The 114,501-nt window shown below is 38.3% G+C and overlaps 1 protein-coding gene across 4 annotated transcripts; it reads left to right on the plus strand.

Annotated features, from left to right (window-relative positions):
* Positions 1 to 8,152: 8,152 nt before the first annotated feature.
* On the plus strand, positions 8,153 to 113,559 carry R3HCC1L (R3H domain and coiled-coil containing 1 like). Of its 4 annotated transcripts, none has more exons than XM_025397955.1 (9): positions 8,153 to 8,235; positions 28,684 to 28,745; positions 36,222 to 36,330; positions 82,123 to 83,921; positions 99,755 to 99,930; positions 103,092 to 103,162; positions 104,066 to 104,161; positions 104,664 to 104,804; positions 112,754 to 113,559. In XM_025397955.1, exons 4-9 carry the CDS (start codon positions 82,137 to 82,139, stop codon positions 112,819 to 112,821), a joined length of 2,337 nt encoding a protein of 778 aa, XP_025253740.1. In that variant the 5' UTR covers positions 8,153 to 8,235; positions 28,684 to 28,745; positions 36,222 to 36,330; positions 82,123 to 82,136; the 3' UTR covers positions 112,822 to 113,559. The 4 variants fall into 4 exon arrangements, with proteins under 4 accessions (XP_025253740.1, XP_025253738.1, XP_025253739.1 ...); XM_025397953.1 differs by lacking the exon at positions 28,684 to 28,745 and adding an exon at positions 59,619 to 59,715; XM_025397954.1 differs by lacking the exon at positions 28,684 to 28,745.
* Positions 113,560 to 114,501: the final 942 nt, after the last annotated feature.

Here is a 114,501-nt window from a genome sequence, read left to right on the forward strand (position 1 = left end):
AATTCAAGGTGAGATTTGGGTGGGGACACAGCCAAACTATATAAAACCAGGAGGTGGTGCTTTCAAGAGTGCATCAGCTGCAGTCCTATAAGGAGGATGCAGACTTGTCCTAGGTAAATATTGCCCTGGTTAAATATTCATGTTTCTCAGGCAGTGGGTAAGGCCATAGAGCTCCCAAGAGATTATGACCTTTGTCTTTGGCTACCAGGGCGGGTAGAGAAAGACCACCAGATAGGGGCAGGGATAGGTGTGTCTGAGCTCTTCTCTCCTTGGGCAGGGCTTGCTGTGGCTGCTGTGGGGGAGGGGGTTGTGGTTCCCAGTCCAATGGAGTTTTATTCCCAGGGGGATTATGGCTGCCTCTGCTGAGTCATACAGTCTGCCAGGGAAGTGAGGGAAATCTGGCCATCATAGGCCTCACCGCACTCCCATGCAGCCCACAGTTTTAAAGGCTGGTCTCACTCCTACTGTGCCCACCCCGTCCCCAAACAGCACCGAGTATGTTTCCAGGCAGCCGGTGATTAGGGTTGAGAACTTGCCCCAAACCACAAGCCTCCCCATTGAGAAAGTAAGCAGACTCACAGTTTTTCCATGTCTCAGAGAGCCTGCAGCAGTGATCCAGTTCCTTTAAAGGGTCTATGGATTATCTTGGCTTTCCTGGTACGTTCCTGTGGTAGTTATTGGAGCAAAAGTTTATGATATGAGTCTCCATATGCCGATCTGTTCCTCTAAACAGGGACTACAAGCTAATCCTGCCTCCTATCTGCCATCTTAATCCCTTTCTGTATACTTTAAATCATCTCTAGGTTACTTACAATACCTAATACAATGTAAATGCCATGTAAACAATTGTTATACTGATTGTTTAGGGAATAATGACAAGAAAAAAAGTCCGTACAGGCTCAGTACAGATGCAACCATCTTAAATCTAACCACATCTTCTATCTACCGTTGGTTGAATCTGTAGGTGCAGAGCTCATAGACATGGAGAGTCAACTGTATATGTAAGGCACTAGGTGGCAGTTGATTGGGGACCATGCCTTTTTGAGTGGTATGGGGCCAAGGGAGAGGGTCTGGAACCAAGAATTTGTGTCCTGGGAAGGAAACCTTGAAGAAGAGTCACTTAGCCTCTACCAATCTCCTGAATGAAAAAAGAATCAGCATCGCAATTTGAAAAATCTAATTGTTCCCTACCCTGATCTGTCCCTTAGGAGCAAAACTTTATGTAATATACGTTTACCTTTTTCCTTGTTAGCTAGTTTATGAAACCATTTCCTATCCATTATATGACTAAATATTCATGATTACCTGATGAGACAGGTGGTCTGGTGGGTCTCCATTTTACAGATGAGGAAGCTGAGTTTTAGTGAATCATCTAAGGTTATATGCTTTATAGCAGTAGACATTTGCAGGGTCCTAGTCTCAAGTTTGTTTCTATATCCATTTGCATTGCCTTCTAGCTCCTTCTAGGTGCTTGGTGCAGCTTCTGATCAATGCCATGGGCCCCTGGCAGCACCTTGGGGTGAGAGATGTGGCTTGCTGCCCTTCCTGAGACAGGAGTTGAGATGTCAAAATCAGGGCATGTTAGAACCAAAGAGTCCAGCTCTAAATATCTGACTGGCTTGGTCAGAGCTCAGCTGTGAGGTTCTAAGTGGAAGAAATTACCAGAGTAGTTATCAATTATAGCTCTAAGAAGTCTTTGTTCTCAGATAATACAGTCAAGATGAATGTAAGCATAATATTGCCGAGACCTACCCCTGAAATGGGCATTGTGGCATCGGATAGTTTAGACATGCAAGCCTTGAGATCAGGAAGTGGATAGACCAGCCTTGGTGCAGGAAAGCTAATTGTGAGGGAGTGTATGGATATGGTGCGGGGTGGGGAGAAGTGCTGGTATAACTCACAATTGGATATTACCATCTGATGCTATGACGTCAAGCACAGAGATTCCACCCAAGCAGCAGTTGCTACCATGCCCTTCTTAAGGTGGCTTGAGTTAGAGCTAGAGCTCTCTGGGTTCCTAACTTAGACTTTGGGGTCTTTCAGAGTTCTCTATCCTGCTTTTCCTCAGGAGTTAAATGGAGGCTACATGTTGATACCCTGCCCTCCTATTGTCCCCCAGAATCATACCTTTACTCCAGTTGATGCCTGAGACCCCTGCAGTTCTAAATAGTAGCACTTACCCACACTAGCCGTGAGGGGAGAGTCCAGTACCTAAAAGCCCAGAAAAATGTGGATCCTCTGTGCTCATGAGCTGAAAGTAACAAAAAAAAAAGAATCCTCAAGTTAGGAGGGACCAATCACAGCCCACATTTCCAAGGAGAAGGCTTATTTAATCCTTCTCTCCAGATAACATTTTCTCCTCCATCTTCCATACCGTATGGGTAATTATGGTATTATATTGGGAGAATATTGAAACTCAGAGGAGATTGTAAAATGTCCCCCAGCAGGGTTTGGTCTTTTATATCACCTTACAAACACTTTTTTTGTCTTATATATCCCTTGTTCAAACTGTCCATTTTGAAGCTAGGCTGCAGATAACCCTGCCTTAATCACTGAGCAGACAGGCAACATACAATTCCTATGTGTCTGAGAACCAGATATCCTCTGTTAGCTATCGCAGGACTTGAAAGGGTCACACTGCTGAAACAGGGCACTTGGCACCAGGAACATCTGTATTAGAGGCAGCATACAGTAGTAGTTGACAGCTCAGACTCTGGAGCCACACTGTCTTGGTTCAAATCTCAGGTTTGTCACTTATTAGCTGCATAGCCTTGGGCATATTATGTAATCTCTCTCTGGCTCAGCTTCCTCCAATGTAAAATGATGGCATTTATAGATCCTACCTGGTAGGGCTGTGTGAGGATTGACTCCAATCAGGCATGTGAAGGGTTTAGCGCAGCTCCTGGCACACATTGAGCCCTTGTTAACTGTTAAATGCTATTCATTATGAAGGGACAGTGCATTTCCTCCTCCGGGGTGTTTCCTTCTCTTCCTTATGTCTTTGAGATTCACCCCCAACCTTCTCCCTACTTTACATTTCTGAAGCCAGCTGCTCCAATATTTCTTCCTTCTTGTCCAGGATGCAAAAGAAAAACAGCTCGCACATGAGCAATTTAAAAATATATATATTGCTTATAGCATCACTGTAAACCAATACACCACAGCTGATTTTATCCAAGAGCTAAGGGCCTTTTAAACCAGTCATTTCTTATTTATTCTGTTAAAGAAAAAAACAAAACACAAGGTCCTTTGGTTTCATGTTCCTTTATTGTATTTTGTAAGGCACTGAGCACATATTGGATACTATGTAAATGTGAATTACTCTAACAATAGTAACTGAGACAGATGAGAAACTCAAGGAAGTAAAGTCACCATTTTGAATTTAGTGTATTATTGATGGGCTGAGTGATTTGGGAGAGACAGTGTGGCTCCGAGGCTAAAGAGCCCACAGAGATTCAGGGGGCAGAGGTTTGAATCTCAGTCATAGCGGCAGCTCTGAGTAGCTCTGGTGACCCCAGGCAAGCAGCTTCCTTCCCCTGGACCTCAAATTCTCCTCATAAATACTGGGCTTAATGCCACAAAACCATCTCCCAGGGATGTTAAGCTGGGGCTGCTGAATGTGGTTGTGCAGACTGTGCACTGCACAAGGGCACCAGCCGAGGGGGTAAGTGGTAGCTGAAATCTAGTCCATATTCTGCACCCTGATGATGGGCCATGACCATCTGGAGGAAGGGCACACTTTTTCCTAATTTTCGTAACACTACTATATGGACTGGTAGAGGCCTTGTATTAAGGAATGTGACAGTGATGGGGCACAGAATTTAGCATGTAAAATGGATAAGTTTATTCAACACAGTTGTAGTATACCTACTATGTGCAAGGCCCAATTCTAGGGGCTGAAGATACAGAGATGGATATAACCTATCAGTGCCCTTGGGTCCTCTTTTTCTTTCACCAGTCCATCCTCCCCTATATTCAATCCATCAGCAAGTCCTGTTGACTCAAAAGATCAAATCCATCCACTTCTCTCCATCCCACTGCAAGCACTTTGTTTCATTATTTCTCACCTAGCCTACTGCAACAGATGGGCTCCAACTTCTATTCCAGTCTTCTAAACCAAAGCAAGAGCAATTGTATTAAAATGTGAATCAGATAACATCATCCCCTTTCTAAAACCCCCTTTTTTTGATGGCTATAATTTAATCCAGGATTCTTACCATGGCCTTGAGGCTGTGCATCCCTGGCTGTAATTACCACCTCAGGTCACCTAGACCACTCAACCCACACTCTCTCCACTCCAGGAAAATGGACCATTCTGTCTCTCAAGCAGCCTGGCTCTTTCTTTGTGCGGTCTGATCCCTTTGGCTGGAGCACACTGTCCCCGGTTCTCCATCTCTTTCTCATCCTTCCGTGCTCAGTGGAAAGGTTGTCTACCCAGAGAGGTCTCCTTAGACCATCTTGTTAAAGTAGTGTAGTATTTTATGTCCACCACCGTAGTCATTGGTTCTTGCATCCCTGTAAAGAACTACCTGAGACTGGGTAATTTATAAAGAAAAGAGGTTTAATTGTCTCATGGTTCTGCAGGCTCCACAGGAAGCATGGCCAAAGAGGCACCAGGAGAAACTTACAATGATGGCAGAAGGTGAAGGGAAAGCAGGTGCATCCTACATGGCTGGAGTAAGAGAAAGAAAGAGAGAGGGAGGTGCCACACACTTTTAAACCATCAGATCTCATGAGAACTCACTGTCACGAGAACAGCAAGGGAGAAATAATACACCCACATGATCCAATCACCAGGCCCCACATCCAACACTGGTGATTACAATTCGACATAAGATTTGGATTGGGACACAAATCCAAACCATATCAACTGTCATTCATGGCCAGGATGTTCTACTGCACAGCAGCCTTGCTCCATTTGAAAGTACAGAGTTCTTTGCTTATTTCTTGTCTTATCTGCTGGATTGTAAGCTCCATTACAGCAGGGACCATGCTTGTGTGTTCTCCACCGTGTGCCCTCTCATCACCTTGCTAAGTCTCTGGTGCATGGTAATAAAAATTAATACATATTTGCTAAATGAAGTTGACCCAAGGAATTCTTCTAATTGGGGAGTGGACATTACAATATAATGTAGATGTGTGATATGACAAAGGCACTGATATGCTAGTAAACTGTCTCTTCAACAGCAACAACAACAAAAAGAAGCCCTGATTTGTCATTTGCTGATTTCCATGGAGTATTCACACACACACACACACACACACACACTACAAATCATAGCAGATTTCAAACTACCAATGGCTTAAACCGGCTTGCAAAAATTCCTGAACATCTAACAGTTGTCTCTTTAAAGCTGGTATGAGGCTGGGGGTGGTGGCTCATGCCTGTAATCTCAGCACTTTGGGAGGCCAAGGTGCAAGAACTGCTTCAGCCCAGGAGTTCGAGACCAGCCTGGGCAACAGAGTGATAACTCATCTCTATTAAAAAATTAAATGAATAAATAATAAATAACAAAGTTGGTATGAGCTGGATCTAGCATATCACTGGAAGAGAGGCCAACATGGGTGGGATGAGTGTCTAGGAAAGGGGCACTAATTTGTCTTGGTGGGGGTGGGGGGCAAAGTTCAGCAAAGGCTTCTTGGAGGAGATGATACTTGATTTGTGTTTTGAAGGGTGGGTATGTTGGCTTTGGCCTGATACCTCTAAACTGGATAACACAGTCCAGGTCCCTGTAGGCCACATTTCACTGTTTCTGGGTCCCCTACTGAGCCCACTGCTTTAGTGCCTGAGGCTTATCATCTGACTCAGCACAATCCTCAGAAAATCCTTTCATGTGGCTGGTGTTCTACTGGGTTTTCTCTGAATCCCATAGAGGAGAATTAGACAGCAGTATAGGTTAGTCAAGGGAGAAGAGAGAGGGCTTTCCAAACAGAGGGACGGCTTATGCAAAGGTTAAAGAGCAAGTGCCACAGCAGTTTGGTAAACCTAAGGTGTCCATGGGAGGGGGTAGGAGGAGATTAGCTCCTGACAGGCTTTGTTTGACAGGGTAAGAAACATAAACTGATTCCCAATCTGGGCTGGGGCAGGTGGGAGAGCAGGGGAAAGGGACCAATTACAATACTTTTCCTCCATAATTCTTATTATAGCTGGCAACTGTGGATTTTTTGTTGGTTTTTATTTTTGGTATGGAATCATTTGATTAATATCTGTCTCTTCAAAGAGAATATAAACTCCACAAGGCCAGGTAATATTCTGTTCACTGTTGTTTTCTCAGTACCCAGCACTGGTACATAGTAAGCAACAAAACATATTTTGTTGAATAATTGAATAACCAGGGAACTTTATTTTATATTTAATTTTCTTTTTTTTGAGACAGGATTACTCAGGCTGGAGGGCAGTGGCACAATCATGGCCCATCATAACTTTGAATTCTTGGGTTCAAGCAATCTCCACACCTCAGCCTTCCAAGCCTTCCAGGCTTGTGCCACCATGCCTGGCTAATTAAAAAAAATTTTTTTGGTAGAGATGAGATCTCCTTATGTTGTCTAGGCTGGTCTTGACATCCTGGGTTCAAGAAATGCTCCCGCCTCAGTCTCCCAAATTGCTGGGATTACAGGCATGAGCCACCACAGTGGGCCTCCTCAGGAACTTTTAAAATAATGCCCATGTCCACCTACCCTACAATAAGATTTGCTATAAATCTTCCTTCACTGAACCTCCCAATCACAATACTGGATTCTGATTGCCTGGTGAGTTTTTCCTGCCCACTGCACAGACAAAACCAATTCACTGAGACCATGGCAGAGCAGTAAAGAATTTAACTGATGAAGAGTTATCACTTAAATCAATCTCCTTGAAGGTTCAGAGGTTAGGGTTTTTATGGACATTTTGGTGGGCAGGGGGCTAGAGAATGGGTGCTGCTGATGGGTTGGGGATGAAATCATAGGGGTGTGGAAAATAGTCCTCATGCTCTGAGTCCCCTCTGGGTGGGGCCGCAGGAGCAGCTGAGTCATGAGTTAAGAGTCCTGAAGAAGGAACAGATTCAAGGTGTACTTGGGAGATAGAATCTACAAGATTTGGTGACTATTTGAATATAGGAGGAAGAGGAAGTGAGAAAGGAGGAATCGGGTTAAAAAGTAGGGAGGAGGAGGAGTAGTTCACTTTTCTTTTCTTTTTCTTTTTTTTTTTTTTTTGGAGACAGAGTCTCCCTGTGTCACCCAGGCGGCTGGAGCACAGTGGCACAATCTTGGCTTACTGCAACCTCCACCTCCCAGATTCAAGTGATTCTCTTTCAAGCAATTCTCCTGCCTCAGCCTCCTGGGTAGCTGGGATTACAGGTGTCCACCACCACACACAGCTAATTTTTGTACTTTTAGTAGAGACATGTTGGTCAGGCTGGTCTCGAACTCCTGACTGCAGGTGATCCACCTGCCTCGGCCTCCCAAAGTGCTGGGATTACAGGCGGGAGTCACTGTTCCTGGCCCCAGTAGTTCACTTTTCAAAGACATTTGAGATACCTGTGGGCATGGATGAGGAAAGGTCTGTCTAGGAAGTTGAGAATACAAACAATAAGCTCAGGTGAGAAGGGGTGGAGTGTCCCTTCTCCCACCCCAATTTTAAGAACTCTGGAAAACACCAGTATTTTAGAGGTAAGTTATAACAACAATTCTTGAAGGAAACCGAGTAAAATGAATTGAGAGAAGGAAAACCTGGATAGTGTCATAGAAAATAAGCGATAATGCCCAATAGCGTCAAATGACTAAAGCTTGAGTTAGATGAGTCCGAAAATACCTCCAATCAGTTTGGCAACAAGGACACTTAGGACAACGAGACATTTTCAATGGGAGCGGAAGCTGCAGTGTGGAGTGAACAAGATGAGCAAGTAGAGACAGAGTGTAGATTATCTTTTTCAAGAAACTTGGCTGTGAACGGAATAAGTGAGATGGTATGACTGAGTGGGATGTGAGGAGATTTGAGCACGTATATAGCTGAGAGGAATGAGGGAGGGTTGAAGGGACAGGAGCTTACACGCCCTCCTGCACTCGCCATATTGCCAGCTTCTCCCCACGTGACCTGAACTCAGTGGGCGCAGCCGGGCCTCGCGGAAACTACAACCCCCAGAAGGCCCCGCGGCGTTGGGGGGCGGAGCCGAGGCCTGGCGCGCGCCCCAGCGGCGCGAGCGGAAGAGATAGAGCTTCGCGGAGACTGCGGAAGCGGAGAGCGACAGCGCGCGGGTAACAACCATCCCCAGATCCCCTCCCTGAGTACCCCAAGCTAGGACTTTTAATCTCCGCTTCTCCCTTCACAGCCCGGGACAAGACTTCCATTCTTTCGTTTGTTGCTGGTATTTTTTTCCCCCTTGTGACGCGAGGGGCCGCCCTCCGCCTGGGGCGGAGGTTACTGGGAAGCTCCCGCCTTCCGACCCCTGCGGGCCCGCTGTTGAGAGGCACCCTCTTGGGGCTCTTTTGCCTTCACCAGGGCTCGTGCTTGCTTTGGGCGCTCGCCCCAGATGCTCCTGGCGGAGAGGACGTGCTTTTTCTGGGTTTCAGCAGGCATTGAGCGGGGTCCCTGGCGACCCCCTCGGGGCGGCGGGGGCGTGGGCCGCCGAGGCTGCCCCCGAGACGACCCCAGGGGCTGCTGGCGGTTTCCAGGCTTCGCTTGGAGCCTCGCATTTGAGTCTTCTCCGCTGCCCGGGAGCCCCGGGCTACGGGCTGGGAGCGAGCAATCTATAAAGGAGCAGGTACTTCCTGCTTTTTCTTGGCAGGCCTTCGAAAAATCCCAAGTCCGGTCTTTAAAGTTTGTCCATGCAGCCGCCTCTCGGTTGTTTACGGGAAGGAACACAGGATTTGGAGTCTGATATCCTGGGAGAAGTCTCAGTCCGACCACTTGGCTGGACCTGTGATCTATTGTACAGCAGTCTGTTTACGCCAGCCTCAGTTTCCTTGTCTGAAAAATGGGGATAATGTTCTTTCCCCTGCTGCCTTCCAGGGTTGTGGGCTTCAGCAGAAGTGATATTCCTTCAAAAGCTTTGAACTCTAAAGCATGTTTCGGGTATAATCTTGCCATCCCCCTGTCTCCAGTCTAGGTCAGTTAATTTCTAAAACCAGTTTCATGTCTATACGAAGATCAAATTAGTTAAGAAATAGGGGGAAAGTGTCTTTGGAAACGAATCTGAACCATGCAAATGTTTTTATGCCAGGTTCCTCGGGAGGAGGTGACCTTAGGGCGTTACCACCTGTGGAGTCAATTTAAAACTTCATCTGGATTTTAAGGCCCACCAGAATTTAAACTCTTCCTCAGCACACACAACTGTCTGTCTCTTGCTGTTATAACCTCCCTTCAGTATCACACAGGTGGAAGCATAAAGCAGTAAACGTTCCTTAGATAGGGTGGTGCTACAACTAATACCTGTCCCCAGCAGGTCTTGTGTCTCGTGTCACAGTTGAAATTCAGAATATAAATAGACAAATATTCCATCTGTTTCATTTTTTTTTGACATTAAGCTTTGAGACTAAGCAAGTTGCTTATTGTCTTATTTTTTCCCCTTGTATAGAATGGTAATTCTGCAATCAATTTTTTTTTTTTGGTAGAATCAGGATTTCACTATGTTGTCCAGGCTAGTCTAATTCCTGGGCTCAAATGATCCTCCCACCTCGGCCTCCCAAAGTGTTGGTATTACAGGCGTTTGCCACTGTGCCCACTGTGCCCGACCTCTGCAATTAAGTTTTAAAGGGGTGTAAGAGTGTAGTTAGATACTTTTAGCCTGTGTTTATTCTGAATTTATTGATTGAAGAATACTTGAAAATGGTCCAAAAAACGAGAGGATGACAGTAAGTTGCATTAGCTTAGTGTACAAACTCGAGCAAATTTGAATTCAAATCCTAGTGCTGTGTCTTACTGCAGGTTGGAGTATCCTTATCTGAAACGCTTGGGAGCAGAGTGTTTCAAATTTCGGATTTTGGAATATTTGCATATACATAGATCTCTTTGGGATGGGACCCCAATCTAAACATGAAATTCATTTAGGTTTTATATATACCTTATATACGTAGCCTGAAGGTAATTTTATATAGTATTTTTAATAATTTAATAATTTGTGTCCAGACGCTGTGCCTCACGCCTGTAATCCTAGCACTTTGGGAGGCTGAGGCAGGCAGATTGCCTGAGCTCAGGAGTTCAAGACCAGCCTGGGCAACAAAGCGAAACCCCACCTCTATTAAAAATACAAAAAATTAACCAGGTGTAGTGGTGCACGCCTGTAGTCCCAGCTACTCTGGAGGCTGAGGCACGAGAATCGCTTGAGTCCTGGAGGTGGAGGTTGCAGTGAGCGGAGATTGCGCCTTTGCACTCCGGCCTGGCCCATAGAGTGAGACCCTGCTGGGCATGGCACTAAGTTTGGATTGCATTTTGACTAAGACCTGTCACATAAGGTCATGTGTGGAATTTTCCACTGGTGGTGTCAAAAAGTTCTTGGGGCTGAGCGCGGTGGCTCACGCCTGTAATCCTGGCACTTTGGGAGGCCGAGGCGGGCAGATCACGAGGTCAAAAGATGGAGACTATCCTGGCCAACATGATGAAACCCCTTCTCTACTAAACTACAAAAAGCTTAGCCGGGCGTGGTGGCGTGTGCCTGTAATCCCAGCTCCTCAGGAGGCTAAGGTATGGGAATGGCTTGAACCCGGGAGGCAGAGGTTGCAGTGAGCCGAGATCGCACCACTGCGCTCCAGCGTGGCGGCAGAGCAAGACTCCCGTCTCAAAAAAAAAAAAAAAAAAAAAAAAAAGTTTTTAAGCATTCTGGATTTCGGATTTTCGGATTAGGGATTCTCCACCTGTAGTTTTTGATTTTGGGCCAATTAGTTGACTTGTCTGAGCCTGTTTCCTAATCTCTAAAATGGAGGTAAATAACATTGTGTCACAAGGTGTCTACAAAGATGAAATGAGATGTGACCATAAATGGCTTAGTAGTGCTGGGTACAAATAAAGTTCTCATTATTTTGTTGCTATTGTTGATGATTATGATAATAGTGATGATAATTTTAGGTATTTTCCTGAAATTCCATTTATCTGTAAAATGAGGATAGTCATCCTTAATTCACAAACTTTACAAAATACTCTAAATAGAAGTTCTCAGATTGCAGTTTTTTAGCAATTGCATTTTATATAAAAATTATATTAGATTTTTTTCAATTTTAGAGGTTCGTAAAATGCTGTTGTGCAGGGTTATTGGGCTTTGCTGTGTTTCTGTTTTTCCAGAGATTCCAGATGTTGATTTGTACCTTGTTTGTTGAAATTGAACTGGTGCTTCATTTACAACCTGTGGTAAGAATGCACTTCTGTACATTGTAGCTTGTGGCAGAACAATTATCTATCTTTATGACTCAGATATTGACTACGATAGACGTTTATGGAACAGTTTTTTCTTCCTGCCTTATTTTTATTTTTTTTAAGCCAGACTATTTGACTTTAAAATTTAAGCCTGTTGGGTAGGGTTTGGGAGACTTGGTGACTTTCATTTTTTCAAGATGGCATTTCTTACTGACTGATGCTAATGATGGCATTGGTATGTGTGTATCTGCAGGGAGTGAGAGTTGAGAAAAACCAAGGAGGAAAGCCTTATAGAGAAAAATGGTTTGTTGGTCAAGGCGAAGTCTTGGAGTTTAGAATTGAAGTATGTATTTTTTACTTCCTTCAAGTGCCATATTGACTACCAGATATCTGCAGATTCAGATGCTTAGGAAATGTTTCCTTTACTCTCTTTTTTTGATGCGGTATGCCTGTGCTATGTTTTGCCAGCTTCTTTCTACCTTTAGTTACGAATCAGCAAGAAAACTATTTTTTCACACCAGACTTGTATACAAAGCTATGACAATAGAAAGTCACTTCCATTAAAATCTACTTTGTATGCTATGTGTTATTTTTTCCTTTATGTTTTAATCTTAAACACTTTTTGCTGGGGCATAATAGCTCATTCCTGTAATTCCAGTCCTTTGAGATCCTTTGAGGTAGGCTCATTTGAGGCCGGGAGTTCGAGACCAGCCTGGGCAACAAAGCGAGACTTCGTCTCTATAAAAAAATTAACAACAACAAAAAAAATCATTTCAACACTTTTGTTCCTTGACTGTTTTTTGCTTAAAAGGAATTTTTGGAAAGTATACTAATTCTCAGCTATAGTGTGTGAGTATGCATAGTGGATGCTCAGTAATGAGTGTGCTGACTAGTTCTGAATAGGAACATTTTGTTGATCGTCCTAGGTCACTGAGGTGCTCTGGAGAGGCCATGTAGCATTGTGACAGTAACCTATGCTTTGGAGTCAAGACAGACCAAGGTCTGAATCCAGGTTCACTAGATGTAACTTTGGTTCATATGATCATTCTGAATTGAGTTTCTCATCATCTGTAAGACAGATTAGACTAACCCTGCATGATTGAAAAGATTAAAGATTATTTGAATGAGGCACATATTAGTCAGGTTTAGTATAATATTAGAGATTGGAGTGGTGTTGTTATTACTGTTTTTAATTTGTATTATTTTTTCTGAAAGTATGGATTTTGTTGATACATCTATATTCATTCCCCTAATGCTTCAATGATCAGTATGTTTCTTAGCCAAGGTTAAGGTTGTTGACTGTGACCATGGAACCTAGAAACACACAGCAAAGCTAATTGGCCAGCATGGAGTTTGAGTCTGTGACCTTGTCCTCATTAGCTCCATAAGCTAACTATTCACAAATAATCTCACCAGAATGAAAGAAAAGGCTGGTATATTTTTTATTTGGCCCTCATGCAACTCATTAGACATCAGTAAATGAACTAGTGCCAGAAGCAAAAGTATAGATTTTTCATTAGCTTATGTAAATATATGATTAGTCCTCACACTGTGTATGAAACTTGTGACCTGTAGGATGATCTTTGACAACTCCACTAACCTAAGTTTATAATTTAGACATTTCTTTTAGTTGTTGAATTATATTTGTTGTAGACTTCTCACCTATAGGAGAAGTGAGAAGAAATGGAACTAGGCTATTCATGTCTTGAAAGAGTACCCTCCTTCTGTTGTGCTACCCACAAGAAAATGTGCTCTTAGCTAGTGCAGAAAACATTTAGAATTATCCGGTAATGAGCCCAGCAGGATGGATGAAGCTTGGGGAACTCCTAAGAGCTTATTGAATTACAGAGAAATTCCAGTTGTCAAAGCATTAGATAGAGGAAAAGTTATAGGGTGTTACTCAGCAGTAGTAAGCCTGCATTTGGAGAGAATTTTCTTTTCTCTTAATAAAACATGGACCAATTGCTTTGAGTTTTGGTGTCCATTTTTCACTGTCTCATGCTAGCCTTCTGTATAGTTTTTCGTTCTTCAAATTCACCCTCCAGTTTTATTAGTATTTGTTGTCCTTCTTGTTTTTTTTTTTTAAATGCCATATGTGGCTGGGTTGGGACTAGGGATAAAAACAGAAGAAGAGAAGCACTGTTGGAAAATAGATTCTAGTGTCTAGTATTGTGAGGTTTCCAAATAACATAGGTCAAACTGAACATGATGATATGGATTTCTGGGATAGGCAGATGGCTGACACTTCATGACCATTTAACCTGTGCAGAGTGAATAATGTGGGCAAAAGGTGTGTAGCACTCCTTAATATCATATTTGTCTCTTAGAAAAGAATCTGAATGTGTGTAGTGTTACTATTGGCTTGCAGTTGTGCTGTTTCAAGTTCTTTGCCATGGAATGCCAGAAGAATAGTAAAGAAAGAAGGGAAGCACTTGGATTTATATCCTGACTTCTCAAATTTTATGCCAGTAGTCCTGTTTCTGTTTTCTTATCTTTAAAATAGGGTTAATAAAACCAGCTCTGCTTGTTTATAAATATTAAAAGGAAAATTAAATGCAAGAATGTATTGAAAATGAGGTGGATAACGGGGAGAGACAGAAAGGCAGAATCCAAGAGAGGCGTTCAAAGACAGCTACACACATAGTCATAGAGACACATGCAATAGGCAGAGAGAGAGGAAGGTTAGTCAGAGACAGAGAAGTCAAAAACACTGAGCGGGACAGTCACCTAGGCAAAGTTAGAAAGCAGGGTAATCAGAGATGTAGAGAGAAGGGCAGAGTTAGAAATGAGGACAGACAGATACAGGGAGGGAGACAGAAAGAGTGAATGTCATGACCAAGATGGAGAGCTTTTTGAGTGTTTGTTATTTGAGAAGAACATGTAAATATAGTTGGCTAGGAAAGGGAAAATAAGCAGATATTAATAGTAAATCAAGTAACATACTTATGAAATTTTTATTACACTAGCATTTTTCCTTAAATACTAAATTTATTTTGCATATTCAGCATGCAAATATCAAGCCAATTTATGTATTACCTGTTAACTACTTAAATGACCTCTCAAGTGTAGTTTAAACACATTTTTAAAAAAATTAAGATTAATATTATTTTTTCCCTCAAAAAAATCTAATATATGACTTACTATAGAAAACAGCACATACGGTAAATTTAAAAGGACAACAGAAAACACTCATAATCTCACAATCTAAACATAACATATAACGAGGCCCACATTTTTCATTTTTTTTTCCAGTCTTCCTTTTCCTAGGCATTTACTAAAGCCCATCTACTTTCCTAAAGGACCCAAATGCTGTTTTTAAGTCCAAAATGATGCTATAACTATTTGTGGCAGAGTTAACACTTTATAATCCTATTTTGGCACTTAGATACTTTCATAAACTATTTGTGTACCCATTTTTTTCTCTCCCTAGATTGTAAACTTTTAACTACAGACTATATGTTATTCATCTTTGTGTCTTAGGAATCTAGCAAAGTATCTTACATATCATTGTTAAGCCTCCTAAGTAGAAACTGTCTTATTTAAACAGGTCTGCCAAATTGCACATTGGATTGGACCTTCCTTAAAGTTGAGAAAAACTTGATTTTAGGGGTGGTGTGTGTGTGTGTGGAATGTAAAGCCACCGAGCTGGGAAAGGGCACTTTTTTTCTCGTTACCTTTTGTTGTTTTTGTAACAAGCCATTCCAAAACATAATGGTGTAAAACAACCATTTTATTGTGCTATGGATCTGTTGGAATTCAGACAGGACAGTTTCTGCACAGATGGCTTGCTTAAGCCTTAGCTGGGAAGATTCAAAAGCTGGTGGTGACTTTATGGCTGGTACTTAGAACCTGGAGGCTTCTTCACTCACATGCCTGGTGATTGATGTTGGTTGTCCCTCAGAACACCTACCTACCCAGATAGGCTAATTTGAGCTTCTTTGCAGCATAGCGGCTGTTTTCTACGCGTGAGCATCTAGAGAGAACCAGGTGGAAACTGCATAACTTTTTGTGACCAAGCCGTAGAAGTTCTGTGGTATCACAAGCTTGCCAGATTCAAGGAGTGAGTGGCAGTTACATGGGATCCGCTTCTCACAGGAGTGTCAGAGTCATACTGTGAGAAAAACATTTTGGGGGGTGGGAGGTAGCAAGTAAAAAAATGAGTTAATAAAACATTATCACTTTTTAAATGTCAGTGAATAAATGTTCTATTGAAAGTAAGGGTTTTTCCCTACTGCTAATGGTGTTTAGTTAAAAAATTTGTACTAGTAAAAATTTCTAAACCTAAAACTATGTTAAATTATTTTCTTGGCTTTTAAGCTCTGAACAAGATCTTATTATTTCTTTTTAACTGAATTTGCAAGTTGGTCAGTTTTTATACTTGGGTCTTGCCTCACCCCCATTTAATAAAACAAGTCTTGTTTTGTAAATGATATACATGTTCACTGCAGACAATTTAGAAAATCAGGAAAGAGGCCGGGCGCGGTGGCTCAAGCCTGTAATCCCAGCACTTTGGGAGGCCGAGACGGGCGGATCACGAGGTCAGGAGATCGAGACCATCCTGGCTAACACAGTGAAACCCCGTCTCTACTAAAAAATACAAAAAAAACTTAGCCGGGCGAGGTGGCAGGCGCCTGTAGTCCCAGCTACTCGGGAGGCTGAGGCAGGAGAATGGCGTGAACCCGGGAGGCGGAGCTTGCAGTGAGCTGAGATCCGGCCACTGCACTCCAGCCTGGGTGACAGAGCAAGACTCCGTCTCAAAAAAAAAAAAAAAAAAAAAAAAAAGAAAATCAGGAAAGAAACCAAATCAACTCATGATCTCACCTGTGAGATGTAATCAGTTTCAGGTTCATAATTTCTTTCTTTTTTTTTTTTCTCTTTTTTCTTTTTTTATACCTGTAATCCCAGCACTTTGGGAGGCTGAGGTGAGCGGATCACTTTAGGCCAGGAGTTCGAGACCAGCCTGGCCAACATGGGGAAATCATCTCTCTACTAAAAATACAAAAATTAGCTGGGCATGGTGGTGTGTGCCTGTAGTCCCAGCTACTCGAGTGGCTGAGGCACGAGAATCATATGAACCCAGGAGGTGGAGGTTGCAGTGAGTGGAGATTGCGTCGCTGCCCTCCAGCCTGGGTGACAGAGTGAGACTCTGTCTCAAAAAAAAAAAAAAAAAAAAGGTAGACCGGGTGTGGTGGCTCACGCCTATAATCTCAACACTTTGGGAGGCTGAGGCCGGCAGATTACTTGAGGTCAGGAGTTCGAGACTAGCCTGGCCAACATGGCAAAACCCCGTCTCCACTAAAAATACAAAAATTAGCTGGGTGTGGCAACACGTGCCTGTAGTCCCAGCTGCTCAGGAGGCTGAGGCAGGAGAATCGTTTGAATCTGGGAGGCAGAGATTGTAGTGAGTTGAGGTTATGCCACTACACTCCGGCCTGGGCCACAGAGTAACACTCTGTCTCCAAAAAACAAACAAACAAAAACAGAAGAAAAAATACTAATGTGTTTAATTATGAAGTATTTTGCTTAGACCCTGGTTGGAATATTTTGTGACATATGGAACATTTACCATATTAACCTTTTCTAAATCTGAAAATTTCTGAATCTTGTCTGGTCCCACAAGTTTTGGATTAGGGATTTTGAACTGCAGTTAAAAACCTAGTGTTAGGAAAAGATGAGTTTATTAACTTGTTTTGGTAGTTCTGAACTTTTTTATCACATGAATCTTCCCAGAACTTTTGTGCTTTCATTTCACATTTTCATTTCAGGAGAAGATCCAGAAGGAAAATAAATAGTCTTGATTTGTTTATATGATCAGTAATTCTCTCTCACCATCCCACATAACTGTTTCAAACTTGTGACCATCTCTCAATACGTTTAGAATTTCTAGTGACTTTTGTGCCTCTTGATGCTTGTATGAGAAGCAGTGATTTAAATTAAGTACCGGAGTTGACAAGCCCCTGGAGCCATGTAGTTCTTTGTTTTTGCCTCTGGTATTGTCGCTGTGACATTGCTGTTCTTTCCCTTTTTGCCATAGTATTTCTTTTTTGTACTGTGTTTCTTGTTTGCTTCCTTGGGTATCCTGAAACTTTTCATTGCTTCTAACACTTTGGTGAGGGACAGTGCTTCAAAAACTAGGATAAGATCTTGACTGCCAGTTTATTAACTTGCAGTTTGCCCCCCTCAGTGGAGAGAAAACATTAAAATCAAGGTTGAGGAGTGTGTCTTTGACTTCATAATGTCATGTAGTTTTAACTTTTTGAGTTATTAGTACTGTCATAAATTCAGTATATGACCATATATTATAAAATATTCCAACCAGGGTCTAGGGCAGTACTTTGTAATTAAACACATTAATAGTTCACATGTATTCATTAAAGAGGATTTGGAAAATACAACCATATTTTCACCACCTGGAAGTAACTGTTACCATTGGGGTTTATTACCCCATTCTATTTTCTGTGTGTCTATTACCGTAGTACACACACATAGTTAAACTGGAATCTCTTGCTGTTATATATAAACTTTGTATCCTGCTTTAAAAAATATATAATGGGTTGGGACAGTGGCTCAGTAATCCCAGCATTTTGTGGGGGGGCCGAAACGAGAAGATTGCTTGAACTCAGGAGTTTGAGACCAGCCGGGGTGACATAGTGAGACCCATCTCTACAAAAACAAAAATGTGGAATGTAGCACGAATTATATTACTGGGCAGTATTATTTATTTATTTCCGAGATGGAGTCTTGCTCTGTCGCCCAGAGCTGGAGTGCAGTGGTGCGATCTCGGCTTACTGCAACCTCTACCTCCTGGGTTCGAGCAATTCTTCTGCCTCAGCCTCTTGAGTAGCTGGGATTACAGGGGCGCACCACCACGCCTGGCTAATTTTTGTATTTTTAGTAGAGGTGGGGTTTCACCATGTTGGCCAGGCTGGTCTCAAATTCCTGACCTTGTGATCTGCCTGCCTTGGCCTCCCAAAGTGCTGGGATTATGGGTGTGAGCCACCGTGCCCAGCCGGGGCAGTAATCTTTAGATTTGTCTTCGTTTTGGATGGGAACCTAGGAGACTGGGATTCAAATTCTGGCTTTGTCCTTGCCGAACTGAAAACTAGGGCAAGTTATAGGATACCTCTGTGCTTCCATGTGTCAGCTGTCAGATTTCCAAAGTATTTGACACCACAGTCTTATGAAAGTTAACCCTCTGCTTAGAACATTATTCATACACAAAATAAGTCCTAGTCTGGTCTATCTTTGAGATCCTTCCAGTTCTACTACTGAATGATCTCTAAGTTGAGGAGTGCAAAATACAGCAGTATTTATGTCAGGTTATTTAGGCCTAATGGAACAGAAGGATCTTGAAGGAAATAAAAGAGTAACAAATTGACTGGAGGGGACAGAAGAAAACTCTGGAGGGAATGATGTGAAGTTGGGAGCAAGAATGAGTACAGTATGTGAACTGAATGGGACGAACAAGCGATCTTAACAGTATTCCACAAATAGAATGATTTTTACTGATGAGTAGTGAGGAGATATGATTTGTTAAGTTTGTTTGTGTATGGGGTAATGAAGGAGAATTAAGGGACAATATTGAAGGCTAGGCTGAAAAACTTAAATTTGATCCAGTAGGTGGCAGGACTTCTGTTGAGAGTCATACAATGAAAACCGTTTGACTGAGGCTGCCTTGGCAACTTTGTATGTTTGATAAACTTAAGTAGAGGGAGTTACTGAAGAGTACAGTATTTCAATTGTACTGTGGAGTAATGTGGAAATAGAAATAATGTAAACATAGAAAACATGATACCTCTTGTTTGTAAGATATGGGGTTAGAACTGGGAGTCAGAATACCACAGAATTTGAGCCTGACATATCAAGCATACTGTGTCATTGATAGTGGCATTGGGAAAGGGTCTTGGATAGGTCTTGGAGAAAGATAACAAGTTCAATTTCTAATATATTCAGTTTTAGGCATTAGGTTATTTAAGTGGTAGTTTTAAAAGTCTGGTGCTTTAAAAATTTATTCACCTAGATGAATGCTGCCCCTTTTAAAGTAATGTTTTTGGGGACATGCATTTATTCTAGCAAATAAATGTTCTCTGGAATTTGTCTTTTGAAACTGCTTTTAGAACCTGTAGAGCCACATAAGAAAACCATTCTCGCTGGGCACAGTGGCTCACGCCTGTAATCCCAGCACTTTGGGAGCCTGAGGCAGGTGGATCATGAGGTCAGGAGATCGAGACCATCCTGACCAACATGGTGAAACCCTGTCTGTACTAAATATACAAAAATTAGCTGGGTGTGGTGGTGCGCGCCTGTAATCCCAGCTACTCGAGAGGCTGAGGCAGGAGAATCACTTGAACCCTGGAGGCGGAGGTTGCAGTGAGCTGAGATCGTGCCACTGCACTCCAGCCTGGGCAACAGAGTGAGACTCCGTCTCAAAAAAAAAAAAAAGCCGTTCTCATGACTTGATGGTCATATCCCTTGTCCTCAAAAGAATATGATCTTACTTGGTCATCTATTTACCATACATATTTCTAAGTAATAATTGGCAGTTTCTAAAAATTAATCTGCGGAAACATCAAATTTATTACTATGGAGGATATTTTAATGACTTGTGATTATTGGGGATGCTAAAAGTCTTAAGCTGTGATAGCATCTTATTTTGGTTATAGCTTTGTTGACAAATAATTTGCATACTATACAATTCACCCATTTTTTTGGTGGGGGGGACATGTGATAAATTTATATAATTTGTAAAGATCTAATAAGAGTAAATAGGGATATCCATCACTTTACACAGTTGTGTTTTGTTTTGTTAAAAATGTTTGAAATATGTAAATAGATTATTGTAAACTTTAGTCATCCTACTGATCTATCAAACACTAGGTTGTATTTCTTCTATCAAATTTTGTGTTTGTACCCATTAATCAACCTCTTTTTATCTTCCCCATCCACACTCCTTCTTGGCTTCTGGTACCCACCAGTCTACATTCTGTCTTCAAGACATGTGCTTTTCAGATCCCGTGTGTAAGTGAGAACACATGATATTTGTCTTTCTGAACTTGGCTTGTTTTACTTAACATAATGACCTCCAGTTCCATTTATGTTGCTGCAAATGACAGGATATCGTCCTTTAAAACATTTTTTGTTTTATTTTTAAATTATTTTTATCGGGGGCAACCTTCTGAGCCAGAATAGGTTCAGAGAGACTCCCAATTTCATTCTTCTTCATGGCTGAATAATACTCTACTGCGTATATGTACCATTTTTTCTTCCTGCGTTTATCCATTGAGGGGCACTTAGGTTGATTTCATATTTTGGGTATTGTGAATAGTGCTGCAAAAAAATAACATGGAAGTGCAGATGTCTCTTTAATATATCGATTGCCTTTCTTTTGAATATATATCCAGTAGTGGAATTGCTGGATCATATGATGATTCTATTTTTCATTTTTTGAGGAACCTCCATACTGTTCCCCCATAGTAGCTGTATTAATTTACATTCCTTCCAACAGTGTAGGAGAGGTCCCCTTTCTCCATATCCTCACCAACATCTGTTATGCCCTGCCTTTTTTATAAAAGCCATTTTAACTGGTGTGAGATTAACATCTCATTGTGGTTTTGATTTGTATTTCTCTGATGAATAGTGATGTTGGACATTTTTTTCATGTACCTGTTGGCCATTTGAATGTCATCTTTTGAAACGTCTATTCAGATCGTTTGCCTGTTTTTAAATCAATCTGATTTATTTGTTCTTTTGCTGTTGAGTTGTTTGAACTCCTTATATATTCTCGTTATTAATCCTTTGCCAGATGGATAGTTTGCAAATATTTTCTCCATTCTGTGGGTTATCTCTTTACTTTGATTGTTTCCTTTGCTGTGCAGAAACTTTTTAGCTTGATTTAGTTCCATTTGTCTATTTTGCCTGGGTTGCATGTGCTTTTGAGGTCTTACACAAAAAATCTTTGCCTAGATCGGTGTCCTGGAGCAACTCATCAATGTTTTCTTCTAACAATTTGATGGTTTCAGGCCTTACATTTAAGTCTTTAATCCGTTTTGATTTGATTTTTGTATTCAGTGAAACATAGGTCCTAGTTTCATTATTCTCAATATAGTTACCCAGTTTTTCCAGCACCATTTGTTGAAGAGACTGTGTTCTTTACCCATTTTATGTTCTTGGTGCCTTTGTCAAAAATAAATTGGCTTTAAAAGTATGGATTTATATTTGGATTCTCTATTTTGTCCCATTGATCTGTGTGTCTGTTTTAATTTTAATACCATATTGATGTGGTTACCAGAGTTTTGTAGTATAATTTGAAGCCAGATAGTGTGATACCTCCAGTTTTCTTCTTTTTGCTCAGGATTGCTTTGGCTATTCAGGTTCTTTTGTGATTCTGTATAATTTTTGTATTTGTTCTTCTGTTTCTATGAAGAATATCGTTGGTATTTTGATAGAGATTGCATTGAATCTGTACATTCTTTGGGTAGTATTGTGATTTTAACTGTGTTAATACCTCTAATTCGTGAGCATGGAATATCTTTCCATTTTTGGTATCGACTTCAGTTTCTTTCATCAGTGTTTTATAATGTTTCTTGTATAGATCTGTCACTTCTTGGGTAAACTGATTCTTTGTAGCTGTCGTAAATGGGATTGCTTCCTTGAATTCTCTTTCAGATTGTTTGCTATTGGCATATATAAATCTACTGATTTTTGTATGTTGATTTTTGTGTCCTACAACTTTACTGAATTTATCAGTTCTAAGAATTTTTTGGTGGAATCTTTAGATTTTTCTATATATAAATCATTTTGTCTGCAAAAAGGGGCAATTTGACTTCCTTTCCAATTTGGTGCCCTTTGTTTCTTTCTCTTGCCTTATTGCTCTGGCCAGAACTTCCAGCATTATGTTGAATAAAAGTGGTAAATGTGGGCATCCTTGTCTTGTTCCAGATTTTAGAGGAAAGGCTTTCAATTTTTCCCTGTTCAGTGTGATATTAGCTGTGGATTTGTCATATATAGCCTTTATTATTGGTATATTCCTTCTATACCCAATGTGCTGAGGGTTTTTATCATAAAGGGATATTAGATTTTATTGAATACTTATTCAGCATCTGTTAAAGTGATCATAGGGTTTTTCGTTCTTGGTTCTGTTAATGTGTCATGTTTATTGATTTGCACATGTTGAACTATCTTTGCCTCCCTGGGATGAATCCCACTTGCTCATGGGGAATTATCTTTTTAGTGTGCCGTTGAATTTGGTCTTCTAGTATTTTTGCGTCTATGTTCATTAGTGATACTGGCCCATAGTTTTCTTTTTTTGTTGTGTCCTTGACTGGTTTTGGAATCAGGGTAATGCTGGCCTTGTAGAATGAGTTGGGAAGTATTCCCTCTCCTTCAATTTTTTGGAAGATTATGAGCAGAATTGGTATTCTTTGAATGTCTGGTAGAATTCACCAGTGAATCCATCAGGTCCTGGGCTTTTCTTTAATGGGAGACTTTTTATTACAGCTTCAATCTGGCTATTCCTTATTGGTTTGTTGAGTTTTTCTATTTCTTCATGGTTCAGTCTTGATGGGTTGTATGTGTCCAGGAATTTGTCCAGGAATCTGTCCATTTTTTCCAGGTTTTCCAATTTGTTGGCATATAGATGTTAAAATAGTCTCTAATGATTCTTTGTGTTTATGGTCTCACTTGTTTTGTCTCCTTTTTCATTTCTGATTTTATTTGGGTCTTCACTTTTTTCTTAGTTTAGCTGAAGTTTTGTCGATTTTGTTTCTCTTTTCAAAAAAACAACTTTTTATTTCGTTGATTTTCTGTAGTCTAAATTCTATTTCTTTCTGCTCTGATCTTTATTATTTCTTTCCTTTTACTAATTTTGGTATATTTAGGTTTGTTCTTTTTTAGTTCCTTGAGGCACGTTATTAGATTATTTGAAGTCTTTCTGCTTTTTTGATGTAGGCATTTATTGCTATAACTTCCCTCTTACTGCTGCTTTTGCTTTATTCTATAGATTGTAGTGTGTTATATTTTCATTTTTGTTGTTTCAAGAAATTTTTAAATTTCCTTGTAATTTCTTCATTGATCATTCAGGTGTTACTTAATTTCCATGTGTTGGTGTTTCCTGAACTTCCTCTTGTTACTGATTTTTAGTTTTGTTCCATTGTAGTCAGTTTTTGTTTCATTGTAGTTTTGTTTCATTGTAGTTCACATGCTTTCTGCTTTTTTGAATTTGTTCAGACTTGTTTTGTGGCCTAAGATATAGTCTGTTCTGCAGAACGTTCCATGTCCGGATGAAAAGCGTGTGTATTCTGTGCACTTGGATGTTCTAGAAATGTCAGGCTGATTTGTTCTAGTGTATAGTTTAACTCTGATGTTTCTTTGTTGATTTTTTTGTCTGGATGATCTGTCGTTTACTGAGAGTGGAGTGTTGAAGTCCCCTACTGTTACTGTATTGCAGTCTGCCTCTCCTTTAAGATCTATTAACATTTGCATTTTATACTTGGCAACGCTCGTCTTTTTTCTCCTTTAATTGTGTATCTTCAAATAGCCTCTCAAGTTCACTGATTCTTTCCTTTGTGTGATCTTTCTGCTGTTGAGAGCCTCTAATGACTTTTTCAGTTCACAAATGTATTTCTGAGTTCCAAGATTTGATTTCTTGTACTATTTCAATCTCTTTGTTAAATTTCTCCAATCAATTTCTGAATTGCTTTTCTGTGTTATCTTGGTGATCGCCAAATTCCCTTAAAATGGCTATTTTGAATTCTTGGTTAGAGGGTTCCCAAATTGCTGTCTTGCTAGGGTCAGTTACTGGTTCCTTGATTTGCTGTTCGAAGAGGCCTTGGTTCCCTGTTTGCTGTTGTTTCTTGTGGATGTACATCTGTATCTTTACATTGAAGGATAGTTCTTTGTTCCAGTCTTTTCTTTCTGCCTTGTTTTCTGTTTTGCAAGCTCCCCTGTTTGGATCTACTTGTTTTGGTTTTTATTATGTGTTTGCTTAGTGATTCTTTATAATATACCTCTTGATTTTCTTTTTCTTTTCTTTTTTTTTTTCCTGCTAGATTGCTGCCTCTTTTTCGGCACCAGCTGGCACCTCAAGCCCAGGTTTGCCTCGGTTCTAGTAACTAGTCAGTATGCTGCCCCTCCTGCATGGGGGCATCCCACAGGAGATATTCCAGTAGTGTGGGAAGACTGGCTATGGGTTCATGCCCAGGTGACTTGTGGAATGAACCTCCTACAGTGTGGTGCTGCTGAACAGCTGTTTTGATTTGGAGTCACAGAGCAGAGTTTCTAGGGCTGGGAATAGTAGTCCTCCCTCCCCTCTTTGTCTCTGGCTGTCCTCAGGGATACTTCTTCCTTTACATACTCCCAACACTTCCTGTAATTTGAGGCAGGGACAGGTCTCCTGCCAGAGATCCTAAGATGGTGGGAAGCTGGTTGTCCACCTGATTCTCTTTTTCCAGTATAGTGATTGTGAGTCGTGGGGGAAGTTTTCTGCATTATTGGTGTTGAGCTGGTTGGGGAAAAGGGCATCATGGTTATGGAAGTTCGGTTTTTGTTTCCTGCTTAGGTTTTCTCACTTCTCCATGGCCCTGAAACTGTCTCCTCCTCATTTTGAATTCTGGGACATTGCTGGTGATAATCTCAGCACTTTGTTTTTGGTTTTCTGTGGGGCAGTTGAATGAAGCCAGCTTGCTTCTATGCTGCCATTTTGGAACTGGAAGAATATGTGATAGTACTTTGGAAGAAGGTCTAGTGTGTGCTAGTTAAGAGGATGGGTTCTGGGGACCTAGGTTTGAATGATCTCTTTAGTACATTGTGTCTTGAGCAATTTATTTAATTTGTCTGGGCCTCATTTCCTCATTTGTATAATGGAGATGGTGATAAAACTTTACTTTGTAGGATTGTTGTGAGGATTGGCTCTGAGAACAATGACTGGCAAATACTAGGAGCTCAGTAAATATTAGCTATTTATTACCACCACAACTACTATTATTGTTTCTACCACCACTTTGTCTGTTTATCTATTTTGTTTTAAAAATTAGTTATATTCCTATATAATTATGTCGCATACTAGTGGAATGATAGGCAGCTGAATATAAAATTGGAGCTCAATAGATGAGACATAGAGATGTTTTTTTAAGAATGTTTGGCCTAAACCTTAGAGAAGAGCAGAAAAGACTAAGGATGAAGAATTAGGGAATACCCATAGTAAGGGTGCAGGAGGCAGAAAAGGAGCCAGTAAAAGAGTAGAGAGAGATTGTTTAGAGAAAGAAGGAAGGCCGGGCGCGGTGGCTCAAGCCTGTAATCCCAGCACTTTGGGAGGCCGAGACGGGTGGATCACGAGGTCAGGAGATCGAGACCATCCTGGCTAACACGGTGAAACCCCTTCTCTACTAAAAAATACAAAAAACTAGCCGGGTGAGGTGGCGGGCGCCTGTAGTCCCAGCTACACAGGAGGCTGAGGCAGGAGAATGGCGTGAACCCGGGAGGCGGAGCTTGCAGTGAGCTGAGATCCGGCCACTGCACTCCAGCCCTCCAGCCCGGGCAACAGAGCGAGACTCCGTCTCAAAAAAAAAAAAAAAAAAAAAAAAGAGAAGGAAAATAAGGCACATATATTCGTCGTGTAGAGGTTATATGAATTGGAATTAGATTTCGTTGCAACCAAGTACCAGAGACTTAAATGTGATAGAAGTTCATGTCTGTCGAGTTGGAAATTCCAGAAGTAGTCAGTTTAGGACTCATGTGGTTTGCCATGGTGTCACATTTCCCCACTGTGCTTGGATTCTGTTATTTTCCAAAGACACTTTATGGTCTAAGGGAGCTACTAACTTCAGCTATTTCACCTACATTGCAGTCATCAGAAGGAGAAAGAGAAGAACACATCTCACTTCCTTTAAGGATACTTCCTGGAAGTTATAAATTACAGGTTGAGTATCCCTTATCCAATATGCTTAGATCCAGAGAATGGTTTCACATTGTTTTCACATTTTGGAATGTTTGCATTACTCTGTGGATATCAAGCAGACCTTGTCGATACTTTCAACCATATCGTTATACTACAGAGCAGAGAATAAGCAAAAAAAAAAAAAAAAAAAAAAAAAGAGCATAGTGAGTAATAGTAATGCAGTACATCTTGGCCCCATGTGAGGCATTGTGGGGAGCCTACAGTTGGTGTATCTGGCATATACACATGTCGTTTTATTACCCATTGTGGGCATGCTTGTGAAGAGGAATCCGGGTGTGTGCAGATATATATTGCAGCTGATGGGGGCTGGGAGGGTCTTTCTTTCCTTGGGGACACTGAATAAACTATGTGTTGGGTGCCTGCATTGTGACTGCAAACTGTCACATGAGATCAGGAGTGGAATTTTTCACTTGTGGCATCATTTTGACACTCAGAACATTTTAGATTTTGTAGCATTATAGATTTTTGGATTAGGGAGTTCCATGTATACTACTTTTGCTCATATTCCATTGGTCAAACTTAGTCACATGGCCACACCTTGCTGCTGGAGAGGCTGGGAAATGTAGACTTTATTTTGAATGGTCAGTGCCTGGCCATTCAAATAAAGAGCAGGAACAGTGAGAATAATCCCAGTGTAGCTAGATGAAGAATACAGGGTAGATAACAGTTAATTGTCTTTAGGACAGTTTAATTCATTATTGGTTATTCTTGATAGAGTTTTTATAATTACTGAACTATAAGTACAAATTCATTCTTGTCAAATTGCATCAACAGTATGTTGTTTTTAGGGTGTAATCTGTTCATGAATCCTTGCTTAATTAGGATTATCAGTTTCTCATAAAAAATCTGTATGTATACATATGTATGTGTTTATGTGCATGTGTGTGTACACATCCCCCCATTTAACATTAGTGTTGGCCAAAATTATTTCATATGACAACAGTGTGAAGTAAAATTGATAGTAAATAAGCTGCTGATAACCCTCTTCTGTTGTTTTTTTTTTTTTTTTTTTTTTTTTTTTTTTTTTTTTTTTTTTTTTTGAGACGAAGTCTGGCTCTGTCGCCCAGGCTGGAGTGCAGTGGCCGGATCTCAGCTCACTGCAAGCTCCGCCTCCTGGGTTCACGCCATTCTCCCGCCTCAGCCTCCCGAGTAGCTGGGACTACAGGCGCCCGCCACCTCGCCCGGCTAATTTTTTGTATTTTTTAGTAGAGACGGGGTTTCACCGTGTTAGCCAGCATGGTCTTGATCTCCTGACCTCGTGATCCGCCCATCTCGGCCTCCCAAAGTGCTGGGATTACAGGCTTGAGCCACCGCGCCCGGCCTGTTGTTTTAAGCCTGTAATTTTACCCAGTATTCTATTTGGTAAATACTCTCCAATTTGGTTGTTTTTTTGGCCAATGTTTTTAATCTGTCTCTGTCCTTTTATATTACTACTCTGTCTCACTGCTGTTAATTATACTTCCTGAAATAGATAAATGAACAAATTTAATTAAATGTGTTATTTGCACTGTCTCCTATCATTAATGAATTTGTAAGTAAGGTCAGACCTATAATCTTTCTAGTATTACAATCCGTGAATCTTCACTGTCTACTCAATTGGTAATTATTTGCTAAATTTTTTTTTTTTATTTTTAAAGCTTCTATATTTTGTGTGTTTATGCTGTTTCAGTATTAGAAATATAAAGATCTTCTAACAAAAAGGAAACTTCTTCTGTAGGATATTCTGTCCCTTTCGGTTGAAAATGTTTTCTTTAGACATGTTTTTGAATGATGAACAATTAAGTTTATATGGTGCTATTTGGGTTTTCAAGAAAAAAAATTAAAAATAATTTAAAATATTTTCTCAATAGATGTAGAATTTAAAATAGACATGTTTTAAAAAGTGCAATAGTGAAAAAAGGTTTTATAACAAAATATAGTGAGTAGTTTTTGTCCCACCGCTTCCCATTCTCTCTAGTCCTCTCCCTAGAGGATACAGGGTAGATAACAGTTAATTTTTTTTATTAACTGTTAATAATTTAACAGTTAATAAGCTATTTCTTCTTAAGCTATTTCTTCTGGCATCAACCTATCTCTGTATTTAAAAGTAATGTATGTACAATGCTATCTTTTGATTTACCAGTTTTTTTCATTATATATGGAGTTTCTATAATGGTAGAGAAAGTTTTAGTGTTACTAAATACCATCTCCACTACTGCTTCTCCCTAGCTTCTTAATTTGGTTCTATTAAAATATTTGGTTAAGTCTAATAATGTTATGTTTACATTACTATGCCTGTGCAAATTTTACTTGCTGATAGTGTCTTAAATAGCCCCTTGGTGCAGTTTTCCACAAGGTCAATCACACTAATCTGTCAGTTAGAATTTTTTTTTTTTTTTTTAATTCTTGGAAATTTCTCTTCTAGAGACTTGCAGTGTCCTACTATTGAAGCCTACTCTCTCGACCTGCTGCATTGCTCTTTTCCTAGTATGATTTCCCCTTGTTGTTACCCTTAGATTTTTCTCTGCTGGGTTTGATTCTCCAAATGTTGTTAGAACTCCTATCTTCTTTAGGCTTCATTTACCTCTTGCTTAGGTGGAGCACATCCTCTAGTAGTTGTGTTGGATTCAAAAGATGATACCATGCCAGACAGCATGAGGATGACAGCCTTCAGCATGCCTACCCTCTCACATAGCTTCAATCTGGATTGGTTGCTTTCTGCTGCTGGTGCACAGTTGTCATCCTAGAGTCCCATTCACTAGTATTCCTTCACTTCTCTCTTGTGTTGGATGTCTTGTTTTCTGTATCTTATCTCTTCTTTCCTTTGGTTTGTTTCCTTGTTTGTTGTCAAAGGATGATGAGATCATCACTATCTAAAATATCTAATCAGGCACAATGTCCCAGAACAAAGCAGATTGCTAGTTTTATATAGTATTTTGGGGGAGTGTGGTGCTCAGGGATTAGAATATTTTAAGAGGCAGCAGAAGCAGATTAACATAATCTATAGACAAATGGTTACTTGGGTGAGACCATTGTCGATTGGTTGAGACCATTGTCGATTGGTTGGCATTTGGGTATTTTATTGTAGTGACTTTCTCCCTAACTTTAAATTGGCTGACTTTCAGAAGTAAGGGGCTAAGCTAACACTGATTAGTTTGTAAAAGAAAAGTAAGTTGTTTTTACAATGGAATGGGTATAAGTAGTCCTTGGCAACTTTTTACTATAGTTACGAACAATCAATCTTTCCTAAATTTGTAAGAACTTTAAAATTCTCAATCTTCTAGTAACTTTCTAGGAAAGCGTACATGGTAGGTAATTTTTTAGCCTTTCCATGTCTGAAAATATTTTTGGTTTCTGTTTTCACATTTGATTAATACAGTTTGGGTGAGTGTAAAATTCTAGATTGGAAATATTTTTTTCGGAATTTTGAAGGCATAGTTTCTTTTTTCTCCTCATCCTTTATTGCTTTTGAGAAGTCTTAAGCCAGTGTGGACTCTCTTCTTTCGTTTGGATCTTTTCACTGGAAACTTGTTAGACCTCTGCTTTGTCCCCAGTGTTCTGAAGTTTCGCAATGATGTGCTTTGGTGTGGGTCTGTGTTTATTTTTATCTACTGTCCTGGGTGTTTGTGGGTACCTTTCAATGTAGAACAGTTGGCATTTTTCTGGGACCTGGTGTATGGAATGGGGGTGGGGCAGTAGATTTTAGGTTCAATATGCTTACTTAATCACCCCGTTTTAAAGACCTCTGCACTTCCAGTCAGCCCTTGATCTACAGATGGTCTATTCTAGATTTTAGAGATAATCCCAAACTTTTTTTCACAGAGGAGGAGGGGATCTCAGGATCGCTCTTTTCACCCAGTGCCCTCCCTGCCTCTCACTTCCAGTTCCAGAGTTGGTATGGCCAGTCCCTGACTCTCATGAGGCTTTCTGACTGTGAATTGGGTTGAGTGGCAACTTTCTCTACTGCTGGTTTGGATTTTGGCTTTTTAAGTTCTGCTACGCATTGAGCATTCATCAATACATAACTTCCAAAGTTTTGTTACTTTTTTTTCTCCGCTGTCTATCCTTGTGGATTTATGTTTTAAGACAAAACAAATTGACTTATTTCAGTAGAATTTTTGGAGAGAAGCAAAATTATATGCATATGTGCATTCCATTCTCTTAACAGAAAAACAGCTATAAGACTAACTGCAATATTCTTTTTTTTTTTTTTTTTTTTGAGACGGAGTCTTGCTCTGTCGCTCAGGCTGGAGTACAGTGGCGCGATCTTGGCTCACTGCAAGCTCCGCCTCCTGAGTTCATGCTATTCTCCTGCCTCAGCCTCCGGAGTAGCTGGGATTACAGGTGTGCACCACCACACCCGGCTAATTTTTTGTATTTTTAGTAGAGATGAGGTTTCACCGTGTTAGCCAGGATGGTCTTGATCTCCTGACCTCATGATCTGCCCGCCTCAGCCTCCCAAAGTGCTGGGATTACAGGTGTGAGCCACCACTCCCGGCCCTAACTGCAATATTCTTCTGTGAAATAATATTACAGTAGCATTACATGATTATTATATTTCTGATATGTGAAAGGTAGAGTAACAGAATATGTTGCTCAAATGCAGTAACACTAAACATAGGTCTGCAGAGAGGGCACTGCTACAGAGAATAGTCATACCTTCCTTGATTGTGAGCTATTCCTTTAATTTCTAAAAATCATCATTGGAAAACCCACAAAAATGTTACATCTGTATTATAGGAAAACTAGAATACAGTGATAAACCTGAAGAATAAAATAAGAGTCACTTTAATTACACTACCCAGAGCTGCCCACTATTAACAGATTAGTGTATATATTTTTCTAGTCTTTGTTTATGCATTTGCCTATGTATTTGTGGACATATGTTTAAATGGGGCATACTATATGTATTATTTTGTTCCTTCCCCCATTTTTTCCAACCATGAAAGTATATGGCTCTTGAGTCTAGAATTTTTTTGCACAGAATCCTAGAGATTATATTCTCATTAACAACATCTAACTCCCATTTGCTTGATTGTACATTATGTGCCAAGCACTGTGCTGACTGACATCTTTGTTTTTCTGTTTAATTTATGTTGACATTATTTCAGACCAGAAAAATTCCAAGAGTGGTATAGAGAGTTCACCCAAATACCCCAAATGTTAACATTTTACTACATTCCCTTTCTTATTTCTCTCTCGTGAGAGTAAAATGTAGACCTTACTCCCTTTTATACCTAAATAGTTAAGTGTGCACTTTCTAAAAAACAAGGACATTCTTTTATATAAGCCACAGTATAGTTGTCAAAATCAGGAAATTAACATTGATTTAATGTTAATTATGTAACCTACAGACTTATTCAGATTTTACCCATTGGCCCATTGTACTTTATAGCAAAAGAAAATTCCAGGTCATGAGAGTGCATTTAGTTGTCATATCTCTAGTTTCCTTTAATCTGGTGCAGTTTCTGTTTTTTTCATGATACTGACTTTTTTTTTTTTTTTTTTTTGGAGATAGCGTCTTACTGTTGCCCAGGCTGGAATGCAGTGGTGTGATCATGGCTCCCTGTAGCCTTGAACTCCTGGACTCAAGCAATCCTCCTGCCTCAGCCTCCTGAGTAGCTGGCACTACAGGTGCCCACCACCACACCTGGTTAATTTTTTATTTTTTGTAGAGACAGATTCTCCCTGTGTTGCCCAGGCTGGTCTTGAACTCCTGGGCTCAAGTGATCCTCTTGCCTGGGCCTTCCAAAAAGTGTTGGGATTACAAGTGTGAGCCACTGCATCCAGCCGACATTGATATTTCTGAAGAGTGCAAGACAGTTATTTTGTAGAACATGTACAGTTTGGGTTCATCTGATGTTTTCTCATGATTGGATTAAGGTTATTCATTTTTGGCAGGAGTACCACAAAGTATCGTTATGCTTTTGCATTGTATCAGGAGGCACAAGATGTTCAAATACTGGTAATATGATTTTGGATCACTTGATTGTTACTGTTTTTTCTTTTGTAATTTTTTTGTGGTAAAATACACATCATTTATTTTTATGTTTTGACAATTTTTAAGTGTATAGCTTAGTGGCATTACATTCTCTTTGTAATTCACATTCACAGTACCTTTAAATAATTTTAAAGTATTTTGTGAAAAAATACATACTTGGTAAATATCTTGTCACTATTTGAACTTTCACTCACTAATTTTAGTATCCATTTGTTGTAAACATCTTGTTACTCCTTGAACTTTTGCTCACTAATTTTAGTATCCGTTGGTGATTTCTGCCTAATTTTCATAATGGTTCTTGAGTGGTGATATTCTAATTCCATTATTCCTTCTACGCTTATTTATAATAGTACTTTATTTTGACACTGTCCCTGACGTGCCCAGTGGGAGCCCCTTCAGTTCTTTTGACACACCCTGTCATTCTTGGAGCACGTATTCTAGGCTCATCTTGCACTTTCCCAGCCCCAGCCTTGGAATAAGGAATTTCTTCTCGAAGCCCTGATTCCTTTTAATAATGACTTTAAAAGCCACAGTCTGGACTCTAGATGTCCTGGTTGCGATTGTTATTGCTTCTAGGCCTTCTCAGCTGACATCTAGGAAATAGGTATGTGTGAGAGGAGACAGTGTGTGTGTTTGTGTGTATGTGTGCACACACTAGTGTATCTTTATTAAAAGCAGTGAGTTTATACAGGTACCTCAGATTCTGACCCAACACTACAGGGTTTATTCTGTCCTTTCCTCTTTCCATATTTGTAGCTCTGATTTCCAACAATGAGAAATTACTCATATTTTTGCTTATTGGTTCAATTCTAAAATATAAGAAAATAGTTTAAGAATTATTAACTCATACCACCATTTAAAAGACACCTCGTAAGTAGAATTCAATGTTTGTTTATAGTGTTTTTCCTTTAGCCTAGGGACATGTAGTCTAAATCTGTACTGTGTAATAATACGGTAGCTACTAGCCACATGAATAGAGATGTGTTACAAGTATAAAATGTACATTGGATTTGAAAACTTACTACAAAATAAATATGAAATATCTCACTGGTATTTTAATAATAGTTTATGTTGATTATGTGTTGAAATATTTTAAGTGTATTAGATGAAATATATTAATAAAATTAATTTCACTTTAATGTGACTACTAGAAAATGTTAAATTACGTATGTGGCTCCATTATATTTCTATTAGAATGTGCTGATATAAAAACCATGTTCAAAAGTTACTTGGATTAATTTTCCTTCTCTAACATTCTTTCCCTCCTCCCTGGGGTTATGTTATTCATTTGAAATACAGTGTACTTCGTTTATTTCTATTTGTATTCTGTCTTTTTCACTTGATCCTAATTGATCTTATTTATTCTTCAGTATGTGAAACATCAGCATGTTTCCAAAAGTCAGAACTCTACAAAGATGTTTATACTCAGGGCACTGTCACCTGTTCCTTCTGTCCTTCTCTAACCTGTCCTCTGCAGGTTACCAGTCTAATGATTCCCCCAGTTATCCTTCATGCATTTTTTTCCCCTCAGGATTGAGGATATAGATGCAAATTTTCTTAATTTTCTTTCATTCTTACACAAAAGGTAGCATACTATGAATACTCTTTTGTACTCTTATGCTCTTTCTAATATTTTGAATTTACAAAAAGTACTGCAACCTTGTCCATATATATTTTGGTATGTTGGAGGTGTATTTTGGAGTAAATTTTCAAAATGGAATGGTTGGGCCAGAAGTTAAAAGCATATGTAGTTTTCTTAAATATTGCTAAATCCCTTTCTGCAGAGGTTGTATGAATTTGAATTCCCATCAGCAGTGTTTAAGAGGGTTAGTTTCCCCACAACCTCATCATCAGAGTGTGTTGGCGTGCTTTTTAATTTTTGCTAACTTGATAGGTAAGAAATAGTATCTCAGTATAGTTTTAATGTTTGTTTCTCTTGTTATCAGTGAAGTTGAACATCTTTTTATATGTTTAAGGGTCATTTTTTATCTTTTTGTTTGAAATATGTATCTTCATTTTTCCATCAGGTTTTTGGTCCCCTCCCCTTTCTCAATTGTTGGGAGTTTTTAAATATGAGGAATATTAGCTCTTTACTGGTGATGTATGTTACAAATATTTTCTCCCAGTTTGTAGTGTTTGTGCGTGGGTATGAATGTTTAGACCTTTATGTAGTCCAGTTTTTGAGTTTTTTGTTTTATCTGAATTTTGGATTAAAATTAGAGGCTTTCCTTGGACCTACGGTAAATAATTCACCTATGTTTTCTTCTAGTACTTCTGTGGTTTTAGTTGTTAATTTGGATCTTTGATCCATTTGGAGGTATGGTTTCTTTAAAAATGAATAAAAAGACCAATTTTGCGCCAGTGTTCTTTGATATGCTACCTTTATCATATATGAAATTTCTGTTTGGTTTATTTCTGGACTTTCTATTTTCTATACCATTATCACACTTTCAGTTATAAAGGCTTGATAGTATATCAAGGGCTAACTTTTTAAATTTTTAGTGTTTTCCTGACTACTCTTGCATGTTTATTTTTCTGTTGAACTTTAGTATCAGCTTGTCTGTCTCAATAAAAAAGCTTGCAGGTTATTTTATTGGGGTTATGTTAAATTTATAAGTTAACATATGGAAAACTGACTTTTTAATGCTGTTGTTTCGTGCTGAGATTTCTGTCCAAGAACAAAGAATATCTTTCCATTTGTTCAGATCTACTTTTGTATCTTTCAGGAACGTTTTAAAGTTTTCTTTACATTTAACTCCTTGATAAATTCTCCACTTTTTTTTTCAGCTCAATAATATATCTTATAGATCTTTCTTTTGTATATCTACATAGTTTTCTACAGTGTGGATGCACCATAATTTATTTAACCTGGCTGATATGGGTGGACATTAAAGTTGTTTAAAATTTTTCACTATTGCAAACAGTTCTGGAATAAGTAAGTATCCTTGTAGAAGTCTAGTTACTTCCTTATGATAAATTTATCAGAGGAGAATTGCCTCGTCAAAGGTCTTTTGACACATAAAAGTTTCTGAAACATATTGTTAACAGCTTTCCATATTAATAAAATGTATACCTCCACTAACACTGTGTTTGAGCCCTATTCTGTTGACATTCAGCAAAACAGAACCTTATTGCTCTTTTTTAATATTTGCCAGTTTGATAGCAAAACAAAGTATGTTTATATTGCATTTCTTTGCTAACTGATGAGTTTTATTTTTTATCCATCTACCATTCAGCTGGCCAGCATATACTTGTTGAGTATCCACCATGTTCCATAAGCTGTCCCATGTATTAAAACTGTAATAATGACTAGAAGTTGAACATCTGTTTGTATCTCTCTCTCTGTGTGTGTGTGTGTGTGTGTGTGTGTGTGTGTGTGTGTTTGAGATAGGATCTCGTTCTGTCACCCAGGTTGGAGTGCAGTGGTGCCATCACAGCTCACTGCAGCCTTGACCTGCTGGGCTCAAGCCATGTTCCCACCTCAGCCTCTTGAGTAGCTGGGAGTACAGGTGCATGCTACCATGCTTGGCTGATTTTTATATTTTTTGTAGAGATGGAGTTTTGCCATGTTGTCAAGGCTAGTGTCAAAATCCTGAGCTCAAGTGGTCTGCCTGCCTTGGCGTCCCACAGTGCTGGGATTATAGTCATGAGCCACCATGCCTGGCGTCTTTTTGTGATTTTTATTATTTTGTGTCTTATGTCTTTTTTTTTGGTGACAGTTAGTAGACTTTCCTGTCCTCAGGTCTGAGAATGACAGCAGATGGCATTTCCTTATTCTGTTTGGTTGATGAGCTTCTAAAAAGTGCTTTTGTATGTGTGTCTTCATTGCACATTCTGTGGCACATCACTGTGTTAAATGCAGACTTATAAAATGAGTTAATGAAAGTTAAGTGGCTAGACAGGTGTCAAAGAAATAACTGTATATTTTTATAAAAATAACTTTTATTATTACTGTTTTTCAGGTGAGGCTGCTGTCTGTCAGAAAGGAACTTTTATACAGTTTGCCTTCAGAGACAGTCTATCTGCATGTTGTAGAGTTTTATTATTAAGAAAATAAATGTTACTTATATGGTAAGTTGCCTTTACTTATGCATGTTTTATAGAAATACTGTCTGTTTACTCTAAAGATTTGTTTGCTTGTATTTTGTTTCTTCAGTGTCATTTTATTTTGTAACTGTCATGTCAAACAAGTTTGAAAATGGCAGTTTCCTGAAAGGTGTAGGGTCTTTTGAAGATTTTCTTCTGTTTACTATCTATCTTAATTTTGTTGTTTGTAGTAGAGAGGAGAACAAGGGCTGTTTAAATATTGGGATTAGTTTTCAAAGTTGGATCACTAGCTTTGGTCTGTCTCTTTCCACTGTAACAGCTGAGAATTAACATCCTTCTTGTCAAGCCCTGGCTTCACTATAATTCATATAGTGAGTAGCAAAGATGCAGTGTTATTTTAAGGGTTTGATTAACTGATTCAGGAAGAATAGGTGGTCATTTAAATAGTAAAGTATAAAACAGAATGAATAATGTTATTAAATAACTTAGAAATGAAAAATAACTGATTTTAATTTTTAAATATTACCCTATAGGTATTTGTTGTCAGTTAAAAAATTTTTTTTTCAAGGAAAATTTAGTAAGTTGATATGACCTGCTGTTTTGTGAGAGGTTTTCTTACTCACATCCTCTGATGATCTTTTGAGTATATTCCAACTTCTGACTCTCCTGTATGGCCAGTGACAATGGGCCAGCCGATGTGTAGGGTGATAGCTTTAGTGGTAACCAGAGGGTTGGTCACAGCAACTGTCAGAAGATAAATATACTCATGTGCTGCTGACGCACGTTGCAAAAATTGGATGGAAAGTATGACATGATACTGGTGATTTGCCGAATTTTCTCTCAGATAGTTTTGTGCAGCTAAACACAGTGAGAAATACATGTTGATGTTGAGAGCTGAGTTCAAACAAAGTAGTCTCAAATAGAATCCAGGGATGAGGAGCTATAGGCACTGAAAAAAGAGAGGAACAATATTATCCTTAGATTTGTTTTTTCTTAGTCTTTTTGCTTTTGTTAGCGTCAGAAAACTGTCTTAGGTATTTCTGGATGTTTTGCATGGCTCATATGGGTAGAAACATAGGATTTCATTGTACATGACTGAAAAGGCCTGCATCTCAGAGCAAATCAAAGTGAGTTTTAATCTTGGTTATTTGAAATCTCCTTGTACCTGTCTTATTAGGAGTATTATTTTTTTTTTTTAAGAAGGAACTAATTTGCAGCTGGCTATAAAGAGTGACATTGTGTCTGGGAAAATGCTGTACTAACACACTGTGCTGTCCCACAAGAGTACTTCTCAAGTCCCCAAACGCTGTGCTGACAATCTGTGACAGCCTGTGAATTGTTGGGCAGCAGTTGGGGAAGATGGACAGCAGGGTGAGGTGGTTGTGTGTAAGTTAGAGGAGGTGGGGAGGGGAAGAAGTGAGAGAAGAGCAGAGCAGCTTCTAAGTTTTGTGGGCAATTTGAATGGAAGGTGTTTTAGTTGTTGTGTTCTGCTAATACAGCTGTGAAATAAACAGCTAGAGGGTGGGGTGGAAATAGTGTATTTCACCTTTCCTTTCAAGGTATTATTGATTCTGTCATCAAAACTGTAAGGTTGCCTGGGCATGGCAGCTCACCCCCGTAATCCCAGCACTTTGGGAGGCCCAGGTGGGCAGATCACTTGAGTTCAGGAGTTCGAGACCAGCCTGGCCAGCACAGGGAAACCCCATCTCTACTATAAATATAAAAAATTAGCTGGGCATGGTGGTGTACGCCTGTAATCCCAGCTATTCTGGAGGCTGAGGTGTAAGAATTGTTTGAGCCAGGCAGGCGGAAGTTGCAGTGAGCTGAGATTGCGCCAGTGCACTTCCAGCCTGGGTGACCGAATGAGACTCTGTCTCAAAAAATCAAATAACAAAAAACCCTGTAAGGTTCTGTGTTGTATTGATGAGAGTGTGGGTTGGATGGAATTAAAACTTTTGAGGAGACTAGAAATATCACATCATACCAGGAAGTGAAACTATAAAGGTAAGGGTAATGGGGATAGGGCTTATCTTTTCCAGGAATTATTATAGTAGTAGTAAGGCCAGTTACCATATCTAGATCCACAATGGCTAGGCCTTTATCTCAGACAGATGTACAGCTTGTTATTTATTTATTTATTTGATTGATTTGATACATATACTATCAGCTGTTACTGTTTCTATAGCAAGCATTGTCAGACATCAAAGACAGAAATTTCTGGATATTATTTGGATTGTGGAGTAGAATTTAATGTGGGCAAGTTATGGTTCAGTTCTTTCTTTCAGTATGAGAGTAGTTATACAAAGTAAATAGCTTTGCTACAATGAACCTTTGGCTGTAGCCAGACTAATATTGGGGACTGAATGTTTGTGTTCCCCCTAAACTCATATGTTGAAATCTAGTCCCCAGTGTCATGGTGTTGGAGATGGGGCCTTCAGGGTGTAATTTAGTCATGAAGGTGGAGCCCTCATGAGTGAGATGGCTTCCCTTATAGGAAGAAGTCAGGGACCAGGTGCTGTGGCTCACGCCTGTAATCCCAGCATTTTGGGAGGCCAAGGCAGGTGGCTCACCTGAGGTCAGGAGTTCGAAACCAGCCTGACCAGCATGGTGAAACCCCATCTCTATTACATACAAAAAATTAGCCGGCATGGTGGCACATGCCTGTAATCCCAGCTGCTTCAGAAGCTGAGGCAGGAGAATCACTTAAACCTGGAGGTAGAGCTAAGATTGCACCATTGCATTCCAGTCTGGGCAACAACAGCGAAAACTCTGTCTCAAAAAACAAACAAACAAACAAGCAAACCAAGAAGAAGCCAGGGAGCTAGCTTGCTCTGTTTCTGCTATATGAGAATACAATGGGAAATCAACCTACTACAACCTGGAAGAGGGCCTGCTCCAGAACCAGGCCATGCTGGCACCCTGATCTTGAACTTCTAGCTATTAGAATTGTGAAAAATTTTTGTTGTTTTTAAGCCACCCGGTCTATGGTACTTTGTTATAGCAGCCTGAACTAAGACAACCAGTTTCTATGAGTCTCCAAAATAACACTTTCCGACTTTTTGCCTCTTCACATGTTGAGTGTGTTCTTTCCACTTGTAATGTCTCCCCTCAGTTCTGTGTCTGAATATCTGCTTCTAAAGGCCTAGCCTCAGTTCCACCCACTTTATGACATTTTCCTCACCCATTCCAAGCCCTTAGTGATATTTTTCTCCTCTGGTTTCTATCATTTACTTTTATTTGGCAGTTAGAGACATATAGTCCCTTAAAACAACATGAAAACAATCTTTCCAATTAGGTAGAGAGACGTCTTAAGGGGAAGCTTCATTTTTACTCTCTCGGCTCACTGCAACCTCTGCCTCCTGGGTTCAAGCGATTCTCCTGCCTCAGCCTCCCGAGTAGCTGGGACTACAGGTGCGTGCCACCATGCCCGGCTAATTTTTTGTATTTTTAGTAGAGATGGGGTTTCACTGTGTTAGCCAGGATGGTCTCAATCTCCTGACCTCCTGATCTGCCCACCTCAGCCTCCCAAAGTGCTGGGATTACAGGCGTGAGCCACCGTGCCTGGCCCGTACTTTATAATTTCTACTACCCCAACAGTGATGTCAATACAATATGTGCACTTAATAAATATTTGATGGTAAAAAAAAAAATGCCATTGCCTATTGTTAGCTTTTACCCATCTTTAACAATTATCTTTCTCTTTGTATCGTAAGAATACTAGATAAGAATTGAGTTTAAATACCTGAGCCATGTTCGTTCAGGAGATGATTCTTCTTTGAAAGCCTTCTGTAGCCCTGTGTACAGGCGTTCTGTTCCTTAAAGTAACATTGCTTTGACGATGTTACTGTATTATAATTATCTGTTATTCTTGAAACTCTAATTAATAAACTTTGAAACTGCATAGAAGAGAAACTCTTAAATTTATTAACTTGCTAATGCTTTCTTTGTCTGAAAGTTGCTTTTGGTTTCTCAGTTTCTCACCAGGCACATTTCACACTTGCTGGTATAGCTCCAAGGAGGGAGGTGATAGATACGGAGCTGTAGCTATGTCTCTAACAGACAGACTCTACCTCATTTATAATTATTCATTTTTGTCGTTATTGTGATTTGGTATTTTAAAAATTAAACTATTCTGTGCTATACATTTTTACAAACATACATACAAAGTAAAGAGCTTTGCTACAATGAACCTTTGGTTGTAGCCAGACTAGTGTTCTGTGCTGTGCATTTTTACCCCAACATAATTTTTAGAAGGTATATGTTTTAGTCTAGTGCAGTAGTTAGGTGCAGGGACTTTGAAATCCAATCCAGGGACTTTGAAGTCCTGTCCAACACTTGGAAACTGTGTGATCTTAAGTAACTTAAGTTTCAGATTTCTCATCTGTAAAGTTGGGATAATAATGCTACCTCTTAGTATTGTAGTTGGGATCAAATGAGATAATATATATGACACTTAGCTGAGATTGAGTCTGGTGGCCTCTACTTTCAAAATTTACCCAGTGGTTTATTAGCTTTACTCTGTGAATCTTAAAGAGGAAAAAAAAAATCAAGTTTAATGCATGTCAAGGTTGAGGTAAAGCCCCCAAAGCCTTATCCATTTGAGCTCCTTTATTGTCAACTATAGGATGTCAGTTAAACCCAGAATAGACCCAGGAGAGGAACTAATTTCAGATAACTGTAGAAACAGACCAACCTCCAGATGTGTAATGAGGGAAAGAAGTTTTAAGAGGGAGTTTTTTTTCTTTTCTCCCTGCCCCCTACCACCAGTTACATATGCAGAGTAGGAAGCAAACTTTTCTCTCTACCTTTCTATTACATATCATATTGCTGTTCAGTATATTAAAGCTTTTTATCTGACTGCCTTTTGAGGTGGTCAGTAATAGGTGCTAACATTAAACTTGGAGCAGTTAAATTGGTGAGTTGTGGGGTTACCTTGTCAGTGGAGTGTGAAAAAGACTAAGCTGCGGACTGTTTCCCAGCCTATAAAGCGTGAAATGAGTTGGTGCTGATGCATGGCGACTATAGCCAGTGGAGTATAAAATACGCTGGGGGCATGAATTGTGTTATGTTGTGAGAAAGACCTTTTTGTGCCAGTTTATTTATGTATTTTGGGACCTCCAAGATCCTACTGGAATCATGTATCTTGTATCTTTTGTTGTCCGATACTCAGTGTTTTCATGAAATGTTTCTTCCAGTTGTGCAAGCTGTATACTTTGTCCAGCTGCAGGCAGAGAGGCAGAGGCAATAAATACAAATGTCCAAGGCAGACTAATATTAAAATACTGTATTATATTCTGTTTAAGATTGCATCTGAAAATACCATCTGCAGTTGGTATTTGATATACAGGTTTCTTCTGTTTTAGACTCAAGATTTGAAAGTATACTCTGCCTTCTACTTTGAGCTTCTGCTAGTGTGAGAACTGTGTTACCAGTTTTACTGGTTGGTGGTCCCATGTTGAAATGTGCCTCTGGAGAAGGGACATAGAGAAGGACAGCATTTTCAAATGCTTGGAGGAGTTGGTAGGAATAAGTATAGAGATTATTCTTATGGGGAATAGAAGAGAGGGTGTTCCTCTCCTGACACCTGGTGAGGTTCTTTACCATATGGCTTTGAGGGTGAGGCAAGGTGAATGAGGAAGTTTCAGAGACAATAGTGAATTATTGTCAGCCTTTTTAAGTCTGGAAGGTTATTGGAAATAGGCATACTATGAAAGCATTAAAGGTCTTTCATTCTTATCTTACTTGGTTTTCTCTTTTTACGGCAGCAGTCTTTGAACTCTTTTTGGTTGCTTTGCAGTTACATGGATTCTAAGCAAATTGTGAATATTTATGAAACTAATGCATCATTGTGAGACCATTCTGCTGAGTATCAGGCAGTCTAGTATAGTAGTTAAGCGCAGAGACTTTGAAATCCCAACCAACACTTAGAAGTTGTGTGATCTTTAGTTATTTAAGCTTCAGATTTCTCATATATAAAATTGAGTTAATCATAGCTATCTCATAGTACTATAGTTGGAACCAAATGAGATAATGAATATGCAATGTTTACCACAGTCCCTGTCACATAGTAAGCACTCAGTAAATGGTAGCTGGTTATTATTCTTTCTCTTCCTCTGCTACTACTAATGGCACTACTCTACCACTACTTCACTTTTGCTTGTAGGGCCTAAACTGTAATGAAACAGAAAACACAATTAGACATGGTTCATTGCGGCAGATTTGGAAAAATATGTCATTGTTCTCTTGGGCATGGCTTAATAGTTCTTTCTTAACTAAGTAGAAACTATAAAAAGACTTTTTATTTAAAATGAAAGATAAGAATCTTTGTCTTGGTTTAAGATAGCTTTGCAAATGAGTCTAAAAAACTGTTTTTTCTAAAATGTATTTGCTTAATGCAAATAAATCGGCCTTTATATGAGCTTTGGGAATATATAAAACTAACAGTTCAAAGAATTGTCATTCCTTATTACTCACCTAACATAACCTTATTTGTTTTTTTTTTTTTTTTTCCCAGAGTGAGTGCCTTTTTGGGGAATTGTTTGAAGTTTTTTTCTTGTGCCAAGATAGTCATGGTAGAAGTCTTGTCCAGTGTATGAGGCACATTTTTGAGGGAATGGGATGGAAAAATCACCCCAATCATTTATCCTTGATGGTAATGAGCATTAGTGTGGATAATATATTTGGATTTGATGTGCATTATGTGATTATTTTTTCAGCACAATTAACTTCCTATATCCTGAGCATATACTTGGTGGAAAACTGATAATACAGCTATAATAGTGGTAAAACTGCTAGTTTAGTTGATAGACAATCTGGGTTCTAGTCTTAGTTACTACCACTCAAATAGTCTTAGATAAATCCCTCAACCAGATGGTTTTCAAAGGCTCTTTTCAGCTATAAGCTTTTTGTTCGTTTGTTTTGAGACTGGGTCTTGCTCCGTCACCCAGGCTGGAGTATAGTGACACAATCATAGTTCACTGCGCCCTCAAATTCATGGGCTCAAGCAGTCTCCCTGCCTCAGGCTTCCAAGTAGTGAGGGTTACAGATATGCGCTACCATTCTCAGCTAATTTTCTATCTTATTTTAATTTTTTAGAGACAGTCTTGCTGTGTCACCCAGGCTGGTCTTGAACTCTTGACCTCAGGCAGTACTCCCACCTCGGCTTCCCAGAGTGCTGGGATTGCCTGCGTGAGCCACTGTGCCTGGCTTCAACTGTAAGATTTGAAGATGGGTATGGAGGTAGCTTAGAAACTGGGAAATGTAGTAGTGACACATTTTGGCCACCAGAGGGTGAAGTCCAGTCATTGAAATTGTGCTCTGTATTTGACCAGAATGTGGCGTTCTTGGAAATGAAGAGGACACATTGCTCCTCTGTTCATTTATGTTAAGTTATAGAGCCTCTTGTTGTCTGATTCTACTTGCATTTATTATCTTTCTGCTTTTTTCTTCTCAAAACTTTGTGGGTAGGACTGGGGCAGATATTAAAGGAGAAGAAAGGAATAGACATATCTAATTGTCAAGTAGTCATCCAGTTTTGTTCTATAAAATAATGAATGGCTTTCAGATGACCTATGGGCAGCCTCGATGGGAAGCACAATAGTATAGGTCACCACACTTAATTATTTGTGGCCATCTTCCTTCCCCAAAACACATAGGCACGCATTCAACACTTAACCCTCGTTGCCTTCACTCTTTCTGAAATTCCAAGGGTGAAAACAGAATGTCTGAGAAATATAGCAGAATGAGTACAGCCCTTATAATTGTAACTAAGGTTCCAGTCTTGCATTGCCACTTAATATCTATGTAACCACGGACATTACAATTTTGAATTCCAGTATCTTTATCTGAAAAACTAGGATGTTGAATTCTGACCTATACAGTTCCTTTCAGTAAGTCTAATTCTAAGGCTCTGTAAAAATTCTTTAAAGTTTATTTGAAGGGCAGTGCTATTCTTAATACAACACTCTAATAAAGTAGTATCTTCAACAATAGCATGTTCTTTTTTGATAGAAACAGAGCTGTAGATGTTGTTAAGGCTTAAATATTAAAGTATTAAGTAAACTACCATAACACCAAGTAGAAAGACAGTTACTACTCCACCGTGGCATTTTTTTAGCCCCATAAACAAATACAAACTAATTTTCTGTGAATGTAGGTTCAGGATGGCAGTGGTTCATTCAAGAGGGGCCAAGACTAGGGGGAGCCAGGCCAAGCTGTTCGGGTATAGTTAATAGTGAGACATTTTGAGAAGTCGTCATTTGGGGATAAGTAAGCTTAGCAAAAGAGGGCATGTAGGTTCTGGGAACCTATGTCATGAAGCTGGAGTCAGAATCTATTTCTTCCAGCCACACCAGTGGAAATAACTTTGATACAATATTCAATTATACAAGTCCAAGTTGCTGTCTGAGAGCTCAGGATGATAAGATGGAAGGAACAAGGAAAGGCATGGTAGTCTAAATACCCAGACAAGCTGAGATGAGTGTCTAGAATGTGACAAAGCAAATGGACTCAGAAGTGTGCTTGTGAAAGCAGGCAAGGATTAGTACTTACTACGATATGTACACAAGAGAGTAGAAGCCAGTCAAGCTGATTGGGTAGAAACAACATTTTAGGATTATGTTCAAAAGATAATTTTAATCTGTCCTGGTTTTAATCACTATCCTTGGTGTTGGTAGAGAAGGTCTATTTGGTATGTCTAAGGCTCTACACATGTTTGAGGCTAGTGATTATATCATTGACAAACTCTAGGTTGTTTGATGGTTCTAATAGCTTTATACTCCACGGGATATACACATATTCACAGATCTGTTCACTACTGCTGCAGAGTTCATTTCACAGAAATGAACTGGCTAGTAAAAAATTTGGCAGACAAACTAGCTTTTCGGGAAGCTGCTAGGAATGGAGCCCAGCTGTTCCCTTTGGGCTTGAGCTGTTGGAATTCATTGGGTTAGCAGCTAGAAAGAACGAAACTGTAACATTTTTAGTTTGGTTCATGACAGCAAAGCTGAGGTGTTAGGATTTCTGTTCTAGAGGTTTACACTTGCAAGTAACTTAACTTGATTGTGTGTCTTAATATTACTGGGCTTCTGACCGCTGAAATATGGCTTGGATCGATGGTGGTTTGGAGAAGGTAGAAAGAGGGCTATCCATCATCCAGAGGCTCCATAGAAGCTGGCTGATAATGCTGCTTTCACCAGGCAGCCATCTGTCCATCCATCCATCAGTAGGATGAAATGAGATTTAGCGGAACAGGCAGCCGTAACTCTGAGCTACTTTCTAACCAACAATTGCAGCCCTGGCCTGAGTCTGACCACAAAGCACAGCACTGGGGTTTGGCGGGATGTGGCAGCAAGTGCAGCCTCCTTCCCGTCACTGCCAGCCTAGAATGTATTCAGTATGAGGCTGTAGCCCAAGCTTACTTCCCATACACAATTTGACTAAACTTGGGATGACAAGTAGACAGAAATAGTCTTTCAGCTCCAGACTATTTTACAGGTTGAGCAGAGCCTTTTGGTGGGGAATATTTTTGCTTAACACTTGGGGTACTTCTAGTAATTCTGTCATTGTGGTATTTAGGGATGAGGTAAAAGTAATTTACTGATTTCATTTTATATAAATTCTTGTTTTTCTTCGTAAATACAAATTTTTACCTAGATTGTTAGGTTGCAAAAATGGAATTTTCATTCTCTCATTTCTCTCTACTCTCTTTGGTGGTGCTAATATGAAAGGCAAGAAAACGTAGATGGGGAAATGGGTAAAAAATTCGAAGCAAGAAACTGATGATCCCTAAAATGGACAATTAGGCTCTGAATAGTTGGTTGTGTACCATGTCTTCCCTGGTTCTTTTGCAGGAACATTGAGCCTTCCGAGAGAGCTTCTTAGTATAGCTCTGTGCTCATGTTGCCTGTCCTGGTACCATCCCTAGTCATGGCCAGCTTCCTTGACTGCTTTCTCTCACTGGTCACTTTAGACCTCAGCTCCTGCTCTTTGTTCTGAAACCTTGCTTTTCACTTCAGATTGGGGGAAGGGTAGAGGGAGCCTAATGTACCGGAGATGCTTCGGAAATGAGAGCCTTGGATGAATTCCTGGGCCTATTGATCCACCGGCAGTTTATGCATCCTGACATTCATAATCTCAGTAGGCTGCTGATGTTCCTGATTAATGGGCCCAGGGGCTGTCCATCCGTCACTTCACATTAATTACTGAAGAGGTGTTTTTCCAGTGATTTACCTGACAGCGGGCTGTGATAAATACCCCGAAGCAGAGTGGGCAGTGATTAATCACAGGGCCACACCCCTCCCCCTACTCTTTTTTCCCCCTAACCACAGGTTAGCATTGGGACCTGACCAAAGAGTGCCCCCTCCTCATAAGCTATCTATCTCCATAATTGCTTGTGGATGTGTATTTATTGGGGCATGGGGCCTGGCAGATAGCATTCTAGAACTTGTGCCAAAGATGATGAAAAATAAATCTTCCCAATAGGAAGAGTAACTAACATGTTTTTACATGGGGCAGAGAAGTGTCTGTGAGCTGCCTGTATGTTGCTTTTTAAGAAATCTGATAGGAATATTGCCTACCTACTATGCATGCACTCAATACTGCAATGGTTGCTTTTTGAGCTTTAAAAAAGAGGAGATAGAACAGCTTTTGTGTTTGCTATACTTGTAGTATATTCAGGGAGAATATGTGAACAAATATGAGAAATTAGAGAACATTTCAAAGTACTAATATAATATTGGGAGAATTGGACTATAACTTCAGGATTCCATTTCTTACTTTGTGGCCTTAGAAAGTGAAATTTAGTTAACTTTTTAATTAATGTTTTTCATGTGTCAAACACTGTATTCAACTCTGGAGATATGAAGATGAATGTGATACAGCTGAGATCTCAGGGAACAAAGTGTAGTGCCCCTTGCCTCAGTTTCTCAGAGTACAAAATAAACTTCCAGGAAGTTATCAAGTTAATTTTAAATTAGTATAAGATCTAAAGTAATTTAAAATCAGTTCTTACATTAATTTTTCTGTGAATATTTATTGTATTCCCAGGGATAAAAGAAGCGTATGAAAGATACTATCTGCCCTCAAGAAACTTATAGAGTGTGAGATAGCATTCATAAATGAAACAGTTGAATAAGAATATAAAGTAGTATATAATGAGAGTGATATAACGACAATGAGGTATCTCAGTTTAAACCCAACTCATTTAGGAGGGCATTACACATTATCAAGGAGGGCATTCAGAAGTTGGAAGGAGCAGACAATGAGGCCATCCTGCCTAGAATGGAGACTTTGTGTCTGAGAATGATAGCTACATTATTGAAATAGTAGATTGACACCAAATCATGGAAAATCTTGAATGCAAGGTAAGCTTAGTTTTTATTTGTATGCTTTGGTGGTGAATCTAAGGTTTTGAGTGAGAACGTTTGGAAAAAAATGTATTTTAGAAAAAATTCTTACATATTGATGTTCCTAATGTTATTTGGAATTGCCAAATTACCTCGGCATTCTTGGAGCCCTCTTTTCCTCTATAGTTCAAAATAAAACCGTTCAAATTAAAAATATAGTTTTGTATATGTGCCTGATTGCAGTGCAAAGGATTTTGTAGTTTGGTTGTATATGGAGGAGATGATAGAGTTGACAGTCAAAGGAGACCAAGGTTCTCATTGTTAACACGTGCAAAGTTGAGTCAGTCAATTAAGTTTTAAGTAATGACTGCAGAATTAAATTGGGAAAGACTATAGCCTCAAGATTTAAGAAAGAAACCATCAGTCTTACAGATAACTTCATTAAGGCTATACTGATTATTCACTGGCTACTAGATAGGCATATTTTAAAGCCAAGAGTCAGAAATTAAAGGGTCAGTGCTGTCAGCTATATTTTGGCAGGAATTTTAAAGAGGTGTCATTTTTTTCATTAAAAAATTTAAGATTGTATATGGCAAACTTCACCTTTCGTGGAGTACATTTTGTGAATTTTGACAAGCATACAGTTGTGTAACTCCCACACAATTAAAATGCAGAGAGAGCAGTTCCATCAATTCAGAAAATTCCCTTGTCACTTTATAGTCAGCCCCTTACCTGATCCCAAGCTTCTGGCAACCAGTGGTATGTTTGCTGTCTCTACAGTTTTGTATTTTCCAGGATGTTGTGTAACTGGAATTGTATTTCTCTAATGATAAATGATTTTTAACATCTTTTTTGCCATCCTTATATCTTCTTTGGTGAAGTATTCTTAAATTATTTTGTTGTTTTTTTGACACTGAGTTTTGAGATTCTGGATGAAAGTTCCTTATCAGATGTGATTTGCAAATTTTCTCGCAGTTTGTGGCTTTTTACAGTTCTCTTACATGTCTTTGAAGAGCAGAAGTTTGAATTTCGATGAAGTCGAGTTTATTGATTTAACACTCATAGGTGGGAATTGAACAATGAGATCACTTGGACACAGGAAGGGGAACATCACACACCGGGGCGAATTGTGGGGTCAGGGGAGTGGGGGGGGGGTAGCATTAGGAGATATACCTAATGTAAAGGACGAGTTAATGGGTGCAGCACACCAACATGGCACATGTATACATATGTAACAAACCCGCATGTTGTGCACATGTACCCTAGAACATAAAGTATAATAAAAAAAATTATTTTATGGATCATGCTTTTGATGTTATGTCTAAGAAACCTTTGCTAAACCAAAAATCCCAAAGATTTGGTTCTATATTTATGTATAGCAGTGTTAAAATTGTAGGTTTACATTTAGATCTGTGATTCATTTTGTTAGTTTTTATATGTGGTGTGAGGTATAGATACAGTTTTTGTTGTTGGAAATGAATTTCCACTTGTTTTGGCACCATTTTTTGGAAGGACTCTCTTTTTCATAGAATTTCCTTTATACATGTCTTGAAAATCAGTTGTTCATATATGTGCGAGTCTTTTTCTGGACTCTTACTCCGTTTCATTCATCTATATATTTATCCTTTCTCCACTATGACACCTGATTATTGCAGCTTTATAGTGAACTTGAAATCTATCTTTGTTCCTTTTCAAAGTTACTTTGGTGATTCCATTTCCTGTGCCTCTTCATATCCATTTTAGAATCAGCTTCTTAATTTCTGTAGAAAGTCCTTCTGGATTCTGATTTAATTCTAAAGATCATTTTGGGGAGAACTGACATCTTAAATATTGAGGCATCTCATTTATTGTCTTTCTTTAGATTTTTGATGTCTTATCAATGTATTTTAGTTTTCAGGGTAGATTGTACACATACTCTGTTAGTTTTATGCCTAAGCATTTCATGTTTTTGAGTGCTAATGTAAATGATACTCTTCAATTTTCAGTTTTTTTCATTGATAGAATATAGAACTGCTTGTATCCTTATGACCTTGCTAAACTTACTTGGTTCTGGTAGCTTTCTTATAGATTCTATGGGATTTCTATGCAGAAGATTATGTCACCTGCAGATAAAGACAATATTACTTCTTTCTTCCAATCTGGATGTCTTTTATATTTTTTTCTGCCTTGCTGCACTGGCTGAAACCTCCATTTTAATGTCAAATAGAAGTGGCAAGTGTGGTCATCTTTACTTCGTTTTTGCATCTTATGGGGAAAGAATTTGGTTCTTCAAGTATAATATAAGCCATAGGTTTTTATTGCTCTGCTTTTTTTTGTAGATAACATTTATTAGGATGAGGAAGTTCTATTCCTAGTTTACTGGATGGATGTTGATTTTTGTCAAATATTTTATGTACATCTATTGAAATAATCATGTATTTTATTTTTTTAGTCTTTTATGGTGAATTATATTTTGCCTGAACTTTTTAAAATTAATTAGTTTATCTATTATACTTTAAGTTCTAGGGTACATGTGCACAATGTGTAGGTTTGTTACATATGTATATATGTGCCATGTTGATTTGCTGCATCCATTAACTCGTCTTTTACATTAGGTATTTGTCCTAATGCTATCCCTCCCCCACCCCCCCACCCCATGACAGGTCCCAGTGTGTGATGTTCCCTGCCCTGTGTCCGAGTGTTCTCATTGTTCAATTCCCACCTATGAGTGAGAACATGAGGTGTTTGGTTTTCTATCCTTGTGTTAGTTTGCTCAGAATGATGGTTTCCAGCTTTATCCATGTCCCTACAAAGGACATGAACTCATCCTTTCTTTTGGCTGCATGGTATTCCATGGTATATATGTGCCACATTTTCTTAATCCAGTCTATCATTGGTGGACATTTGGATCGGTTCTAAGTTTTTGTTACTGTGAATAGTGCCACAGTAAACATACGTGTGCATGTGTCTTTATAGTACCATGATGTATAATCCTTTGGGTATATACCCAGTAATGGGATCACTGGGTCAAATGGTATTTCTAGTTCTAGATCCTTGAGGAATTGCCACACTGTCTTCCACAGTGGTTGAACTAGTTTACTCTGCCATCAACCTTGTAAAAGTGTTCCTGTTTCTCCACATCCTCTCCAGCACCTGTTGTTTCCTGACTTTTTAATGATCGCCATTCTAATTGGTGTGAGATGGTATCTCATTGTGCTTTTTATTAGCATTTCTCTGATGACCAGTGATGATGAGCATTTTTTCATGTGTCTGTTGGCTGCATAAATACCTTCTTTTGAGAAGTGTCTGTTCATATCCTTTGCCCACTTTTTGATGGGGTTGTTTGATTTTTTTCTTGCAAATTTAAGTTCTTTGTAGATTCTGGATATTATCCCTTTGTCAGATGGGTAGATTGCAAAAATTTTCTCCCATTCTGTGGGTTGCTTGTTCACTCTGATGGTAGTTTCTTTTGCTGTGCAGAAGCTCTTTAGTTTAATTAGATTCCATTTGTGTATTTTGGCTTTTGTTGCCATTGCTTTTGGTGTTTTAGTCAGGAAGTCCTTGCCCATCCCTATGTCCTGAATGGTATTGCCTAGGTTTTCTTCTAGGGTTTTTACAGTTTTAGGTCTAACATTTAAGTCTTTAATCCATCTTGAATTAGTTTTTGTATAAGGTATAAGGAAAGGATCCAGTTTCAGCTTTCTACATATGGCTAGCCAGTTTTCCCAGCACCATTTATTAAATAGGGAATCCTTTCCCCATTTTTTGTTTTTGTCAGGTGTCAAAGATCAGATGGTTGTAGATATGTGGTGTTATTTCTGAGGCCTCTGTTCTGTTCCATTGGTCTATATCTCTGTTTTGGTACCAGTACCATGCTGTTTTGGTTACTGTAGCCTTGGAGTATAGTTTGAAGTCAGGTAGCATGATGCCTCCAGCTTTGTTCTTTTGGCTTAGGATTGTCTTGGCAATGCGGGCTCATTTTTGGTTCCATATGAACTTTGAAGTAGCTTTTTCCAATTCTGTGAAGAAAGTCATTGGTAGCTTGATGGGGATGGCATTGAATCTATAAATTACCTTGGGCCCTGTGGCCATTTTCACGATATTGATTCTTCCTATCCATGAGCGTGGAATGTTCTTCCATTCGTTTGTGTCCTTTTTTATTTTGTGGAGCAGTGGTTTGTAGCTCTCCTTGAAGAGGTCCTTCACATCCCTTTTAAGTTGGATTCCTAGGAATTTTATTCTCTTTGTAGCAATTGTGAATGGGAGTTCACTCGTCATTTGACTCTCTGCCTGTTATTGGTGCATAGAAATACTTGTGATTTTTGCACATTGATTTTGTATCCTGAGACTTTGCTGAAGTTTCTTATCAGCTTAAGGAGATTTTTGGCTGAGACAATGGGGTTTTCTAAATATACAGTCATGTCATCTGCAAACAGGGACAATTTGACTTCCTCTTTTTCTAATTGAATACCCTTTATTTCTTTCTCTTGCGTAATTGCCCTGGCCAGAACTTCCAACACTATGTTGAATAGGAGTGGTGAGAGAAGGCATCCCTGTCTTCTGCCAGTTTTCAGAGGGAATGCTTCCAGTTTTTGCCCATTCAGTATGATATTGGCTGTGGGTTTGTCATAAATAGCTCTTATTATTTTGGGATACATTTCATCGATACCTAATTTATTGAGAGTTTTTAACATGAAAGACTGTTGAATTTTGTTGAAGGCCTTTTCTGCATCTATTGAGATAATCATGTGGTTTTTGTCTTTGGTTCTGTTTATGTGATGGATTACCTTTATTGATTTGTGTATGTTGAATCAGCTTTGCATCCTAGGGATGAAGCCAACTTGATCTTGGTGGATAAGCTTTTTGATTTGCTGCTGGATTCGGTTTGCCAGTATTTTATTGAGGATTTTTGAATCAATGTTCATGAGGGATATTGGTCTAAAATTCTCTTTTTTTGTTGTGCCTCTGTCAGGCTTTGGTATCAGGATGATGCTGGCCTCATAAAATGAGTTAGGGAGGATTCCCTCTTTTTCTATTGATTGGAATAGTTTCAGAAGGAATGGTACCAGCTTCTGTTTGTACCTCTGGTAGAATTCAACTGTGAATCCTTCTGGTCCTGGACTTTTTTTGGTTGGTAGGCTATTAATTATTGCCTCAATTTCAGAGCCTGTTATTGGTCTATTCAGGGATTCAAATTCTTCCTGGTTTAGTCTTGGGAGGGTGTGTGTGTCCAGGAATTTATCCATTTCTTCTAGATTTTCTGGTTTATTTGCGTTGAGATATGTATAGTATTCTCTGATAGTAGTTTGTATTACTGTGGGATCAGTGATGATATCCCCTTTATCATTTTTTATTGCGTCTATTTGATTCTTCTCTTCTTCTTTATTAGTCTTGCTAGCGGTCTATCAATTTTGTTGACCTTTTCAAAAAACCAGCTCCTGGATTCATTGATTTTTTGAAGGGTTTTTGTGTCTGTGTCTCCTTCAGTTCTGCTCTGATCTTAGTTATTTCTTGCCTTCTGCTAGTTTTTGAATTTGTTTTCTCTTGCTTCTGTAGTTCTTTTAATTGTGATGTTAGGGTGTCAATTTTAGATCTTTCCTGCGTTCTCTTGTGGGCATGTAGTGCTGTAAATTTCCCTCTACACACTGCTTTAAATGTGTCCCAGAGATTCTGGTATGTTGTGTCTTTGTTCTCATTGGTTTCAAAGAACATCTTTATTTCTGCCTTCATTTCGTTATTTACCCAGTAGTCATTCAGGAGCAGGTTGTTCAGTTTCCATGCAGTTGTGTGGTTTTGAGTGAGTTTCTTAATCCTGAGTTCTAATTTGATTGCACTGTGGTCTGAGAGACAATTTGTTGTGATTTCTGTTCTTTTAGATTAGCTGAGGAGTACTTTACTTCGAACTGTGTGTTCAGTTTTGGAACAAGTGTGACGTGGTATTGAGAAGAATGTATATTCTGTTGATTTTGGGTGGAGAGTTCTGTAGATGTCAGGTCTGCTTGGTGCAGAGCTGAGTTCAAGTCCTGGATATCCTTGTTAACCTTGTGTCTCGTTGATCTGTCTAATATTGACAGTGGGGTGTTAAAGTCTCTCATTATTGTGTGGGAGTCTAAGTCTTTTTGTAGGTCTCTAAGGACTTGCTTTATGAATCTGGGTGCTCCTGTATTGGGTGCATATATATTTAGGATAGTTAGCTCTTCTTGTTGAATTGGGCTCTTTACCATTATGTAATGGCCTTCTTTGTCTCTTTTGATCTTTGTTGGTTTAAAGTCTGTTTTATCAGAGATTATGATTGCAACCCTTGCTTTTTTTTTTTTGCTTTCCATTTGCTTGGTAGATCTTCCTCCATCCCTTTATTTGGAGCCTGTATGTGTCTCTGCATGTGAGATGGGTCTCCTGAATATAGCACACTGATGGATCTTGACTCTTTATCCAATTTGCCAGTATGTGTCTTTTAATTGGGGCATTTAGCCCATTTACATTTAAGGTAAATATTGTTATGTGTGAATTTGATCCTGTCATTATGTTAGCTGGTTATTTTGCCCGTTAGTTGATGCAGTTTCTTCCTATCATTGATGGTCTTTACAATTTGGCATGTTTTTGCTATGGCTAGTACCGGTTGTTCCTTTCCATGTTTGGTGCTTCCTTTAGGAGCTCTGGTGGTGACAAAATCTCTCAGCATTTACTTGTCTGTAAAGGATTTTATTTCTCCTTCACTTATGAAGCTTAGTTTGGCTGGATATGAAATTCGGGGTTGAAAATTCTTTTAAGAATGTTGAACATTGGCCCCCACTGTCTTCTGGCTTATAGAGTTTCTGCCAAGAGATCTGCTGTTAGTCTGACGGGCTTTCCTTTGTGGGTAACCCGACCTTACTCTCTGACTGCCCTTAACATTTTTTCCTTCATTTCAACCTTGGTGAATCTGACAATTATGTGTTTTGCAGTTGCTCTTCTCGAGGAATAATCTTTGTGGCGTTCTCTGTATTTCCTGAATTTGAATGTTGGCCTACCTTGCTAGGCTGGGGAAGTTCTCTTGGATAATATCCTGAAGAGTGTTTTCCAGCTTGGTTCCATTCTCCCCGTCACTTTCAGATACACTAATCACATGTAGGTTTGGTCTTTTCACATAGTCCCATATTTCTTGGAGCCTTTGTTCATTTCTTTTTACTCTTTTTTCTCTAAACTTCTCACTTCATTTCATTAATTCGATCTTCAATCACAGATACCCTTTCTTTCACTTGATCGAATTGGTTACTGAAGCTTGTGCATGCGTCACGTAGTTATCGTGCCATGGTTTTCAGCTCCGTCGGGTCATTTAACGTCTTCTCTATGCTGTTTATTCTCCTTAGCCATTTGTCTAATCTTTTTTCAAGATTTTTAGATTCCTTGCGATGGGTTTGAACATCCTCCTTTAGCTTGAAGAAGTTTGTTATTACCACTCTTCTGAAGCCTACTTCTGTCAGCTTGTCAAAGTCGTTATCCGTCCAGCTTTGTTCCATTGCTGGCGAGGAGCTGTGATCCTTTGGAGGAGAAGAGTCGCTCTGGTTTTTAGAATTTTCAGCTTTTCTGCTCTGGTTTCTCTCCATCTTTGTGGTTTTATCTACCTTTGCTCTTTGATGATAGTGACCTACAGATGGGGTTTTGGTGTGGATGTCCTTTTTGTTGATGTTGATGCTATTCCTTTCTATTTGTTAATTTTCCTTCTAACAGTCAGGGCCCTCAGCTGCAGGTCTGTTGGAGTTTGCTGGAGGTCCACTCCAGACCCTGTTTGCCTGGGTATCACCAGTGGAGGCTGTAGAACAGCAAATATTGCAGAACAGCAAATATTCCTGCCTGATCCTTCCTCTGGAAGCTCCGTCTCAGAGGGGCACCCTCTGAGTATGAGTATGAATATGAGGTGTCAGTTGGCCCCTACTGGGAGTTGTCTCCCAGTTAGGCTACACGGGGGTCAGGGACCCAATTGAGAAGGCAGTCTGTCCATTCTCACAGTTCAGACACTGTGCTGGGAGAACTTCTGCTGTCTTCAGAGCTGTCAGACAGGGACGTTAAGTCTGCAGAAGTTTCTGCTGCCTTTTGTTCATCTATGCCCTGCCCCCAGAGGTGGAGTCTACAGAGGCCTGCAAGCCTCCTTGCGCTGCAGTGGGCTCCATCCAGTTTGAGCTTCCTGGCCACTTTGTTTACCATTACTCTGCAATGGTGGATGCCCCTGCCTGAGCCAGGCTGCCGCCTGGCAGTTCAATCTCGGACTACTGCGCTAGCGGTGAGCAAGGCTCTGTGGGTGTGGGACTTGCTGAGCCAGGCGTGGGGTATAATCTCCTGGTGTGCCATTTGCTAAGACCATTGGAAAAGCGCAGTATTTGGGTGGCAGTGTCCCAATTTTCCTGGTACAGTCTGTCACGGCTTCCCTTGGCTAGTAAAGGGAAATCCTCGGACCCCTTGCACTTCCCGGGTGAGACGACGCCCCGCCCTGCTTCGGCTCGCCCTCCCTGGGCTGCGCCCACTGTCCAACCAGTCCCAGTGAGATGAACCAGGTACCTCAGTTGGAAATGCAGAAATCACCCATCTTCTGCATCAGTCACACTGGGAGCTGCAGACTGGAGCTGTTTCTATTTGGCCATCTTGGAATGGACCACAAGCCTGAACATTTTTTATTTCTTCTTCAGTTTGAAAGATATTTTCATGGATATAGATTTCTGCATTGAGAGTTTTTTCTTTCAGCACTTCAGTGGCATCTGGCTTTCATAGTTTCTGAAAGTTCTTATCCTGTTCCATTGTATTATGTCTTTTTTTTTTTTTTTTTTTTTTAAACTCTGGCAGCCTTCAAGGTTTTCTCTTTATCTTTGATTTTTTTCCCCATCAGTTTGAATATGATGTGTCTAATTGTGAATTTTTGTTGTTGTTATTGTTTGTTTATTTGATGCTACCTCGTGTTCTCTGAGCTTTTTGGATTCTTTTGTATTAATTTTGAAAAACTTTGGTTATCTCTTTATATTTTGTTTCTGTCTTACTGTCTTTCTAGAATTCCAGTTACACATATGTTAGAGTATTTGATATCGTCCCATAGCACTTGGATGTTCTCTTCTCTGTTTTTCATTCTCTTGTTATGTTTTTTGGGGTAGTTTCTGTTGGTCTTTACTGATTCTATGACTGTCTTGGTCTTCTAATAAGGTTGTTGAAAGCTTTCATCTCTGTTACTATATTTTTATTTCTAGCATTTCCATTTGATTTCTTCTTACTGTTTCCTTCCCTGTGCTTAAATTACACATCTGTGTATGCATGTTATCTACATATTTTGTTAGAGCATTTAACCTATAAATTCTGTGTTTGATAGTTCTAACATGATGGTTGTGTCCAAATCTGGTTCTATTGATTGTTTTGTCTCTTGCCAGTGTGGTTTTGTGTTTTGTTTTTTTTCTTTGCTTCTTTTCTGTTTTTTTTTTTTTTTTTTTTTGGTTGAAATCTGGACATTTTGTGTAGAGAGCCAGTTAAATAGTATTTATGCCTGGAAATGGACATGCTTTGTCTTTTTCTGAGACGTGTGTGTGTGTGTGTGTGTGTGTGTGTATGTGTATGTGTGTGTATATAGTGGGAAGGAGTGTTGGGGGATTGTTATTGCTAGGTTACCTTTAATTTACCACAGGCTTCAAGTTTCTCTAGCATTACTTCGTGTTTAGGGTAGGATTTAGTTTGCCAGAGAGTTTTTCTTAATGTCTACTCTACCCTCAGCTTTAGGTCTTCCCTTTGAACTTGCATCTCAGAGAAGGTATTTCTCCATGCTTTAGCTCTTTGCTCACGAACAGTCATTCGCTACATAACAATGTTTTGGCCAACAGCAGACTGCATATATGATGATGGTCCCCTAAGATTATAATACCATATTTTAACTGTACCTTTCTATATTTAGATAAACAAAATACTTACCATTGTGTTACAGTTGCCTGCGGTATTCAGTACAGTAACATGCTGTAGAGTTTAGTAGCCTAAGACCAATACTATACTATACTGTATAGTCTAGGTGTGTACCAGGCTATACTGTCTTTGTCTGTGTAAGTATACTCTGTGATGTTCTCACAATGAAATCACCTAATGATGCATTTCTCAGACCATATCCCTGTCATTACGTGACACCTGACTGTAGTACATTGCTGTTACATGTTGTTTGAGACTTACTAGCCTGCTTTTGATGGGAGATGGGGAGGACATTTTGTGTTGGATTTTTCTAGTCTCAGTTTTAGCTAGATGTTTCCATTTTCTCTGGGTCTCAGGTATGGGGCTTTTTCAAAGATCCTGCCCCTTCTTTAAGTGGGGTAGAGGGTTTTTTTGTTTCATTTGCTTCCCCTAGCTGCAGGTCCACGTTTGGCTTGCAGTAATTAAAAAAAAATTTTTAACCAAGTTCTTGTTGGCTTGTATGGTGTCCGGTGTTTACTATAGGTAAAGTAGTGCTCATGTCCCATCTCTCCCTTCGAAATCCTGTCTGTCTTTAGATTTTAGATCGGTTACTTAGATTTAAAGTTACCTTTTGTGCTGGGTTCAAGAAAATTTGTGATTTTGCACAGCATCCATCTTTTACTTTGTTTTAAGGGTGAAAATGACATACTTTCTACCTTTCTACATCCTAAGCAGAATCTAGAAGTCCCATTTATTTCTTGAGGATGTCTATTGATATGAGATATTTGATGGTTAAAATATCTTTTAAATCTGTTCCTTTCAATTTTTTCCTCCAAACTTTTATTTTTGTTTGCTCATTTATTCAATATAAAAACGTCAAGTCTGTGCTATGTGTCTAGGCACTGTGCTCAGTGTTGGGGGATATAGGGATGGGCAAGTACCCATAATAATCCCTTTTCTAATGAGCATGTAGTTTAATGAGGAAGACTGGATAATTAAAGAAGTAATTATACTAAAGTAATGGTAAGAGCTGTAATAGGAGAGGTATGTGGAAGGAGGCACCCAGTCTTACCTAGAATGATTAGGTAAGGCTTCTCAGAGAAAGAACTGTGATGTAGACATAAAGGTTATGTAGGAATGAGGTTAAAGATGGCTGTGAGGCTGTGGGGAAGCAGAGTACGTGGGGAAGGAAGAGATTATCCAGTAGCTAAGATGCAAAACAAATCCACAGAACCAACATGAAGAGTTTGAGAATCTGGAAGAAGAGCTATGTGGCTATAAAGCATATGAAGACAGAAGTGACAAAAGGTAAGACTGGAGAAATTGATTGGAGCCAGGTTAGAAAGAAGAGTCTTCTAAGCCATGTTAAGTTGATTTTATCATGAAAACGATGGCAAGTCATTGAAAGACTTTAGGGAGGGTGACATCTGAGTAGCTAATGGTTTTGAAAAAGTCATTTTGGATGGAAGGTGAGGAGTGAATGGAAAGAAGCAAAGCAGTTACCAAGACTAGTTAGTTAGGTTGCCTCAGTAATCCAGGCATTTGCATGTGTTGTTTTAACTTGGAGTAGTGGCATTAGAGATAGGGACAACTAGGCAAATTAAAGAGTTACTCAGATGTGAAGATCAGTGGAACTTTTCCATTGATTGAATACAGAGAGTGAGGAAGAAGGAAGACTTGGGATGTATCCAGTAAAAATCTTGGTATGTTTCTGAAGAACCTCCAAGTTTCCTTCCTTCTTTCAGAGGGAGAGTAGAAGAAATGACCCCTTTTTACTTTAATAATTCTCTTTTATGTATGGCCCAAAATTCATTGAGGCCATGGAGGTAAGTCAGAAAAAGGGAAAAGGAAAAAAATATGTAAATAATATGTAAGTCATGGTAAATGAACTTCTCTTGCCTGATTGTCTTTGAGTGTTGAGAAAAACAGGACAGTTTGGTTCCTTCAGTTTTGATGTTTAGCCTATGGGTATATAAACAAAATCTGCAAACCTTGCTCTTTTGGAACAAAAATAGCATACAATTGATCTTCTCAAATAGCTGTTCCGTGTAGAGAGACATTTAACTATATTTAATCATGTAATTTCCTTGTTTTTTCCAGATGGTTTTACTCAGCATTTGGTGTGGTAGATCTTACATAAACCTTTAAAACTTACATTAGAGTGTTCAAGTCTTCTGAGACTCCAGAGTCACCTAAGGTAGTGATAATTACCACTAATAGCTGTGACAAGTTTTATACAGAGCATTGCTGTGGGTGCCAATAGTGTTTTTCATGGCAGTGGAGGGGCACAGTACGGTTTTCAGAAAAAGGATGTTAGTAATAAACAGCTCTCATATGATTCAAGATTTCAGTGGTTAAGGTGGGAAAGTAGGTGTGGCGCTTATGGAGGCGATCAGTTTTCCTTCTCAGAATGATGGATGTAGTTAAAAGCAAGTATGGTGTATTATTACAATGTTAGAATTAGGCAGTTATGATTTAGAAAATTTTTTGCTTTGTTGAGGGTATACTGTGGGATAGAGTTGTGAGTAGCTAAATAACTCAGGTATTAGTTAAAGCTGGGTGTGTATTCTGATTTCTATACTTACTAGCTAGGTGTACAACCTTGAGTCTTCATTTATTTGTCTGTAAAATGGTAATAATAATTATATACACCTTGAAGAGTTGTTGCAAAGGTTAAATGAGATGATGTATACAAGCACTTAACCCAGTGCTTTGTTCATTGACTTACTTGGTAGGGTACAAGTTTAAATTATATTGCCGTGTACAGTTTGTTAAATCCAACATGCTACAGATTGAGTAGCCCTTATCTGAAATGCTTGGTACCAGAAGTGTTTTTGATTTTGATTTTTTTGTTTGTTTTTGAATATTTGCATTATATTTAACAGTTGAACATCCCTAACCTGAAAATCTGAAATCTGGAATGCTCCAATGTGCATTTCCTTTGAGTGTCATGTCAGTGCTCGGAAAGTTTTGGACTTTGGAGCATTTTGGATTGCAGATTTTCACATTAGGGCATATCAACCCATATAAGGTGTTTATAATCTAAGAAACAGTCATAATCTTAGGTCTCTTAAACATTTCTCATAATTGGATTATGTTTACATATTTCCCATCTGTAAAAAGGGCTAGTAATGTAAAAATACAGAGTATCATTTCTTTGATGGTGGCAGGAAATTATGGTTTACAAGAATGAAGTAGGTATTGGATGGGGGGCTTAAATATGGCTCTGGTTTAATTTTGCTGTTATCATTAGTTTGCACATAAGGTCTCTTTCTATAAATAGATATGTATCATATATACAAATTGAGAAAGGTTTGCTTCAGTAGGAAAATAGCTAGTGAGTTGAGTCAAAGAGATAAGATATAACAAATCTTTTTTTTTTTTTTTTTTTTTTAAAGAGATAAGGTCTTGTTCTGTTGCCCAGGATGGAGTGCATTAGCATGGTCTTAGTTCACTGTAACCTCAAACTCCTGGGCTTAGGTGATCCTCCTACCTCAACCTCCTAAGTAGCTAGGACTTCAGATGTGCACCACCATACCCAGCTAATTAAAAAAAATTTTTTTTGGTACAGATAGAGTCTCGGTATGTTGCCCAGGCTGGTCTCAAACTCCTGAACTTAAGTGATCCTCCCACCTTGGCCTCCCAGAAGTTCTGGGGTTACAGGTAGGAGCCACTGTACCTGGCCAAAGGAATTCTTAATGTTGTTCAAGAATGCACATACCTTTTATGCACACACACACACACAGAATCTCAAATTAAGGAGAAACATCTGAATTGATACTGCTTTGTGCCAGGCACATTTGCTTTTGCGCTCATTTATTTACCAAACATCTTATTGAATGCCATATGTGCCAGGAATGGTGCTGGGTATTGAGAAACTAAAAATGGTAAGGTATTTCTTGCTTTCAAGGAGCTGTAGGTATGATTGTTAGTGAGACAAGCTTACAGTTTGGTATGGCAGCAGAGAGCGCAGAATACCAAGCCCACATTTACTCAAGGAATGTTTATTGAAAGCTAAAATATACAAGTATTCGGTAGGCATTCAGAGATCATTTAGAACTACATCTCAAAAGGAACAGCCCTAAGTCATCCTTGGTAAGTAAGTCTTCAAATGGCAATGGAGAGTCCTGTGTCTGGATCCACTATAGGATAGGCTCAGCGTAATGCTAAATAAGGCTAGACCCTGGAAAACTCTCTTATCAGCTTTGTTGACCCATTGGTGTTCCTTTGGCTTTTCATTTCTCTGCCTCAGTTATGTCTTTCAGAGTAGCTTTTGGAGAGGTGAAAGGAGGCAATTAGGGCTTCTCATCTCCTAGACATCAAGTAATTGATATAGTTATTTCTGTATTTTTTTCCCATAAGATTGTTAAAGATATTTAAGTGGGGAGTACTAACCACACTGATATATTCATATTGCCACAGGCATTTATGAGCACAAACATTGGACTCAGAGTATCTGGGTTAGGATCTAGATAATCCTCTGCCATATTCTAGTCCCTTGGCCGTGGGGGACACAGTTTAACACCCTCGTTGCCTCAGTTTTCTCATTTGTCGAATTGGACTAGTAATAACTCCACTTCATAGGGTTGTTGGGAGAATCAAATGAAATGCTACTATTTTGAACATAAAATAGTCAAGTGAGTTATTTGTCAGGTGAGCAAGTAAGATCTGGTAAGTGGCCAAAATAAATATAAAGGTTGTGTTTTTAAGTTCATATACTTTGCTCAATTAGGAAACACCTCAGATCCTTATTTAGAAGCCTTTTATTGTTACTTTGTATGTAATTTAGACACTCTGGAATTTGTAGTGCCCTTTAGGTTAAGAGAAATAGAAATGCCTAGAGTAGCAAAAAGTGAGAGATGGCAAAGAGAAAGAAACAATAAAAATCAGGTACTCTACTGAAAAAAAAAATAGTGATCTGGAGGTTGTAGTACAGCTGTGCATTGCATGTGGGGTGAGGACAGCCTTTCACAATGAAGAAGGCCTTGAGTCATCACCTTATACATGGCACAGTTTGGCGTTTTGAACAGAACTGTTTGACTTCTCATTCTGCTTTCTACTAGTGATTGTATTTCTTGAATGCCTTTTAGTAAGGTCTATCTATGTAAGGTCTCTCAATAATGAGTGTCTACCCGGGTTAAAAACTTATTTCTCTTTAGTCCAGATACGTTAAAGAGAAGACCTATAAAGTAATTTCTTTCACTATAGACTTTAATTTTAGAAATTACTGTCTTATTATGTCAACTTAAATTGTAATATATATTTTGTGTAACCTGGTTTGAATAGAAGTAAAAATGAATCCCCAAGCAGATATAGGAATTATTTTGTGTTTTCAAGTGTGAAATATATCATTGTATTATAATAACTAGTGCAACTGCATTTACGGAAGAATGCATTAAGAAAACTACAGCAGAATCAGTTGTGGTTCATTAGCAGATTTTATAGTTTTTAAAATATGAAGCCATTTCTCTGCTGTCCCAGTATAATTTTTTATGTTATTATATTGCACACAAGTGCCTCTGTGCTGTGTTTGTATTGAATCTCTTTTAAAGTGAAGCTCCCATGCCAAGAGAAGGACGTTTCTTGGTTTCTTGATTGCAAATGCAGTTGACTCTCAGTATCCCTGGAGAATGGGTTCTGAGACTTTCCTTGGAAACCACAGTTTGAGGATGTTCAAGTCTCTGATATAAAATGGCAATATTTGTATATGACCTATGTTCATCCTCCTTTTTACTTTATATCATCTCTAGATTACTTATAATACCTAATACAATATAAATGCTAGGTAAATATTTGTTAGACTCTATTGTTTAGGGAGTAATAACAAGGAAAATCTATACATGTTCAGTACCTGTACAGATTTTTTTAACTGAATATTTTTAAACATGTAATTAAAATATTTTTACATGAATTTTTTAACATGTAAAATTTTTTTAACTGAATGTTTTCCATCTGTGAGTTGGTTGAATCCATAGATATGGATCCCACGGATATGGAGGGCCAGTTGTACTGTACTTGTGATTGACATTGGAAGTGGGAAGACCTTGAAAGTGTGGAAAGGATTGGGTATATTTTTAATTTTATTATTTTATTATTCTGATTTTATACTGCCAAAGAATCTTCCAATTTTTTACTCATGTTTTCTCTTTTACCTTGCTCTACAACCAGAATTACAAATTACTTGAAACAGAAAATGTTTTCTATGCCTGTCGTATGCATTTCTGACACTAAATATACTGTTTAGAATAGTATTTTAAAACTTTTGTTCAGGTGAAATCAACTTAGTGAATACATTGATTTTAAATTATAAGAATTTTAAAAGCCTTAAATTGTAAAAGGTGAAGAAGAATTCTAGATTAAAAGTAAGAGTAGTGCCTACATTAAGGGTAAGTATTTTATGGACTTTTTTATTATTATACTTTAAGTTCTATGGTACATGTACACAACCTGCAGGTTTAATACATAGGTATATGCATGTGCCATGTTGGTTTGCTGCACCCATCAACTCATCATTTACATTAGGTATTTCTCCTAATGCTATCCCTCCCCAAGCCCCCAACCCCCTGACAGGCCCTGGTGTGTGATGTTCCCCGCTGTGCGTCCAAGTGATGTCATTGTTCAGTTCCTACCTGTGAGTGAGAACATGTGGTGTTTGGTTTTCTGTCCTCGTGATAGTTTGCTGAGAATGATGGTTTCCAGCTTCATCCTTTTCCCTGCGAAGGACATGAACTCATCCTTTTTTTCAGCTGCATAGTATTCCATGGTATATATGTGCCACATTCTCTTAATCCAGTCTGTCATTGATGGACATTTGGGTTGGTTCCAAGTCTTTGCTATTGTGAATAGTGCTGCAATAAACATATGTGTGCATGTGTCTTTATAGTAGCATGATTTATAGTCCTTTGGATATATACCCAGTAATGGGATTGCTGGGGCAAATGGTAATTCTAGTTCTAGATCCTTGAGGAATTGCCACACTGTCTTCCACAATGGTTAAACCAATTTACACTCCCACCAACAGTGTAAAAGTGTTCCTATTTCTCCACATCCTCCCCAGCATCTGTTGTTTCCTGACTTTTTAATGATTGCCATTCTAACTGGTGTGAGATGGTATCTCATTGTGGTTTTGATTTGCATTTCTGTGATGACCAGTGATGATGAGCATTTTTTCATGTGTCTGTTGGCTGCATAGATGTCTTCTTTTGAGAAGTGTCTGTTCATATCATTTGCCCACTTTTTGATGGGGTTGTTTCTTTCTTGTAAATTTGTTTGAGTTCTTCGTAGATTCTGGATATTAGCCCTTTGTCAGATGGGTAGATTGCAAAAATTTTCTCCCATTCTATAGGTTGCCTGTTCACTGTGATGGTAGTTTCTTTTGCCGTGCAGAAGCTCTTTAGTTTAATCAGATCCCCAGACAAAATAGTTTGTCTATTTTGGCTTTTGTTGCCATTGCTGGTGTTTTAGTCAGGAAGTCCTTGCCCATGCATATGTCCTGAATGGTATTGCCTAGGTTTTCTCCAAGGGTTTTTATGGTTTTAGGTCTAACATTTAAGTCTTTAATCCATCTTGCATCAATTTTTGTATAAGGCGTAAGGTAAGGACAGAGTCTCACTGTATTGCCCAGGCTCAAGTGCAGTGGCACGATCTCGGCTCACTGCAGCCTCTGCCTTGCGGGTTCAAGCAATTCTCCTGCTTCAGCCTTCCAAGTAGCTGGGATTACAGGTGCCCGCCACTATGCCTGGCTAATTTTTGTACTTTCAGTAGAAATGGGGTTTCACCACGTTGGCCAGGCTGGCCTTGAACTCCTGACCTCAGGTGATCCATCCATCTTGGCTTCCCAAACTGCTGGGATTACAGGTGTGAGCCACTGCGCCCAGCCTGGACTTTTTTTTTTTAAGTCACGTATATGTATGAGTCTGTTTACTGTGTTATTATATGAAATGCTTTTCTTACTATGGAATGCAGGAAAAAAATTGGAAAAACTGGCTTAGGAACCTGTGCTTTTAGGTAAGTCTTACAAAGCTTAAGAAAAGAAGGTCTTGGAAATAATATAGAGCAGAAATAAAAAAAATAGAAAATAGGAAAATAATAGAAAAAATTAAAGAAACTAATAGTTTGGCATTTTGAAAAGACCATAAGATCAGTAAAATTGACAAACCCTTAGCTAGGCTAAGGAAAGAGAGAGTAGCCTCAACTAAAAGTCAGAAATGAAAAAGGAGACATTGCAACTGATGCCACAGAAATACAAAGATCATAAATGACTATTATGAACAATTATATGCCAACATATTGGCTAACCTGAAAGAAACTGATAGATTTCTAGAAACTTACCAAGACTGAATAATGAAGAAATGGAAAATCTGAGCAGACCCATAAGCAGTAAGGAAATTCCATTAGTAATAAAAAATCTCCTAGCAAAGAAAAGCCCAGGACCACATAGCTTCATTGGGGAATTCTACCAGACATTTAAAGGAGAATTGACACCAATTCTTCTTAAATTCTTCCAAAAAAATGGAAGAGGAAGGAACACTTCCAGACTCATTTAATGAAGTCAGCATTACCCTGATTCCAAAGCCAGAGATACTATAAGAAAACTACAGGCCAATGTCTCTAATGAATATTGTAAAAATCTCCAGCAAAATACTAGCAAGATGAATTCAGTAACACATTAAAAGGATCTTACACTATGACCAAGTGGAATTTATCTCTGGGATGCAAGGATGGCTCAACATATGAAACTCAATAAATATAGATTATATACCATATTAACAATTGAGGACAAAAATCACATCATTTCAATTGATTCAGTAAAAGCATTGACAAAACATAACTTTTTATGATAAAAACACTCAACGGTCTAGGAATAGAAGGAAATTGTCTCAACATAGTAAAGGTAATATGTGAAAAGCTCACAGCTAACATAATCATTAGTGAAAAATGAAGTTTTTCCTCTAAGATCAGGAACAAGGCAAGAATGCCCACTCATCACTTTCTTCAACATTGTAATAGAAATCCTAGCTAGAGCAGTTAGACGAGAAAAATAAATAAAAAGCATCCAAATTGGAAAGGAGGAAGTAAGGTTATCCCTAATCACAGATGACTTGGTTTTACATGTATAAAACCTTAAAGATTCTTAAAAAAAAAAAAAAAAAAAAAAAAAAGCAAAACCTTTAAGAACTAATAAACAAATCCAGCCAATTGCAGGATACAAAGTCAACTCTCCAAAATCAGTTGTGTTTCTGTGCACTAACAATTAAGGAAATAATCTCATTTACAGTAGCATCACAAAGAATAAAATACATAAGAGTAAACTTAATCAGGGGGGAAAGACATACATTGAAAACTATAAAACATTGCTGAAATAAAGATACAAAAAAATGGAAAAACATACCTTTGATATTATTATGCTGAAACTAAAGCCAGACAAATACTACTGGTTGAGCATCTCTACTCCAAAAATCCAAAATTCAGAATGCTCCAACAAGCATTTCCTTTGAGTATGACCTTTGAGCACTGTAAGCGCTCAAAAAGTTACGGATTTTGGAGCATTTTGGATTTAGGATTCTCGTATTAGGGCTGCGCAATCTGTACAAGAAGAACAATATTCCTGATGAATATTGATGCAATATGTCGTGGATTGGAAGACTTAATATTGTTAAAATGTCCATACTGTCCAATCTACAAAGTCAGAACAATCTCTGGCAAAATCCTTATGGCGTTTTTTGCAGAAACAGATAAAACCATCCTAAAATTCATATGGACTCTCAAAGGAGCCTGAGTAGCCAAAGCAGTCTTGAGAAAGAAGAACAAAGCTGGAGGCCTCACACTTCCTGATTCCATAGCGTATTACAAAGCTATAGTAATCAAAACAGTGTGGTATTTGCATAAAAACAGGCATATAGACCAATGGCACAGACTAGAGAGCCCAGAAATAAACACATATAGTCAAATGATCTTTGATGAGCGTACCATGACTACACAATGGAAAAAAGGATAGTTTCTTCAGTAAATCGTGTTGGGAAAACTGGATATCCACATGCAAAAGAATGAGGTTTACCATATACAAAATTTAATTAAAAATGGATTAAATGTAAGAACTGAGACTGTGAAAGTCCTAGAATAAAACAGGGGAAAAGCTTCATGATATTGGAATTATAAGTGGTTTCTTGATACGACATCAAAAGCACAAGTAACAAAAGCAGCAAAAACATGTACATCCAACTTAAAAAACTAAAAAAGTAAAAAACATCCAACTTAAAAATCTTCTATGCAGCAAATAAACAATCATCAGAGTGTAAACACAGCCTAAGGAATAGGAGAAGATATTTGTAAACCATGTATTAGACAAGGGGTTAATATTGAGAATATGTAAAGAACTTGACAACTCAGTAACAAATAATCTGAATAAAAAATGGGCAGAACCCAAATAGAGATTTCTCCAAAGAAGATATGTGCATGACCAGCAGGCATGTGAAAAGATGCTCTATACAACTAATCATTAGGGAGATGCAAATCAAAACCACGATAAGATATTATCTCACACCTGTTAAGATGGCCACCATCAAAGAAGAAACAAATAATAACAGGTGTTGACAAGGATATAGAGGAATTGGAACCCTTGCACACTGTTGGTGGAATTGTACAGTGACACAGCTCCTATGGAAAATGTATGGAAATTCTTCCTGAAATTAAAATTAGAACTATTATATAATCCAGCAGTCCCACTACTGGGTATATATTCAGAGGGAATGAGATTAGGATGTTAAAGATACATCTGCACTCCTATGTTCAGTGCAGCATTATTCACAGTAATCAAGATGTGGAACCTAAGTGTCCATCAGTGGATGAATGGATAAAGAAAATACAATATATACATAAAACAGAATATCATTCAACCTTATAAGGAAGAAATTCTTGTCATGCTGCCTCTGGTTGAACCTTTAGGACATTTTGCTAAGTGAAATAACCCAATCACAAAAAGATGAATACTTGCATAATTTCACTAATATCAGGTATCTAAAGGAATTAAACTCAGAAACAGAAGCTAGAATGGTGGTTGCCAAGGAAACGAGGAATTATTCAGTGAGTGTAGAGTTTCAGTCATGTAAGATGAAAAAGTGCTAGTGATCTGTCGTACAACAATGTGCATGTAGTTAAAATACTGTGCTATACACTTGAAAATTGTGAAGAGGTAAATTTATGGTTTTTTTTACTACAGAAAATGCACAAAAGGTCAATAAGCATACAAAACAAAATGTTATCAGTGGTTTTCTCTGGAATAAGAATACAGATTTTTAGTTTTTGCTTTTAGGTTTATTGTAAAGTCCTTTTGAATTAAAATACAAAAACAAACAAACCCTTTTTTTGTTAGCTTTATATTGTTAAAACTTTTCCTAAAAGTAGATTATACCTTCCATTGTAGACCTTTGAGCCATCTATTATTTTTAAAACTGTACCCTGTTAAACCCCATCTTTTTTGACTTGGAGACCTCATTCTTCAAGTAGCCTGTAGTGAACAAGTAAAATAACTTTGTATCTAGTTTCGTCATCAGAACACTAAGCACTGTATAAAAATTCATCAGTAAATATTAGCTGCTACATCCATAAAGTGAGCCAGTACTCTAAAACTGTATACTGGCTGTTGCTAAAGAAGCAGAGTTTATTTAAATATGTGTTCCTTAGACTGAATTCAAATGACTGGAGAACTGATTTTGTCCAGGCTTTAATACTGAACTTTGCCAAGTCAAGAATAGCTTTTAAGGAAGATTTTGAATATGTGACCTTTATTTGTGTATAAATACTGAGTCTCAAGGTGCTTTAATTGACATGTGGTGAATAATAGAGGAGTGCAAAATACTATATTCTACTTAATACTACCCTTGCATTTCTAATAAAGGTATGACAGAGCAGGTATTGTTAGAATTTCTAATCTCATAGTTGCTCACTTTTTGTTCCAGGTTTTAAAATTTTTTTATCTATGCCTTTATTACAGTTAACCCATTTATCTCCCATTTACATCATCAGTTTTTACCTTCCTGTTGGATTAGTCTTCCTCCCCTCATACTTGCTTCCTAGACTGTTCCAGTGGGATGTTTATCTCCCTAGTTCCATGAAGCATTCCAGTGTTACCAACAACCCCATCTTGCTAATCCAGTAGAAACTCTGAGTTCGTCCTACTTGGTCTTCCAACAGCATTTATCTTATTTTATTTGTACTTATTTATGTGAGATAGGGTTGAAACCTCAACCTGCTGGGTTCAGGTGTTCCACCACCTCAGCCTCCTGAGTAGTTGGGACTGTAAGGCACATGCTACCGTGTCCAACTAAATTTTGTATTTTTTTGTAGAGAAAGGGTTTCTCCTCTCTTCCTTTCATATCTCATACCATCAGTCCATCAAGTTTTGTTAGCTTTGCTTTCAGATTCTATGATTAATCTGACCACTTCTTATGACCTTCTCTGCTACCACCCTAGACGTGCTGCAATAATTTCCTAACAGGTCTCCTTCCTTCTACTCTTGTTCCCCTGTACTCACATATTAGCTAGAATGATCTTTAGCAAAAGTAAGTCAGATCATGTTGAAACCTTCCAATAATTCCCCAGCACTCTGAAATAAAATCCAAAGCTCTTGACATAACCTACTAGCCACTACTCATTCTGTCCCTTAGCTCTCTTACTGACTTCTCCGCCCTTTTTTTTTCTCTTGAGACAGGCTCTCACTCTGTCATCCAGGCTGGAGTGCATTGGCGCAATCTCAGCTCACTGCAACCTCCACCTCCCAGGTTCAAGCGATTCTCCTACCTCCCAAGTAGCTGGGATTACAGGTGTGTGCCACCATGTCCGACTAATTTTTCGTATTTTTAGTAGAGCAGAGGTTTCACCATGTTGGCCTGGCTGGCCTTGAACTCCTGACCTCAGGTGACCCACCCGCCTTGGCCTCCCAAAGTGCTGGCATTACAGATGCGAGCCACCATACCCAGCCTCTCCACCCCTTCCTGTTCTGCTGATACCACACTTGTTTTCCTGTTACTTCTTGTCCATGCCAAAATTTTCCTGCCTCAGAGCTTTTGCACGTGTTCATTCTTTTTCCTGGATTTCTCTTTTCCCTGATAATTTATGTGTCTCTCTGACTCAGTTTAAGCATCAGCTCAGGTGTTAACTCCTCAGAGTGGTCTTCCTCACTTTACAACATGGTCTTCCCTGTGTTTTCTGTATTTTCATCTCTGTTCCATTTTACTCTGTAGCCTTATACATTATAGGATATGTTTAAATGTTGATTGATTGTCTTCAGCAGTAAGCTCCATGAGGCCAGGAGCTTTGTTCATTACTGTGTTCCCAATGCCTGAGATGGGACTTGGCACATAGTAAATAAATATTTGTGGAATGAATGAATATTTAGTGATATAAATAAATGATATTTATTTAGTGCCAAATGCAGTGCTATGGCATTGTAGATACAAAGACAAAAAGACACTAACTCTACACTGAAGAAGAGAGGCAGATGTGCAAACAACTAACTATAAAGCAATATGTTAATTGCTTTAATGAAAGTGTATGTATGTAAAGATGTGTGTATAGTGGAAACTTATAGGAAGGAGCTTAGACTATTAAGGAGAGTCAGTAATGAAGTTACAGAAAAGGTAACCTTTCACGTGAGACTTGAAGGATAAATAGGAGACTATCAGGCAGACATCCAACTGAGGAAATAGTATGCTTCAAACCACAGAGGTATGAGAGGTCAGCTGGGCATGTGTCTGGTACTACCAGAAGTTGGAATTGATGGAATATAAAGTCTGAAATTAGGAATAGCCAGAGATGAGACTGGGCAGATAAGTTTTGGGAGTAGCAATAGAGCTAAATTATGTAGGATTGTATTTGCTATGCAAAAAAGCTTGTGTGTGAAAAACCACTGAAGAATTTTGAACAGAGAAATGAACAGGAGAATCTGATTGGTATTTTAGAAAGTCGCTGGAAGCAGTGTAGAGGCAGATGAATAGGACTTGGTAATTGATTGAAATATCAGGGGTAGTGACTTCCTGGGTTTTGGCTTGAACAACTGGGCTGACAGTGATACTGTTCACCAAACTATGAAGCTGGGGAGAGGAGAGCAGCGAATTTTTTTTTTTTTTTTTTTTTGAGAGGATGGCTAGAATTTAGAAGTATATAATTATCTTAGTGCTTAGAAATCTTACGGTTTACTTGTATCACTTAATATAATTTTTAATACTACACCTAATTACAAACATACTAAATTTGTCTTTAAGGTACTTCCATTCCTTTACAAACGGACATATACACTGCTGAATGGAAGGACCAGGACATCTCCTAGTTTTGCCAGTTTGTAAGGAGACCAAAGAGAAGAGAGAATGCTCTTGGTAGTGTAGTGAAACCAAAGAAGTTCTTTTTTTAATATGCAAAGAAATGATTTGAAATTTAGGGCCTTCCACAGTTTCAAACATACATAAAAAGCCTTGATTTTCAGGGGAAAAAAAAATAACAAGTTGGGAAAAATGCTCCTAAATTTGTTGGAGCTGACTTTTACCTCTCAGATTGTTATCTAATTGGTTTTGTTTTCTGATTTATGGAACATGAGTAGACTTTACTTCTTTGGATCCTTTAAAAAAATCATTATGAACTAAAGTGTTTGTATGCAGATAAGCTTATCTGTACATTCATGGTTTAGTTGATTTCTTGATTTGGTATGTTCCCATGCTGCTGAAGCCAACAAAACAGAAGGAGAAAAGCAGATTGTATTTGTCCTGTGGCATTAGGGATATGGCAAGATCTTAGACCAGTGCTAACCCATTAGCATTATTTAATGTGGACCACAAATGTGAACCACATATGTGATTCTAAATTCTCTAGAAGCCACTTTAAAAAGTACAAAAGTAAACAAATGAAGTTAATTTTAATGTTTTATTTAAAGCAATATATCCAAAATAGTATCATTTCAACGTATAATGAGTATAAAAGGAATAGACAATTTGTATTTTTTTGTACAAAGTCTTTGAAATCCAAGTGTATTTTATATGCACAGCACATCAGTTTAGACTAACTACACTTCAAGTGCTTGATAGCTACTTGTGACTAATTGGACAGTATAGTCCTAGATCATTCTTAAACTAAAAAGTAGAGGTTGCTCGGCATTCTGCAGCATTTGAGAGTATCTGTCCAACATGGAGTAATTTATGTGCTGCTTGTTACATTTTCCTGAGTATATTAAAGAGTTTCTTCTTTTGTCCTGTCATCATTTTCCTGCTTACAGTAATTTTGTCCAATAAATATCTGCTTATCAATATTCATTGCCTTTGCTTTCTCTTACACGTTTATAGTAATGTCCTATTATGGCTAAAACAATAGCTTATCTTTAAATTTTAGTGATTTTGTTTTAATTACAAGAGTACTGCCTGTTCTTTTTGTAACACATTTAAACAATACTGTGGCATATGTTGTATAAAAAGATAATAATTCTTTATAATTCTTTTTCCTCTTTCAGTTCCTGCTCTCCCAGTTGTAATCAGTGTTAGCAGTTTAGATAATAGCTTTTTTTTTCCTCGTTAGGAATATACACTTAAGAGAAATTCTTGCTAATTGAGAAAATTAGTATTTGGAAAATACCTCTTAAAATTAAACCTATTAGGCCGGGTGCGGTGGCTCAAGCCTGTAATCCCAGCACTTTGGGAGGCCGAAACGGGCGGATCACGAGGTCAGGAGATCGAGACCATCCTGGCTAACACGGTGAAACCCCGTCTCTACTAAAAAAATACAAAAAACTAGCCGGGCGAGGTGGCGGGCGCCTGTAGTCCCAGCTACTCGGGAGGCTGAGGCAGGAGAATGGCGTAAACCCGGGAGGCGGAGCTTGCAGTGAGCCGAGATCCGGCCACTGCACTCCAGCCTGGGTGACAGAGCAAGACTCTGTCTCAAAAAAAAAAAAAAAAAATTAAACCTATTAAAAATGGAGACAAGATTTATTAGTTATTAATGAAAAAGATTTGTTAGGGACAGTATTCAGAAATGAAAACATTTTAGTATATGTATTTTTCTATATGTTTAACAAAATTTAAATTGTAACTGCAGCTATGCTAATTCTCAGAATTAACAAAGAATGATGTGATACCTTCTTGGCATAATTTTTCCAGTAAAATTGTATAATTGTCTGATAGCATCCTTCATTTTGTGTTTCATTTATCTAGTATTTGTTATATAAAATAGAGTTGTACATCAGTTTTATCAAAACTCTTGAGGGTTTCACCAGTTTCTCAAGATATTTTCTTACCCCTTTCTTAATTCTTATTGTCATTGTCCTTCTTTAGTTGTTGAGTGAATTGTCCTATCTTTAGTTGTTGCGTGGTTTGATTCTGTCAGAATCCAAGGATTTTGCTGTGAGATGAGCATTTTCTAATATTATTTTCATAGACTTTATGAAATCCTGCATTCTTTTGAGAGTTTGTATTTCCACATTACAACTGAGTTGCATTGTATTTACTTTGTATAATTGGTTATTTACAGCATTAGGCCATTAGTGAGAAATTGATAAACAAAACCAGGAAACATGGTTGCAGTAGGTGTTAGTGTCTAGTAGAAACAGATATCAGGGGACATTAAGAATACTGATGTATCATAAGGGCCTTGACTCCCTCTGCAAACTTGTAACTTAAGGGATTCAATGTCCATTTAAGTAGTAATAGCTGACTTTTATGGAGACTTTTACCATGCCTGGCAAATTTCTGTACACGCGTATTTTTAGGTAATCTGCTCAGTGTGCCTATAAGTCTGTTATTATCCCCATTTTATGCATTAAGTAAACTAAGGCTTGGAGCAGTAACTTTTGTAGTATAGAATCTGGCCCATTGAAGACTTATAAAGTAGACTTCTGTCGGGACTGCTCAACACAAAAGGAAGAAAGTCCAAATAAATAATATTAAGCACAAAAAAGGGGACATATAGCAGAGATAAAGCAACAACAAGAAATTATTGTGAATAACTTTTATATCAATAAATTTGAAAAGCTAGGTCAAAGGCAGATTTTCTAGAAGAAGAAAGAGAAACTGGAATAGACCTTAGAAAACGAATCATTTTTAAACATCTTCACCAAAAAGTATGAGTCCCAGACAGTGCTGCCAAGGAATTCTACCAACAGTAAGCCCACCCAGCCTTATTTTATAAATCTTTAACTTACATAGTGTGTCTTGCAGTAACCTTGGTAACCCAATCATATAACTCCCAGTACTGGGAGGGAAAATCATAGACCAGTCTCATTTGAATATACATGCAAACCCCTCAATATTGACAAGCCAAATGAACAGCCAGCCATTTGTCCTGACATTGAATGTTCCATGTTTTTCCATTGATTTGAAGTGCCACATTTATTATAAAATGAATTCCATGTAGATGTGGATCCATTTTAGGGGGGTTTACTTGTGTGCTTAATCTGTCATCTTGAATTAAAAGCCTGTCTGTTGAATCTTAACATTCAAGATATTTGCATTGGCATTTAAATGTATGAGAATTGTAATGGTCTGGTAATGGTCTGGTAGTGTATGCTTTATATAAATATCTTTCTGTCGCATAATTTTTTGCATATCATTTGAAGAGGATGCCAGGATTAGAACTCAATATACTGAATTCCTCATTTGAGACATTTTGTAATTCCAAAGAATATATCATCATTCAAACAACTTTAAGTTGATAAAACTTAAAGATACTATTCAGAAAATAGATTTGAAATAAATATATTGTCTAAGTATTTTCCACAAAATTGTTTTCCTTCCATACCCTCCCATGTGCCTTGCCTCCTTCCCAAAGGAATTGGAGATGACTTTATAAAGGGACAGAGAAGCAAATATTATCAGACACCTGAGATGGACTAGTCATTGCATTTGAACACCAAACTTAATTCTGTGTTTTCTAGAAAAGAAAGCAGAATGGGACATATATTATGCTATGTCTGGTAAAGGAACTATGTGACTTTGTCTCAGAGACATGCTTTCTTTCCTTTGTTTTATAAGTGAGACACTGGAAAGATGATAGTTGCCTTTAGCTTTGATTTTGCAAAAGTTAGGAAATGTTTTTCAGATAGATATTTTCTATGTTGACCAATGACTATGAAAGATAAGATTTTAGTTTTTTTTTTTAAAAAGAGACGGGCTCTCGCTACCTTTCCCAACCTGGAGTGCAGTGGTTGTTCATCCACAGGCATAGTAATAGCACACTGCAGCCTTGAACTCCTGGCCTCAAACTGTCCTCCCACCTCAGCCTTCCAGGTAACTCGGATTACAGGCGCATGCCTCTGGCTGAGATTTTAACATTAAATTTTAATTTAGGGAATGTTAACATCTGTAGTGAGCTGAGATAAATGATTTACTTTTGCTTTCAGAAAAATTCCAAGGCCTGACTGGTAAATGTGGGGGGACCCCTCAAGTTGGAAAATCATCTGTTTTGCAACCATCATAGTAAAGATGGAATCAGATAAGAATAATCAGATTTAGGATGTTACCTGATTTTGATGAGGAGGCAGAGAATTTGCATGCTTTTAAAGTACTACCCCACACACTGCTTATTAATTGCAAGGGAGAAAATACGTAGTAATTATCAGTAGAAAAATCGGACAATACTTGGACTGGATGATCAAAGTTAAGAGCATCACTGAAGGACAGGCAGAAATCATGTGCCTCAAGATGTGATGCCCTAAGGACACATCACCACCATAAAGTGTTCTGACTGAAAATGTGTAACCTCAGTCTCATCACGGGAAGACATCAGACATGCCTTACATAGGAGCATTCTCTTAAAAAATAGAGTGGGGGCCGGGTGCGGTGACTTACACTTGTGATCCCAGCACTTTGGGAGCCGGAGGCAGGCAGATCACAAGGTCAGGAGTTCAAGACCAGCCTGGCTAATATGGTGAAACCTTGTCTCTAGTAAAAGTACAAAAATGAACCGGGTGTGGTGGTGGGCACCTGTAGTCCCAGCTACGCAGGAGACTGAGACAGGAGAATCACTTGAACCTGCGAGGCGGAGGTTACAGTGAGCCGAGATTGCACCACTGCACTCTAGCCTGGGTGACAGAGTGAGACTCTGTCGCAGAAAAAAAAAAAATGAGTGGGAGGGGAGCTGTTCTCCCAAAATGTCAACATCATAAAGGACAGCTTTCACTGTGGAGGTGTTCTAGAAGGTTGGAAACCTAAGACACCTGGCACTTAAAGGGACTACTTGACCCTAACTGGATCCTGTATGGAAAGGGAAATATTCTATAAAGGACATTACAAGATTGCTTGACAAAATTGGAATACTTATGTTAAATGAAAGTATTTTATTGGTGTTAAATATGCTGACATTGATAACTGTGTTGTGGCTGTGTAAGAGAATATCGCTATTTATAGGAAATGTATTATACTTTGAAGTATTTAGGGCAAAGGGCCATGATGTCTATAATTTGCCCTCAAAAATATTCAGGAAAAAAACTGCATCTGTGTGTGTGTGTGTGTGTAAAGAGAGGAGGAGGAATATGCATGATTGCAAATGATAAATGAGGTGAAATATTAACCATTGGTGAATATGGGTAAACAGTGTAAGGGTACTATTTGTATTATTTTTACTTTTGTAACATCTATAGGTATGAAATTATTCCCAGATAAAATGTTAAGACAATATATATAGTTTAGCTATGGTGCATTCTGATGAACTAACAAATACCAAATTTGTTCTAGAAGAATGAATAGTTAGTATGCCCATTAGGCAGTTTCTCTCAAATATCAGATGTCTCATGTGAGTCTTTGGTGAATACTGGATTAAATCAATTCATGGTTGAATTACCCAATGAGTGCCTTAAGTGCCAATACTCAGTTGTTGATTGAAGAGGGATCCATATGTTTTAGACACCAAATATGGGACAAACACCGTTGACGTTCTGTTGTGAAAATATGAAAGCTCAATTTATTTTGTGCTTGTTCAATTTCTCATGAAGATGGATCAGAGAGGTACTTAAAGGAAGTTACCAATATTTTCTCTCAGGGAGCCTTGGAAACTGTAGAAGCAATTGGACAGGTGCTCAGGTATGATCCCAGTGTTCAACAGTATAATATAAAAAAATGATTTGGCCTAAAATATTTTAAAGGCATGCGTTAGCAATTGACTGACCTCCATTATGAAGGAATCTGAATTTTTATCCCCTTTAGAAAGTGTAATTTTTTTGAACAGAGTGCATGCTGATGGTCCTTCAAGGATAAATTAGCTGCAAAATGCACCCCAAATAATGGATTCTGTCTAGTTAGGAAGCAAATTAGATGGATAAAAAGCACTTAGAACATTGTAAAAAAGTTAAAACTGTGTTAAAAGAGAGAAAATACCGGCGCAGTACAGTGGCTTACACCTGTAATTCTAGCACTTTGGGAGGCCGAGGCGGGCGGATCACCTGAGGTCGGGAGTTTGAGACCAGCCTGACTAACATAGAGAAACCCCATCTCTACTAAAAATACAAAATTAGCCGGGCATGGTGGTGGGCACCTGTAACCCCAGGTACTTGGGAGGCTGAGGCAGGAGAATAGCTTGAACCCAAGAGGCAGAGGTTGTGGAGAGCCAAGATCGCGCCATTGCACTCCAGCCTGGGCAACAAGAGCGAAACTCCATCTCAAAAAAAGAGAGAGAGAGAGAATATCAAGTGCTAATAGCAGGTAGCAGGGTGGGAAAAGTTTAATCCAAGGTACATTTTTAAAAATTGTATGGCAGGCAGCCCCACTCCCAATGTGAAAAGCCTTTCATGCCTATAGTTGCAAAAGAAATTCATAAAAATGCAACAAGGCTTTAAATTAAATTGGCAGTATAGAGTTCTCTTCTTTTCCACGGTTTTGCTTTCCATAGTTTCAGTTCCTGTAGTCATCCATGGTGTGAAAATATTGCCTACCATAATATACTTTGAGAGACCACATTCAAGTAACTTTTATATATTATATGTAACAATATTACATATTATACTTGTTCTGTTTTATTATTAGTTATTGTTAATCTTTTCCTGTGCCTAATTTATAAATTGAAATTTATCATAGGTATTTATGTGTAGAAAAAGACAATATATATGGGGTTTGGTACTATCCATGGTCCAGGCATCCATTGGGGATCTTGGTACATATCCCCTGCAGGTAAGAGTGGGGACTACTGTATCTTGACAGTCCACAAGAATGGGGATGCTTCTCCTTTTTTGTGTCTGTGAGTTACGAAAGAATGGGCATAGTGGTGGATTGGAGTGTCTCCTACTGGCCTGAGAACTGATGGTTAAAATTTTAGGAATTCTTCAAACTGATTGTTAAACACAGCTATTATTAAAAACTAAAGAACATAGGCTTACTGTTAAAATTACATTTTTAAAAGCTAATAAATACTCCAAACTCCTCACTTCCTAATTATTTACTACATTTTATTATGATCTATGCTTTTGAAGTTATTTATGTAAGTATATCCTATCTCTGGTTGAAATACTTATAATGGTGTGCTTTTGTACGTTTTTTCCCCCCAGCTCTGTGTTTGGTAATGTCATAGTGATAACTAGAAATTAGCTATGGCAAGAATATTTACACTACAGAGATTGTCAAATGCCATAAATAGGACTTTATTTATTATTTCTTGATTGTACTTAAAGTGAGAGAATGCTGCTAATAAAAATGTATCATGCCTTTAGCTATTATATTGTAACTAAAAAAAAGTATATATTCTTCCATTATTAAAAAATGATTACTTCAGCTAAGAAGTCACTCATATCATTGACATCAATGACATAAAGAAAAACATCAAGTAATACTACAAAGGCCACTTGGGAAGCTGATTGCTGAATATTTGCCAGCACACTGCTAGTCATGGCACAGTTGAAATCATTGCTTTTGTAGAAAATAGATAGTAATACAAATTTATTATACTGATTTTCAGCTACAGGAAGTAGTAGTATGACTGTATGTGAGCATTATTTAAGAAAAAAAGGTTGAATTTGTAAAGTCATTAACTGTGGCACATAATAATTTTAAAGTAGATAATTTGAGGCCTTTGATAGGTCTATTGCAGATTAGAAATAGAATCATAGAATTTAGAGTTTCTCTAGTATATGTCAGTCATCCAGCCTTTATCTAAATTCTGCTAGAGATAGAGCTCATTTTCTGATAATAACATTGGAGAAATCTAGAAGTAGAATTCTTTCCTACATTGAACTAAATTTTGTTTTCCTTTTATTTCTAACATTTGGTTCTGGTACTGACTTCTGGAGAAACATAGAAACATAAACAAGAAATTTTATGTCTTTTATAGAGCGGCCAATCTTTCAGGTATAAAGTTAGCTGTGGTTTTTTGGGCTCTTTGGGCAAGAGTTATACCTTTAGTTCTTTTAGCTCTACACTGTGTGACATATTTTCTAAACTCTGTAATCTAAGAGTGTGTTGCCTTTTTAAAACATCACGTCACTATTTTGGGGCTTTTATTGACCTTGTGAACAAAATAAAAGCCTTTAGGTCTTTCTTTATGCAAATTGTACAGAAGTCATGTCTTCTGTCTTCTGTTTGATTTAAAAAAAAAAAAAAAAAAAAAACCTCCAAAAGAGATCCTTGCGTTTACTTTATACCTTCATATTGCTTTCAGTATAGCATTTCAGATTATAGAAATGATACTGAATTTTAATTTTTTAATTTTTGGTATTCTGTCATTTTTATGTCAGTTGCAGATTTGATAAGCACTCTGTTTATTGTTTACATCTAAATTATTGTATAAAATGTTGAATTTCAAAGGGCTATATAATCCTTTAATCTCTAAATTCATATCTACCCATTATTTTTTGTTGTTTAATCTTTTGTGAGTCCACTTATCAGTTTTGCTAAGTAATCCCCATTTCATCATTTTATATCCAGAAGTTCATTATGATATATTTTGTCAGTTGTTTTATTTACTGTAATCCAGGTGTGCTATGTCTCTGGTATCCCTTCCTATGAAACACACTTCAGTACTTAGTGTGGCATTTTTTGAAAAATCAGTAATTAGGCGTTTTTTGAAAAATCTTGGCATGGCTAAATGTTAAGGTCATATTCTTCCTCAAATGGAATATATAAAATACATGAAGAATGTTGGGCTAGATATTAACTAAGATATCAAAAGAGAAAAAGAACAAGATAATCACTGGAGATACTTAATGATCAGGGCCACGGTATTCCTTGGGCTGAAAGGAAAATAACCTGTGCCATGAGAATAGAGCTTTTTCACCAAGGAAGTATTCTGGACCAGGTGAAATTTTAGGGGTCTGGAATAGAGTGGACAGGATGTGTTAGCCTTTTTTCCTCTCTACCTTCTCATTATCTCCTTTTGAAATGTATGTTGTGAAATGTTAACAGTGGGTGCATCTGCATGTATGTGAGTGTTTCTCTGTTGTGTATTGCACCTCCTTACTCTGTCCTGGACAAACTTATCCCTACTTCATAGCATTATTTTGAAAATTAAAAGAATAATTCAATATAAAATTCCCTAGCACATTTTCTTGTATTTAGTAGATAGTAGATAAAGGTTTAACTTTTGTTATATTTCTTCTTGTTAAATTCCATTGAGCTTCCATGGTGGAGGTTGTCAGGAAGTTACTAGAGTGAATTGTCTCATCACAGTTTCCTCCGTCTTCTACCCTCCTTCATCCTAGCCAGATCTGTTTTATTACTGCTGGAAGCAAGGGAAATTCATGGCAAGTCACTTGACTAAATGGTATTAATAGAATAATACTTTTCTCTTTTTCACTACTTTCTCTTTTCTAAAAAATATTAAATCAAAAGCAACATCTTCTAGAAAGCATTCTCTGATAAGTCATTTCATTTTTTTTTTTTTTTTTTTTGAGACGGAGTCTCGCTCTGTCGCCCAGGCTGGAGTGCAGTGGCCAGATCTCAGCTCACTGCAAGCTCCGCCTCCCGGGTTTACGCCATTCTCCTGCCTCAGCCTCCCGAGTAGCTGGGACTACAGGCACCTGCCACCTCGCCCGGCTAGTTTTTTGTATTTTTAGTAGAGACGGGGTTTCACCATGTTAGCCAGGATGGTCTCGATCTCCTGACCTCGTGATCCGCCCGTTTCGGCCTCCCAAAGTGCTGGGATTACAGGCTTGAGCCACCGCGCCCGGCCCCATTTCATTTTCTAGCCAACATTCAAGTTACTCTCAAAAATCACTTTATGTGCATATATATTTATGTTGAACAAAAACAAAAAGTTAAAGAAAAAAAAAAAGACTGGGCACAGTGGTTCATGCCTGTACTCCCAGCACTTTGGGAGACTGAGGTGGGTGGATTGCCTTGAGCTCAGCCTGGGCTTGAGACCAGCCTAGGCAACATGGCGAAACCCCATCTCTACCAGAAATACAAAAACAAACAAACAGAACCACAAAGCCAGGCACGGTGGCATGTGTCTGTGGTCCCAGCTACTCGGGAGGCAGAGGTAGAAGGATCACTTGAGCCTGGGAGGGCAGAGGTTATAGTGAGCTGAGATCTCTTCATTGCACTCTAGCCTGGGTGACAGAGTGAGACTCTGTCTCAAAAAGAAAAAAGAAAATCTTTGGTTCAATACATTGTAATTAGTGTCTGATAATTAAATCATTCTTCTCTTGCAGATTGTGTTGATGCCATGCAGCAAGAAGCAGAGAGATGCAGAGTTCGAGCCAGAAGGCCTGACATGGCACTTTATGTACCTAAAGCTCGAAGGGGTGCAGTACTCCTTAGGACAGGTGATGAAGAAGAAAGCTGTGGTTCACCTAACTCTGTGGTGAAAGAAAAGCAAAAAGAAAGCTCTCTCTCCCAAAAAGAAGTCTTTAGAGACAAACCAGAGGCTCGAAGACTAGGTATCAATCCTGATAGAAAGGAGCATAAGTGTAGAGAAGGAAAAAAATCTTCAACAAAATTAAGAAAGGACACATGCCTTCAAAAAACAAATAGAGTTTGTTCTAAGAGAGGAACCACTGAATCCAAAGAAGTATTATCCCAAGGACATCAGCAGGGAGCCCCAAATGCTGGGGTTATAACTAATGCACCTTTACAGAGACATTGTAAACCAAAGAAAGTGGAGTGTTTGGAAGTTGAAACTACAGATGTGACAGGACATGAGAGGATACTTCTGTCACAGGCCTGTTCAGAAATCAGTGAGGCTCAGGTTCCAAGCAAACCATTCCAAAATCTAGAATTCTGTGACTTCAGTAGGCATGAGCCTGATGGGGAAACATTTGAACACAAAGATTTGGAAGGCAGAATTGAAACTAATACCAAGGTTTTGGAGATACTATATGAGTTTCCTAGAGTTTTTAGTTCTGTCATGAAACCTGAGAATATGATTGTACCAATAAAACTAAGCTCTGATTCTGAAATTGTGCAGCAAAGCATGCAAACATCAGATGGAATATTGAAGCCCAGCAGCGGAGGCATCACCACTACCTCTGTTCCTGGAAGTCCAGATGGTGTCTTTGATCAAACTTGCATAGATTTTGAAGCTGAGAATGTAGGTGGTATAGCCAATAGTACAGGTTTCATCTTAGATCAAAAAGATACAGATTCCATTCCTGAAACTATGGGTCACATCTCTCTGTCAGAGAGCACAAATGACACTGTTAGTCCAGTGATGATTAGAGAATGTGAGAAGAATGACATGACTGCTGATGAGTTACATGTAAAACACGAACCTCCTGATACAACTGTCCTTGCTCATGAAACACATAGAGGTAATGAATTTAAGAATGTAGGTGACATTACCAATAAAGCATGTATGATGGACACCACAGTTACGTCCTGTAGTGATCATGTAACTGTTGATAGCTCTTATGTAGTTGCAGTTAGAATAGCTGATGAGATCTCTAATAATACACGAAGTTTCTCAAAGTTTATAGGAATGAGTGCAGATGCAATCCCTCTTCATGTAGCTGGAAGTGGGAATGACACTGAAAATTTCGGCAACCTGACTGCTTGCTCAGGTATTTATGCTGAGAGTATTTCATCTTGTTTTACAGAGTCAACAGGAAAGTTGATAGAGAGCTTGTCAGATTGTGCTTCCTCCTTACCTATAAAAAAGATGGCTGGTAGTAATTATAACACTTTTTTGGACTGTGAACTCAGTATGTTAAATGGGACAAAAGTACTTTCAGACAGTGCCGTGGGCATTGATCTGGGTAGTGCTGGTGATACAACAGAAGCATCGCACGAACTAAGAACTGCCAAAGAGTTCAAAACAAAAGAGCAAGATGACTCAGAGAATGTAGAATTTGGTGTATCTTTTCCTGATAGGGAATCATTATCTGTGGAAACATCCATTGAACCAAAAGCAAATGAAACTTCTCACACAGAGGGAATTACTGCCACTGAGGAGAGCTGGGAATCTATGTTTAACGATGATGGTGACTGCCTGGATCCACGTCTTCTACAAGAGGTATGTTTAATTGAAATTGCTTGATGCTTAGACAGTTTATAAATTAGGATTTCAGTGGTAATATTGATAGACATTGATGCACATTCACTGATATTTGAGAGTTCCTACAATAAACTAATAGACTTGTAGATTGAGAAGAGAATATCTGATAGATCTTTAAAAAATAAAATATACAGCATTGAGCTATATCTATAATAGCCAAGCCCTGGGAGATCTTATTGAATAAAGATGAATTTAATGGATTTTGGCTATCTGTTGAGGAAATACAAAGGAAAACTTCTTCAAAAAGGTTTTTCTGTTTTAACAAGGTATCTTTTACATGGGCCTATTTAAGGGAAGGAGAATAATTTATTACTATTTTATTTATATTTTATTTTCTTGTGGATGTTGGAATGTTAGACACTGTAGAGGGAAGGAAGTAGAGAAAGGAAAGGTAAAATACAAGAAAGTATCATTGTTTTTTAAGGAGTTTATACTGGGTTAAATTGAAGAATGAATTACCTATTTAGCATAAATAGAAAATGTAAGTGAATAATGATATGCTGGCCAATTAGAATTCATAAATAAATGTTAGATTTGAGGCATCTTAGAAATTAGTTCAGTCTTGTTTTCTTAATTTAAATGTTTACTCTGTATCCAACATTTAAATTCCTTACCATAAATAAGAATCACTGGTTTTAAGTAGTAGAACCACTCCCTCTTTCATTCCCTGTAGTTGGTTCACATAACCTTTGCCTGGAAGGGAAAAAATTATTTTCCTATAAGAGCACCAGTTTTATAAATGAGGAAGTTGAAGCTTGGTGGTCACACCTTTAGGAAAGGCGGAATCAAGATTTCAGTCTAGTTCTCTCTTAATCCAATGTTTATGTTCTTTCTACGATACCATTTCCTCACCTAAAGGGTTTCTTTTGAGGCATTCCAAAGACCCTTTTGAATTACTAAGTGATGAGTCTTTTGTTTCTGAGAATTAAGCTAGAAGTATAGAAAAATTATCACATGCCTGTAAACGAGCCACATGATACTGAAGAGGGCAGCTCATTGGACAGAACTGACTTTCCAATACCAAGCATCCCACCTCGTTCATGGGAGGTGTTTGCAGAGAAAGAATTTCCCTGGGAGGCCGAGGTGGGCAGATCACGAGGTCAGGAGATCGAGACCATCCTGGCGAACACGGTGAAACCCCGTCTCTACTGAAAATACAAAAAATTAGCCGGGCTTGGTGGCGGGCATCTGTAGTCCCAGCTTCTAGAGAGGCTGAGGCAGGAGAATGGCGTTAACCCTGGAGGTGGTGGAGCTTGCAGTGAGCGGAGATCGCGCCACTGCACTCCAGCCTGGGCGACAGAGCGAGACTCTGTCTCAAAAAAAAAAAAAAAAAAAAAAAAAAGAATTTCCCTGTACCGCAAACGAGCACATCCTACAGTCAGGTCAGGAAACACTGTATCTTAAACATTCCTCAGAACAAAATATAGAGCAGAGAATATCTATGAGTGAGCGTCCATGAGCCCCTTGAAATTACATGCAAAATTATATGTACGTATGTGCGTTTTTTCATAGCTTTCATCAGATTCTCAAAGGCAGTGATTTCCAAAGTATGGTCCCTAGATCAGCAGCATGAGTGTCATCTGGGAACTTGTCAGAAATGCAATTTATTTAGCCCAGCAAACTATTTACAACTTTTTCAGGTGATTCTGATGCACATAAAGCTTGAGAACTACTGCTCAAAGGTGATACACTTAAATCTATATGAGAATGTGAGTGGGGAACTACAAATGACTGTCAGCCCGTAATTAGAAACATACTGTTCAGTAGAGGTTTGAGATCCAAATCAGGTTAAGAAATAATAATAAGGTGGGAAGCTAGGTGAATATGGAGATGTTATTAAGAATTAAAGCATTGAGAGAAGGCTTTAGACTGAGAAAAGAAACAGTGTTTGCAAGAATTGGTGAAAGGACTGCATGAGGAATAGAGAGCACATGAACATGGAGGAGAGATGAACAGCTTCTTCCAAAAGAAGAGCATGGCTCTCATGGCCTTTTACACATGGTGTAGTACTCAGTAAATATTTATCCAATGGATGGAGTTGATAGGGCAGAGTTGGGGACTCTGTCTTTTTAGGGTGGCCTCCAGGGGCTTTCAAAACATCAGGGGCTGGAACTTGGATTCGGTGGGGTAGCTTATGGATATGGCTTGTGTATTGGAAGAGGGGGAGTTCAGGTTTACAACTCAGTTTTTCAGGTCTTTGCAGTGTTTAGAGTAGGTGTAAAATAATTTAGGCAACAACTCGGTATTTTGAGGAGCATAGTAATATAGTTAAAAAGGACATTGGGATGACCTAAAGCCGGGATTGGGAGGAAAACAGATAATACAGTATTTTAAGCTGAAGTTGGACAGTGTCTGGTTGTTGTGTTTGGCTTATGTTTGGAGGTACTTGGAAGAGAGTAGAGTCTGTGTTGAGGAATGAGCATAAATAAGAGCAGGAAGGAAGGAAATTGAGGATGCAAGTAGCAGATCCAACTGCAAAACTATGGGCTCTTCTGCTTTGAGTTTTAGAAAATGTAATAGTGATAATGTTATTAAAAGATGTCATAAATCCAGCAACATTAATAACCCTTTGATGACTTCTGGTTTATTATTTTTATTGCTCCAAACATACTTTATTAAGTGCTAAACCAGAGTGAGTGCCTGCCTACCTTGAAACCTTTCCAACCAAAGGTTTTTGGCTATCATCCCAGCTGGCCTGTTTCTTGATATGATAACAGCTAGACATATGGAGGTATGTCTAATACTTCTAATGGTCAGGTATGCTGTAGAGCAAGGTGTGACAGCCATTGGCTTGTGAAGCAATTTCCTGTGACATTTGAACCTCCAAAACTGCCTCAGGGGGTTAGAGTATAAGTAGGTCATTATTGAGCTCCCAGAACTGCAACTCTTGATGAGTCTCCAAAAATCACACTTAGTCTCCTAAAGCCATAGTATGGAATGCCCAGAAACTTAAGGTGGTAATTGATGAAGGACACGATATTGGCATGACTTTTTTTAGCCTTCTGAATTCTTGGTAGAAGAACACAGGAGTTACTGTTCACTAGAAAAAACTTTCATAGCCCCTACTGCCATCTGTACTGATCAGCAAATCTATTGGTAGAAGGATTAATGGGATACCAAGAACGTAACATTGGTGTTGATAGATACCAGCATCTGTCACTGTCGTTGTCATTTGTGGCACTGATTTGAATTTTTAGATGGGGTAAATATTTAAGTAGGTATCTCCTAAACTTTGTAAGAATTTGAGGCCTTCTTTTAGTTATAGAAAGCCACTAATATTATACAACCATATTCTATAATAGTATGTAGACCATAATGGGAAAGAGAAGAGTAAAAGGAATACTATCCTATCCCACCCGTCTTACTTCTCTGTGTGTGCTAACTTACATTGTTATACTCTCTCTATCTCCCTATAGTATTTTGCAAAAATGGTGTCCATGTTAAGTGCAAAACCCAAAACTGAAAGGAAAAACTTACAATCCAGTCACTAAAAGCAAATTATATAACCATACAAAGAGAGGAAAGCCCTTCATATCCCAACCCCTCGATGCCTCATAAATACTTGGTAGCCCATCACCTTTCAGTTAAATAGCAAATATTGAACACTTAGAGTTTGATAAACTATAAATCCCAAATAGCTAGAGATATGTTGTTATCACTGCTATGTTAAAGGCACTGTGCTGCATGCCATCTTTTGCTCTGAAGTTGTTCATGTTTTATTTGGAGAGACAATGTGTAACTATGTGACTAGTTACACAGCAATCTGCAGGGTAATTAATATAAAACAACCTTATAACAGAGGTACTAAAACTGTATTTCATTGCCTGATAAGTGACACAGAATATGACTTCAAAAGGAGATTAGAGGGATAGGATGGGGGAAAAAGGACAAAAGGAGATTCGATCCCCCAATGCTGGACTGGTTGATGCAGTTTCATGTTGGTGAGGCTATAGAATTAAACAAGAGATTATAGTTCCCACTTTTACTATGCTGTTCTATGTTTCTAATTTCTGTTTTCTATTCTATTTTTTTAAAATGTATAGACTTTATTTTCGAGTAGTTTTAGATTTATTTAAAAAATTGAACAGAGTACAGAGTTCCCATGTACCCCCTCACCTGTCTAGTTCTAATTTTTTTCACAGTGTCTTTTAATAGTTGCAGCTCATTTTAACAGATTTATAATTCATATTTTTATAAAAATGTCTGAATTGACATGTTATTGACTGCCTAAGTGGGGATTTATAGACTCACTTTCCAGATGCTGTATATTCTAATGCAGTCAGTTGGGACATCCAGTGAAGAATCTGAGTGAATTATGTACTCTGTTTTTATTGTTCAATCCATTAGTGAATGATGACTAGATCTCTGGTCCAAACAGAAAGAGGGAACATTAAGTAGATTCCATCGCTCATAGTTTGTTTTGTTTTTGTAACCAGGTGACTCCTAAAATTAAAAATCCCCCTTCTGAGCTCTGTTATATTTGTTGCATAACATTTTTTCCTCAGAATCAGCATAGAAGCCAGCAGCATTTTAATTTCTGATCCTCTTTCAAAACTGGAGAAAGGTGAACAGTTCTTGGCCTATATTGTCAGTACAAGGAAACTTTTATTTAAGGATTCTTGTCTGAAGATTCAGAGATTCCTAGTATACCTTGCTCTGTCCTTGACAGTGCTTGTGTCAGTGAATTCCATGAGAGATGGCATGTGGAGTATGGTTAGGGCATTTTTTAATTTGTTAGGGTTTATAGTAAATCATAAAATTTTAAATTGATTTTCTTCAATAGAAAGTGAGTTAACAAGCAGTTAAGTGGAAGAGAAAAACAGAAATGAAGGACTTGAATAACCTCACCTACATAATTGAGAATTGATTATATGGGTTAATGTGTAAATAGATTTTTGAAGCAACTGTAGTAATTTTACACCACCAACTTGTACCCAAATCTTGTTGTCCTTGTTCCTGTAACCCCCAGTGCCTCTCATTTAAATTTGTTATACCTGTAACTGTAAAGTGGTTTATTATGTTTAATTGTGTTTAATTAAAAGTACCCACAAAAATGTTCTTATTCCTATCTTCCAAGATGAGCCAGAATTTATATTATAGTCCTTGACATATAAGGACTCAGAACTAGAGCTTTATCCTGTCTTAGAGATAGAACTGCACAAGTCATTTTTAAAAAGTGGAATGTTACTGTTTAAAATGATTTCTGAAAATAAGTCTCGTTAGTTCCACAAGACTGTCAACTCCTTAAACATGGATTCAGCAGTCTAGCCTACAAACTAGGCTGGCCCCTTCTTATTTTACAGACGAGGTAACTAAGACCCAGAAGGGTTGTAGCTACAGTAAGTTAATGCCCGAGTTGGCATTAGAATCTGTGCCTCCTGGTTTCTAGCCCTTTGTTCTTTCCATGACATTAAGCCTTTGTCTCTACCTGACAGGTCTCAGCCAGTCAACAGATATTGAACAAATATTCTGTGCCCAGCGCTGATCCTAGTGATGTTGGGGGTAAAAGAGAATGATAACAGTAAGCAGTGTACAGTCTTGTGGAACTAATGAGACTTATTTATTCTCAGGAATGACTAGAAAAAAAAGTATTCTATTTCAATGAATTGGAAATGCCTTTGATTGTGAAATATACCATTATTTTATGTATTACTAAGATAGAAAAAACTTTGACACAGTGCTTTTCCCTTAGAATTTGAATTTTATACATATTGAAACAACTCTCCTAATTGGACATAAATTTTTTTGTCATATTTCATCTTCATACATAAAAAATGTAGTAAAATAAATTGGTTAAGATTTTCCTAATACTTCACGTTCACAATCCAACTCTTTCTAATAATTTCTTGATTCAGCCACTGATATTGATGCTTTTCTATTCAGTGTCATTCATTTTGCCATTAAGAACTTTGATGATGCAGCATTTCTTAATACATAAAAGAACCAAAAATCTTAGTTGCTGGATTCTTAAGACACCTTTGCACTTATGTAGAGCTGTTCTAATATCTGGAATTTTCCTTCACATTACTGACCACCCTTTCTGCCAGTTTCGGTACTGTTGCTTCTGATATGCAAGTGCAGGGAGCAATAACAATATGTTGATTGTGATGCGTCCTAATGTCAGTGATATTAAAATGTGAAAAAAAGGATATATCTTAGAATTGATGAAATGTAATATATATCCAACTGCTAAGTGTTAGGAAATAGCAATATAGGAAAGGAAAGATCACCAAATTTGGAGTAAATTGGGAAAGAAGCATCAAGAGGAGTTAAAGATTGAAGCTGGATCTTGGGAGAAGAAGGAACATGAGCAGAAAAAGCATTCCAGGTTGTGAGAACAGCTTGTGAAAAATACAGACTCCTTCCAGAATCAAGTCCTGAGTTTGTCACTATCAGAAGTACAGATGATTTATTTTGAAATTTTGTTTTCTTTTTATAATTTATTCTGAATTTTCTTCATGATTTATTAACCAGGGCAATTAAAGTTGATTGGTAAAGGTAAAGAAAAAAGTATCAATTCTTTCCCCTAATTTTAGAGTGCCGTTTAGAATCATTTAAAAAATATATGTTGTTACCTGAGCATGGTAGCTCACACCTGTAATCCCAGCACTTTGTGAGGCCGAGGCAGGTGGATCGCTTGAGTGCAGGAGTTTGAGACCAGCCTAGGCAACATGGCGAAACCTCATCTCTACAAAAAATACAAAACTTAACCGGGCGTAGTGGCATGTGCCTGTGGTCTCAGCTACTGGGGAGGGTGAGGTGGAAGGATCTCTTGAGCCCAGGAGGCAGACGCTGCAGTGAGCCAAGTCATACCCCTGCACTTCAGCCTGGGCCACACAATGAGACCCTGTCTCAACATACATATATTTGTTGTTGTATAAATCAAATAAGTCTTGGGTTTTTTTTGTTCATCTATTTTTTAGGTGGTGGGGGTTGAGACAGTCTGACTTTGTTGCCCAGGCTAGAGTGCAGTGGCATGATCTGAGCTCACTCTAGCCTCAAACTTGTGGGCTCAAGCAATTCTCCTGCCTCAGCCTCCCGAGTAGCTGGGACCACAGGTGTATGTCACCACGCCTGCCTAATTTTTAAAAAATTATTTTTTGTAGAGGAGGGCTTTTGCTGTGTTGCCTAGGCTGGTCTTGGTTTTTGGCCTCAAGTGATCGTCTGACCTCAGCCCCCCAAAGTGTTGGGATTACAGGTATGACCCACCACACCCAGCCTAGAATAAGTCTTGTTAAGCATGCATTTGGACAGAATAATTAACTTGAAGCATGTGCATTTTATTCATTCTGTAAATATATATTAACTGCCTAGTTTGCAAGATAATATGATCAATGGGGGAATATAGGAATAAATATGACATGTCAGTTATAGTTGTATTTAAAATCAAAATGTTGGTGAGGAAATTGAAACTCCATTCTTCCTTTCCAGCCTTATTTACTGGAATAAGGTATTAGTTTGCTAGGGCTGTCATAACAGAGTTTTATAGTTTCAGGTCTTATGTTTAAGTCATTAATTCATTTTGAGTTGATTTTTATATGCGGTAAGAGATAGGAATCTGACTTCATTCTTCTGCATATAGACATCCAGTTTTTTCAGCATCGTTTATTGAAGAGGACGTGCTTTCCTCAATGTTCTTGGTGCCTTTGTCGAAAATCAGTTGGCTGTAAATGCGTGAACAGAATAGGGTTCTCTATTCTGTTCCATTGGTGTGTGCCTGTTTTTATACCAATACCTTGCTGTTGTGGTTACCACAGTTTTACAGTATTTTTTGAAATCAGGTAGTGTGATACCTCCAGGTTTATTCTTTTTGCTCAGCATTGCTTTGACTAATTTTTGTCTTTTGTGGTTCCATTCAAATTTTAGTATTGTTTTTTCTATTTCTATGAAGAATTGTCGTTGGTATTTTGATAGGGATTGCACTGAATCTTTAGATTGCTTTAGGCAGTACGGTCATTTTTACAGTATTAATTATTCCAATTCATAAGCATGAGATGTCTTCCGATTTGTTTGTGTTCTCTCTAGTTTTCTTTAATCAGTGTTTTGTAGTTTTCCTCGTAGAGAGCTTTTGCCTCCTTAGTTAGATTTACTCCTAGGTATTTTATTTCATTTTTTGTATTTATTATAAATGGGATTTCTTTCTTAATTTTTCTTTCAACTAGTGTGGTGTTGGTGTATAGAGATGCTGAGTTATATTGGCTGACTTTGTATCTGGTAATTTACTGAATTTTTTTTTTTCAGTTATGAGAGTTTTTTGGTGGAGTCATTAGATTTTTCTGTAAGATCATTTCATCTTCAAAGAGATACAGTTTGACTTTCTCTTTTCCAATTTGGCAGTTCTTTATTTCTCTTACCTGTTGCTCTGTCTAGGACTTCAAGTACTACATTGAGTAAGAGTGGTGAATGTGGACATTGTTGCTTTGTTCCCGTCCTTAGAGGAAAAGTGGAAAGCTTCTCCCATTCATCATAATGTTAGGTGTGAGTTTGTCATATATAGCCTTTATTATGTTGAGGTATGTTTCTTCTATTTCTAATTTGTTGAGGGTTTTTTTTATCATGAAGGGATGTTGAACTTTATCAAGTGCTTTTTCTGTATCTATTGAGATGTTTATATGGGTTTTGACCTTCATTCTGTTGACGTAATGTATCACATTTTTTACAAAAATCTTCACCAAAATACTAGCAAACCAAATTCAACATTAAAAAAAAAAAAAAAGATATCATGATGAAGTGGGGTTTATTCTAGGAATGCAAGGATGATTCAATATATGCAAATCATATAATGATTTCACTATGGTTAGTCTAGCTGGTGTTTCATTGATTTTGTTTTTTGCATTAAAAAAACTTTTTGTTTCATCGATCCTTTGTGTTTTCTTAGTCTCTCATTTAGTTCCACTGTTACCTGTATTAAGTCTTTCCTTTGACTAATTTTGGATTTGGTTTGTTCTTGATTTTCTAATTCTTTGAGGTGCTTCATTAGGTTGTACTGATGAGAATGTATTCTGCAGTTGTTGGATAAAGTGTTCCAGTAATGTCTGTTAGGTCCATTTGGTTTACAGTGCAGTGTAAATCCAGTGTTTCTCTGTTGATTTTTCTGTCTAATGATCTGTCCAATGCTGAGAGTAGGATGTTGAAGCCCCCAACTATTATTGTATTGGAGTCTATTGCTTCCTTTAGATCTAATAGTATTTGCTTTATATATCTGGGTGCTCTTGTGTTGGGTGCATATATATTTACAATGTTATATCATCTTACTGAGTTGATCCCTTTATCATTATATAATGACTTTCTTTGTTTCTTTTTTCTTTCTTTTTTCCTTTTTTTTTTTGGAGACAGAGTTGGCTCTGTCTCCCAGGCTGGAGTGCAGTGGCATGGTCTTAGCCCACTGCAACCTCCACCTTCTGCCTTCTGGGTTCAAGCAATTCTCTTGACTCAGCCCCCTGAGTAGCTGGGATTATAGGCGCACGCTATTATGCTCAGCTAATTTTTGTATTTTTAATAGAGACAGGGTTTCGCCATGTTGGCCAGGCTGGTCTCGAACTCCTGGCCTCAAGTCATCTGCCTGCCTTGGCCTCCCAAAGTGCTGGGATTACAGGTGTGAGCCACCATGCCCAGCCCTTTTTAAAGTTTTTGACTTAAAGTCTGTTTTATCTCATATAACTATCCCTGCTTTGCATTTGGTTTCTGTTTGTGTGGAATATATTTTTCCATCCTTTCACTTCTAGGCAATATGTGTCTACAGGTGAAGTGTAGGCAGCATATAGTTGGGTCATGTTTATTAATCTGTTCAGCTAAATTATATCTTTTAAGTGGAGAATTTAAAATGGTTAAATATGGTTATTATTGATAGGTTATTATTGATAATGGTTGTTATTGATAGGTAAGGACTTATTCCTTTCATTTTATTGTTTTCTGTTTGTTTTATGTATCTTTTGTTTCTTTCTTCCTATCTTATTTTTCTTTGCAGTTTGATGGTTTTCTGTGGTGGTAACATTTGACTTCTTTCTCTCATTTGTGTCTGTTCTGCCAGTGGGCTTTATACTTTCATGTGTTTTTATGATGGTAGACAGCATCCTTTCACTTCCAGGTGTAAGATTTCCTTAAGCATTTCTTGTAGGTCCAGTCTCAAGATAATGAATTCCCTGTTTTTGCTTGTCTGGGAACAACTTTATTGTTCCCGTCTGATGGGAATTCCCTTCTATATATCCCTTCTATATAACTTGAAGGTTTTCTCTTGCTGTTTTTTAGAATTCTTAGTCTTTGACTTTTGACAGTTTGACTACAGTGTGCCTTGGAGAAGACATTTTTGGGTTGAATCTATTTGGGAATCTTTGAGCTTCCTATATTTGGATGTCTATATCTCTTGCAAGACTTGGGACATTTTCAGCTGTTATTTCATTAAATAGGTTTTTTGTGCCTTTAGCCATCTCTTCTCTGGAACTCCCAAAATTTAAATATTTGTCACTTTGTGATGTCCCTCATTTCACATAGGCTTGCTTTATTCTATTTATTTTCTGACAGGGTTATTTCAGAAGGTCTGTCTTTTAAGTTTAGAAATTCTTTCTTCTGCTTGATCTAGTCTACTGTTGCCCTCAATTGTGTTTTTTGTTTCATTCATTGAATTGTTCAGTTCAGGATTGATTTCGTTCTTTATGAACTCTAACTCTTAGTTGAATTTCTCATTGAGGTCATGAATTGTTTGTCTGATTTCCTTGTATTATTTATCTATGTTTTCTTGAATCTCACTGACCTTTAATATTTTTGAATTCTTTGTCAGGCATTTCATAGATTTCTTTTTCATTGGAATGTTGGTGAATAATTACTGTGTTCTTTTGGAAGTGTTATGTGTCCTTGCTTTTTTATGTTTCTTGTGTTCTTTCATTGGTATCTGTGCATCTAGTATAATAGTCACTTCTTCAAATTTTATGGATTGGCTTTCATAGGGAAAATACTTTTTCCTATAGATATATCTATTCTTTTGGTTGCGTCCAGCACTTTGGTTTTGATTCTGGGTGGGTACAGAAGCATAGTTTCTGTATGATTTCTTGGGCTGTAATCAGTGTCATTTGTGTCTGAGCTTCTCAATGGCTTAGGCTATGGTGGTTAGTGGAAGCTGTAGTAGAACTTTGTTGGAGATGAGGACACCAGGTAGAGGCCAGTCCTTGGACAACAGCAGGCTGAGTGTGCTGATCCTTAGGGCTTCAGGCAGCGTTCTGTGCACCAAAGGTAGTGAGTCTGGACAGGCTGATCCTTAGGCCTCCAGGCAGTTTACTTTGGTGCCAGCAGTGGCAGCAGTGTGCTGGGTGAGCAGATGGGTCCTTGAGCCCCTGGGCAATGTGTTTTGGTGATGGTAGGAGCAGCAGTGGGCTATCCCTCTGGCTCCCAAGCAGCACGCAGAATGCTTATGCAGGTGGGGGGTTGGGGTGGGTCATTCTCCAGGCTCCCTGATGGTGCACTTGAGTGCAGGCTGTGGCGAGTGGGGTAGGCTAATCCCTAGCCCTCAGACAGCGTGCTTGGGTGCCATTCGTTGTTGTAGCAGTGGAAAGCTGTGTAGGCTCATCCTTAGGCCCCAGGAAGGTGTGCACGAGTGACAGATGGGCAGGTCTGCTTTCAGGTTCCCCTCATGGTGTGTGTGGGTGCCAGTGGCAGCAGCTAGGGAGGGCATAATGTAGCATGCATATATGAATATATATAAATAAATTTTGTCTGTGGGGAATAATTGGCATGTGACTTCAGAACTTCTTGTATTTTCCTTTTATATATTGAAGAACTAAGTATTAAATAAACAGAATACAAAAAATAAAAACTCAGTGATGCATGCCTTGTTGACCTTGTGCTCTTTCCCCTATCCTTTTATCCCTCTGCAAATAGGCATCGGGGCAATAACATCATTACTAGTTGGGTAATAGTTTATAGACTTGTTTTCAAGACCAGACTGCTAGGCCCTAAGTGTCTTCAAACCCTCTATTTCAGGAAGTTAATTTTGATTTAGTTGAATGGTTTTATGGAAGCTGGTTGTGCATATGAAGGAATACTCACATATCATTTATGCTTTATAAATAGCAACACAGACCACTATTTAAAATCCTAAAAATATTTGTGATTCATAACTCAAAATTGTTTTCTCTGAATCATTTGTAAATTTTCCCTTGGTTTATAATAGATAGATCAGAATGAATGAAATTCTAAACCTCTACCCTCTGTTTTTGCTGTATCAGACATTCTTAGCCCTAATAAAAAATATTATGAAGGTTTGACATTGACTCTAGGAGGGATTGCCCAAATACATGTGATTCTTAAGGTAAATGTTTCTGTTGTCTACAGTAGAAATACAATGCAAGTCACAAATGTGAACCACATGTATAATTTTGAATTTTCTAGTAGCCATATTAGAAAAGTAATAACAGGTAAAATTAATAATATATTTTAAACTAGTATGTTCAAAATATTTCAACATGTAATCAGTATTAACAATTATTAATGAGATATTTCTTTTTGTATTAAGTCTTGAAATCTAAGGGGTATTTTATACTTATAGCATATCTCAATTTGAACTAGCCACATTTTACTTATTACATAGCCACATGTGACAGGCAGCTACTGTATTGGATAGTCCAGGCCTACTGCAAAAGTGCATAATCAGTACATCAGATTGTAGAGCTTTTTCTTAAAGCTTTTTCTTAAAGCTTTCCATACTGCCGTGTCTCATCCCTCTGTGTCAGTGGTCCTATCTCCCCATCCCTCTTCACAGTCTTTCTCTGCCTCACTTCCATCTTCATCCCATATTATCCTCTCTTTGACACTTTCTCCCTTTTATGCCACATATCCTCTCCTTCTTTCTGTCAAGTTCTCTTGCATGTTTTGCTGAGATTCTTAGGAGAGAAAGTTCCATTAACAGTATGATATCCTACCTCCACACAAAAAAATGTGTTACTGAGGAAATGTGAGCTGATCCCAACAATATCAGTACCCTGGGGGAAATGAAGTTCTTCCTCCTCTGGGAAAAGTTAGGAATCTCTAGTGATAGTGGATTCTGAGTGATAGGGGAAGAACTGATCAGAAGTATGTAACTCGTAGCCTTCATTTGTTTCATGAAATGTAGAATAAGAATTATGGTTTTTGCTATTATTAACAGTTTTTAATCAGTGTCAGAAGCCAGATGTTTAATAGGTACCTCAGAAATGAAATATAAGTATACAAGTTTAGCTTTGCTGACTAGGTTAGAGCAAAGGAGCATAATCAAATTTTCTTACCAGACTATCCTGTCGTTTCTTTCCTTTTTATACCCCCCCCCCTTTTTTTTTTTTTGATACAAAGTCTTGCTCTGTAACCCAGGCTGGAGTGTAGTGGTACAGTCTTGGCTCACTGCAGCCTCGACCTCCCGGACTCAAGCTATCCTCCAGCCTCAGCACTCCCACTCCGAGTAGCTGGGATTACAGGTGTGTGCCACCACATTCGGCTAATGTTTTGTAATTTTTGTAGAGGCAGGGTTTTTCCATGTTGCCATGTTGCCCAGGCTGGTCTTGAACTCAAGCAATTTGCCTGCCTGGGCCTCCCAAAGTGCTGGGATTACAGGTCCGTGCCACTACGCCTGGCCTATAACATTTCTTAGGATTTATATTTCTAAGATATTTTGTGATTTACATTGTATCTTTCACAATGTATTATTTAGCCCCAGTTTATAAATGTACAAACATGCAGTTCCTTGTTTTGTTCGGGTTTTGGAAAGTAACTCAAAGTCAATGCAGAAAATGAAGAAAACAATTTTACAATAACCTCAAAAAGAATAAAACATTTAGGAATACATTTAACAAAAGAGATATAAAACTTATACTCTGAAAACTGTAAAACATTGTTGGAAGAAATTAAGGACTTAAAGAAATGGGAAGACGCCCCATGTTTATCTTCTGGAGAACTTAATATTGTTCACATATTTCCTAAGTTGATTTACATATTCAGTGGAATCCCAGCTGCCGGGTTGGCAGAAAATTTTTTGCAGAAATTGACAAGCAGATCCTGAAAATCTGTGGAAATGCAAAGTGCCCTAAATAATCAAAAGTGATTTTGAAAAGAACAAAGTTGGAGGACTCAGGCTTTATAGTAAGCTTCTTGATTTCAAACAGTACTATAAAGCTACAGTAATCAAAACAGTGTGGCACTGGCATAGGGATTGAGTTGCAAGTTATCTCAGACTCCTTTTGTCCCTGGCCTCTGAGTTATTCCAAACTGTTAACACTAATCTACTCTAGATGTTTAAGAATTTATTAAAAGTTTAGCTGATATCTTCTTGGCCCACTTATGTGGTGATCACTTCTCCCAGTGGTCTGCCAAAGGCAAAACAGTTTATGTATTCTGTTTCTCTTTGGGAGAGACTTGTCATTATATGGATTTTAAGATAATCAGTTTCCCTTGTTATCTTACAAACTCAGCTCTCTGGTAAACTCAAGAAAAGTTATGATTTTATAGATCAGCTGGTCTTTTCTCTTGTTACGGTGGGAAGAACATTCTCTTCTGCTTTCTACATCCTAAGCAGAGTGGAACTAATATGGGGTTTGGCATGTAACAGACTTAGCGCTTGGTTAAAATTGGTTTAAAGTGGGTTGAATTTACTGAATACTTATGTGCCAAGCAGTATGCTAAGCATTTGCCATATCATCTCCTTTAGTCCATGCACTTATAGTGTAGACATTGTTATTATTCCCATGTTTTACATGTAAAACTGAGGCTTAGTAGAGAAAAGGAACTGGAGTACAGGAATAAATAATAGTTTTTATTGATATTATCCAAGTCATCTTCCTCCTTCTCCCAAAAAAACTCTTGAATCCATTTTTCAACTTCTCCAAGGAAAGGAGATATACATTCCTGGCATTGCAAGTTCTTATTTTCCTCAGTTGGTGGGAAAAGAGACACAGTATTAAAACCAGAGAAAGCTTGAAGGGACCTCCTTGAACTTTTGATTAACAGAGAGAGAGAGAAAAAAAAATTATCTTAAGGATCTGGTGGCTTTGGGTCATCAGCAGCGTCTAGGTTTTATAACAGGTGAATGACAGAATGACTGTCATGGCTTTGCTGCCACTTTTCACTTTCCTGTTTTCTTTCTTTTGCTTCCAGTGTGAAGTTCAACTTTTTTTATAGGGTGGTAGAATTTTAATTTGTTACCTCCTTTATTGATTCCTTCACTAGCCTGCTATATGCACATTCCTTAAGGTAGGTCTCGTGCTAAGGACATTAAGTATAACTACTTGTACCACTTAATTTGTCTCAACAAATGTCTTTGTAAGCTGTCTCCTCACCCTTTAATACATTCAACAAAAAGTGAAGTAAAAAAGTTTTTTTTATTTTTATTTTTTAATTTTCTTCATTTTTGTTCACTTCCAGAAAAGAAACTATGATATGAGCCTGGTCAGTAAGCTCAATTAAAACAAATATTATTAATTAATCTCTTCAGCTATTATCTGAGCATCAGTTTCCAAGATGTACCATTTATAACTCACCACAGTATTCAGTCTGTGTTTTCTCGTATGCTGGTTAGAGATGCAAGTTGAGTTTCATGCATTGCCTGTCTGCTGGAATTTTAACATTTCTTCAACTGTTCCATATGTATAGTATAAACTGGGTGATAAGCACCTGATCATTATTGTATCTATCAGTAGAATTAATACAGAGACTATGCCAAAGGTTGAGGAATAAGAACATGTAGAGAAAGGGAGGAGGATTGTTTATATATAGGAATATATTTTACAATAGCCAGGTTTAATGTAACCAGCACTTATGTACTTCTTCCTTTCTAGTTATCAGGGAATACAAAGGGCAGAGAGAGCATCCAGGAACCTAGATTTGATTACTACAACCATGAAGTTCCTGATATTGACCTCAGTGATTGTGAATTCCCACATGTCATTGAAATTTATGACTTTCCCCAAGAATTTCGTACTGAAGACCTTCTACGGGTTTTCTGCAGTTATCAGTGAGTATGCAAATGATTGTGGATGTTAGGGAGTGTGAGATGAAGTCTTTAAAAAATGTTTTCTGATAAATCATCTCTTGTTTTTCATATCCCCTGTTTTTCATATTTTAGCATCAGGCTGGTTTATTGTCTTTTCCAGGTCCAGTAGAAACTTTCTATATTAAACTACTGTTCTAAGTTCCTTAAAAATGTCAGATAGCCTTTCTAGCCCCCATTTTAGCATTTAAGAAGACTGTCATCAGTGATGACTTCATGGTGCATTTAGTCCATTGATATTTATTGTAATTGTTGATATATTTGGATGTATTGTCAAGTTGCTTGCCATCTTTATGTGTTTACTTGTCCCATCTTTTTCTTTCTTGCCGCCTTTTGGGGTCACTGCAGCCTCAACTTCCTGGGCTCAAGCAATCCTCCCAGCTTAGCTTCCCAAGTAGCTGGGACCACAGGTGTGTGTCACCATGCCCGACGAATTTTTGTATTTTTTTTGTAGAGACAGGATTTCACCATGTTGCTGGGTTAGTTTCAAACTCCTCCGCTTAAGCCATCTGCCTACTTCAGCCTCCCAAAGTGCTGGGATTAGAAGTGTGAGTTACCACGCCTGGCCTCAACTAAGTTTTTACAAACACAATAACTCTTCTTTTTTATGCTCTGCACCTGTTTCATTGGTTTAATTTTATTTAATTCCATGGTGAAAATATCAACTCACACTGATATAAGTGGGTTTGAGAACACTTGCCCTAACCCTTGGTGTGTGTATAGCTGATACTTATATAGGAGACGTTAAAAGAGTTAGAAGTATATACCTCTGTATATTTAGCTTACAAGAAAAAATAAGCTTCAGGAATAAAGAGATGATAATCTAGAAAGAAAGTTATTAAGAAGATTTTCAGGGTCTGGAAGAAAATCAGTATCAAGAAGGATTATACTTTAATGTTTCAGTCCTGATATTTAAAATGAACCAGGTCTGTAGTGTGATATAACAAATTTAAATTTAAAATTCACCTTGAATATGTAAGATTCTGTTATAAGTCAGGGTATAGCCCTTAACTTTCTCTTAAAGGATAAGTAAATATTTTAGACAGCTCTGCCATTGTTAAACAGAAGCAAGCAAAAACAGCACATAAATGAGCATGGCTGTAAACTAAAACTTTATTTATAAGAACAAGTGTTCTGTTTTCTTTTTTTTTTTTTTTTTTTTTTTTGAGACGGAGTCTCGCTCTGTCACCCAGGCTGGAGTGCAGTGGCCGGATCTCAGCTCACTGCAAGCTCCGCCTCCCGGGTTCCCGCCATTCTCCTGCCTCAGCCTCCGGAGTAGCTGGGACCACAGGCGCCCGCCACCTCGCCCGGCTAGTTTTTTTGTATTTTTTAGTAGAGACGGGGTTTCACCGTGTTAGCCAGGATAGTCTCGATCTCCTGACCTTGTGATCCGCCCGTCTCAGCCTCCCAGAGTGCTGGGATTACAGGCTTGAGCCACTGTTCTGTTTTCATATGAAGTTCTACAACAGGCAAAACCAGCAGCCATGTACTTGTTTAATCAGTTAAACGTAATTCGGCGGGGAGCATCAGTTCTATAACTAACAGAAAGAAAGGGTGAATGGATCCTGGAGGACAGTTAATCTCTGCCATAAACTTTAAATGTAGAGTGTGTAGGTCAGTCTTATTTATTAGAATTAGGTTTAGATCCAGTATCAGAACCTGTTCAACATAAAATTCATAATAGATTTTTTAAAAGCAGTCAGAGGGATCCAATCCCATTAGAACTACCTTAGACTGTCATAAATGATGATTCATAAAACCAAGGATCATTTTGTTGATGTCTAGAATTTCGTGAAGATTAGTTAACTCTTATAAAACTATTTACTTCCCTTTGCTTTGTTTCTTGATAATCTCACCTGCAAGACCATTTTTCTATCAAACTTAAAAACATTCTCCAAAGAGAAAAATTTTAAAGGGTTATGAAATTTTGAAGTAGAAAAGGCCCTCTGGAACCCATCTGTGATTTATAAAAATGAAAAAAAAAAGATCATGGTGCAAAAGCCTGTAATAATGCCTGCGAGTCAAATTACAGAGTCAGCTTCATGTTTTAATCACCATCTTCATCAATATTAATATTGATGAACATTGCTATTAATAATAAAAGTAATGAACACCATTAATTTATTAGATGCCCATGAAGTGCTCAACACCATCTTCTTTGCCTTGTCATGGATGATCTCATTTCCATTTTCACAACAGCTCTGTGGGGGACATACTTTGCTCATTTTTACAGATGAGCCAACCTAGCTTCAAGAGAGGTTAAACTTGCCCAAGGTCTCAAGGTGGCAGAACCCTGAGTCCATGAGCATTTTTAAGCTCTTAGCTGAAAAATGTAACTGTTATGTCATCATCCTGACATTCCTTGTGCTCACTAGGTAGCTCTTCTCCAAAATAAAAGTGTTTCTGTAGTACTTAAATGTTCATTCTTTTGATCGTTTCTAATCTGGTCTGATATTTCTCTTATCATGATTTCTTTCATCCTGAATTTTTCTGACTTTGCCACACAATTCTTTCCTATATTTTTCTTATTTTTTTAACCTCCCTTCTGCAACAAGTGAAGAACAGATCAGCCTCTCTGATTATAGTTGCCCCCTTTTTTCCCCATTACTTGACTTTTTAAAAAAAAAATTGAATGACATCTTGCAGTATAATCTCCCCTACCCCATTCTCGCATTCTGTTTCTGTCTCTGTCCTCAAGGACAGAGTTTACATTTGCATTAAATCCAGGTGACCTTCCCTGCCTACCTACTCTTCTTATATTCTAACCCTCCTCTGCTTCCTCTTTCCATTTCTTCTCATTCCCTGCCCATAAGAATGTCTCTTGTAAATAGTGCATTAAATACTTCACATCCCCAAGGGACTTGTGAGGATTAATTAGTTGATGTCTATAAAATGGCTGAGAACGTAAAATACTCCTGGGTAGTTCTTTATGATGGTATTATTGCTTTTAAAATTCAATGGCTTCTTCTGTCCTCCAAGCTGTTTTTGGTGTCATTATCCCCATTCCACCTGTGCACTCGTTGAGTGTTTCTATCTTGTGAAATGCTTTATGAGATTCTATTTGTGAGATGTTTCATAAAAGTAAATTTTATTTTAGGAAATAAAATTTTTTTTGTGTGTTGCAGAAAGAAAGGATTTGATATTAAATGGGTGGATGATACACATGCCCTAGGAGTATTCTCCAGTCCAATTACAGGTATTCACCCAATGGCTTTCAATCTTCCTTTCTTATTGTTCATTTTCTCATGCTACTTTTTCTATTTCCCTTCTATTTGAGAAAGTTGGCATTTTATTCAGCCAGTGTAGGTAATAGGACAGATAGTGGTTTTTTTGAAGTAAGATACTTTGGTACCCATTCTCCTCTTTATGTTAGTCCAGTGGTATTTGGAGAGATAGAGTCAACACCTTTCAAGGTTATTTGTACACATAACTGTCATGATAGTACATAAACAGATTAAGATAGAGATTGAAGAATCCAATGGGGCTAACTCTTACAATACTGGTGATTTTTTTTTTCCCCATCCCAGACAAGTGAATTTAAGTAACACTTTAACCTGTCTAGTGAGAAGTTATAATACATACTCTCTGAATATATGATTGGGCCTTTTTACATACATCATTGGCCTCATGACAGATCTGATGCAGAGGCATTCAAAGAAAATAGAGATATTAAAATGTTAGTTCCTATCTGAACCACCTAGAATATGGGTCTGCAAAATTATTATATAAAGGACCAAACGGTAAAAACAGTATTTTAGGCTTTGTGAAGCATCAGTCTCTGTCACTACTTAACTCTGCTGTTGGAGCAAGAAACCAGCCATAGACAATATACAAGCCAAATGGGCATGGCTCTGTTTCAGTAAAATAATAAAATTACTTTGTAAATAAATATAAAAACAGGTGGTTGGCTGCATTTGGTCACAGAGCCATAGTTTGCTGATACCTGATCTAAAATAATTACTGCCTCTAGATCTTAGTCTTTTTTGCTTGCTTTGAAAAAAAAAAGCATAACATCTAGGAAATAATAAGAGCCATCCCTAGTTGTTCCTTTGCATCACTGTACTTCATGTCTTCTGCTTCCTTTTATTCCTCTTTGCAGCTCGTGATGCGTTGGGTATTAAACACACCATGGTGAAGATTCGTCCCTTGTCACAGGCCACAAGAGCAGCCAAGGCCAAAGCTAGAGCTTATGCTGGTGAGTCTATAATCTCAGGGTCTTTTCTTGCTGATGGTGGTATTATTATTCTTTCCAGCAGTTTTATAGCATCCAGACATCTAAAGACATATCACTTTTATTTTTAGTGTTAAAAGAAGTATGTTTTTAAGAAAAAATAAATAAAAGAGAAATGACCATGTTGGAAATATGGCATCTGAGTGGCCACTTGGAGAGTCTGAGAACTAACGGCAGGCAATGCAGCAACCAGTTTCTGATGACATCCCTACCTAGTTTACCTTTGTGTTTAACTGCCTGATAGAGTCACTGTAAGATACTGTGTTAATGCAGATAATGAAGCCAGGGTTGTTTGTGCTTTGCCATGTTAATTTTCTCTGATCGTCATCTATCAGGCTTGTATTAATTACTGCTGATGCAGCCCTTGTTAGTCTATTTTGTATGTTAATTACTGAGTTAAATCACTTGAAGCTGGAGTGCTCTCTCTTCTTTACTCCCTCCTACTCCCTTCCTTTCTTCCATTCAGAGTTCCTCCAGCCAGCAAAGGAGCGTCCTGAGACTTCAGCAGCCCTAGCCAGAAGGTTAGTCATCAGTGCCCTTGGGGTTCGAAGTAAGCAGAGCAAAACCGAACGAGAAGCAGAGCTCAAGAAACTGCAAGAAGCCAGAGGTGAGCTGAAAGGATGGCGTTCTTCTCTAGTCCCTTTACAGCTCACTATAAGGCGTGTGTTTAAAAAAAAAAAAAGAATGAAGCCCATTCCATTTTGTCATTTCTGTTTCCTAGAAGCCTCCTAAGTGTGTAGAAAGTCTCATGCCTTACGTTCAGGAGAAGACGTTTCAGGATTTGTCTGCCTGTTTCACACACCAAGACGTCCTAATCCACGCTCCTACTGTTGTTTTCCAAGAGATATGTTTGGTCTTCTCAGCCCATCCATGGCTTTTCCTACAGTTTTTCTCTGAGAAAAATTTTCCTGTGAAAACTTACAGTGTCCTAGGCAGAAAACATTTGCTATGGTTTTACTGGGCCACGATTGCCATGATATTGCCCTAATGTTATCAAATGGTTTAGATCTGAGGTAGAAGACAAATTTAGGAAAAACCAGCAACTGACATTGATGATAACAACTGTAGGAGGTATTTTTGTCTTTTTAAGGCAGTCCTGAGTGGCTCCATTAGAGTACATCTAGATTTACCTGTCTTCTGATTATTTTCCATTATCCAAGCGTTCTCAGAAAAATATTTCCCCTGATCCACAAGCAGAATTTTTATTTTCTTATAGTTTGGGGTTGAAGTTAAAATCTCTCTGTCTCCTCTACAGGCTGTTGAATTGTATGTAAAGGCTTGGGACTCTGGTGTGGCCCTTAATTACTTTTTATCAACCTTCAGGCTTTAGACAGTCTCATTGCCTTAGCCCACAATCCCTGGAATCTGTGAAGGCAATTTATTCTGAAAACTCCACTTACCGAAAAGTAACTTCATTTTTCCATTAAACGAATTGAAGTTTCAAACTCCTTGTTTATTGCTGGCCTAACAAGGCCATTAATACTTCCTATCCTCTCTGCTTTGGTGATAGCAGGCAGCTTGCAGACTCTCAGCTGCACTGGCCAGATAACCAGTGACAGAGTGTGTCATGGCAAGTGCTAGAGTTTCAGAGTTGAACCCAACTAATTTTTGAAACCTTAATGACTATAATGAGGCAGTTTTGATGTTTTCCAATCATTGTTTACTCAAAGGCCTCCTACGGACTATAGAAACATAACTGGGTTCCTTGGGTTTTTATAGATGGCAATAACAGAACTAGATTAAAGATGAATGTGCAGTGTCCTTAACCCTTTGTTAATTGGTTGTCTCTGAAGAAAATTATTTCTGTGTGATGACAGTGATATCTATAAAAAGGGATATGACTCTTTTTGCCATGTTATCATCCTTCTCTGTGGGTGTATATCACCTGTATCTCTACAGATCCTGCAACAGTGGTTTTGCGTGGATATCATCTTGAGTATTCCCTTTTCTTTCTCTAGGCGCATCAGCATGCAGCTCCACTTGAAGTATTTGTTTTAAATGTCTGGCTATACAAAGGACATTTCAGTGATGCAATTAAAATTGAGACTGTTGACTAAGTGGGTACTCTATTGCTTTCCTAAAGAAGGCCTTTATTTGTGAATAGAGACCCACTGTGATAAGTTCCTCCTACCTATTGGTGCTGAGGCTGTATGGATTATAGAGGACTCTTCCTTTATTATGCTCCAGAGTGCTACCATTCTTTGTATCTGAGGAAATGCATCTGGAAAATTTCCTGATGTATCTCTTTCTGGCCTCTTTCTGTGTTGGGCAGATACTTATATGCTTGCCTGCATGGAGCCCAGGCTTTAAAGATTTTTTTTCGGTAGAAACTTTACTGTTTTAGGTATTAGACTCTGGAATCGCACTTCCTGGGTCCACATCTTAGGTCTGCCATTTACTGTCTCTGTGACCTTGAGAGGGTAGGTAAGTAACTTACTTACTCTCTGGAGGCCTCTGTTTTTTCAGACTTAAATGGAACTCAAGCGAGTTAATCCATGAAGGATACTTAGTCATCTTCAAAAAACCATAGGTACTCTCTTGCTCCTGTTTCTGCAGGCCTATAATGAGTTATATGATAAGTGTTAGCTGCTATTGTTTTTGTTAGTAATAATAGTAGTATCATTATATGGTGAATCCAGCACAGATTTCAGTGCATACTTTTGTCATTAATTACTCTTTTTATTTTAAAATCCCTATAATCATCTATTAGCTCCATGTGGCATTCACTGAGCACCTGCCCTGTGCAAAGCATTGTGTTCCCTATTTAGGAGAATTAGAAAGGTGGCAAGATTTTGTTCCTCTCCTTAAGCCTTACAGTCTAGTGGAGATAATCTGCCTTGAGTAGGGAAGAAAATATGTTCCTCTTTTGGGCATTTTAAGCAGTTGTTTTTCCTCTCACTTCAGTTCTGTAGATTTTAAGATTAAAAACCATAAATGATTTTTGTTGATTAAAAGGACAGGAAGGAAACTCCATCATAACTTACAGGTTATGATGATTCTGTGTTATGATAACTCTGTGACCAATGATACCATCTTGAGTTTAGAGCTGACCCAGAGAAGTTAAGTAACTGGCCTAAAGTCACCCAGCTGGTAAACTGAAAGAGAAGGCATCTGAATCTAGGTACCGCTGATTAATAAAACCCATGCTTCTTCTGTAATACTGTAATCCCTCTTGAAGGACTTTTGGAGTTACTGACATTTTTTCCCAGAAAAAAATACTTACATAAAACATTTTTTAAAGTCTCCAGGAATAAAATATGACAAACTTCTTTATTATCTGTACCAATGGTTAGCAGCTTTTCACTCTCAGAAAAATCTTCCTTAGGTCTGACTTAAATCTGCATGATAGTTTAAACCAGTGTCCTCTTGTTTTTTCCTTAGTAGAAATAGAGAATATCTGTGTACCGTTTTGTTCTAACAACTTTAACTATAAAGATCAGGGGCAGATTGTTTAGAAATGAGGAAATCTGGGCTCTAATAGAGCTTTTGCCATTACCTAGCTGTGTGGCCATGGGCGAGTCAGATACCTCTCTGCACCCCCTGGTTTCCAGCAAAGTGCAAGTACTCCTCAGCCTACCTAATCATGGAGAATGTTTTGAGCACAGAATAAGTTAACATATGTAAAAATGTTTGGTAAAGTGCTTTACAAATTCAGGATACGATTATTGATATGACTGTTAAGAATTTAATGTTCGTTATAATATGAGCTTGTAATAACAAATATGTATTATATACTGCTACTCTCCATCCATTACACATGGCAGATATTGTTAAATCAGTCATGACATTCTTGGTGAGTTTTACATGACCATTGCCAAGGGATCAGAATTAGCATGGGAATTGAAATCTGTATATCTTCCTGTTATAATATGCTATGATAATCTCCCAGCCTTTCTTTCTCCCACTTGAATAGTTCTGCTGTCTGGCAACAGTGCCTGGTACATAAAAAGATGCTCAATACATGTTCATTGACCAAATACATGGATGACATTGGTTACTCTAATTTTTCTTTGTAAATCTTGACTCTATTCTGAATGCTAAGCCCTCCATGTTTTTCTTTATAAAACCTAGAGTGTGAAACCTTCCTAATTAATGAATTTTGAATTCGTGATTTTGAGTTTTAAGTACTTTTCTGCTACATTTTTCACTCTACTTTGATTATTTATTTATTGAGACAAGGTCTCACTTTGTCACCCAGACTGGAGTGCAGTGGCACGATCACAGCTCTCTGCAGCCTCAACCTCCCAGGTGCAAGCAATCCTTTCACCTCAGCCTCCTGAGTAGCTGGGGCTACAGGCATGTGCCACCATGCCGGCTAATTTTTTCCTTTTTGTGGTGATAGGGTCTCTCTATTGCCTAGGCTAGTCTCAAACTCTTGGACTCAAGTGATCTTCTGCCTTGGCCTCCCAAAGTGCTGGAATTACAGACCTGAGCCACTGTGCCCAGCCTAAAACCACATTTTAAAGACGAAACTCAGGGCTGGGCATGGCGGCTTACTCCTGTAATCCTAGCATTTTGGGATGCTGAGGCAGGCGGATCATCTGAGGTCAGGAGTTTGAGTCCAGCCTGGCCAACATGGTGAAACCCTGTCTCTACTAAAAATAGAAAAATTAGCCGGGTGTGGTGGCATGCACCTGTAGTCCCAGCTACTCAGGAGGCTAAGGCAGGAGAATCACTTGAACCTGAGAGGCAGGCGGAGGTTGCAGTGAGCCGAGATTGTGCCATTGCACTCCAGCCTGGGCAACAGAGCAAGACTCTATCTCAAAAAAATAAAAAACAAAATAAAGACCAAACTCAGGAATGTATATACAATTTTCCCATGTTCCACTCATACAAATATTTGATTCCCACCTAAAACTGGACATAGATATCATTATCTTTCAGAATAAGCTACCTTCTTACTTTCAAAGCCCGCTACAATTTTATTTATTTTCATTTTATTCTTGAAGGTAGGTGATTAATTGGCTGGTTCTGAAAGCCCATCTTTTGGGTCACAGGCCTGAAAGGCAAAGTAAGTAAATAGTAATCTGCTTACCTAGTTTAATTAATTAAATCATAAAGAACTTCAAACCATCTCTATAAGATAGTAATAAATTTAATCATAGTTGATACCTTATGAAAACCCTTTTTAGACTTTCCATTACTCTGCCTTAAAGGGCAGTGCGGCATTGCTGATTCATAATCTAGGTCTTAGGGTATTTTCTTGGTGTCTTTTCTCCCCTGATGTCTGAAGTTCATTTCTAACTACATTTTTTTTTTTCATTTTAATGCGACTTTTTTTCTGTGATGTAGCATTTACTCATTTTTTGGTGTCAATTGCTGTTTATTAAACCTACTACCTTTGCCTAGATCAGAGATGAAAATGTTAACCTAGGACTAACTAACTGACCAGGTCACCAGCTGTTGCTAAAATAAATAGTACATGGTTCCTTGTGTTGACACTTAATACATTGATAATTATTCCACACTCTAGAGTTAAATGCCCCCTTATTGGATTCAGACTGTATTTTTCCATATATTATGATTATATAAATATTTGGTAAACTTAAAATCTAAAACTTTTCTAAAATTAAGAGGTTAGATTACTTCTCCTTGAGCTACTACATCTGTCCCTCTATAAAAGAAGGGAATAAGATTCGTTTGACCAGACGTGTTCTTCACGAAGCATGTTGTCTCTTGTTCTGTAGGTGACTACAGTAGATTTTGTGATTATTTTTCATAGACCTAGACCTAGAAGTAAATTTTGAAAGTCTTTAATTTACATCCTCTGTCTTTGCCTTTTTTAAAACATGACACCAAACTGGCCCTTTTATAATCTTCAGTGCTTCACATTCTCTTATGTAAAGTCTTGACTGCACTGTGATTGCAGGCAGCTCATTTAATATAGTCATTTCTGTTGATTGATTTATTATATTGGAGAATGAAAGTTTTCAGGGCCAGCCGATGTGAATGTTTTAGGTCAATCACTTTGTGCTGAATTTTCTATTTTTTCTTAATTCCTTGCCCTCATGTCTACTGTTGGACTTTCTCTTGATTGATTCTTTTAATTATTGGAGGTCAAGTTAGTAGGAGCTTTCTTTCATGCAGTTTATCAGCTATTATCTGCTTTCCTTTCTCTTTAATAAAGGGACATGTTTCTTTGTCTTTCTGTTCATATAGTTTTTTTCGTATTTTTTCCCTTGTAGATATTTCAGATGTCAGGATAGTAGAAGGTGTGTTGGTGAAGAATTAAGGATCTGGGTCCTAGATTCAGTTCTTTCACTGGCTGTGTAACCTTAGGCAAGTCATTTCAGCTCTCCGAGCTTCTGTTTCCTTGTCTTTAAAATAAAGAAATTATTATTTCCTATCCTGACCTACATTTCTCTATTCTATTCATGTTCTTGTATTTCTAAATTTACACCTCCCATTTTCACTATTTCTTTGTGCTTCTCAATTTGTCTTCCTACTCCTACTAGTTTTTTCATATGGCTTACCATTAGAATCTACTTACTTTTATTAGAAAGTGTTAGGAAATGTTTCAGGCTGGGTACAGTGGCTCATGCCTATCATCCCAGCACTTTGGGAGGCTGAGGCGGGCAGATTACCTGAGCTCAGGAGTTCAAGACCAGCCTGGCTAGCATGGCGAAACCGTGTCTCTACTACAAATACAAAAAAATTAGCCGGGCATGGTGGCACATGCCTGTTACTCAAGAGCTACTCAGGAGGCTGAGGCACGAGAATCGCTTGAACCCAGGAGGCGGAGGTTGCAGTAAGCCAAGATCACACCACTGCACTCCACCCTGGGTGACAGAGTGAGACTCCATCTCCAAAAAAAAAAAAAAAAAAATTCAGAATTCTGAACTTTCCAGATTTTAGAAAGCTAATATGGTATCTGTGTCTTATAACACCAGAATCAAGACACATTAATATTTCTGCAGCAGAGTGTGTGACTGTTCACATTAAATGGGATATGTTAAGACTATAAATGGCTTCGTATCCTTTCAGGTTAGATTTGCCTCCATCAATTAATTTTGGCCCCAAGCTTTAAAGAAAGCAATAACTTTGTTTTCAGAATTGTTTTGATTTTGGAATTGTGTGTTATGGGCAGTCATATTTTTCTACTGCTCTTGGATCTCTTCCGTCTTCTCATATTACTCTTATGATTTAAGTTTCACACCTTATTGAAAAATTGGAGTTCTAATAATTTACTTTTCTGGTTTCTTCATTTTTCCTTGGGATATAGAACCAGATTTTGATTGCTTTCATCCATTGCCTTTAGATCCCCTCCTAACTTCTCCATGTTTGTAAGAATCAAGACCATGCTGCCTTCCTAAGAAATTCTGGAGTCCTTTAGACCAGCCAGTTATCCTTTGTGTCTCCTAGGGAACCCCAGTGCAGTTCAAGCCTGCCTCAGTTCCAAGGCACTCTACCAGCCTTCATTCAGTTTGCAATTTGCAGACCACTGTTTTTTGGCTCAACTTTGCTGCTATATTCAGATAATGCCACAAGATGGTGCCCAAATAGCAGTGAATTTCTTTTTCTCATATTTCCAAGTGCCAGTCAGCTTCATAACCAACTTCTTTGCCCTTAAAGTATAGTCAGATATAGGGTAGGAATGTTGTAAGGGATTCTGCTGATGAGGAAAGATATATCAGAATAGCAAGTGTTTATTCTAAATTCATCTCGATTTCTGTAATCTCCCTGATTCATGACTTGCTGAATCTTATACAGGCATTATCAATTTGGAACAATAAGAAGGAAACATTTAGGCTTACCATCTATCATGTAGGCTTATCACCATTTTATGGTTTCAAGATAAATGACTAGCCATGCAATTGGAACTGGTATTGTGGCACCTAAAGGAGTGCTTGAGTCACCAGATTGTTGTATGGTCCGTATTTTCTCAGACCTTGGTGAAAGTGTTAAATGGAGAACCAAGCTTCCATATTAAAAATTGAAGATAGATTATCCAAATTTGTATATTTTTTGTTTTTAGAAATAGTTTTAGTTTTCCATATTGTAATTGTATATTCCAGAAGATTTCTGGCTCCTGGAAGTGCTCTGAAAATACTGAAATTTGGTTTACCTCTGAAATATTTTTTCAATAAAGTTGTAGAGGGGAGATATGAGTAAAGCCCAGGGGCTACCATTTCCATTTAAGCAACAAAATAGAATATCAATACATATCCTTGATACCTATTGAAATATTTATAAAGATCAGTAAGCTGGGAATAATGGGCAATTGTGTTGAAGCACTAAACATAGTTGAAAAGTAGAATTTAAATATGTATTAGCAAGACTGGAATCTGAGTCCTACTAGATTCTGATTTATTCCATATACTTCTATTAGCCTCAGATATTTTTTATTATATAGTAATAAATGTAATGACTTATAGTAGTATCATTTTCACTTACAAAGCACTTAGGAAGTTAAAGGAATTAACTCTTGGAATCAGGTAAGAGAGACCAGGATATCCACTTGTCTCATGATGAAAGTTTGCCTTGTAATTTGGATTAAGGGAAAGTCATTGATTATATGAAATAGACAACCATGGTTAACACTGCTCTTATTTACAGAGAGAAAGCGGTTGGAAGCCAAGCAACGAGAAGACATCTGGGAAGGCAGAGACCAGTCTGCAGTTTGAACATCACTCAATGAAAAGGATAATTCCATGAATCAGAAAATGTTTCCATAGTCTTCAGATAAGAGGATCCTTCCAGAGCTCTGTGTACATGCAGATGTGCATGTTAAAGAGATAAAGTGATCGAGACAAGGACTGACTGGGTATAGAAGGAAGACAGACTCCTGTCTTTACTCCTAAATGCAGTGCTTTGGAATCACCCTACTATGATGGGCATAGTAGGGAGCCATCAACTAGGAAGAAACGTGGGAGATGTGAATTCCAGGAGTCCCCTGGACAGGGCAAGTCATGTTAGTGTGGGTCACACTTCCAAGATATTTAAAGCAAATGCAAAGTAGAGCAGAGGATTCAAACCGCAAGAACGGGAGATTTAGGCCATGCAAAGGCAGAGCATTCCTTAGTACCTCACAAAACAGAATAATACTGAAGGCAGAGTAGGGGGTGGATAGAGAGTGGTTAGTACAAAGAGACAGAACAATGTCTGGTTTACTTGGCCTACACAGAATCTACACTGCTGGTTCCAGCACTCCAAAGTTGGTGAACTACAGGAGATGTGGGTAGTTAGACTCCAAAGTTTATACTGAGCTCAGTGCCTGGGACCGTTCCAGCTGTACTGCAGCCAGGGGGGACGCCAGCTTCATTCCTCAGAGTAAACCAACCTTGGGAGCTGTGTGCCAGTTCCAGTGTAAGCAGTAATACCATGTTGTAAGAGCGGACATTAAAGCCCATTTTATGACATATCACTGTGGCGTTTGTTGGGTTTTGTCATTCCAACAAGAAATAGGAGAGGAGCTTTCTTCTTATCCTCATGCCTATAATGCTGTGCATAGGTTAAATGGATCTGTTGTTTTTCTTGAATCCCAGTGAGTAGAGAATTGATCATCTCTCTGCCTCAGTATACTACAAAAGTGATTATCCTGGGACTGGTATCTGGTAGCTCCTCTCCCCTTCATATCTTCCTTGTGCACCCTCATTCCAACCTTTTTCTTGCCTTCTGCCATCTCTGCAACTCTGATACCCTGAAGAAGACATGTGGCACGCCAGCGTGTTCTTGGTATGATCTTCTCAACCTATGCCAGAGGTATTTGGCAAGCAGTACCAGACCATCCATTACGATGACAAGCAGCCAGGATAAAATAAACACCTCTGGGCACTGAGAGATTTCCTAAAGGATGTGGACAAGTCAAAGCCATCAACTCAGGCTTTGTCCATCTCATATCTGCATTCTCAGTGTTTTTGGAAAGTAGTTCCGTGCTGAAGAAATGGTAGCACTAGACCTTAGGGTGCCGAGGTGGCAAGAAATAGTGGCTCATTGTGCTTTCAACTAGGGCAACAGCCTCATGTTTTAATGATTTAGTGCCCATGACAATGATGGATTATTAGCATTATCTAGAACATGGTGGAGTAGGGCTCTATTCAGATGTTTCTCAAATGACACTAGCCTTGGATCTTGATCCTTACCCAACTATGCCTGCTGCTATTGAGATATTATAGCCTTCTCCCAGTTCCTCAGCATTGTTTTCCTCATTCGTGGTCGGTTCTACTAGTGTCCTTTGTTCATGTTCAGTGACTCCATTCCAGATTTAAAGTTGTTCTCTTGACCCTCTCCACTAATACTTTGTCCAGGTGCCCCTCTCTTTGGCTTTTAGCAACAAGACTTCTGCTCTTTGTCTTTATGGAACA

The sequence above is a fragment of the Theropithecus gelada genome, chromosome 9 (genome assembly GCF_003255815.1).
Source record: "Theropithecus gelada isolate Dixy chromosome 9, Tgel_1.0, whole genome shotgun sequence".
NCBI lineage: Eukaryota > Metazoa > Chordata > Mammalia > Primates > Cercopithecidae > Theropithecus > Theropithecus gelada.

What these genes read in the sequence shown, in the direction of transcription:
- R3HCC1L (XM_025397955.1), top strand. Translation starts at nt 82,137, where the DNA reads ATGCAGCAAGAAGCAGAGAGATGCAGAGTTCGAGCCAGAAGGCCTGAC. An exon ending in ATCCACGTCTTCTACAAGAG is followed by an intron (nt 83,922 to 99,754) that starts GTATGTTTAATT and finishes CTTCCTTTCTAG; the next exon opens with TTATCAGGGAATACAAAGGG. An exon ending in GAAACTGCAAGAAGCCAGAG is followed by an intron (nt 104,805 to 112,753) that starts GTGAGCTGAAAG and finishes TCTTATTTACAG; the next exon opens with AGAGAAAGCGGTTGGAAGCC.